At 38.4% G+C, this 144,179-nt stretch overlaps 6 protein-coding genes across 9 annotated transcripts; 3 read left to right on the top strand and 3 right to left on the bottom strand.

Moving 5' to 3' along the window:
* Positions 1-34,898: 34,898 nt before the first annotated feature.
* Positions 34,899-126,824, bottom strand: hdac1 (histone deacetylase 1). Of its 4 annotated transcripts, none has more exons than XR_008809731.1 (15): positions 126,670-126,824; positions 125,846-125,958; positions 125,636-125,753; positions 125,414-125,488; positions 125,193-125,331; positions 124,031-124,172; positions 123,865-123,957; positions 123,649-123,757; positions 123,337-123,477; positions 123,141-123,249; positions 122,700-122,827; positions 122,346-122,504; positions 122,140-122,188; positions 121,663-121,741; positions 34,899-34,908 (listed from the first exon to the last, which is right to left on the bottom strand). XR_008809731.1 is itself a non-coding variant. In XM_056272691.1 (14 exons), the coding sequence occupies exons 1-14, from the start codon at positions 126,719-126,721 to the stop codon at positions 121,714-121,716; spliced, it is 1,455 nt and encodes a 484-aa protein (XP_056128666.1). In that variant the 5' UTR covers positions 126,722-126,824; the 3' UTR covers positions 121,008-121,713. The 4 variants fall into 4 exon arrangements, 2 of the variants coding, with proteins under 2 accessions (XP_056128666.1, XP_056128667.1); XR_008809732.1 differs by having other exon boundaries at positions 122,358-122,504; XM_056272691.1 differs by lacking the exon at positions 34,899-34,908 and having other exon boundaries at positions 121,008-121,741.
* kpna6 (karyopherin alpha 6 (importin alpha 7)) lies at positions 63,802-93,369 on the top strand. Its single transcript, XM_056272689.1, has 14 exons — positions 63,802-63,932; positions 71,713-71,846; positions 72,071-72,166; positions 72,370-72,469; positions 72,548-72,642; positions 72,735-72,866; positions 72,967-73,055; positions 73,198-73,297; positions 78,040-78,203; positions 83,210-83,288; positions 83,398-83,523; positions 83,718-83,845; positions 91,507-91,685; positions 92,791-93,369. The coding sequence occupies exons 1-14, from the start codon at positions 63,929-63,931 to the stop codon at positions 92,976-92,978; spliced, it is 1,614 nt and encodes a 537-aa protein (XP_056128664.1). The 5' UTR covers positions 63,802-63,928; the 3' UTR covers positions 92,979-93,369.
* si:ch73-130a3.4 (uncharacterized protein LOC664763 homolog) lies at positions 97,418-99,830 on the bottom strand. Its single transcript, XM_056272694.1, has 4 exons — positions 99,689-99,830; positions 97,948-98,140; positions 97,757-97,858; positions 97,418-97,662 (listed from the first exon to the last, which is right to left on the bottom strand). Exons 1-4 carry the CDS (start codon positions 99,766-99,768, stop codon positions 97,432-97,434), a joined length of 606 nt encoding a protein of 201 aa, XP_056128669.1. The 5' UTR covers positions 99,769-99,830; the 3' UTR covers positions 97,418-97,431.
* Positions 101,557-110,732, top strand: txlna (taxilin alpha). Its single transcript, XM_056272690.1, has 11 exons — positions 101,557-101,701; positions 102,223-102,383; positions 102,518-102,787; positions 104,575-104,666; positions 105,818-105,988; positions 106,269-106,463; positions 106,669-106,788; positions 106,981-107,055; positions 107,598-107,690; positions 108,056-108,151; positions 110,007-110,732. The coding sequence occupies exons 2-11, from the start codon at positions 102,230-102,232 to the stop codon at positions 110,310-110,312; spliced, it is 1,572 nt and encodes a 523-aa protein (XP_056128665.1). The 5' UTR covers positions 101,557-101,701; positions 102,223-102,229; the 3' UTR covers positions 110,313-110,732.
* eif3i (eukaryotic translation initiation factor 3, subunit I) lies at positions 112,152-118,183 on the top strand. The gene is made up of 11 exons (XM_056272693.1): positions 112,152-112,301; positions 112,610-112,702; positions 112,780-112,867; positions 113,038-113,103; positions 113,904-114,053; positions 114,129-114,256; positions 114,895-115,005; positions 115,091-115,180; positions 115,286-115,359; positions 115,485-115,577; positions 117,905-118,183. Exons 1-11 carry the CDS (start codon positions 112,299-112,301, stop codon positions 117,984-117,986), a joined length of 978 nt encoding a protein of 325 aa, XP_056128668.1. The 5' UTR covers positions 112,152-112,298; the 3' UTR covers positions 117,987-118,183.
* Positions 126,825-129,144: 2,320 nt separating the features above from the next.
* Positions 129,145-131,852, bottom strand: marcksl1b (MARCKS-like 1b). Its single transcript, XM_056272687.1, has 2 exons — positions 131,560-131,852; positions 129,145-130,444 (listed from the first exon to the last, which is right to left on the bottom strand). Exons 1-2 carry the CDS (start codon positions 131,644-131,646, stop codon positions 129,911-129,913), a joined length of 621 nt encoding a protein of 206 aa, XP_056128662.1. The 5' UTR covers positions 131,647-131,852; the 3' UTR covers positions 129,145-129,910.
* Between the last annotated feature and the right edge of the window lie 12,327 nt (positions 131,853-144,179).

Genomic DNA, 144,179 nt, shown 5'->3' with positions numbered 1-144,179 from the left:
TCTGGAGGGAAAAGTTTCCTTCAAACTTGGACAAAAAAGTGGAATGAAATAAATTACCTAAAGGTGCCTTTGGTGCAACGGGGAGAGATTTATGTAGTACATTACATCCCACATATGCCACTTCTCATTAGGAGAAAACAGCAGCTGGAACTTGGCGGTAAACAGTCTCATCATCATCCTAGGTTTAATCTTACATCTGCATATAAACACCTCTATGAAAACTCACTGCATCTAAGAATCATCATGACTGCATGACAGCTAGATTATACTGTGAATAATAAACATATCATACTCTTCTCAAAACAATGGAATAAAAAAAATGGAGTTTCCTTCCACAACTACCTCTGGCTCTGAGAATTCGCTTTTTTTAACCTGTAAAGTTTAGACACACACCTATGCTATACGTTTTGGCGAATTGGTTACTAATAGCGTTACTCCCCCCTATAAAATCAAGTTTTCGTAAAAATCACATTGCACAAATTCATACAAAATCGCCACTTTATAAAATAGTTACATTTTCTCATGAGATCGGGTTGGATGGATTTATGCATATACAATATAAGAATATCCGGTAACACTTTACAATACGGGTGCACTAATATGCATTAATTCATGTTTAACTAATGCACAGATAATCATGAGTTAATGTATGACTCATGAAGAACTAAACCATTAATTAATTATTACTGCATCAGCAACTAATAAATAGTCTATTACTAGATTAAGTAATACATGAATTGCTATTAATTAAACGTGTCATTATGTATTAATTCCTTAATAACATATTTTTCATTAACTAATAGTGTAAATTAATGTGTTAATTACCACAGCTAGTCAAAGCTATGCACATAAACTTCCAGTTGTCTGCTTTAATTAATCATTAGCTAATGATTTGCAAAGCTATCATTATGTTATGATTTTACTTGTTGAGGCACATGACTATTAACTAATTGTTAAGTAATATGTAATTTTGGTTTTGACATCCACACTATGGATCCCAATTTCCCGCCTTCTACAACCGGGATTCCACTGTGCCAGATGAACCGCCGGATCCAACAGTTCATGGCACAGGAGTGTGTCAGGTTAAACTTGAGCTCGAGGATTTAAAGGAAGAACACTGAGAATATGCGGCCGGGCTCTGCTATTTCATAACACTGTGTCTAGACCGGACAAAGAAACTAGAACCCATTATTATTAGTGATACAACACTGGATGCGACACATACGACACAACAAAACCCCGACAGTAAACTGATGCCTCACTCTGTTCTGACGTAGTCCGAGCTCTTGCGCTACTTCTGTTATGAAGGACAAATGGACTTGCAATGGTCTGTCATGTCCAGTGTAGACAGCTGTAATGGTCTCGTCCAGTTTAAACACGGTGTAACAGCGTCAGTATTTCAGATTCTGGTGTGCTGATATTTGTGTGCGGCCCAACTTACCCATCCTTCAAACACTCTCTGACATACCTTTAGTGGGGATGACAAAACCCATAACGACATATTACTTAACAATTAGTTAATAGTCATGTGCCTCAACAAGTAAAGTCGTAACATAATGATAGCTTTGCAAATCATTAGCTAATGATTAATTAAAGCAGACAACTGGAAGTTGAAGTGCATAGCGTTGACTAATTGTGGTAATTAACACATTAATTTACACTATTAGTTAATAAAATAAGTTGTTAAGGAATTAATACATGATGACACGTTTAATTAATAGCAATTCATTTATTACTTAATCTATTAATCATACAGACTCTTTATTAGTTGCTGATGCAGTAAAAATTAATGGTTTAGTTCTTCATGAGTTGTACATTAACTCATGATTATCTGTGCATTAGTTAAGTATGAATTAATGCTTATTAGTGCACCCGTATTGTAAAGTGTTACCGAATATCCAGTAGCTTGAGAGACTCTTAAACGGATAGTTCACCCCAAAATTAAAATTTTGTCATCATTTACTCTCCCTCAAGTTCCAAACCTGTATGAATTTATTCTACTGAACACACAAAAAAAGATATTTTGAAGAACATGGGTAACCAGACAGTCAATGGACCCCAATGACTTCCATAGAAAATTACCATGGAAGTCAATGGGGTCCCGTCAACTGTTTGGTTACTGACATTCCTCAAAATATCTTGTGTTTAGCAGAAGAAATTCATTCAGGTTTGGAACTTAAGGGTGAGTAAATGATGACAGAATTTTCATTTTTTGGGTGAACTATCCCTTTAAGAGTAATGTGTTCTTGAATCAGAATCACTTTCCATTTTAAAAGCCACTTTGACATTTCACAAAACATCTTTTTTCTTCTGTTTCACAGAAGAAAGTCATGACAGAGTTGTCATTTTTAGATGAACTGTCCCTTTAAGAGTCCTCTTCATGAATCCAGCTTTCAATTTTAATAAGTCTTTTGAACATTTCGTAAAATATCATATTTTGTGTTTCACAGAAGAAAGAACATCATACAGGTTTGGAATGGCACGAGGGTGAGTAAAGTAAATTGCCAAGCTCTTTACGCATATTTGACTGTGTTGGGTGTGCTTGGCAGAGTGCAAAGAGCAGATGCAGACGCTCCAGTTAGTTGGTACTAAACCTCGCTATCTGCCTCATTATAGAGAATAAATGACTTCTTCTCCATAGGAAGAGCTTGCAGGAGAAACTTCATTGAACCATATGGCATAAGTCTCTCTCTCAGCGAGTCCCCAATACAGCCATCTGAAAGTGTAGGAGAGCGGGTGCATTTAAAAGGAAGCCAATCAGATTTCTTACACATGAGGGCCTCGTTAACCACAGAAAGGAGCCTATCTGCACTCTTAATACGCGAATAAACACTAGCACACACATACTGTATGTAAGCCATTGTCATCTACTCAATACAATCCTGCCTGTGATTTATGTTCCTGCTTGCTCTTATATTAAATACATTATAGGCTGTGTGTTTTCACTCCATTGGGAGCTCAGAGCCAGGAGGATGGATGGTGGAGTGTCCTTTCACAGGTTTAAGGGGCATTTAGCTGTAATGAGGTTCAATTTCAGCACACCAACCAGTGAATAGTAACAAATCTGGAACAATAACAGAGAACAAAAAGCTGCGGTTTGCAAAAAAAACCCAACATTTTAATATTGCCCATACAAGACTGCAGATAGTAGTTAAAAGTGATTTACTAGACACAGATTTGCTTTGTGGTCAGACCATTAAAATCTCAGAAAAAAAAAGTGTTGACCTCTTGCATACCTCTAAGTTTCAGAACTTCTCTTTGTGATTCTGAAGTTTTGGTCATAAATATTCCTTTAATCAGAATCAGAAGTTCTGAAACCTGGAGGTTCAATTGAGTCATTTACTCACATTCAAGTCACTCTAAACCTCTTTAATCTGTGAAACACAAAAGCAGATAATTTAATGAATATCCAGGTGAATTCAATACTGTATGTCTTGACTTACTTTAAAACTTACAGTCACCATATCAAATATGACAATTCTAAAAAAAAATTATGTTTTAAAATGTAATTTATTCCTGTGAATGCAAATATGAATTTTCAGCATCATTTCTCCAGTCTTCAGTGTCACATGATCCTTCAGAAATCATTCGAATATGCTGATTTGCTGCTCAAGTGACATTTCTATTCTCAATGTTGAAAATAGTTGTGATGCTTAATATTTTTGTGGAAATCTTGAAACTTTTTTCAGAATTCTTCGATGAATTGAAAGTTCAAAAGAACAGAATTTTTCTGAAATAAAAATATTTTGTAAAATTATAAATGTCATCACTTTTTTAGATCAATTTAATGCGACCTTGCTGAATAAATGTATTAACTTCTTTAAAAAATCGTACTGACCCCAGACTTCTGAATGGAAGTGTATCTTAAATACTAATTCTCACGTGACATATTTGTGTAAAATGTCAAAATACAATCCGAAACTAATCCTTGTGTAAAGTGCTTGAGCAACGGTTGCTATGGTTACCTCCTCAGGTGAACACAACTGCTGTTTTACTGAACACCTGATAAGGTAACCATGGCAACATTAGTCCATTTACCACCAAGTGAAAATATGTTGTGAAACATTTGGAAACACTAAGTAAAAAAAAATACATTTTTATATTATTTTAACATCCCAGCATCATTATTTAGTTATCTGAAACTAGAAATGATTTCTAACTTCCTAGAGGCTTGAAAATAACGAGCAGAGCTCAGTAAAAAAAAGTATCATGGCGCTTTCGTTCTGACTCATCAATGAAATATTAATCTTTATGGCAATATCCGGCCTTTTCCAGAGTCAGTAACATCCTGCCTCCAGGGAGTCCACCTCTTGCTGATGCCTGAATATTTCTGCCTCCGTTCAGTTTTCACTTGGTCACTTAGAAAACACAATTGATTCTCCCTCTTTCAAAGTGCTGATCTTTCTCACATTTACATCAATCCATCACAGGAGGACAGCTGCTGTTTTTTCAGTGAGATATTAAGGGAGGGCTCTCTCAGCCATTTTGTAACAATTACTTGAAATGTAAACGTCACACGGGACCACTATTTCTTGGTCGGCCAAGAATAAATGAACCTAATGTATATTGCTGAGCTTTATGAGCGATAAAATGTGGCATTAGAGAGTTATGAATATGACCGCAGTCTGAGTTCCCCCTCCCTGTGCTTTAAATGACAGCGTCTGTGGCTCTTTGTGAGCATACATATCCATCTCCATCAGGCCGGCGACGGCTGCCAGTTCGCACCTCACGCGTCATGCATCTCGCTTACAGTAAACAGGCAGGCGCCATTAAGTTGACAAGATGAGGGGAAGATTACGCCATTAAAATGCTTTGGGATTCAGCCATTTATAAAGCCAGGCAGGGACAGCATTGTCATCGCAGTTTTGGATTAAACTCCTGGTGCGTTGATGTATTTTGCCCCAGGGATGAGGTCTGGCCTCCTAGTGACTTTCGCTCCTTCCCCCTGACGATACACTGTCAAGGTATTTGCACAGAGACAGAGCTCGTGTGAATACATAATGATTTCAGACTCCAGTCTCACAACAGCTTGTCATGGCTTTTCAATCATCGAAATGTATTTGGAGCAACGGTGAGCGAGTCATATCGAGAAAATATGAGGCAAAAAAAAAAAATGAGAGAATTGTACTTTTGTTCTTTATGGCATCTAATGACAGCACTAATATTCTTTTTGTGAGCACTTCTTGTCCATTTTCTGTAAACAGACGCCTCCCTTGATTGGATCTAGTGCTTTTGAATTAGCAAGAGGCTGTAAATGGCTCGTACCGATGTCATTGAAAGTGGCATTGATGTAATGTTGTCAGCTTCATTATGAATACAAGTCATTCTTCACTGCTCAAACATTCTGAGATGATTTGATAAAGAGACTCGTTCATCACAATACTTTGGGATTGAGAAATATATGAAAATGAAACCTTATTAAACATAAAAACCTCATTTGGAAATCCTTAAAATGTTATTTTTCTATTTGTTTATTTTTAATGCTGTTGCATTGAATACTGCATTCAAATGATCCCTAAAAATGACTTTCATTTGAATAACCCAGGGATTATGATTTGGCTGGTTAACATGAATAGTATTTGGAAGTCTTAAAATGATTATAGTTTTTCTATTTATTCATTTTTAATTACTGCATCACAATGGAAATCATCTGCTATTGCATTGAATGTGGCATTCATATGACTCTTAAATAGGACGTTCATTGGAGTAACCCTCTGCTTTCTATATTCTAAAGCAGTGGTTCCCAACCCTGGTCCTGAAGTACCCCCCAACACTACACATTAGCTGCGTCCCAATTCAGAGGCTGCATCCTTCGAAGGCCAGACAGTCAAAGTCCACGAAGGTCGGAACGAACATTGTTAAATGGGGCGGTCTAGCCTACGGAGGATTGTTCTTGTCGCCTAGCAAATATGACAGCTGTCGTTGATGAGTGACTAACGTTTGTACTGGACTTTTTTTTAAAGTTATATTAAACTGTCTGAAAACAAAGCAGGGTTCACAAACTGCCTAAATATGTTCACCATGGTCTATTTCTGTATATAATAAAGAGTATAAACTATATATAATCACATATTAGTAAAGCCAGGGTGCTTTACTAATCTAAAAGATTCTTATGATCCTAGGCAAAACTCTGAAGTCTTTGATCGTTAGTTTGACATGTTCACCGACAGCCGATTAATGACCGTTGCGTTCAAATTCCAAATTCAAGTTCAAATTTATTTTGTATGATTTACAATTACCTAGCCTTCTAGTTATTGTGCTTTGGTTGCATTCTGGTGGCCCTATTAATACATTAGACATGACAAAATACCTCCATAGCGGTAAAGACTAAAGAGTATCTTCAAGTGGTACCGAATGGCATGCTAAACACGCGTTATAATGTAATGTAATGATCACGATAAAACAGATCCTCGCGCACATTCGACCCGGAGACTGGTTTATAGCGGTGGATCTGAAAGATGCATACTTTCACAGGCGTTTACCGAGATTCGTGTTCGAAGGTGTCACGCTCCGTTCACGAAAAGTAGCCTATGCAGTGCTTTACCCCTTAGGACTCAGTAGGGAGCGCGTTCTGGACTACTTAGACGACTAATGCATTTATAGCACAACCTTCTGTGTTCTGCGTCTTTTCAGTATGCGTTGGTTTCAGCTGTCTGCCCTATTATTGTGCGTGCACTTCGCTCGTCCCGCGGATTTATTCCGGACGCTGTGTTTTGCATGCTTTTAACAGCTGTTCTGATGTTGTATGCACCAGCACTTCTTGCTTCATTATGTTGTATGCACCAATATACCCTTGTTGCTTCATTATTATCACTCTGTGATATATTAGTCCCGCTTCGGCTCGACCGTGTTCAGGGCAGAGCTGAAGGCGCCGGCGAAGTTTTGGCACTCTGCCAGCTAGATGCATGAGTGTTTCAACTTAGCCTAGAAATCTAGACGCACCCTAGCGGCAGCGAAAATTATTTCGCAGCCAGTGTGGTCTAGCAACTCTCCATAGGCTTTTTGTCATGTATTTGTCTCTTGTTTTGTGTGCAAACACATGGCCGGTTGTTTTGGGCTATGTGTTGGCATTGTCTTGTGTTTTACCTGGTTTCCTTGTTAATGTTGTATCAGTGTCACCTGTGATTGTGATCATGTGTCCTTACCACGCCCCTTGTTCCCTCGTTAGTATTGATGTTCATCAGTGTCACCTGTACCTTTTGTGATGTGTTCTATGTAAGCTCCCGGTGTTTGTTCCTCAGTGCTGGTTCGTCTTGTTAACAGTCGGTTCTGTGAGTATTGTGCTCTGTCTGTGAAAGTTCCAGTTCCTATTTGTGGTCAAGTCTAGTTATTGTCTGATTTACTGTTTGTTTGCCCCATCGTGGGTCTTTGTTTTCCGTTTGTAATAAACCGTGTTTTGTAAAATTACTGTCTGCGCTTGGGTTCTATTTAGCGTAACGTGACAGAACGAACCAGCCCATTTGAACCCAGCAGACAGTCGACTATGTCTTGTTCCGCCAGTAGCCAGTTGGGTGACCAGGAGCGATGGTGGCAGTCGACCATCGAGGACATGAGGAGGGGCAAGATTCCGTTTCCTCCCCAGGGAGAGAGATCCCTGGAGAGATATGCCCAGGGCCTAGAGGAGAAGAGAAATTTTACGCCGGAGGTCCTCCTAAACTCCTATTTCATCGCGGGGCTCAATGTACCACCTCCGCTGGCTGAACGGCAGGGGCTGATCCGACGCCCATTTCGAGAGGTAGTGGACCATGTGCGTCGAAAGGAGCGGCAGGACCCCACAATGACGTTGTCAGCTTCTGCATTACCAGCGATCCCGGAGAGTCGCGTCCTAGCCACGACAACGCTTGGCGCCCACGTTCTCGCTGCTTCGACGTTGGCGGGGGGTCCTTCAGCCTTGGCTGCGGGGATCACGGTACCGATCCTAGATCCGGCTATGGCTTCTGCACCGCGGTCAAAGAGGAGGAGGAAGAGATCGTCGGGTTTGCCGTCTCAATCACTTCCCGGCTCCGTGCCGATTCTTCAGGTTGCTTCTGACAGTCTGGTCCACGCTAAGGCAGATGGGAGAGTGACCAAGTCCAGCCCTGTCCCAGCTGTGGAGTCTAGTTCTGTCCAAGCTGTGGTAGATGGGAGAGTGACCAGGTCCAGCCCTGTCCCAGCTGTGGAGTCTACTACTGCCCACGCTGAGTCGTCTGTGGCACCCCCTGTCCCAGTTCCGTTGCGAGTTGCAACGCCCCCAGTTTTGGGTTCTGTATCGTCTCCTCTGCTTGCTGCCACAACATCTGTTGTTTCCCCGATTACCCCTGTTCCTGTTGTGCCCCGACCTGTCCCCCCCAAGACTGTACCTCATGTGTCTCCACCCAGAACTGCCCGGTTTTCGTGTCCTCAATCAGTGTCCATGTCCAGTGAATTTAGGACTTTTGTTCCACCCACCCACCCTGGACCTCCACCTACGAACTCTTTTGTTCCCCCACCCCCCCTCCCTCATGTGTTATTTTTATTGTGTCATCCCGATCCTACTGTTATGTTTTCGTGTTTGCCACTGTTAATGGTTGTTATGTTTTGTTGGTTTATGTCTAGTTTACAGTCGGTTATGTCCCATGTGGAGCGTCTGGTAGCCGCTCCGTAAGGAGGAGGTTGTGTCATGTATTTGTCTCTTGTTTTGTGTGCAAACACATGGCCGGTTGTTTTGGGCTATGTGTTGGCATTGTCTTGTGTTTTACCTGGTTTCCTTGTTAATGTTGTATCAGTGTCACCTGTGATTGTGATCATGTGTCCTTACCACGCCCCTTGTTCCCTCGTTAGTATTGATGTTCATCAGTGTCACCTGTACCTTTTGTGATGTGTTCTATGTAAGCTCCCGGTGTTTGTTCCTCAGTGCTGGTTCGTCTTGTTAACAGTCGGTTCTGTGAGTATTGTGCTCTGTCTGTGAAAGTTCCAGTTCCTATTTGTGGTCAAGTCTAGTTATTGTCTGATTTACTGTTTGTTTGCCCCATCGTGGGTCTTTGTTTTCCGTTTGTAATAAACCGTGTTTTGTAAAATTACTGTCTGCGCTTGGGTTCTATTTAGCGTAACGTGACACTTTTGAGCTGGAAAAAACAAAAACTGGTCAGGCCAATCACATCGTGTATAGAGTCGGCGGGCGGGCTTAACACAATGACGGCACAGTTCATGACGTTCCGTGTGATTTCCATAGGTGATTTCCCTGCTACTTGAAAACAATGAAGATGCAGCGGTCTTTCGAATCGGCTTTGGCCGCAACTCTGGAGGACTTGGAGTTAAGAGAACGTCACTTAAGTCATTCTTAAAAAAGGAAGATGTGTTCGGAGTTTTGCCGACCGGATACGGCAAAAGTTTAATATATCAATTAGCTCCGCTGGTGGAAAAACGCATGGGACTCACTCAGCCACAGCCGTTCGTTGCTCTGGTTGGTTGTAGCGTTATCCTATTGCGTGCAGAGGGATTTTGAAAGGTAACCGTTTATCCCGCCCCTCGGATTGAGGCATGTCAATGGAGAGTTCCCAGACCTAACATCTTGATGTAGGTCTGGCATGCCAGGCTAGTTTCAACTAGGTCCGGTACCCGAACTGGGTGAAATGGTAAATGGACTGCATTTATATAGCGCTTTCACAGACCCAATGGCCACCAAAGCGCTTTACATTTGCCTCACATTCACCCATTCACTCACTCATTCATACACCGACGGGCGACGGCAGCCATGCAAGGCGCCATCCATTGGGTGAGGGGGGGCTTTAGTTTTTTCTTGTATTGACCTGCTTCGGCATGTGTAACATTTTTCTGTCAACTCTGCACATATCCTTCGTGATCGATATCGCACGTTTGTCGATGGAGCGGGTTAAGAGCATAGGCTACTAAATGTTCTGACCGCATTAGTGCAGGACAAAGCTCTGAGGACATCAGAAGTTACTGGGACGGATGGTAGCTGTACAAAGTACACAGGCTACATCGTAATTTCAATTTTAATGGAGAGTAAAAAAAAGGCAGAACACCGTAGGCTATAATCTGATAGGTAGCATTATTTGATAGAATTCCAGCACAGTAACTTCATATTGACGCGCGGCTAAACAAAGGCAGAGTGCCGTAACTCAATATGAGCGTTCCAAAACAAAGCCAAAGAGCCGTAACTGGTGTTACGGTGTTCTGCCTTGGTTTCTCATGGGCTTTTGGAAGTTACGGTTAAAACAAACCATTATTTTCTCGAAAAAACAACAGAATTGACTCAAGATACTTATCCACATGATAAAGGAGTTCTTGAATGTGCCAAAAATATCAATAACTCATTTTCGACCAAAAACGAAGTTACGGTCTTTTGCCTTTGCACGGCAGAACAGCAGAAGACCCCACCGGGTACCACTCATCTCCACTACAAATAGGAAAAAGAGGCTACAATTTGCAAGAGGTCAACAAAATTGGATAGTTGAAGACTGGAAAAATGTTGCCTGGTCTGATGAGTCTCAATTTCTCTTGAGACATTCAGATTGTAGAGTCAGAATTTGGCGTAAACAGAATGAGAACATGGATCTATCATGCCTTGTTACCACTGTGCAGGCTGGTGGTGGTGGTTTAATGGTGTGGGGGATGTTTTCTTGGCACACTTTAGGCCCCTTAGTGCCAATTGGGCATCGTTTAAATGCCACGGTCTACCTGAGCATTGTTTCTGACCATGTCCATCCCTTTATGGCCACCATGTACCCATCCTCTGATGGCTACTTCCAGCAGGATAATGCACCATGTCACAGAGCTCGAATCATTTCAAATTGGTTTCTTGAACATGACAATGAGTTCACTGTACTAAAATGGCCCCCACAGTCACCAGATCTCAACCCAATAGAGCATCTTTGGGATGTGGTGGAACGGGGTCAAACACAGTATTAGTATGGTGTTCCTAATAATCCTTTAGGTGACTGTATATTACGTAAACAAAAACTTTTATATTAGGTTCCATTAATTGCAATTAATAAATTTGACAGCACTAATTTTAACATTAATTTAATAAACACCATATGCACTCTAAAGGCTGATTTATACTTCTGCGTCGGACCTATGCCGGAGCCTCTACGCTATAGACTACGCATTGGTTTTCATTTATACTTCTGCGTCGTTGTCCGCGTTGACGCGCAATTACACATGCAGAGGGAGCATGCGAAACCCGAGGGAGCGGTTCTGACAGGCCAATCACAGTGCTTGCGTCCGCGTAGAATTGACGCGTTGTTACATTTTTGGAGAGGGGTACGCCGAAGGGTACGCGTGCTACACACAGCCATACGACGTAGTAGGGATGGGACGATTACCGGTTTCACGATAAACCACGATAAAATGTCCTGGCGGTTAGTATTATCGTTTAAAATTTAATTATCATAAAAACCGTGTTTGATTATCGTGATTTTGAAAACTCGCGGTAAATCCTGTCCAGCCAGAATCAGTCTGACGCAGGCGCGAGCACTCAGCAGGCGCGCAGATGCAATGTTGTTTTTTTGCGCGAGAAGACATGGCGGAAGTCAGTGACAGCGCACGGGAGATTTTTCAGCCATCCAAGAGGACAAAATCGGAGGTATGGTCGTATTTTGGCTATTACAAGAGTCCCGAGGGCAATTTAATCGAGGATGGGCAGCCTGTCTGCAAATCATGCAAGAGGAAAGTCGCTGCAAAAGGGGGAAACACGTCAAATCTGCTTAGTCATCTAACGTTACGTGACAACCACCCACTGAGTTAATTTTTACCTTAATACCACAACTAACTTGGGCAAATAATTAGACAAAAAATGTATTGGAGATGAATTATTTCATTATCTCACTTGTAATTATTGCAAAGCTTCCGCGAAGAGAAAAGTTTTACAGCAAGTGGATTTGAGCCAAGACGAACGAACATATTCAAACTATTAAGGGTGACATTTAAGGGATAATGTATTGTATTCATTCATAGTAAACTTATTACAGTTTTATTTTTTTATTTTTTACCACAGAAATAATTTAAGGGACATAATATATAGAATTGTGATTAACTTAATGTTTTTAAATCTTGCCGGTTTATAAATCCATTATACAAGTTACAGTGTCCAAATCAATCGTAAAGTAAATGTGATCACTACAACAATATTGTAGTAGTATTAATACTAAATTACTCTGATTTAATTTTCAAAACAGTCAAAACTGAGACGCAAGACATACACATTTGAATGAAACCAGAGATTGCGTCCACGGTGATCCGAGACATGGATGTGCGCTGTGTAGTGTGTTGCTATTTACAACAGTCATTATAAGTATTCCAGTAGTTTAGTCACCCTGACCCAACCAACATATTTTTGTTCATTTAAAGTGTGTGTGCGTGCGTGCGCGCGTGTGTGTGTGAGTGTGTGAGAGAGAGAGAGAAAGTGATTTATTAATAATAATAATATTCAGTCAGTCATAATAACTTACACACATCCATAAGTGTTATTATCATTATTAATGATAGGGTTTAATGACGGGTTCATTAAAATCTGCACTAGGAAAACTTATACCTCTCACTCTCAGGGCTCCATGTTAATGTTAATATAATGTTTATGCTTAAAAAAGTGCATAGCTGCTAGCTTGCTAATTGTATTTTTTTGTTTGTTGATTTTCAAATGTTTTCAGGGTGAGCATCAGTTCTTTTTGAACATTTCCATCTCATTTTAACAAAACCGTGATAATATTGATAATCGTGATAACTTTGGTCACTATAATCGTGATATGAAATTTTCATACCGTCCCATCCCTACGACGTAGCTACGGCGGGAGGTCGACACAGTATAAATTGGCTTAACGCCGCTTTCACACTGGCAGTTGAAATCAGCTCTGAAACGACCGGAAGTCATTCATTTCCTATGGAGATTCGCAGACCGCATACGAATGGGTCCGAAACGGGTCCGACCGAGTGCGGTGCGAAGAAAATCGTGTCCGTTGGTCATCCGGATGCGTTAAAAAAAAATTAACTCTTGCGAAAAGCTAAGGACGGTTCCTATCCGACAATTCCAGCGGAAGTTAGCGTTGCTGGACCTGATAAACAAACCTGAATTCTTAACTTTTAATAAAATAAATAATGATTTTATAACGATAAGTTGTCATGTCATTTTTTTATTTTCATGATTTTCTAACGTTATTAGGGCAGTTAATACAATTAAATTGTAGACAGACATCAAACTATTGACATTATACCACTATATCACATTTTTTAGCCGACCTGACATGTCAATGTCCTGAGCAACTTTCCTCACGCAGCAGCCTTCCTATTACAGTAATATCTCTATAACCCTCATCAGAGAGATCATACAGAACTGGCAGAATCAACCTTTCTAATCTCTCCGCCATTTTTGTTCTACCCGCTTCCGATGCTTTTCATTGTGTAGTACGACGTCCGTTGGAGATGTATTGCATATTACGGAGCTGATTTCAACTACCAGTGTGAAGGCGGTGTAAGTCAACATCATGTAGTGGCTAGAATATAGCATGGAGAGAGAAAGATATAGAAGAGTGGTAGAAAATGAAGAAAATATTGCTTTGAAAGCAGCTAGAGACAGAGAGATGACAGCAGGGACATAGCGGAGGGAGGGCACTGCAGCGCTATGCTAGCAAGAAAAAAAAAACAGCAAAGGGAGAGAAAGAGCCAAGTGTGGAGGGAGATTAGGCTGTGGGTATTGTTTCAGCCTGGGAGCTGCAGAGCTCCTATAAATCATTCACATCTCCTCCCACCGGCCACCATCCTGAAATATTGATGGCCCCATTCAGATCACAGTAGCACTGACCCTCACAGAGGCGCCCAGGAAGACCTGATGTATATGCAACGTACATTCTCAAGCCACAAACATGGCCTTGCACGTCTCCCCGAGCAAATCTTTTCTCTTTTATCTCATGCCTCACCTCCCCTCTCCTGCTCTCCCCTACCCTGTAGTTTTCCCCCTCTAAGAGCCACTGGAGAGACTGGCATTCTTTAAGTGCTCCATGATGGTTTGTGTGGTTTAGTCTTTCAGCCTTTTTTCATCTCCTTCTCTGTTGCTTTCTGTCTACAGCGCTTTTGTGTCCTCCCTGCCCTTCTTCTGGCTTTGTTTACACTGCACACTCAGAGATGCTGCATCTTGTCTATAAATGGAGGAAGATTTGTTTGCTTTTGGAGTTGTGACAAGCCAGTAAACAGACCGCAGGAATTTTACCTACAATGCCCACAATGATGGACAAGACCATGATGGACAGTCCTCCAAAATGTGGTTTTCACACTTGTCTTGTAACGTCTATATCTGTTTTTGTTCAATTCTCCATGGGTATGTTTGAAATAGAATACTACAGAGTATCTACTATTATACTGAATACTATTTTTTTTTTTATCAGACTACACTGGTTGTGCTATATGTGTTTGATTTACTAACAAGAGCCAACTCGTTTACAAACCAGTCAAATTTCCACTGTTCAAACTATATATTGAATACTATAGGCTACTGTACTATATACTGCAGCAATAGTGTGCAATGCTGAACATAGCTGTTCTCTCTGAATGTTTCGTACAGTGCCATACTGTTGGCTCTCTAAAAAACAGTTTGTATGTTCAAGATGCAGTTCGGCTACTCTCAGAAGCTGCTCTTTCCCTGCATTCCAAGTGTGTTCCATGGATCAATAATTCCCCATCAATATTTCATATCAGACAAGGAAGGGGCCTTTTCTATCTACACTTTGTGTGGTATCGTTTCAAACAGGCTCAACTTATCCACACAAGTCATTCTTTAGACAGGAGATGAATTATTCACGGATGGGACAGTGATACACGTTTGCCCCCCTGACTTTCATGTTCTCCTTCCTCAGAAGAGACTAGTACATTATCATTACCGTCACCTCGTGATTTCTATTAATAGTGCATACTTGTTAGGCCGACCAAACACAGACACTGTTTAGAAAGCAAGCTTAGCTAAAAGATCTCGCTGGAATCTGTCAATGCATCCATTATAGGATAAAAAATGTGGCCAAAGAAGAATTGACGAATAAGCATTAATCAGAAAATAAATGCTTTTCGAGCATTGCACAATCACATTACTCGTGCTTGCCTGGCTGTTTTCTTGTTATTTAGATTTGGTTTTCATTAGCAAAAGGGAAAACGCTCTGATTTTAAGATCATAATTATTACAGTCTTTTCAATAAAGTTCAGGGTCATTAAGGTAATTATAGAAACATCATCTCTCTTGCCTCATTCTCAAGAGATACAGGTTGAATTTTTAGTTAGTTACTACTGCCACATTCACTTTAATTTGTTGCTCACATCATTGTCAGATCATTCCTCTTAATTACATGAAACGAATGAAAGGACAATAAGACTTTGTTGCACCAATGCTGCCTCCATGCTGTGTATGTTTGCATAAGATTGCACACAGCTTTTGTTCCATTCTGAAAATCAGTGGAAATGTGGATGGACTCCAGTTGAAATTCTGTTTAGTTATTCAAGAAATCTTTTTTTCCCTCACACATTTTTGAGTCTGGTTTCTGCAAATTTTTTTTTTCTTTTGTCATGTATGTGTGCAACTCAGAAGAAACATTGGTGCCAAATGATTCTATCTATAGTTTTATTGGTGCTAAAAATCTCTTAGATTGAGAGCATGTAAGAATAAAAAAAAGTGGTTGAAACTCTGCATGGTGAATCAGGAGTGACGACAGTGCAAGACGAGAGATGACCAGACCTGGGGCCTCATTTATAACCGTTGCGTACGCACAAAACAGGCCCTGAAAGAGGCGTACGCCACTTCCGACGCATAAATTGTGATTTATAAAAACAAACTTGACGGAAAAATGTGCGCACCTGCACGCAAACTCACCCACTGACCCATGCGTACGAACGTTTTGGAGATGGAGCAGTTTGGCGACACCGATGGTGAGATGGAGTTAAATGTCTTTTTGGTCACTTTTAGTCAGAAAATCTAAAGAAGATTACATAGGCTATACAGAAAGATAATACAAATATAATTTCACTCACCAAGCATATCACTTGAGGCAAATATCCATCCATTCTTAAATGTCAGCGCCAGCGAGCGCGTTGGGCCGTTTAGTGAAACTAACGCCTATAATGAGTCCTAATCATAAAAACAGTGCATGTTCACAATAACTAGAATACATTTTTAAATAAATAAAAGAATGATTTAAACTATGTTTTACTTCCGATATAAACATTTAGATTAAATATGCCATTGTCATTGATGGAGTTAAACACTTAAACATGAAATCATTACTGAGAAGTTACAACAATTTTTATATTCAATAAATAGAAATATTTGTTGTGGATGCAATGCTTTTGAACACTTTTCCACTGACATGCTGTGTTTTAATGTTTTTACTAAAGAGATAATTGCTTATCATGATAATAGCAGATTTTCTGAGAAAATAGTTTCGTGCAAATAATGCACAACAGTCTATCTGTTTCCATTAGAAATATAAATCAATTAAAAATACTATTTGGCCAGTGGAAAAGATTGTGAAAAACTTTCTCTGAAATGTATTTTACACTATTTGATTTATTTATTCAAAAACAAGGCAAGGATAGGTTTTTATTAATGTAATGTGACGGCACATCCGTATTAGGCTATTTCATATTTTCCTAATGTCTTGTACCGTGAAACATGTTATCACGTGAATGAATAATCATATGCAAATGATATGTAGATGAGGATATGCATAGTAAAACTAGGCGTTGTAAGCTCCATATATGGTTATTTCGGGGAGGAGACGCGTGTGCGCACAATCTTCCGCTGACTGGGATTTATAAAGTGAATTCTGCGCCGGTTCTGGCGTACGCACGCTTTTATAAATCTGAATATTTTTTTGCGTACGCCATTTTTGGCTTTCAGGCGCACGTACACTTTTAGTAAGGATCCTACGCACAGTTTTATAAATGAGGCCCCTGGACTTCATGTTGTCATTGTTCCTCTGCTTTACGTTCGTTTTGTCGTATACGAATATTATTATGAAAGTAACGTTGATCCCATGGTTCCCGCTTCCTTCCCTTCTTCTTACCTTTGTTTTGTCTGATGACCAACCAGTGTCCTGTTGTTGTCCTGTTATGTGGAGACGGCAGAAAAATATGCACCTCCACGACACCACAGTTCACACTTAAAAGATTCTGCCATTGCTTACTAGATTCTCTCATTTTACGCTTCTACTTGTCAAAGGTAAGATGACAGCACATAAATAAAACATATGTTGAGCACAGATACTTAAGCTTATGTGCCAATGTGCTTTGAGTTTGTTTGTCTCACAGGGCACTGGTAACTGAGCAATTCCAAAAAACGCTGTCTGAGAGGAAGGGATTGTCTTTTTTTTATCATTCTTTTCCCTCATTATGTTGGCTGATGTTATTGTTTTCTGTGCAAGTGCTGTTGGCCAAAAAGATACGGTTAGCTTTTAGCCTCTGCATGAATGCTGTCTGCTGCTCATCTGTAACTGGAATAATAGGAGACATCTTGTGTGGGTGAAAGACAAGGGCAGAGGCTTTTCTTCTGCTCACTGACACCCTGTAATCACATTTAGAGAGAGAAATGAAATTTGCCTCTGCAGCAGGAGACACCATAACTGTTCAATTACACACGGCAGCTTTTCACTCTCCTCTCTTGAACACATACGTCATTGTTCTTGTTATTTTTCACATATGTTGCTTGAAAAATATAAAGGTGTGATCTGATTCAACACTGTAAAGCTCATATATATGAGAATATACATATGCATCTAAAATATAAATGCGGCAGTCGTCAGCATTCGACGCACACAGTTCCATTGATTATAATGTGAATCAAAGTGTTGTTTTACACCCCAGGACATAAACACCTGTTTTCTCACGTTTCTATTGTGAAACTTACACAAGGAATCAATTTAACAATAATATAATATAATATAATAGCTCATGGCCTTTTCACTCTTATAGAGTGAAATCATTAAATAACTCATGGGGTCTTATTAAACCATTAAGAGTGACCATGAATTGGTTCACTGAAATGAGTAGCATTATAAAGGTCCCAAGTCTGTGATATTGTTCAGTAACTCATCTAAATTCTCCCTGGTGTGACATCAGCACTCTCAACTACAATCAATGACATCATTCTCAACAAATGAAAATTACAGTATACCAGGAGCAATTAAAGACGAAGACCGGCTCTTGAGTGAGTTTATTTATGTAGCAGTTGCATTAAAATGCCATTTGAGACAACCTTGTCATCTATATTTCATTTTGATCTGGAGTTATCTAAGGTTGTCTGGTTATTTAAGGTTGTGTTTTGATAATTGCGAGTTTACATCTCTGGATTCATATCTCGCATTTCTGGCTTTTTTTCTCCGAATTCTGAGTTTACATCTTGCAACTTTTTTTTTATCATGAAATAAAAATGGTGATCACAAACTTCTCACAATTCTGAAATTTTTCCTTGAAATCGCAAGTTTTTACCACACAATTCAGACTTTTTTTTTATCAGGATTGCACGTTTATTTTGCAATTTTTACTTTTTTCTCGAATTGTGAGATCATTCTGATCATGTCTGGATAAAAAAAAAAAACCTTCCACTAATTTCTTCTGTTTTTATATAAATCCTCATGGTTTTGATCATGTCACGGTACAGAGAGAGGCAGACAGGTAAATAGTAGAAACTGATGTTTATTGAACAGAGGCACGGAGTGGAACCGCAGATGAGACTGGTGAGTATGCAATGGAGAATCAGAACAGAACGATGAACTTAGCTGGATGATAATATAGATCTCTGTTGATGGCGGCACAGGATACGGTAAGCCGATGATTGGAGACAGAAGACGGAATCAGAGATTCGAAGTTCAGGTAAGGACTCTCCAGGTGAGTAGAGGAGTCTGTACGTTCAGGTAAGGACGAGACCAGACAATGAAGTGAAGGGAAAGTGTCTATTTATAGTGTGAGTTGATGATGATGTGCAGGTGCGGTGAATCAGAATTCGGGGAGAGTGAACGAGTGGGAGGAGTGTGCTGATCTGGTGACTCCGTGACAGATCATTTATAGTGGTTTTTTTATATTTTATATTTTATTTCTATCCTAAATGGCACATAAACACAAAATATGTGGCTGGTCACTTTACATGTTAAAGTCTCTTGTCTAAGTGCGTGGTGCTTGGTTAATATGCTGTGAACTTTATGCTACAGGTCAAAATTCTAGCTATATGCAAAGCTTTTCTATTTTCTTCCCATTTGATCGTTTCTTTAATTTTTCCTCGTATGGTCATTCTTATTGCACTTTTTATAGTATGAGTCACCTTGCCCTGACTTTTCAAAGCTTTCCTTTTCAAAGCTCCCTTCTCTTTTTGTTATGAAATGTGCCCTAGAATGAGGTGAACACTACAGAAGAGTAAAAAACTTTTCAAAAAGCGCTTTGTTTGAGACTTTTTGTGTCGCCTTGCTGTGCGCTTTAGAGGAGTATCAGGGTTCAAGGAAGGCTTGGATAGGCAGCGGCATTGCGCTCCCTGCTTTCATTTAGCAGGCAATTTGCCAGTGAGGCGGCAAGAAAATGAAACTCTAGCTGTCTTTTCATCACCAGTTGAAAAGGCACTCGGTTTCCTCCACGTGTAGATGGTGCTAATTAGCTCACCCTTGAGTTTACTCAGAAGGCCACTAAACTCCTGGCCCTCCATCCTTCCACCCCCAACTGCTGGCCAAAGCTAAAAATAAAGGGGCTTGTTCTCCTTGATGAAAGTTAGAGAGGACTGCAATTACAGAAAGGGTGAAGAATCAAGCCTCCCCGCTGTGCCCTCTCTCAGCGAGAACCACTGGAAATGACTTACACTTTCCATTCAAAAACACAGCAATAACATTCAGATTACTGTATTTATCAGACATATAATAATGGCCAAATGATTAAACTCAACCTTTGTTTGTAATCAATGTTCCTACCAGCATTGCACCAAATAAAATACAGCACATGTAAAGGGCTAAAAAAATATTATAAATAAAATAGTTATATCTAGATATAGATGGTCATTCCTTCAAGACCCTTTTAAATATATTTATTTATCTTTTTAGATATAAATGATATAAATAGATATATTAGATATAAATGTTCTGTGGAACCATACTGTATGTTTCTTCTGAACCCAAAAATAGCATCTATTGAAACAAACCTGCAAAGAACAACATGTAGGAATTTGACAGGAAAGCAGATGGAGAGAAGGAGAACAGGTTCATGAAAAACCTGCCTGTGGTGACAGTTTATTTATTTATTATTATTTCAAAATATTACATTGCTTCTTGCAAAACTTTAAAAGTGAAATTTCAGTTCAGTTTCATTCAAAACAGATGAAAGTGAATCTGGCATTGTTTTATTATGTTGGTTTTTGTACATATCACAGCAGTTTGGAAAAGAAATGTCTGGTGAGTGGCGCCAAATGGTTAATTCACGTTTGAATATGCAACGCATTCTCATCCTTTGGCGTCATATAGGTGACGCCATATGACATTTCGTCGAAATCTTACGCACATGGCATCCTTTAGCGTCAATATAGCACGCACTGTTATGGGTAGGTTTAGGTCTGGGGTAGGGTACGGTTATGACGCCTTGGGATCTGCGTCTCAAATTCACGCTAAACGATGCCATGTGCGTTAGATTTAGACAAGCGTCACCTGTATGACGCCTTGGGTTCTGCGTCTCATATTGATGCTAAAGGATGCCATTTGCGTAAGATTTCAACGAAATGTACAAAGCGTCACATGTATGACGCCAAAGGATGACCTAGCCGATCATGTTAACAAGAGCAATCGCAAGTTAAAAAACACATTTGCTGAAGCAATCATGCCATTTTAGCTTGTTTCTACAAGTCTTTGAACACTTTTATTGACCGAGCAAGTTACTACATCAGAAAAGCCATATATATGGAGCTGGTTATGTGATGCAAACATCAAAATATATTAGTTTACAAATCATGTACTAGTCAACATAATATTGTGCAGGGAACATTGTGAAAACAAGTCTTTTTTAATCAATAATCTGCCCCTAATCATAATTTGTGTGAAAGGAATAAAAGTGGTTGGTGCATTAGTTGTTGGTGGTTTAATACTCTGTTGTCCATTTCAGTTATGGTACGTTTTTGGAGTTTTGCTAAATGCTTTTCCAATGAGCCTATGTTTTGGTTCATGACATGACCCAAGCCAGGTTCAACCCCGGCTCTCGTGAGCAGGAGCAACACACTATACCTTCTGTGCCACTGCTCCAATACAAACCAGTTTTTCCAAGTTTTCCTCCAAATGAAGATAATGACATCATTATGGCAGACAAAACCATTGAATAGATGGTTTTTGTATCCAATATATTGTTTTTTTATATATCCATCTAATTGAACATGAGCCTATCATTGGCTTACAGCCCATCATTGGCTTACAGCCCACTGCAATCCAATTAGCAATCGAGTAATGAAGTAGACGCAGTTCACGCAGGAAGAATTTTAATATTCAATCTGCAATATTTTTTAACTGTTAGGCTATGCAAACATATATCTTTGTCCGCTGTGTCATTGTTTTGTAATGTGTCAATTTAATTGCATTGAATTTTCTATTGTATCATTGTTTGTAAATAATTAATCTCACTAAATTGACAGGCTGATACCCTGATTCATATTAGGAAATGCTGATGCTGAGAATGATTGAGCAATCTGATAGCTTGTAGTTCAGTCCTAGTGCACATCCAAAAGCATTGCAAAAAAAAGTATACAGTGTAAAATCCGAGCCAGCGCACACATGCCCTGAATAATAAAGGATTCGTCCACATGAAGCACCTCAAAATCCAGTGCTGTCTCGTTTAAGTGTTCTGGCACCTCCGCCACGGCCCTCGTCTCGGATCTAGTCTTCATTCTGCTGAAGGGGTGTTGTCAGCTTTGATTGCCCACATCTCTTCACCTATTGAATCCTTAAACTCTTCTTCCCTCATTAGTTTCCAGAGCTTCCTCTGCCTTCCAAAAGAGAAGCCCATATTAATACCCTGTGAACTGCCAAAACCAATCACAGTCAGCGGAGCGGGTGAGATAATACTTTCACTATCATTTTATCTCGGAGGGTGAGGGGAGATTTGGGTGAGAGTAATGCGGGAGAGGGGGGGAAGTGCAGATGGAGACCTGGGCTTCTCTATGGGTTGTCATTAAGAAAGATCCTCTGAAAGAATAATTGGGATTTGGGCTCCATAACAAAAGACAGAATTGGAGAGTTTCACAGAGTGCAAATAGTAGAAGTTGTTTGGGAAAATGCAGCCCAATTATAACAAAAAAAGTTCCTTTGTGAATAACATCACATGCTGTAGTGCAAGGATGAGCTGTGACTGTGAGCTGAGAACAACCACAACGGCTTTTGAAGGAATGACAGGGCTTTTGGTTCCAGCCTTAGCCTATATGATCCGCTCTTCAATAATCACTGGCTCTATTTTCGTCTCTGCTGAGGCCTCGGGGTGATTGTGAGATGTGCGTGCTTTAAATAGCCTCTCCTCTTTTATTATTCATCAAAATTATTGCCTGATTTGGGAAATGGATCGTTTATGCCCTGCCCGATCGGGCAGGAGACAAGTGTCGCTGTCTGCTAAACGGCTTCACTCTGCATTAAATTTTAAATCTCGCCGCATACGATTGCTCTTTTTGTCGTCGCTGTAATTAGGATTATGGTAATGAACATTGTTTTAAAGTTGGCTTCCAGCTGATGCCTTTCACGCCATAAAACAGGCAAGATTTCAGATAGATTGGCCGTGTCAGACAGGATGAGACAAGGAGGTTTTTTTTAATTCAGCATTTGAGTTTGTTTAAGGTTATCTTTTTTAAGCTGATGAAATAACAAGCTAGTAATTAGTTTGAGAATCGAGAACCGGCTCATTAGGAAATACTGGAAGTGAATTATTTTCATAATGTTTGATTTAGTTCTTGAACATCTGCAGTCACAATTGGCCAGTGTGGACCGATTCAAATGACACAAATGATTTATATATATATATATATTGCACTGAAGAAGTAACAAAGAATATGCTAGAAAAGCTCTTTTCTGTCAGCCAGGCATCTGTCCACTAACTCCAGCTTCGCCAGATGCGAGGATGACGACTGTAAGAGCTTTCTTGATGGAGGTTGCATGAGGAACCTGAGAAAAATGCAGCAATATAATTCTCACCACCTTGGATTGGAAGGAAACATCCAGGTGGAAAATAAATAAATAATTATGTGCCAAAAACCAATTTAATGGATGGAGGTTATAACCAATAAAGCATTGTAACACTGGAGAGAGACTCAGGCAGAAATAATAAAAGGGAATGTTGATGGGTTGGGGGTGTAGAACGAGCTACAGGAGTCATTTCTTTTCATCATGGAGGTATCTGCTGCAAAGAAAAGGTGGTAGATTTCATTTAGGTCTTTTGTTTTGTGCTTGTCATTGAACTCTGGTGGGAATTGCTGCACACTCCAACTTTGATGCACTTCGAGCACAGAGAAATGAACTATCTGATTTATTACTTGTGAGGTAAGGAGGAGGGTTGGAGAGCGGAGGAGGAGAGGCAAACATGATGAAATTTAATTAATGCTCTTATCACGTTTGTTTCACCTGCTGTGTTGGTACTGGTGTGGCTATGAGATGTGAAATTACCTCCCATGAATCACAGGAACTGCTGAAAAAAAGAACACTCCCAATTCTGACTGTCACCACAGTGAGCTGAGAAGTACCTCAATTACTGTCATTCAGCCGGTATAGTTGCATTCGCCGAATTGTGGCCTTTGACTTTCAGCCTGCTTGATCAAGGTGAACATTAACAAGAGGAGAAAATAAACATCTTCAGCAGCCAATACGCTCCATGTCAATACGTTTTCTGTACAGATCGTCTGCAGGGGTTCACACATCTGCTGTAGCTTGTTCCTGACGCTGAAATGACTCTTGACAACTCTAAATGAAAATAACATTTCTGCTCCCGTCAATGTCATACTGTGTGTTTGACAGGAGAAAAACATGATTCAAGCTTGTGGGATACAGTTTCTACAATGTTTTGCCACAATTTTACCAGATATTTTTCCAAATAAATAAGTAATGCACCAATGTTTGTTATTTTTAAAGTGACGTGTGCGGTTTTTATATGTTTACATGTTTTGTATGCTTAGGGAAACTGTGCCACAATGGAAAATGGTCAAAAAAGTAGTTTTTCTATAAGATTTGGATTTTCTTTTCTATTTAATTGCAAATTTCATTTTATAAATTGATACATTTATATACTTGGACCTCAAGAAAACCAAAAATAAGTAGATCCCTATTATTAAATCCCTATCATTCCCAATAATTTGACTAACTCATCCTCACTCTCATCACATGGAAGAGCTAACTGGAAATATATTACTGAAATCCCACTGTGGTACAGCGTTGCCATATACGGCAACATTTGTCCATAGTGGTACAGCGTTGCCTTATGGAAACATTGATATTTTCTCAATTTACAGTAAAACTATGGTAGACAAAGTTGTTTGTGAATAAAAATATCTAATTTACTTATCAAAGATGCTGCAAAAAATCCCCCTTGAGAAGAGGTTTTTAGAAATTAGTTTAATAGAGCAATTTCTGGAGCACTTCCGTGTGAGGGTGATAGTGGGAAAGAGAGTTTTGGAGGCACATTCAAATGTCATGTGACTTAAAAACAGCACATCAGTGGCTGAAGCTTAGGCGTCATTGGAACTTCCAACAGGACAATGATCCCAAGCATTCCTCAAATTCCACCAATGCTTGGTTGCAGAAATAGTCATGGAATATACTACAGCGGTCATCACAGTCAACTGACTTGAACCCCATAGAAAATGGTGGAATTTGAAAAAGGTGGTTGCAGCACGCAAAATTTATCTATTTTTAGTTTACACCGGAAAAAAAAGTCACGGACAATTGCGCAACAGTTCACGACACTTCTAATTCATTTCTATGGTATCCACAAACAGTGATTGACTGTCGAACAACTCTTAACAAAATTTAATGACGTCAAGGCTGTAATGTGATTCTCCAATGGTAGAGCCACGGACCCTCGTATCTCCCAATAATAAGACCATCTCTGTTTCAAGACCTCAGATGGGTGTGTCAGATAAGAGAGACATCAACAATGTGCAGTGTTGGAAGTACGCTATAGAACAAGGGTTGGGAAACACCCTTATGGTAAAATGGACCCTTATGGTGCTATGAAACTTTTAGGGGTAGGCTAGATAAGGCACAGAGATGTCCTTTTGAGGCTACTGTCCCAGTCACAAGCTGTTTTGCCAATTTTTTTTCCCCTAATGTTCCTAAAAATGAATCAACATAAATGTAATAATATAACTAATGCCATAAAACATTCCTAATGAAACAATGCATTAGTGTAATTGCTTTGTAGTACACAGTTGCCATATGGCAACACAGCAATTTTTTCATTGTCATAAGGCATATTTCATGTTCATATTTTCTCAATTGATTTCAACAACATCTAATTAACTTTTTAAAAAAAAAATATTTTGTGTCCTTTTACGCTTGCTTCAGTCCCCATTCATTGTAACTATATGGAAAAACAGTGACCAGAACATTCCTCCTTTTGTGTTCAACATAAGAAAGTCAGTCTGAAATGACACGAGGATGTAGCCTGGGTAAACCCAGACAACTTCCGGCAAATTTAGATTTGCTTTGAAAGTTAGTCTGGCAAAGAGCTCATTCAAGCCTATTTCCAATCCGTCGAAATCGAGGCACCAATCAGAAAAGTTGGGGCGGGCTTTACACGATGACGACAGCGCTGGGATTTTGAAGCAGATTTTGTAGCCTACATTACAAAGATGGATGCCGCCGCCGAACATCACTCGTTCGAATCAGCTATCGCGTCTGTTTTAAGCGATCTGAACGTTTCCTTTTTGTTAAAAAACCGAGCAAAGAACAACACTCGGAGTGTTTCACAATGTTTTTCCGCCGCTCTGCATACGTCATCTCCTTTATCGCTCTGACTGGTTTTAGGTCTATCCGCGACGTCCGTTGGTGAAGCCCCTCTGGAAATGATTTGTCTATGACGCTTTGCCAGACCATAACTCAGTTACAACTGAGAATGGTCTGGTTTTAACCAAGCTAACGAGGATGAGCATTTGATGACAAATTTTTAATTTTTAGGCAAACTCTCTCTTTAAACGTCATCTGTTATCGCTTTCTTTGAGCAGAGTACTGCAAATATGTGCTCCAAACAACACATGGCTCAGAATTTCAAAACTTTAACTTTCAAGGAGGCATATCTGCAGCTGCAAGCCGCTGACAAACTCCATCTTGTACATCTGAGCCTGCAGAGAAGGGTGAGAGCGGTGATAGAATATTGATGCTCCTCTGGCATGGGCCGCATACAAACCAAATAGGTTTATGTAATTGTGACCGATACCATTGCACCGCGTGTATCTGGATTAAATTGACATTTCCAACTTTTCTCCACTCTATGTGCATTTTTAATGCTCAAGATATGACAGCATAAAAGCAGACGTGCTGGTCTAAACCTTTTGCATATCTGCATATCTAATTGGAAGGTTGTATATTGTATTATCTGTCCTCAGGTGCCTCCAAGTCATTAGTCTAAGGTTAGACCTGACCGGGTCAAGTAGTTTGTCGCAGTTAATGATGCTCTTACGACCACTTGGCATACAGACACTGTTAACCTTTTATGTTTTTCTCACTCTTTTAATTGTCACTTTCCCCCTTCGGTTACCATGGTGACCTTGGCAGTGGAAATCTGAACTCCAGCAAGTGCACTGTGTTGCCTGTTCCAAGACTGATCTACAAAAATCAGCTTACCCAGAGGGGAATGCGCTGACCTTTGAAAGGGGAGGGTTTTAACAGGGTAGCATTTACATAACTCTCAGACCAAGAGTCATAGCAGGGCTCTTTGAAAAATTGTAGCCCAGTTTCCATGCTTTATCTGACCTTGAGACTACTCCTCATTATTTCCAGTGGCTGTAATTCAAGCCATTTATAGCGTTTAGTACCCATTTGAATATCTTCGCCAGTTTATGAGCTCTTTACACTCGTGTGACCTCCTCCCACTTAATCCCACTTAGTTTTAACCTGGAATTCTATCGAGAGCCGCGGTAAGCAGATGCTTATGGACGCTCTTGGGTATTTATCGTCTTGTTTGAGAGAAAATTTAAACATCAAGGTGAAACTGCACCACGTGTTTTCATATTTCTATAACCGTGTTATTCTGTGGCCTGTAATGTAATAATCATTACAACTTCGTGCATTTGCTGTTGTCTGCATTCTGTCTGTGCAAGCAGCTTGTCAAGTTAGCTAGATACCTAAAATGCCATTTCAACCACAAGCTAAACAAGATAATTCCTTCTTTTTTTTTTGCACAATATGTGAAAATGTGCTGTCACTGTAAATGCATTTTTCATAAGCCTAAATCGGACATTGCATATCACGTTCAGCAAACTCAGCTGATAGCTATACTGATAAAGAGATATAAAGTGAAGTCAGAGGTGTAATGCTGCTTCAATGGTTTTCTGAGAGGTTTAGTGAAGCACACTTTGAAGGGCACAGTTTTTACTTTTTCCCATTTTTTAAGAAACATGGTCACAGACCACAAGTCAAAGGTCAAAGGCCACAAGGAGGTCGTCAAATATGGCACAAATTAGGCTGTAAAAAACACACAATGAACATGGTTTATATGTTTAAATAATGGCTTTTTTTGAAGTTGTATATATTCTTGAATGTGTCACAAATTCAATACTAATTGTAATCATTGTAAATGTAATAAATTCAATTTTATATATTTATTTATATATACAAAAAGTTTTTTTTAACGTTTTTGAAAAAAGTCTCTGATTCTCTCCAAGGCATTTATTTGCTAATAAATGAAGTAAAACCATAATATTGTAAAATATTATTACAATTTAAAATAACTGTTATGTATGCTAATATATTTAATATTGTAAGTTATTCCTGTAATGGTTTTCAGCATCATTACGCCAGTCTTCAGTAACATCCTTCAGGAATCATTCTAATATGCTGATTTAGTGCTTAAGCTACATTTCTTATTTTCCTATTATTAATGTTGAAAAGAGTATGCACCAAATATACTGTAAAGCACCAAATATACATTTTCTATTGTTTTGATGAAATATGACAAACTTTTGGAACCGGTATTTATATAATTATTTTAGTAAAGGGTGGGTGGCACCTCCATTGAAATTTCACAGGGATACACTTCACCCCCTGCATGTCCTGGTTTGAAACGTTAAACAAGTGAAAGTGAATTTCTTGTCTCTCCTTCATAAGGTTTAACTACACCTGGAGGGTTCAGTGCCCATTTATTCTCATTAGAGGAGTCCAATTCAGACAACAATAACGGTCGGGTAACAACTACCATTACAAGACAAGCACAACCATCTTTCTTCATTAGCCATGCCTAACAAGAGAAAGCAAACAATAACATTGAACCACATGCCCCCTTAGGTATATTTGAGCCCTCAAACATAATAAGACGAACAAGAGTCAAGCGCTGTTGAATTCTGTCTTTGTCAGTTCTGCAGTATCAGCAGTGCTCGAAGTTCGGGACTTCTCACATGTTGTCGGTACTCTGACTGCCCACAAAAAAAGGTAGGAATGGCAGGAATACAAAGGCACACTTCAATCATACATTTAAAGAGAGTGAAAGAGAGAATGGAAGAATGGATAGTTTCATGAATAAATTGGTTTAGCCTTGTAAAGTTTGTCTTACGCATACATTCATATGTTGCAAAATCAGATTTCGGTAGCCTATTTTGGGGTTATATAGTTTCACACACCAGACTCAAGCTTAGTCCCAGAATAAACATGCATGTTTGAGCTGTTTTAACTGAAAGTAACTTGCAATGACATATCTTAAAATGCAGGCCTTAAAAATGCCCAAATCCTGGCTTAATCTAAGCCCTGTCTGTTAAACCGGACCATAAAATCTTAAGAGACAAAGCCCCATTTATTTATGTTTTCACCTGGAAATGAAGAGGGAACTGTGACCTTTGAGGTGAGTTATAGTATGTGGTTAGGGATATATTCAATTAAATATTCATAAGTACATTTTCGACATGTTTGAGCAGACACTTTTTTGGATAGTCTGAAAGTACAAAATGCAGTTAAGATGTTACTCATTGGAAGACATACTCACTGCAAATACTCACTGCCTCCAGAGTTTTTAAACTTGAAATGGTTAACATGAGTAAGCGGGCTCTAGCTAATAAAGATACAGCTGCATGACATTATACAATCCTGGCTTTTTCCTCTCTACATTTTCCCCTTCGGCTAAGACCCTCTTGGCAGTGACCGAACTGTCACACTGTATATGGTAGTATTAATTTAATTAGATCCACCAGTGGGCACAATTAAATCTTTCTCTGAGCACACATGGGAGAAGGAATCTTTTTCTTCAACGCTACGGGCACAATATGCAGATTTACCACTTATTTGATTTATGTCTCAAATTCGGCATTGCTAGACAGCTTGCAACCCACTGTTGATATACAATGGGTTCAAAAAGTCTGTATTTTACATTTTTCTAATAAATCTAATCAAAAACATTTTATTTACAAAATATAGGCGAGTATGCAATGGATAATGACCAGCTCACTGTACATGTTCTCGCTTTTTACACTGCTAATCACCAACTAAAAATATGTGGATATAAAATATTAATTTGAGTTGTAATCTAACTGGGTCCCTATTCACTGACACTGAGTACAGGATATAAATCAGTTGAAGTTCGTTTGACTTGACTTCTTTTAGACAAAATATGAATGCAACAAAAAAGCATAAATAACTTGACAAAATGTGTTCATTTGGATCACCCTGTGCATTAAACACAGATGACACTTGAATTGTGCATATTAGAGGACTTTGAGGTTTAATGATATACTTAATTAAATATAATAAAAAAACATTTCCTGATTATTTACACACCCATTTAGGCAGCTTCATAGGGCTCAACAAGACCCTAGTCAAAAAGGGGCTTGTAGGTAAACAGTATTTTGTTTTTTTCCAATATTTTTGTGTGTAATATTTTTCCAATACAAGACCCATATTCAACGCTTGGGGTCATGCGATGCCCTTTGAAGCTGCCCTAATATGGATTTTGGATCGTCAAAAATGGCACAATGTACTTGCATTAGATGGAGAAAAATCCTGGCATGTTTTCCTCCAAAACAGAGTAACACATTCAATTAAACATTACATTTTAAGTAGAAAAACTGAAACATATTTTCCTGTAAAACGTACCCCAATAATCTTTATTTCGTGATTTGTCAATATAATTAGTTATAAGTGTCTGTTGCGATGTTTATAATAAAAATAATTTGGTTATATTAGATGTGGCTTTTTATCTTATTTAACCCATAATTATGATAGTTGCACTGTCGCATCTCTCGCACTTTATACCACAAATATAACCAAGTTTAAACCATACCTGATACTAATTAAACACACTAATAACTCTGAAGCCTTGACTACTTTTCACATTTATTTAATTAAAACGTCTCAAGTAATGGAGTGATGAGTGACTGGAGGGTAAATTTCTTAATAAAACTAAATCTTAATACTTTTATTAAGAAATAAGAAATTTACCCTCAAGTCACTCACCACTCCATTACTTAAGACGTTTTAATTAAATCCTAATAGTTAATTTAATGATTCTGTTTATTTCCAGATTTAAGTAAAAAATAATCCCAGATTTTCAGTGTGATCTCAGACTTCACAAGTAAGGAACATTTTCATTGAAAAATGGCAAGAGATAATGATAAAACCTGTCAGTGAATCGTTAGCATTTAAGCCATCTCACTGTACGGCAGTCTGAGGATACAGAAAACCAATATAGTCCATAATTTTGTGCTGATTGTGTTCTGAGACTCCAGTAATGAAGGCCTCAGCCACTGCAGCGGCAGCAGGCTGTCTGAGAAGACAGAAAAATCAGAAAGAGATTAAATTCTACGGAGAGTTTTTTGTCCGGGAGATTGGTTCTTATCACCCAGCTCTGCTCCAACGTTACGAGGAGAGAATATAAGAAAGAGAGGGAGTGGAGGTGAAAAAAGAAGAAAGGAGGCATTAAGAGGGGATAGTTAAGGATATTATTAATCCATTTATCCATGTTTGACATTTGTCGATGTATCTCCTCAGATTGCTTTATTCCGGCTGTGAAATGCTATTAATAAAAGCAAGACCGCCTCTTCAGAAACGCTCTGCTGCTGTCATCATGTTTAATGTTCCCTGTAAGCCTAAGCATGAAGGTCTCGTGTTTTCTCACCACATGTACTTTCATCTGTGTAATCTGCTATAGTGCAGATCACGAGGAATGGATATTTTTATAAATGCTTAATTAATGGGCTTTCTGTCACCAGTCTCTGCCCAGCTTATCGAGCACATTTTGGACATAATAATATGAGCATATGGTACAACGGTCGCGTAAGCAAACTTTTTGCATATTATTCAGAGGGTTCTTCATGTGTGAACTATACATCTCTAGCTGAAAACAGATACTGCTTTCTATATGTATTGTGAAATCATCATGACATCAAACTGCCCACTTTAACATGAGAAGGAAAGGGACCTAATAAAACAGCATTCCCCCATGTGCTTGTGGCTATAGCACAAACAGATTTAAGAAGGAAGCTGTCCAGCACATCTCACAGGCTTTCAGATTGATCGCTCCCACCTTTCCAATCGGATGGCGCATGTCGGGCAGTGGAGGGAACGTTTGAAACAGATGAACTCAGAAAGCAATCAGCGCACTGTCACCACTTTGTCGGGCAGACCAGTGAGCCGATCGCCTATAGAACTAATCCACCTTTCTGTACAAAACAAAGGAAAAGTGGACTGGCTCTAATTGTAAGCCAGGCCATCAGGAAAATACATTGCAGATGCAAGCTGGATAAATTATGGCTGTTGTATTTAAAAAAAGGTAGCCTATTTTAAAATATATTTGCGTGATGATTTTTTTTTTTTTCTTGTGGTGTCTGCACAAGGACTTCGGCAGGGGAATGCTTATCAGCTTCATGACAATGTCGTGTTCGAAATGAACCACTGCAATAAAGCAGAGTGCAATTTGAAATGGGATTAAATGTTGATGTGTTTCTGGTTTGCATTTTTCATGATAATTACATGGGAATTGAATTTATTTTTGCACGCTGTCTTAATAAAGCAAATCAATATCTTAAATTGCAGAATGCGATTGCAATACTTGACTATTGAGCTTTTGTTGCCTTTTGTTTTGCACTGGGGAAATCTCTTCTGTCCTTTGTTTCTGGATGTTCTTGTGAATCCCTTCAGTGTTTAAAAAAGCTAATAACACTGGTCTGTTTTGTCTTTCATTATTAATGTAGCCTGGTTACTCTGGGATGCATAGAGGGTGGAAACTCTAATCTTTATGATGCCAAGCATCAGGCCTGCTCTCCTCACACTAATAAATGTGATAGCAAGGTGGTAATATAAGCATGCTGTTCTCAAGGGGTGCTATATATATTTTGTGTATACAGTTTCCCTGAGGGCTAAAAAGTTGCTCTGAACTGTGGCTTAGATTGCAATTTTTTAAGGGTTTATTTTCTGCTGTCTGCTTTGTTAAGAATGCACAGAGAGAGAGAAAAAAAACAGCTGAAGTGCATGGGTCATATCTCCACCCGCTTCAATCATCAAAAAGAATTGCAAACATAATAATTGTCTTCAAACAGTTTTTATTGGTGGCACTAAGTACAATTAGATGCTATTTAAGTGAAATACTGATTATAAAAACAGAATGCAATAATATCAATATATTCAGTGTATATGAATATGATTATAAAATCATAATAGGATGCTGCTTTATTGGTACATAACTTGTCCCTGTCCCTATGCCCAAAGCCCTTCCCTATCGTTAAACACTAAATACCGGGCTGTTAGGCACTTTATTTCCACTTATAACACAAACAGTTTCTGCCAATCTCATGTTAATATGGAGTAACTAACCATAGAGTAGTATTTCATCCTTCATATCTCCGAAGAGTCTTTAGTTTTATCAGATTTATAAAAGACAGATACGCTGTACCGATTCTTTCCGAAAACAGCCGAGCTCCTGGAGGCGTGCCGTGGGCGGAGCTAAAGAGTCACGCACAATACATCATTGCATTATCCCTGGATAACTTTTGATTCACTATACATTTGTGTTGTTTACATTATATGCACTTATGCGCCGATTGCCAACAAAACACAGACATTTGATGTTACTCACTGCCTGCAATTCCGACTCTTTTAGCGCTGGGACTGGTCCAGTGGCGTAACTATCGGTAAGCAGGGTACGCGGTTGCTTACGGGCCCGGACCAATCAGGGGCCCGCTTGACTGGAAGATATTGATTGACAGCCGGGGCCCCCTATCGCATATTACTACTTTTAGTTTGATCTCATTTTACTTTATCACGATTTTGTTTTAAATAAATAATGACAACAACATATTTTACAGATCATTAAATACATGTGTGAAACGAACAATCATGGATTTTGGTGTAATTTGTTTTGAGCTGGGACTGGGGAATCCCCGGGTCGGCTGTTTAACGTTACACGCGCGCGCCACTTCATGCGTTTTCTCAGATCGGATAGCTACTGATTTATCAAAACGATTCCATTTACAGCTGGTCACATAAATGTGTTTTTGCAAAACAGATATAAATCCGACCTTCAATTTCCGCGCTATATGCAGATTTAATAGAGTTCACGTCACCGAAAGCAACAGATAAGCTGCATTGATCATCAGCTAAAATTTCTAAATCGAAGACCTTAATTAGAGAGAGCGGCAACAGTACTGGTAAGATCATTTCGTTTCTTTACTTTTAATGAAGATGATTGTGTGTTAAGCGAGCGTCTGCGACTTACTTTCACTTTGATTTGCGATAGTTTGTGCGTTGGCTTGATAGATGCTCATCTGCGGTGATGCGTGTTGTTGCAGAAGCGTCGTCATATCTGACTATGACATATAGCCTATAACACGCTCTCACACGTTTATTTTTTTAGCATTTTTAGAGGAGTAAAATTGACATATGTGGTTTCAACAACCAGATGCATTTACACTTGTCCAGTGTCGTCTGGAATGCGGCCCAGACCACCTCCTGAAGTGGTTTGAGCGACCGGATTCAAATCCGTCTCGAATGTGTTTCGAAGGGAATTTACACCTGGTCTTTTCACGATCGGATAGCTATACGATCACAGAAAAAGCATGAAGTGGCCAGGTGTAAACAGTTTCCTTGCGTATTGCATGCAAAAGCCTACTCGTGGACATTGCGTCATCACGTTACTGTTGTAACGTTAGTAGGGGGCCCGCCTTGATAATCCTGCATAAGGGCCCGGTGTTGGCTCGTTACGCCACTGGTCCATCTTATAGTTTCAAACGATCTGCAAATCCAGCGTCGAACTGGGCCTTGTCACCAAAATGCTGGGAACAAACAAACACAATTCCGCTGCTGCCCCGGAAATTTACTGCATCCACTGTTCCCCTAAAGCTGGGTTCTGGTTTATGTGCGCACGCGCTTTGCAGGAGAATTGCCCATACAAGGAGTTCCGCTCTTTATGACATCATACATGGCCATACTCGAAAAAAAACTTTCAGAAACTTATACGAATCCTGAAAGAGTGTATTTGGCACAGAAATACTCTGTCATTCGTCCAACTCATTTTTTGAAACTGTGGCCATGTTTAGCATGAGAATCCATCTCTTTAACAGTGTAAATAAGTCAGAATGCATGAAATAGGCAAACATTAGACATCCCCTTTAAAATGAATGCTATTTCACTCTCTGTATAAATGTAAATATTATTGTTATTTTCCTCACTGTCTGTATGATGTGCCTTTTAGAGCATGTACCTAGAACGTACCCATGTTAAAATCATAACTCTTGGCCTCAAGTTTATTGCTTTATTTTTCTCTGATGGAGAAGATCGGATTGATTTAGTCAGCTGAATGAAAGTGTTTGCAAATGTAAATATGCCTGACCCCTGATAGAGTGTTTGTGTGCTCATTATTTTATTTTGAAATTTTGACAAAGGCCTCTTGAGGATTGTTTGTTGGGTCATTGTGCGCTCTAGCTCAGTGTTCCAGCACTAACAAATCACGATGACCACAATAACCATCATCCCTTTTTTCAAGGGCCGTGAAAAGTATTTTCTGTATAGTCTGTATAATTTGAGCAGCCAGGCCAGAGTATAAGGTCAACAAACTCTCACTTTGAATCATCACAATAGATTGCGAATTTGCATATTTTATGCTGATTGTAATTAGTTAATGACAATGCTGAAATCAAATTATATTTCTAAACAACTGAAGATGTCCCCACTTGACCAGACTTTGTGCTGTTTTTAATTAATCTGTTGAACAAGTATGCAGCAGTGATTTCCGTGCAGCCTGGCCTGAATGATTAACCATGATGAATTGCGCTCTGAACCCGTCTGCTCATTTCAGCTCTTGTGAATGATGAGAGACAGTAAAAGTGGCAGCGACATTTAATTACACAAGGAAACATCACTGATGTCCATACTTCATCAAAACATCTCCAAAAACACGTCACCTCCCCCTTTATTATAACTGCAAGCCACAAAACTAACAAATATTGAAGGTCATTGTCAGATAAAACATTTGGCTGACAGAAAACTCTGATTAGCTGTTTCTCATTTTGAATCCATGATTTAACACGTATTTCGCTGCAGTCGTTCCTCTTTATTACAACGCACAACTCCATTTGACTGAATGATGAAGGTCTCTTTTTTGCTATTTTTGTGAAACCACATTCGTCCGTGCAGTCTTATACATGAGAATGAACAATGCAGTCAATCATTTTTTGGCACTATTTTTGTGTGTTCTAACGGAAAATGCTAATATAAGTACTGTCTCCCCCCAAGGCTGCTACTGTTAGACATTATTGTCTTTCATTTTACTGCTGAAAATGGAATAAAACTGGTAGTAAACAAACATTTTTCACCAACCTTCAACTTACCAGCCTTCTGATATTGTCATAAACTGTCAATTTAAATGAATATTTTCCCCCAAAAATGAAAATTCTTTCTGCATTTGGGATTTCTGTATACCCATGAAACCTAAAGGAAGAATGTTTGGATAAGTACTCCAGAGCCCATACAACTTTTAAATGCATATTTCAAGTCTTCTGTAGTCATATGATCCATATGTCACAATCCCTGTATAATGATTCTGTTATTTTGAAATGTATTTTCTGTTCTCCTTATATCTTTACTTCCCCTTTCCGGTTTAGTTCCTGTTTGCCTTTGTCTTATTTGTTACCATAGTGATTAGTCAGTTTCAGGTGTGCCTTAACCTCTTGTTATCCTGTGTTCCCCAGTGTTTCAGTCTTGGTTTGTTGCTTGTTGTCTTTGCATGTTGTCTGAAGCTGTCACATTCCTGCCCTTTGGATTATGCTCTTGTTTTGCTCATGTTCCTGTTTTTTTCCTGGTTTTAAGCCCCTGTTTGGATTATCATTGTCTTGCTTTCAATAAATATTGCTGCAACTGGATTCTCACCTCACCTCACCTCACTCATCCATGCATTTCTGTATTTGTTTATTTATTTGATAGGGTCAATGCATGTTAATGAACATTAGTATAAAAAAACAAGCTAGATTATAGCAAATTGCTAATTTACATCTGCGGCCCAGGCAGATAAACATACATATCAAATATACATGAAAGACAAAATACCCCAACACATTATTTCAAATTTCGAAGTAAAATGTTTACACTACTGATTCGTCATAAGCCACTTTTTAAGATGATCTTTAAAAGTGTGATAAGTAGAGCATTGTCTTCCTATTCCAATTATTATTCCCTATTACAGACAATACTTTCTGTCCAAAATAAAAATATTTTTTTATATAAATAATACATTTAATATTAGAGAACTAAAAAAACTAAAAAAAGTGTAATATGACATAAATATTTTCCAAATCATATTTTTTATAAATTGGGTCATTGATCATTATTGGTCATCTTAAAGATTGCATTAGAGGCCCTGCACTTCCAGTCGTTCTTTATATGCAGAGACCAGCAGTTTTGCAATAATTGCCTTCCTGTCGGGCAGGAAATATAAATGCACCCATCACTCTGCTTCTTGTGAGCGAATGAATAATTTGCTTTTAGTTTACGAAAATATCCTGAATAATACATCTTTCAGGGCATTCGTTGTCTTTAGTTTTAATGGCTTTCAGCCTCTCTATTGTCAATGGAACAAGCGTAAATAAGCTTTAAAAGGATTGTAGTGCAATTCAGCATAACAATTTTCAACAAAATAATTATGAATGGGGTCCAGTTTCCTCTTTGGAAGATGAATTGGTGCATAAAATGGCAGAATAAGTACAGACATGATGAAAAGGCGTGGTGTGATTTGATCAAAGTTAGATGAGAAAGATAAATGAGGCAGTGCAAAGCCCAGGCCTCTGAAAACTCCCCCAAGAAAATCTTGTCTTTCTTGGCCCCTTTCCACAATGCTGAATGTGCAGCCATTCTACAGAAATCTATTGAACACATGTGAAAGTGAAGCTTGGCTGTCAAAGGTTTGCATCTCCAAATATATCTCTGCAGATTAATCTGGCACCGAGTTTCTTCTCTTCCCCTGCTCTCTGGAACCCTTGGCTGTGTGAAAGGTGTTTGAGTGAGTGGCTTATCAAGAAACAGGCAACTGTGGCCGGTATAACTCTGTCTCTATAGTCATAGGTCTGACTGAAGGAGAGAAAGAGCAGGGATTGGTGACTCTCACCTTTACCCTGTGCTGAATTAAATTGCTGGCCGCGTTATTGCTTCGTAAGCATAACGCAAAAGGACCCAATGCTCTCAGGCATGCATCATGAGGCAAATGTTAGAAGTTCACACGTATCATTTTTTTTTCTTTCTTTTTTTGTGGTCTAATGTTATTTAGTGCTGCAAGGGAAACTATTTCAAAAAGTGTTTTTTTGTTGTTGTTTTTCTGGTGTTTCCTGGCATTCGCTTAGTAAATTGGGGTTTATGTTATGCACAAACAAAAAAATGTTTAAAGGTTTATCACAGCTCTGCCTTGCTCTAATGATATGGTTTTAAAAGGATACAATCTGCTAGGGTTGGTGTTGGTACCATCTGTCCATCTAACTTTAGAAGGATCATCCCCCACTTTGTGGGAGATAATCATAAAATTTGTGAATCAAAAATGTTAGCTGGCCACATAAAACAACAACTACAAGACACTTCCAGCATCCAGTTGACTAAACTTCTTGGAACGAACGTGCAAGCCGTACTCCTATGAATAGTGCCTATTATCTTAATATTCTAGATATTCCCTAACTGAAATGACATTCAAAACAGGACTTGATTTTATCTGGAATTTAGGCTAGAGTTCATTTTCTGGCATTTTAAATTTTCAGAACAACCCATTCAAAGGTTTGAGGTTGGTAAGATTCTTTGACAAAATTACCTTATGCTCACCAAGGCTGTATTTTCAAAAAAAGATACTGTAAAAACAGTAATATTGTAAAATATTATTACAATTGAAAATAGCTTTTTTCTATTTTAATATATTTAAAATATAATGTATTCATGTAATGGCAAAGCTTGATGCTCAAGAAACATTTCTTATCAATGTGCTACTTGATTTTTTTTCAGGAAACCATGACATTTTTCTTTAGGATTCTTTGATGAATAGAAACTTCAACAGAGCAACATTTATTTGAAATAGAAATATTTTGACAGTATCTAATGCATCATTGCTGAATAAAAGTAAAGTTTTCATTTCTTTCAAAGAAATCTTACTGATCCCAAACTTGTCCTTTTTTCAAACGCTTTGAGCGTTCTTCTGATCACATACTTTGGCTGACTTGGTTCATCTTCAGACCATGCTGGCCTAAAGTTTAAAGCTTTTTGATATGCTGAACTGTTCTTTATGACACTTGATTGGTTTGTTTGAAATTACATGCTCTGATAAATTGTGCACAATAAGACCAAGTTTATTATAAATCAAAATTTTATTTATGCTAACTTTAAAAGATTGCCATTCACTGTAAAAACTGCTTATCTTCTCTTAACTTTTCAGCAAGAATATTGCACCTCCCCTGTCTTGCGATCTCATCTATAAGCGATTGTTTTATTCTGCCTGTATTGCAGAAATGAATTATGGGCCAGACACACCTTCACACGGATACAGAATCACACCAGCATGCACAAATGCTCTGTGAGGAAAAGTCTAACACTAATTCAGTCGGATGTGTCCTTTGTGGGAGCTGTGGTGAAAGTGTGACTTATTTATTCCCTCTGAAGATGATTTCTCCTTTTCCCTCTCCCTCCCTTTTTTTGTGATGTGAGTGAGGGATGAAGGTGCAGAGGGAAGGAGATTAAAACAGTTTTTTTTTTTTTACCGTCCCTGTGGAGGTACGGGAGGTGTGCTGAGAGGGCAGAGTTTTCACTGAATGCTGTCGCTGTTGCATTATTTATGGCCTTGTGTGCTCCCATTATCTGTGTGTGCACCCTTCACTGTAGCCAACTGCCACCCAGAACACACCTCCATTTGTGTGTGTGTGTGTGTGTGTGTGTGCGTGCGTGCGTGCATGCGTGCGTGTGTGTGTGTGTGTTTGAAGTAGGCGAACCAAGATAAATGCATGTGTCTGTTATGTGAACAAATGTGTTGTTGCACATGTGTTTGTATTCTTTAACAATAATTTTGTTTGTGAAGTGATCTACGGACCATAATTTCCTCGTTGGAATATGTTTACGTGTTTACTTCATACACTCTTGTATTAATCAACATTTAAGATAATGCTTTATTTTTTTTACTTAAATAACAAACTCCTAAAACTTAATGCAGAAAATTTTGTTTGCTGAGTCTCAGTACCAGTGAGGCCTTTTCCAAAAGTGAGTTCTCCAAAAAATGAACATTCTGTTATCAACCAAACTGAATGGGTGGAAAATGCGACATTTCTCAAAGTATGTTTCTTTTTATCTTTTAAAGAATAAAGAAAGTCAGGTTTGGAACAACATGAGTGTTAATAACAGATTTTTCGGTGGACTATCCCTTTAAGACTGAAGCAGAGCACTGATGCAACACATACATTTTGTGTTACATGATATGTTTAGAAGTATGCTATCTTTGTTTTTGTTTTATATCTCAGTAGTTTAATTTTCAAGGATGAATAATGGTCATAAAATAATTAACTTTTTTACGATTATTCTTTTTTCTCGGTTTATTTCTCTTTTATTTTTCTGAACTTTCAACTTGAAATAAATGAAATAATCTTATTTGAACAAAACAATTAACATCTCACATTTCAAATCAACCTCAAAAGACATCAAAACACTACAAAGGATTGAAATAAATTAAATAACTCATAGTTTGGTTGAAGACATCAGTGAGCTCAAATTTCATGAGATAAGCAGATGGTTGTTTGCATTCAGTTGCTCAGAGACCCATTTCCTTTGATATTGAATCTTTTTTAAATGTATTTATATAAAAAACTCAGTAAAACGCTGTTTAAATGATAATTCATTTTAGTAGGCCCATATTTCACTTTTAAAAATAAATCTTCAGTTGTCCTTTGCAGTATCTTGGGCTCCAGAGGCGGACAGAGTACAGAGCTTTGTTGAGTAAAAGTACAGATACCCCTTGCTAAATTTTACTCAAGTACAAGTAAAAGTACTAAATTCAGATGTCTACTTAAGTAAAAGTACTAAAGCACTTGTTTTTAAAAGTACTTGAGTATCAAGAGTACAAGAGTAGATTTTCTAAATATTGCATTACTAATCTACTGCCACAGTGCTTACATTTATGCACAGAAACGTCCTACATGGAGTTATGAAAAATGTTAATGTTAATACCTTGGAGAATGTAAAAGGAATTGAAAGTAAAATCAAGTCATTTTCATCTTTTTACCATGTTGCTTTATTTAATTTAATTAAATTTTTGGGGGGTCCCATCTTTAAATGCGGGGACAACACACACACACACACACACATGTAAGGGTGGCGCTGCCAATAAAGCACCTAAAAGCTGTCAGAAAGAACCGGCAAAAGGAATGATTATGAATATGTAAAATATAGCAAGGAGATATTTTAATTGTTTATTAATAAACACTTGTTAATAAACAAGTGTTTTCTTTGTCAGTGTCGGCTAGATGAAGTTGACGATGCTGACTCGCGATCTTCAGTAGTGAACGCACATTTCATACGGATTACATAAGCAGAGAACAGTCTGTAGTCTGTTTTCTTTCGTTTTGAATTTTTCTGTTTAAAAGTAGACATGTCTGTGAGAGGCAAGTAGGCTACCTTATACACTGAGTTTCGGTTCATTTATGAGACGAGATCCAGTTCACGTGCCAGCGCCTCCGTTTCTTATCTATCGTCTGCTATTTACTTCTTATTTATTAAACCCAGGCAATTGGTTGATGAAACATTGATTAAAATTAAGATACAATTAATGCAAAACGAAATTCAGGTTAAAGAAAGGTTTTGTGTTTTCTGTTTGATGTCTCTGTGAAAGTTTTAAAGCATTTTTTATGCCGCTTTCAGAGCGCTCACGTCCGTAACGGAGAACACGTCCATAACATTGTTTTTTCCTCATAAATGCAAACCCGAAAAATAAAATAAAACAAAATTAATATTTTATGTACTGTGGAGACTGAGCGCCAACCCTTCTTCATTCGCTGGGTAGTAGCCTACTTTGGTTTGCGCAGTGTAATTCACATAATCAGTAAAAATATATTTTGCCTCCTAAAGTTTTTTTTTTAAGAAATCAGAAATCCCTGGTGGCTACGCCACTGCCACATTTGAACCTGACTGTGTTAAACACACCACATACTCAAGAACTTCAAACCAAATGCTTGGCTTACATTAATGTGTAATATAAAATCTGACCATGGAGTTGACTTTGGCGGAAAGCTGAAAGTGATTGCTGATAGGCTGTCCGAATCAGTGGCGCCTGCACAATCCAATCACGTTTGAGAGGGAAACAACAAATTGGGGGTTTCCGAGATTTTTCCTTTTCTTTTTCTTTTTTTTTTTTTACTCGGGTACTCACGGTTATGGATAGAAATGTATTGGAGTAAAGAGTACAATATTTGCCTCTCAAATGTACTTGAGTAAAGTCATGAGTAATCCCCAAAAATGATACTCGAGTAAAGTACAGATCCCTCAAAATTGTACTTAAGTACTGTACTCAAGTAAATGTACTCCGTTACTGTCCGGCTCTGTTGGGCTCTGACCAAGACATATTTTCACTGTATAAGGTTCTTCCTGATATAAGTCTTTGAAGATTAAAAAGTTTTTGATGTGGGTTCTTCAGATCAGTTTGGTTTCTGATTTCTATAGAAAACCAGCACATTTAGGCTGCAAAATCTATAAACCTTTATTTACATGAGTGTATACTGGCAGTAAAACTAAAGATTATATTTACAATGACAGCTAAAACCAGTAAAATATTCTGTACTCAAGGGAGATGAGCTGCTGAGTTAATGTTTGGGTCACTTGCATTTTTATGCATCATGCAAGAGTAAGAGTGTGTCTGAAAATAATCATCAGAGGATCATGGGTTTTCCCGGGTAACCCAGCTCACCGTCTGGTAGTGCTGTTCAGTCATAGTCAAAACTAAACATGCAGTCATCTAGCTAAAATAATTTAGCTTTAGCATTAACTTTTCAAAGGCTTCTTCTTGGAAGATGGATCTTTACAAGCTCTGGTGCATTAGAGTCTCCAGAACTATTCTATGAAAATACAAGTTTTCATTTGACAAAAAGCTCAAACTCTCCCTTTCTCCTTTTTCCCACATGCACCAAACTGCAACATTTCCTGGAAAGATCCATTATTACCCTTACAAACAAGTACTGAGGCAGCACAATGCCTCAGCAGAATGTTTTTTTGGCTCTGAAATTCACTTAAAAAAAAGGTTGGCTACTTCCAAAAATACCATGTTACTACCATGATGCATGTCCAAACAACCAGGCTATAAAAACATATGGTACCGAATGATTACAATACATTACGTCCAAAATTTCATCCAAAATATTGTGTCACTTTTTGGCAGCTTTCATTAGCGTAAGATGCTTGATCTGTTATTTTACCAAGCAAGCTATGAGCAAGTTTTGCCATGTTTACACTGCTCTGCGTAAATAGTGTACTGCTATATAGGGGCAATAAACTAAATTTATTGTCCATGGGGTTGTAAAAGGTGTCATTGTGAGGACTCATGCGGGGACCCACAGGCTATGCTCAGAAATGAAGCCCTCTTGTCTCCCTGATGGGTTTTCAGCACATTCACATATAATCCAGCTGCACCATTTATCAGCTCTGTCAGTGATGCGTGAGGAAGGACAGGAGAACAACTGCAGAATCAAGCCACAGAAGGACACACACCTTGACATGTGAAGTCAAGGAGACACATTCTCATACACACCAGTCTACCAAATTTTGTCCAGTGTCACTAAAATGTATAACTCTTGTGCAATATTCAACTAATTTTGGATGAATATTTTACCTAAACCCTTTTTGGGAACAATGAAAAATCAGTCGTATCATTCCAAAACCAACATCTAAGACGTGCACTTTTTTTCTCGTTTTTTTATTTCTTTCAGAATGACTATTTGTTGGTATATGTACACAGATTTTATTCTGTCAGATGCCAGAAATAGTAAAAGTGTCATAAAAGTGGTTTGTATGACATCATATATGACATATGACATCAAAAATACTATGGCACTGTCATGGTTTTTGGACAAGACTTAGGAGTACCATAAATACCATATGGTACATGAATTTCAGTAACATGATATCAAAGTGACTTGACATTATCATGGGATTCCATCAGTGTACCGTGGTAATACCTCAGTCATTTTTTGTAATAAAGGTTAGGCGTATCAGAGGTTCAGAATTGTTTATACAATAGTTCAAAAGTTTGGGGTCACTATGAATTTTTTTTAAAGAAATTGATACCTTTATTTAACAAAGACACATTATTTTGATCCCAAAAAAAATCTGTTCTATTGTTCTATGTTCTATTCATTAAAAAATCCTGGGGAAAAGTATCACATAAAAATGTTAAGCGGTAACAGCAACTGTTTTCAACATTGATAATAATAAGAAATGTTTCTGCAACAAATCAGCATATTAAAATGATTTATGAAGGATCATTTAATATTGAAGACTGTAATGTATGCTGAAAATGTTGCTTTGCCTTAACAGGAATAAACTACGTTTAAAAATATATTCAAATAGAAAACAGTTACTTTAAATTGTTATAAAATTGTTATAAAAAAATCACAATTTGTCTTTATTTTTGATCAAATAAATCCAACCTGGTGAGCATCAGAGACTTCATTGAAAAAAAAGAAAAAAAAACCTCTTACAGACATACTTTTGAACGGTAGAGTATATAATATGATGCTGTACTTATATATTATATTTAATATAAATATTATTGCAATAATATTCTGAATCCTCAGAACTGAGGCGAGAATGTAACAAGAGGAACATTATTGTAATACAGTATGAAAGTTGCCATAGCAACGTTGTCCATTATCCTAATATTTGCACACTCACAACCTGTGCTTTCCACACCTCAAATTTCTATTTGACAATTAGCTTATATACTACATGAGGTGGCAAAAATAAACAAGATATTGCTATAGCAAAATGTATCCCCCAAAGACTCAATTACTATCCCTCCAAGAAGTATATTTTAGGCAGAGTTTTTTGCCCTCTACATTTCTCTCCAAGTGCATTCATCCATCAGTAAAAGTCAAAGCATGTAATTGTGTGCTATATATATATATTCCGTAACTCCACAAATTTAGAGGGTTAAAGGCTCTTCCAGAATCAGGCTCTAGATTATGTCAAACGAGAACTCAAAAATGCCTTTGGCCCCCTGGACTTTTGGGTATAAATATAGGTCAAATTATTTTATACAGTTTGTGAATAGCTTCGGGCTTCGGGCTTTTCGGGCAAATTATACATGTGTGAGTGTGAGCCTATAAAAAATATATCTCTGGTTACTAACTCTGTAGCTGAGTAGATTCTAAAATGTCAGTCTTTTTATTTTTATTACTGTGAAGGGACTGCCAACCCATTGTGTCTACAACCCTTTGATTAAGATTGACTTCTCACATCTCCATTGAGTACTTTTGCCAAAACAGATAGACAAGAGCAATGGTCATGTTTATTCATAACCACGCAAACACGAACATTCTTGATGTTCCAGAATTCTAAATATGCTAATTCGTTTTCCCACAAGCACTTTAGACACACAAACTCAAGGCCACTTCAAGTGAATGTTTGCCGACAGTCTCAAAAGCCAAGCCTTTATCGCAAGCACACTGTTTCTGACGATAGTCAAACCAAGCTCTTTCAGGAGACGACACTTCAGGGCCAATGAACTTGAGTGGATCCCTAATCGATGGCAATAATGGAACCATTTTTTTCCGTTCAAAAATCTGTTGAGTGCCCTAGCAAGGTCTGTACACTTACAAAGTTCTCAATGCTTCGGTTTGCATGTAGGGACCCTCATTATGCTACCGTGTTAGAGTGGGGCTATTTTGAGCCTTGTTAGTGGTATTACCTAGCGATTTTTATTTTTACTTACTCTATATACTAGCATTATAAGCTAATCTGTGGTTCGAGCTAAAACTGGGTACATTCAATAATCATGAAAACAAATCCCAGAGAACGGTCGACTCGGTACCCATGTGTTATTAATCCCTAGGTTCATTTTGCGCCGGAATTGTCCTTTAAAAAATAGTAAACTTAAGTACAATTTATTAAGTATAACTAAGTATATGCCACACTATAAATTGGTATACTTAATACTTGGAACAACTAATTTTATACTAAATGCATTTTAGTTGTCCAAAAGTAGTGCTTAAACTTGCAGCTGATAAAGTGGAACTATTCCAAGTATACTGAAGTACACTTTAAATATACTCTTGTATTTAAGGTTTGAAATGCAGAATTCACTCAGCAAAAACTTCAAATGTATTTTGGTAACATTACAATTGCAATTCAATTGCACGTTACGAGTGTTGAACATACATTAATATTATACTGATAACACACTTTTAGTTATTTTAAAACACATTGCAATGGCATTCCAAGCAAACTTGAAGTGTGCTAATGACATCATTATTGTGTGCTTCAAATAGGCTACAATAAAGTAATCTTTAAAAATAATGGTGCTGCTTGAGAATGTGCCTTATACCAGTAACCAGTAGCGGAGTGGCAATCGGGAGAGTCGGGAGTTTTCCCGGTGGGCCGGTGGTGTTTCGAGGCCGCGAGGGCCGGTCTGATAAAATGTATTCATTGCAAGTTTGCCATGTGCACTTGGGGCCCAAGCGAGGGGAAGAAAACATATATTTTTTTAACATTTTCTATAACGGAGCGTATATTTGCACTAAGTGCCTGTCTTTTCAGCAAAAAGACGCCCGTTTCGAAATAGCTACAGTGGCGTAGGTCGTAAAGTGCTTGAAAGCAGCTTTTGATGCGCTCGACCCGAGTTCGAATCCGCCTTTTGCCGAACTCTCTCTTCTCCCTTTTCCCAACACATATGTAAAGATGTAAAATGTATAACCTAACATTAAGGTCTCTAGCGTTATATTTTGCCAACGAACTAAAATTAAAACCATGATATGGCTGTGTGTCTTTATAAAACAGCACAAGACTTTAAGAATAGGCATCCTGTCTGCGCTGCGTGATTACTTTGCTCACGCGATCAGGATGGTTATCTGGTGTTTTCTCCTAAATAAAAGCTCAAGGGTTTATTTCTTGCAAGTGAAGAAATTAGGACAAAAATATTTTAATTGTCCTATATTATAGTGTAATGTAGGCTAAAATATACTTTTGAAATATTAATTTTCATTTATATAGTACATTTATAGGCTAAATGGATTTAACGTCATAGGAATAATTATATAAATCATTATTACATTATTATAATAATTGTTTGGCATCCTAAAACATCATTGATAATGTAATGCAGACGGAGACTCTCATAACTAAAAAGATGCCCTCTTTATTGTCCTGGTACAAATCAATGCTTTTTCTTTGTTCAACGAGCAGTTCATGGGTTGAAGCTCTTAATTTTGATCTCTTCAATGAGCACAAGATTGATGCATTTAACCTTAAAATGTAAAACATTTTCTTGCGGGGGAGCATGCCCCCGAACCCCCCTAGAGGCACAGAGGTCCACCCAACATAGTTTTACAAATTCCTATGGGAAAGAACGACCATTTATGAACTTTACTCCAGCATAGTACAACAAAGTTACTTTTAAATCAGTAAAACTGTAAATGCCATATTAAAATGTCCCTGAACAAAATATACATTTGGCCTGCCTAAGAGGGGACCTACAAGACATTGTGCCCAGGGGCCTCTTAATCTGGCCCTGCCGGCGACGAGGGCCGGTGGTCTACGAAATTTCCCGGTAGATTTTTTGGTCCCACTCCGCCCCTGCCAGTAACTTACTTATCCAGAGAACATCAGTGAGATAATGGGAACAGATATTTGCACATTGAATGTAGGAACCACTTCGGACTGGAATCAAACCCGGGTTGCCCGAGTCGCTTGCACACAAATGCGCTCGTTTTACCAGTTGCGGCATTACGCAGATATGAATCATGCAAAACTTGTGCACGCACTAATACACAGACAGTTCATTCACTGGTGGAAGAATGTGAAGAATTAAATATCTTTTACTTGGTTACTTTTCTTTTTTCAAAAAATATGAATGCAAATAATCACACTTTGAGTCAAATTTAGTCAGCTCTGGGCTTCTTGTCTTCAGCTCTGGGCTTCTTGTCTTCAGCTCTGGGCTTCTTGTCTTCAGCTCTGGGCTTCTTGTCTTCAGCTCTGGGCTTCTTGTCTTCAGCTCTGGGCTTATTGTCTTCAGCTCTGGGCTTCTTGTCTTCAGCTCTGGGCTTCTTGTCTTCAGCTCTGGGCTTCTTGTCTTCAGCTCTGGGTTTCTTGTCTTCAGCTCTGGGCTTCTTGTCTTCAGCTCTGGGCTTCTTGTCTTCAGCCCTGGGCTTCTTGTCTTCAGCTCTGGGCTTCTTGTCTTCAGCTCTGGGCTTCTTGTCTTCAGCTCTGGGCTTCTTGTCTTCAGCTCTGGGCTTCTTGTCTTCAGCTCTGGGTTTCTTGTCTTCAGCTCTGGGCTTCTTGTCTTCAGCTCTGGGCTTCTTGTCTTCAGCTCTGGGCTTCTTGTCTTCAGCTCTGGGCTTCTTGTCTTCAGCTCTGGGCTTCTTGTCTTCAGCTCTGGGTTTCTTGTCTTCAGCTCTGGGGTTCTTGTCTTCAGCTCTGGGTTTCTTGTCTTCAGCTCTGGGCTTCTTGTCTTCAGCTCTGGGTTCCTTGTCTTCAGCCCTGGGCTTCTTGTCTTCAGCTCTGGGCTTCTTGTCTTCAGCTCTGGGTTTCTTGTCTTCAGCTCTGGGCTTCTTGTCTTCAGCTCTGGGTTCCTTGTCTTCAGCCCTGGGCTTCTTGTCTTCAGCTCTGGGCTTCTTGTCTTCAACTCTGGGTTTCTTGTCTTCAGCTCCGGACTTCTTGTCTTCAGCTCTGGGCTTCTTGTCTTCAGCTCTGGGCTTCTTGTCTTCAGCTCTGGGTTCCTTGTCTTCAGCCCTGGGCTTCTTGTCTTCAACCCTGGGCTTCTTGTCTTCAGCTCTGGGTTCCTTGTCTTCAGCTCTGGGCTTCTTGTCTTCAACTCTGGGTTTCTTGTCTTCAGCTCCGGACTTCTTGTCTTCAGCTCTGGGCTTCTTGTCTTCAGCTCTGGGCTTCTTGTCTTCAGCTCTGGGCTTCTTGTCTTCAGCCCTGGGCTTCTTGTCTTCAGCTCTGGGTTCCTTGTCTTCAGCCCTGGGCTTCTTGTCTTCAGCTCTGGGTTTCTTGTCTTCAGCGGCTTCTTGTCTTCAGCTCTGGGTTTCTTGTCTTCAGCTCTGGGCTTCTTGTCTTCAGCTCTAGGTTCCTTGTCTTCAGCCCTGGGCTTCTTGTCTTTAGCCCTGGGTTCCTTGTCTTCAGCCCTGGGCTTCTTGTCTTCAGCTCTGGGCTTCTTGTCTTCAGCTCTGGGTTTCTTGTCTTCAGCTCTGGGCTTCTTGTCTTCAGCTCTGGGTTTCTTGTCTTCAGCTCTGGGCTTCTTGTCTTCAGCTCTGGGTTTCTTGTCTTCAGCTCTGGGCTTCTTGTCTTCAGCTCTGGGCTTCTTGTCTTCAGCTCTGGGCTTCTTGTCTTCAGCTCTGGGTTTCTTGTCTTCAGCTCTGGGCTTCTTGTCTTCAGCTCTGGGTTTCTTGTCTTCAGCTCTGGGCTTCTTGTCTTCAGCTCTGGGCTTCTTGTCTTCAGCTCTGGGCTTCTTGTCTTCAGCTCTGGGTTTCTTGTCTCCAGCTCTGGGCTTCTTGTCTTCAGCTCTGGGTTTCTTGTCTTCAGCTCTGGGCTTCTTGTCTTCAGCTCTGGGCTTCTTGTCTTCAGCTCTGGACTTCTTGTCTTCAGCTCTGGGTTTCTTGTCTTCAGCTCTGGGCTTCTTGTCTTCAGCTCTGGGTTTCTTGTCTTCAGCTCTGGGCTTCTTGTCTTCAGCTCTGGGCTTCCTGTCTTCAGCTCTGGGTTTCTTGTCTTCAGCTCTGGGCTTCTTGTCTTCAGCTCTGGGTTTCTTGTCTTCAGCTCTGGGCTTCTTGTCTTCAGCTCTGGACTTCTTGTCTTCAGCTCTGGGCTTCTTGTCTTCAGCTCTGGGCTTCTTGTCTTCAGCTCTGGGTTTATTGTCTTCAGCTCTGGGTTTATTGTCTTCTTAGCATAAAATAAATGTATTTAAATTATATTTTAGTATAATTATTTTTCACTAGGGACCTGAAGTGTAAGGCAGTAAGAATGACTCTTTTTTTCCCTCATATATGTTGCTTTTATTTTACTGGGTCAGCAAATCTCGTCTTAGGATACAGTTTCGTGGCCTGTATGGAAAATGATACAGTAATTCCTGAACACACAGCACGGACATGTGCAGATCAAGCAGAGTACTGCTGAGACACAAATTATTGGACCACAAACCACTACTGAGCCAATATTTACCTTGTTTTTCATTCTGCTATTGGTATAGAACCTGATATAGATGTACTGTAGACTTCTGACACTCTTGAGCATGGATATAAATTGTAGCATAAATTATACTCTGTCCTCTAACATAACTAAATTGACTGTCTTTTTATTCCAAGGAAACAGAACAGAATAGGCCTATTGATGACTCATGTTGCACGCATTCGCATATTGTTATCCAGTCGAATGATCTCTAGAAGGACAATGCCCTTCCGCATACCACCTGAAACTAGCAAATCATGGTTTTTGACTATAATTAAAGCCAATTGGCTGTTTATAAAAAGGAGCCGCTCTCCTGCCCCTATCTTCTGTTTCAAAAGGAAATATAGGGGGGAAAGAATAGAGAATAAGATTAAGAAAATGGAATAACATTGATAATAAGAAATGTTTCTTGAGCACCAAATCAGCATATTAGAATGATTTCTGAAGGATCATGTGACTGAAGACTGGAGTAATGATGCTGAAAATTCAGCTTGGCGATCACAGGAATAAATTACATGTAAAAACATATTCAAATAGAAAACAGTTATATTAAGTAAAAATAATATATCATGATATTACTGGGTTTGCTCTATTTTTTCTGAAATAAATCCAGCCTTTGTGAGCATAAGAAAATTATTTTAAAAAACATTAAAAATTAATGGTTGTGTACAGAATGTATTTAATTATTTGTTAATTAATTAATTAATTATTTGTATGATTCATTCATTTGACAAAATATACCAAATCAGTATTTTTTAGGTTTCATCAGCAATCCATTTCTTTTTATTCTTATATTTTAATTATACAAGTTAATTGGCTGCAAGATTGGTGTAACAAGGCTTATCCAGTCTTATGTCAGTACCATTACACATCATTACTATCACACTCAATGTCAAAATCCACCGTATCAAACAAGGCTTGATCAGAGCTGTATTTCAGGACATAACATTCAGGACGGTTTTTTTTACAAGAATTGTCAGTTTATTTCGGATTTCTTAACTAACTGTTGAAATCTTAAATTATCTCATTTGGCAACAAAGGAAATAAGTAAATGCAGATTTTTCTCTCTTAAAAATTAGGAGTGATTTGTTATAGAATCATAAAGGACAATGATTCATTACGTTGAGACATAATCATTACATTCCTTATGGTTCCCATCCCTACGTTAGTATCTTCTGTGTTTTCTCTGATCTCAGGCTGAATATCTGCTATAAAAAGCTCTCCTCCTGGGGCTGCCTTTTTTACTGCAGCAGCAGCAACAGCCGCTGGGTTTCTCTGGTGGCCACTGTTGCAGAGCGGAGTGCACCTGCCCTCCATACAGTCCTGCATCTGCTCCCACCCCACCAGAACAGGGCTCCGACTGCCAGACACACACACACACACACACACACACACACACAAGAGAGGAACCAGTGTGCCGAAAGCACTATAACCTCCCATTTTTCCACCCTTCAGCCGAAGATTGATATTCAAGGAGAACAGACACATGTCACAAGGTCTGGGTGTGCATGTCCTGGCTGTTTCTTTTTGCCAGAAGCTTTGTTGAAGAAAAAGCACAGTGTTCCTCTTAAGGACAAGAATCGAAAAGCCCTGCAGGATGATGTTCACTTTCTCCCTCCATTTCTCAGTGTCACTCAGTCTTTCTCTTTCAGCCTTGGTACTCCTTTTTTAACTCCCACTTTCACTGTCTCTCAGAGCGACAGTCCAAATGAATGGACTCACTACTTTGTGAAAGTCAAATAGGAAACAATTTATCTTTGCATGCCCAAAAAAAGGTTCAAAGATGACCCAGAATCATCTTTGCCAGGAGGTCATTACTTCTCAACACAACATTTTTCTTTTTAAACATTTTCTCATGTCCTATATTAACCTTCTCATTTGAAAAATATGCCAACAACAAAACGAAAGTAAAGCGGCAGCCCCTCTAAAACCACAACATAAACTCCAGGCCTGGTCCTCTCTCACTGTCGTCACTCCTCCTTTTATCCTTCTGGATCTCCTTCTGTGAGACTCGAGACCAGTGTGGCGCTCATTAGCAATCGTGCCATCGGCCTCGCTCCGTTCCCACGGCTCTCGGCCCTGCCCTGCTTGCCATACGTATGGCTTTTCTGATGTACTAAACTTGCTCAGTAGCTCACCTGGTACAGCATTGCGAAGAACTCAGATGAAATACGAATCAAGACAAAAGTTCAATATCGTTTAAGGTTAGGGTAGGGTTTAGTGAAGGTGGGACATTTTTTTTCAAATGCCACTGGACATTTAATTTCCAAACTACAGCAATAGATACAACAACAAACGAAATAAAATGTTGCCAGATTCATGTTCACCTGTTTCTGATAAACCTGAACATGCTTAGCTCCAATCACAGAACCTTTCACTTTGAAAGTGTTGCAAAACGTGCAAAAAGCAACATAATATCGTTTTCCCCAAAATGTCATTACAGTCATGTTTTTTCGATGAGCATGGGTTGCTTAACATGCAGAGACAACTTGTGTTCTCTCTATCAGTAAGACATTCAAAGCTCTTTTTGGAAATATATAAAGAAAGTAAGCACTTTCTTATTCAGTAAAGTAGCTTGAAGTGCATGTCCACACTCCCTGACCCATGCTTCAGTGCCTTTTCTGTGGTGCTTCAGAGCGAAGCCTGCCAAAGCAAAGAAAGCTGAAAGAAAAACTACAGACAGATGCTGCAGATAATCCCCACTCAGACACACATAAACACAGTTCAAAAATTTAAGCCATCAAAGAGTGAAACACTCTTTCACTCGGGCGGAGCTTGCTGCGAGAGGCATTTTTTTCTCCATAGAACCCACTCATGTGGCTTCTGAAGAGCAAAATATTTAATTTGCCTTTGCCTTCAGAGAGCGTGTATAGAAAGACAGAAAGAGAGAGAGCAGGACAGGAAGACATCAGGGGGGTTACTCAGCATGTGCAGTCACACACACACACATGACCATAATAGGATCTCTTTGTTCATCTTCGGAAAACAAGATATTTTTGTTGAAATCTGAGAGCTTTCAAGGTCCAGAAAGGTGGTGAAGACATCATTAAAATGGTTGACAGTGGTTCAACCTAGAGGTCTGCACAGGTTTTAAACTGAAGCCCGAGCCCGGCCCGTACCCGAAATCATTTAACCCGACCCGACCAGACCCGACCATAACGGTTATATTTTATGCCCGAACCGAGCCCGATGTCCGTTTCTCACAGTAAATACCTTTTTTACTTCTTTTTTTGCTATATGCTGTATTTTATGTTTGCTTGCATTGCTCGCTAATTAAACAAATACATGTACAAACACCGTTTCACCAAGGCACAGTGGCCCCCTCAGCAGTCAGAACAAAAGAAAAAAAAAAGAGAAAAACACGACTTACTAATTATGAAACTTTGATGTGGTTGAACAGGTGAAACAGTCACAAATTCCTCTGCAACTCAAACATTAAACTTCAAAACAAAGTTTGCGCAGTTGCACAACTATTTACATAAATCCTTTTCCGTATGAGTTATGAAGGAAGAGAACAGCATCGACAGTTGATGGTTTCAGCACCGCCGTCCTCCATATTGCAGTGTTGTGACCGAAATAGTGCATTATGCGCAAAACAGTTTTGTAAAATGATATATGATCAAATAAAAATGTTTCATATATCATTTTACAAAACTGTTTTGCGCATGTGCTCCCACGCGTGCTATTTCGGTCACAACACAGGAATCAGCAGAGGACGGCAGTGCTTGAACTGCGCACGTAGCCTACTTTCTCTCTCGCGTGCTCATATTTACGAACACAACACAGCAAGCAGGCAAGCACACGGCACGCAAACTATATATATGTATATAGCCTATATAGGTTTTCTTAGTTACAAACCCGAACCCCTCTTCCATGTCAGTTTCTTGAAGCTGTTCACATTGTAAACACAGTGCAGCGCCTTTGGGTTCTACGTCAGAACGGCGGCTCAGTATTGGCCAGCTCCTGCGCCAGCATCCCACGCATGCGTCGCCGTGCTCACTTGAAAAGCGTCAGAGACTGACACAGAAGAGAAGAAATTGTTGAATAAAGTTGTTATTTTTAATTTTTTGCGCACAAAAACTATTTTCGTATATTCACAAAAAACTGAAAGGTTTTTTCTTTGTTCAGATGGCATTGTTATCAAAACGATCCCCGTTGACACAGATCTGCGAAAACAACTAAAAACGCTGTATTATGCATGTCAGGTCAGTAGGTCAGTGCACCTGCGCACATACACATTGTATTACAGAGCACTCGCGGGAAACACGCATGCATAGACTAAACACATAATACGCATATGCCGTCACCGTCTTCACAGATTCGTGTTTTAGTAGTTTACACAGAGATGATAACAGTATCATTTTCAAAAACTTGCACTTTGAAACCCGTTTTCAAAAGTTTGCGTTTTCAGGCCCCGAAAAACGCTGTTGTCGTGTGTCTCATCCCAAGACGTCATATGACTGACGCTTTTGACCATACGTCAACATCCGACGTTTTAGGGCCCCCTTTAACGTCAGTTAGATGAGACTGTGTTAAAATGAACGGCCAAAATGCATAACAAGTGTACCAATTTTTAATTGAAAATAGCCCCAGACAAATGAGAGCCAGATAAGAATGTGACAGTATAAAAAGACCACCAGTGAATGCTTCAGTTTAACATATTTTTGTCTTTACAAACTGTTTTATCAATGTGTATTTGAATGATTTGAATGTGAATTTGGCAGAATCTTTTGAGAAAAAATCTTCTTTATTTTAGGTCATAACTTTGTTTTTTAAATTCTTGTATTTTAGATGAATTCATAAAATAACATGCTCTCTGTGTTGATTCACAGCTATTAGTGTGTGTAATATCTAAATGTACATTTCATCCCTATCCTTTTGTTTGTGTGTTAAGTATATAGTCACAGATAGGAAATATTGAAGGGTGTTATTTTTCAGCTCAGTGTGATATTCTTGCTTTCTCCGTGTGTCTTGCTGGGCCAAACCTGAGGTGTGACTGTTTTTGGAAGTGTCTGGCAGACACTGGGCTGAGACAGTGTCTGGGACTCATGCAGGGCCGGGTGCTGGTAGGGAAGCTGCATTCAGTCACCCCACGGCGGAGAGAGACAAACAGCCCAGCACAACATACTCATCATTCACACATCCTATAATCCATCACTGAGCTTTGTTTAAGAGGACAAGAGGACTGTGTTTTAGTCCTCTAATACCTGGGTATGCACACACACCAAAGAAACACACACATAAACACACACCCACTCATTCACAATGCAGAGTCAGCAGCAATAGAAAGCAGTAAGCCGAAAAGATATTCAAACTCCACAGTAATTACAGTGAATATACCTGACTGTGGGCTTTTCAAGTAATCTGGGGTTTATTTCTTCTCTTTAACTTTTACAATATTTCCAAGAAGTGATTATCTTTACTTTTTAGCAGTTTTCTTTTCTCGTAAGTACAGACTTGTGCGCAAACTGAATATAAACTTGGGTGAAATAATCTGGAGTAATATTTTCCAGCTGTAATGACATCCAAACAGATCAGGTTTGCATATAATAAATATTCTGATACACTGGGACATTTAAAATGCTAATCAAAAACTAATCTATTTTGTATGTTCTACAATAATTAATGTAAATTAGTTGATGTTCATTGACTTCAGAACTCAAGTCATTTGAATTGATTTAAATGTCAACAGTCTGTTTTCTTTGTCAAAACAAACCAGTTGTGCTTGTCACAACAAAACAGTGTCTCTCAAGAACATTATGACTCTTTCAAAACTGTTACGACAGGAACATGTAAAAAAGAGACCTTTTAATGATTAAAAACCTCAGCACAGATTGCACATGGAGAGAGAATCTGCAGGGAGTCGAGAAGATGAAAAACAATTAAAAGCCAGATGAAGATAAATACTGAACAGAACAGTCTAGAAAACCTCACAGGTATTGAAATATTTGTTTAGCAAGATTCATTATAAGAGGAATTTACAGTTTTTTTCCCCAAAGCAATTTGATCTAGTTTGTCAATAAACATAATAAATTGGTTGAGTGAAGCACAATGAAGGTCAGACGGTTGAAGGAAACTGGAGGGAAATGAAGAAAAGGCATTGTATTATAACATAGAGGAACCTGAGAGATCACAGACTATCAATTACATTTAATGGGACAGTTAACCCAAAAATGAACTTCTTCAAATGTCTTGAATGACTCACTTTCATTTTGTTTCAAACCTGTCTGACTTCTTTTTTTCCATTGAAGATTTTTGAAGAACATCCTAGAAACAACCAAGTTCAATGAATGGGTACTGAAGCTTTCAGGCTTCAAAAAGACACAATGGCATCATAAAACTATTTTAAATATGGTCCTTACGACTTTTTCACTATTACAAATCTTCTGAAATCATATTGGTTCGAGTGAGAAACAGACTAAAATTTTAGTCATTATTCAGTGAAACGGATCAGTTGGATCAGTTTGATTCTTATTCAAATCATTCTGTTTAAAGATTAGTTTTATGAACTGAATCAACTTTAAATTACTTAAACCATGATCCCAAAAATTTAACCCTCATCCTTTTGACCCGAAACTCATTTTTAAAAAATGTTAAAAACTGAGTGTTCATCAGAGGGGTCCAAGACCCTAGGACTTTGGTCGCACTTGAACAATGGATACAAAAAAAATTATAAAATTGAATGGATTCAATGACTTTTGTGGTTGAAATTTTAAAAAGTAACAAATCCTTCCCCCGCGGGCAAATTTGACCCCCTTAGGAATGAATGGAATGCGAGGAATGCTTCAATACACATGCTCAAGATTCAAACTAAAAATGCTAAAACTTTAACAAAAAATTATTTTATAATGTCTACATGTGTACTTTTTTTTTATAATTTTATGGCTTCGGGTCATTTTGACCCGCGAGGCAAAGGTGTGTTACAAAGTGCGAGGGAAGGATGAGGGTCTGGTCATCACACATACCAATTATATAATTTTTCAAAGCTCATGACTCATGGCTACTTTTATGATCCTTTAGGCCCTTTTATAGCTTGAAAGTTCCTATTCACTGTGCACATTAAAAAAATATTCTCTTAGTATTTTTGTCTTGATTTCCAGTAGAAATACCCAGTAGAAGCATTCTATCATTCTATTCTATCAAGATAGCCACGCAAAATGGCATAAGTCTTGTTTTCTGGAACATTTATCAACATTGAGTGAGTATGCTTGAAACAAATCTGCCAATTCAAAGGGAAAACAATTATTTTTCTTTAAAAAAAAAGACTTAAAGGGTTAGAAACGTATCCAACACTGGATAACACTGGCTCAAACAGATGGCCTGTCAACCCTTCCAGAACAACAAATAAGTCCCATGAAGGTACACACACAGCCATCTTGTCCCTAGCATGAAGCGGGAAACCAAAGGATGTCGCTCAACAGTGACACCTTCCACCAGCGCATGCTCAGCATCAATTGTCGCCACATAGACTTTAAGAGTGGCTGGGGCTGCTCCCTCTGAAAAACAGCTCTGCAGAAACTCCAGCACTAAAACCACACGGCAGTGAACTGGATCCAACCCATGCTTCTTAAACCAAGAGACAAATAGTTGCCACTTAAAAGCATACAACCGCCTCAAAGAGGGGACTCTAGAGCTTAAAATGGTGTCAGTTATCAAAGCAGAAACCAGAACTCATTCTCCGGGCCTCAGCCCTTGGCTCGAAAGTAGATTCACCCCTAGGTTCAGACATTCCAGGACGTGAATCGCCCTGACAGATGGAAACTCGGTCTAGGCCCAAAGAAGAATACGCCTCGTCAACCTGCACAGGGGCGCGAGCGCAATCCTCCCTGGTAGCTCATGTTGTCCATCCTAACCAGCACAAGGTAACTCTTTCGATAAGGTAAAAAAAAAAACGTTTTAAACCCCTTCCCAGACTCCGAAAGCCAGACGACCCTGGTAGACCGCACCCCAGCCCATCAGGGAGGCATATGTCGTGATCATCTTGCGGCGACAGACCCCGCCTAACTGGACCCCTCTGGAAAGGAACTGGGACCTTGTCCAAGGAAGCAAGGTACAAAAGCCTCTGCACGTAACCTTAATCCTATGGCAAGGATACCAGGGTGGAGACACCCCTTGGCCATTGATCCACCACTGGAATGGCCTTGTGTGAATCAGGCTCAACTGAACCACTGGGGACGCTGCTGCCTTAAGACCTAGCAGTCTGCAGTACAGACCTATGTGGACCAGTCACCCTGGTCTGAACTGACTCAGACTAGCCTGAAACGACGTGTGGGAGACAGGTGTGCCCGCATTGCACAAGAATTCTGGGTCCACTCCCAGAAAAGTTATCTGCTGTCTCGGCAGCAACATGCTTAGCCCTGGACTCCTCAAGTGATCGAGTACCACATCCCAATGACCTATCACTAACTCCCATGATTGAGCCACGATTTTCCAATTGTCCAGGTAGTTTAAGATACGCACGCCCTGGAGCTGCAACGGGGCCAGAGCCATGTTCATACACTTTGTATGGAGCCAGCGCTCGTCTGAACAGAATAACCCGAAATTGCTAAGCCTTGCCCCTGGAAGCAAACCTCAGGAACTTATGCATTTGCAAAATATGCTTACGCAAAATAGGCATTCTTCATATTGACAGTCACAAACCAGTCTCTTGCTTGGACTTGAAACAAGATGGACTTCCACATCAGCTTCTTGAACCTGCACGTCTTAACATGAGATTCAGACGACATAAGTCCAGAATCAGACGTAAACCTCCTTCCTTTTTAGGCACCCCTGTATAACCCCTGTAAAAAAAAAACTGTAAAACCCAGACCTGGGAGGGGGGTACTTCTTCTTTAGCCCCTTTCTTCAGAAGTGAAAGAATTTATAGTCTTAACACCAGGACCTCCCCAAAGAACACTGTCGTGGGATTGGGAAGAACCCCACCAAAACGAGGCGGCCCTCATCAAAACTGGATGGTGTACCCAGCGAGAGACTTCTGACAGACTTTCCCACGCTGCCAAATAATCCAGCAGGGTGTCGCCCACTCTTTGCTTGGACCACAATCTGCGAGACTGTCCCTCAGGCACTTTTCGCCTGGCTCTGCAGGTGCCAAGACAACCTACGACCGCAGAAAGCCAACAGTGTCTGCAGAAGCAGGAAGCACACATGTGCCCATAGTCATTACCCCAAGCATCCAGACTCAAGCGAGTGGAGTAAAGTGAACGGGCATCTGTATACTGGATCCAGTGTATGCAGTGTCAGTTATTATAATGGGTTAAATTTGCTTTTGATCCTAATCCGTTGTAGGCAAGTGTCAGCCTTTAAGCGACTGAACACCAGTGGGCGGGTTCATGTATTTGCCTGTGTTATGTCACACCCTTTGACATCGTATTTTTAATATCATATGCTTCTTAAGAAAAATGTATCTTGATTTAATAATGTTTATTTTAGATATTTGTAGGAAAACAAGACGTTTTTGTGGTGCAGCGTGTAATAGAGCAACCAGTATATTCTTCAAAATGTTTCTATTTCTTTTCAGAAGAAAGAAAGTCATGCCAGTTAGAATGACACGTATGAGATTAAAGGATGACACAATCTTCATTTTTTTGTCCGAATGATCCCTTTAACTGTAAATAACATCCACACTAGGGCTCCCAGGGGATTTGTTTATGGTATCAGAAGACCTTTTACTTTGACAGTATTAGTATTTATAGTCCCATTGATCCTCGGGCTCACAGAGTCTCATGTTTGAAGATTCATAATGTTTAAAAAGCCCTGCAACTTGTGACAAAGGACTCTCAGCAAGGATTTATGAGGACTGGCCTGTCTCTAAGGGTCTAGTGATCAGGCAGGACCAGGGTTTGGTCCAGGGCAAGACTGATTTAGTGAGGGAGAAGGAGATGTTGGCCCCAGGCCTCCTGGTCTCTCATGTCCACTGATCCAGGATAACTATGAGGATTTATGTGCACAGCCTCCTGACTAGTGCAACTCAGTGTAATAATGAGATCACCTTCAGGGGCTGCAGCTAGCACTCTTCTACACACATCTCGCTTTCTATGTGTTTGGCTTGAGTAGTCCTCAAAATAGATGCTCTCACAAACTCTTGACAAATTAGCATGTTTATTGCCTAAAACCAATCCTCTGATATGCACTACTTCATTCTGTCAGCCAATGCCCTCCAAGTTTATGCATTTCGGTGTTTATTTCTCATTTTATCAATAGGAAATGTCATATTGGCTGAGATTCTTACAATTTAATAAGTATGCACAGCTTTGAGGAAATATAAACTGCAATTTGATAAATTGTGATTTTTATTGAATTTATTTGGTCCTTGTATAATGATGTTGCAGACGCCTGCAAAGTGGTGGCACTTCCTTAAGTATCTTTATCAATTTTCATTTGTGTACAATAATTGGGGCGCATTGATCCGAGACAGTTAACATAGCTAAGTGTTTTCCAATGTAAACCCTCACTTTGTCACATCTTGCTGCATGAAGTAGTGAGGTTAAACATTAGGAAAAATTAGGAATGGCCTGAGGAAAAAGTTTTCTTTCCTTGAGCATTTTAATCATGGCAATAAAATATGTGAAAGAAAAAAATCAATGCTTTTTTTCTTGGTAAAAGAAAAAAATATATAGCTGGTATTTTTTTTTTGTATTATATATATATTTTTTTTTTAGCACTACACTAACACCCTTAAATGCACTATTCTGGACTCTCTGGAAAAAGCCATAAATTATTATAAAAAAGGCACAAAAAAATCCATATGTACATTACTTGATTAAAATGTGTACAATTACTATTCAAATGCATGGCGTGCAAGTTTCAATAGAAATGATAGGTATATTTTAGTTTACCATAAATGCTTATCAGTACATTCAGCAGTAGACTTTATTTCAAAGACAACATAGTGATTATGAAATTATAGAAGATGTACTGAACTTAAGTCCTGCTTTAGACTATAATACATTTTAATTTAATTGCAACATTCAATTAAGTGTCCAAAAAACATTTGGTTCACAGAATATTCTTTTAAATTATATTATTTCCACAAGTATTCTTAAAAGTATATGCTAATGTGTACTTATTTGCTTGGGAGTGCTTGACAGACATGGTCACTATTGAACTGTCCTAAGCCTGCTAGGATTATTCCAAATGTATCCTTTTGAGTTTCATGGAAACAAAATAACAACATACAGGTTTACCGAACTTTCATTTTTGGGTGAACTATCCCTTTAAATCGATGTCATGGAGTTCATCTATTCTAAAACACCCGATTATAGTACCAAAGTCTGCCACTCAAAATGACGGCTCACGTTATCTTGGTGACTGGTGGCTGTGACACCCATAACCAGCAATACTAGCACCATGCTTTTGTGATATCTAGCACAGCTGGACCATCTCTCGCTCTGTCAAACTTCTCAACTATACGCTTACAGTGTGCTATCTCTTGTGCCACCTTGGCTCCACATGAAGGGAGACAGATAAAGAGGAAGGTGGGGAGTGAGGAACGATGTGAATTTAATTTTATGATTTATTAATAAAGACATATCACTTTCTCTGTGCCCACACACCTCTGTTCAGTAGCTGCACCTCCCTCTTCTGCTATCTGGATCTCTCTTTATTAGGGAGACACAAAGCCCTGCTTGCATGGGATCCAAAGATAGACGTCTGTGTGACAAGCAGTCAACTCTCATTCTAGAGTAGGCCTACCTTAGAGGCTGGTCATTAGCATATGTTGTATAATTGAATCAGCAAATTAGAAACCGCTACTGACGTTCCTTCCAAAGTGCTTTCGATGGTTATCTTGTTATTTTGCAAATGATACATTGAAGGCTTGATTAGCCAAAATTAACAAGCAAACTGCGTGGTATACAAGGTTGCTTTTCATCAGCAAACATGCATATACAATAGAAAATGAGAACAGCCGGCATGGTTATTAAATGAAGTCTAAAGGGAACTTAATCTTTATTTAATCTTAATTATTAGTTGGCTCTATAATGCTCAAAGCCACAGTAGTACTACCAAGTGTAAATACGTGCATACAGCACTGGTTATTGATTAGATGTACGAGAGCGCTGACAGGCTTAAATAAATATGCAGGAGAACAATTTAAATTTCTATAAATATTCTTAAAGCCTTCCTTCCTTACTTTGTCTGCCTTTATGACTGTGAGAATAGGGCAAAAATGCAAATTCGCTCAGAATACAAGATTTAAAAAATTCAAAATGTAAATGTCTTTCTGGCAAATGCGGGGTCCAAGAAATACAGTAATAGGCCTACTCATTTTGTGTGTGTGTAAACAATAAGGACTGTGTGGCCATTATCACACAGCTTTACTGAAACATATTGCTTATGCCAGATATAGGAATTTCTTTCTACATGGGGTCACGACTCACCTTTTGAAACCTGGCACTGATAAACGACCCTGTTTTATTTCCCCATTCGTTTAAACTGCCTAGCTACACAAGATCAGGTTTGATGGACCTTAAATTAGGAATTGGTGGAAAACTGTAAACCACTGCAGGAAAACTGACATCAGCAGCATACGGTTCCAGATGTGAAGACCTTATACCTTTCATTATTTCACATCACACATGTAAATGTAAATACACAGTGTCTCGGGAACATGATACAAATCTCTCTGTATGGCGAGTCCCCTTTTGGGCCCTCACTGAGTTAATCCAATGTTGCCCCCAAGTGTTCATTGAACGCAATGTCATCAGGGGCCTAACCACAGGAGTTGGACTATAATTTATCGCTACCTGCTCGCAGAGAATTGAGTGCAGGTGCGACACACTCTGTTATTGCGTCACATTCAATTTGTGCCGAGCTGAGTGCATTAATGGAGTCACAAAGCCGCAAAGACAATCCACTGTGAGTTACATTCTAGACAAGATCAATTTATTGGTCTTGAAAGAAAAAAGGAATGAGAAATAAATAAAGACGAATATAATTTCTAAAATACTGCATTATCCACTAATTATGTTTGTTTACATTTATTAAATTAATTTATCGACAAAATATAATAAATAATCATTTTATTAGATACTTCCTTGTTTGGAAAATGGTGTGAAACTTGAATGAATTCTTCATTATTAATCAAATAAAATATGTTTCAAGTTAAATCAAAACATGTGAAATGCTTCAATATAGTTTTTAATATAAATTACATTGGCCTATTGATTTTGTTTACATAAGTGCAGTTTTGTAGTTGGTTGGAAGTGATATAATAATGTTTCAATGGTCATGATAATTATTCACAGGCCTAATTAGCTATTATTAATGGGGAAGTTCCATATACATAAAATGAGATGATTTTGTTCACGAAACAGTACTGAAAAAAATTGTTGTATAAATGTAAAAATGTAAAATAATATTATTGAATATCATACTGACAAGTAGTCTATGTTATTCTTTATTATTATTATGATTATTATTATGAAGCCTTCCTCATGCACCCGTGTTATGTTAACATTTTCTAGTAGAACTGAACATAGTGTAGGCCCTATGTCTTGGCATTGTTTGTGTCAATATGCACAACATAATACAACAATATTTGATTCACCATATTTTTTTACAGTGTTTGTGCAAGCTCATAGCCTCAATAGATTAGACTTTTTATCATAGATTATATCTTCATAACCTGTAATTGTGTTGTAAATCAACAAGAAATAAATTCTACAATAAAAATATTATATATTCAATAAATACAATATTTATTGAATATATGTCTAAGTATATTTTTTGACAGAATATATTCTCGCATTTTCCTCGGCGTTTCGTAGGACACAAATTGAAAACGCTGTCATTAAGTTTGTCTCCTTCGGCTCTCCGTAGATCACCGACATATTGTTTGTGAGAAGCAAATTCTGGAAGACAAGGAGAGTGTTAAGATTACAGCGTTGATATTACCAATCATCAAGGCGTATATCAGTAAAGAAAGTACGATGGGTAAGTATTCAAACTAATCTGTTTTTTAATGAGTTAGTTCTGTTTGCGGTTTTTAGGGAGCAAATCTGTAGCCGAAAATCCGAGAGAAGCTACACCATGTCAGTTAAAGCATGAGTGTAAACGGCCAGTTAGCTTAGCACATTGCTGTACTCGACCTATAGGTTTATCAGTGAATCTCAAAGCAAATATATGAAGCTTAAACGCTTTTCAAACTGGCATTTGTGAGATTTATTCAGGGTTGATTGAAGTGGAAGGCAATTTTGAATCTTTGCCGGTGTAAACGCTTGGTCATGTTCAGCATGTTCAGTCAGATGTTGTGAAATCGTCTTATGTTTGTCAAATCATCTCCAACATTATACGTTGAAGAATAACCCAGTGAACTGTCATGGTTCACATAAAAATTATGTCTATAAATGCTGTCTAGGTAGGTAGACGGCTGACGGGGTTAAACAGACTAAACAACTGATCTACAATGTCAGCGAGTTCACCAGTCAACTGTAACATGTGACCAGCCCTGATAGCTGATAGTTTCTGTTTTAAATCTGTTTATCAGGTGTTTATTCATAGTTTACTTCACCGAATGGAAGTAAATCGGCTGTTTCTTGTTGTAAACCCCTTGGCTAGGTTGTCAGGACGATATCACTCATGATGCATGTCTGTTAAATATTATTTGGACCCCAGCTTTAGAGAGTACTGTTGAATGGGAGGAAGAAGTTGGGACAGGAATGACACAGACAGGACACTCAGATAGGATGTCAGAACCTGACTGCTGCTGACTTGCTGTGTCGGGTCTTGTAGGCTACTATTTCAAAGAATCATCACATTGGAAATTAATGTGATATTTGGCAGCTTTTCCATGGCAATTTAGAGATTTTCACACACTGTGGCATTTCAGTTTGCAATTTGATATGCTGAAACCAGCAGGTCAGTTTAGGCTGCACTTTTGCAGATATTTCTTCAAACTCTTACTGGGTTTCTCGTTGCTTTCCATGGTCCAAATTTGATACTGAAAACATCCTAAACTATCATTAAAACAAATCGGCTCAACCTTTTTTTCAAAAGTTTGGCCAGTGGTTCAGATTTTTGACCCATGTAACCTTGAATTCTTATAAATAAGGTTTTTATGGCATCCACATGTGAATAAAAGCTTAAATTCAGTCTGTTCATCATATAAAGCGATCCTGTCTCTTCAGAAAATTTGGACTAAACCACTCAATTCATATTGATTAGTTTACGATCTCTTTTTGAACTTTTTGAAGCGTGAGAGTTTAATTTGCGTAGCTGCTAATGGAGAGTACAGAAAGCTCTTAGATTGAATCAAAAATATTTTCTTTTGTGTTCCGAAGATGAACGAAAGTCTTATGGGTTTTGAACGATGTGAGGGTGAGTAATTAATGACAGAATTTATTTTTGGGTGAATTATCCCTTTAACCTTTGGATAGTCTATGTTCTGAGCCCGTCTGCTGTCTGTCTCTAGTGCTGCGTCTTTAAGCCATAGCAAACACAGTCCTTTAAAATAGTTTTGCGACAGGGGCCCAGCCCACACTGCTATTTGTGAGGCCCATGTGATGGGCAACTATGTCATGGAGCGCTTGAGTCGGGTTGAGCCACAGCCTGCTTGTCATCCCCTCTAAATTTGTTAGTCGTTATGATGTTCTTTCTCTTCTTAAAGGGACAGTTAATCAAAAAAAGAACAGCCAACTCATCCTCATGTTGTTCCAGACCCATATGATCTCGTTCCTTACATGGGGCAGAAGAACATCCTGGCAACTTTACCCAATATAATGAAAGTGAATCGGGACTGGGGCTGTCAAAAAAATTTAAAGTGGTCCATATGATTCGGACGCTATATTCCAAGTGTTTTGAAGTTGCATGTTAGCCTTCTTTTGAGGAACTGACAAACAATGAGTTATTCAAATCTTGACATTTGCCATTGCTCTCCTTATGTTAATGAGAGAATTTGTGATTTATTGATTCTGATTTATGAACAAAACATTCTTTTGTTCTTTTCAGTGATCTGTCCTGAATGATTCATTTGACTGATCAGGTTCTTAAGTTTGTGATGACTCAATGGTCTGGTTATGATTTTGTTTTGTGTTTGTGAAGCTGAAGTACTTACAGCCCATTTATTTTAGTTAGTTGGGGGGGGAAGCAACCAGTTACACCACTGTTCAAAAATGTGGGATTAGTATGATTTTTTTTTTTTTTTTGTAATGAATGAATGAAATTAATACTTTTATTCTGCAAGCACACATTAAATTAATTGATCAAAAGTGACAGAATTTTTTTATAAGTACAAATGTCTTTACTATTTAAAATAATTGCTGTTCTTTTGAACTTTCTATTCAAAGAATCAAATTTGGGTTTCCACAAAAATATTAAGCGGCACATTGAGCACAACTGTTTTCAACATCGATAATAATAAGAAATGTTTCTTGAACACCAAATCAACATATTAGAATGATTTGTGAAAGATGTGATGTTGAAGACTAATATTGCTGAAAATTCAGCTTTGCCATCACAGAAATATATTTTTAAATACATTAAAAAATATTAAAATAGAAATATAAAGATTTATATATTAATAACATTTTTTTATTGTATATTAATATTTCACAATATTTTTTTTACTGTTTTTATTTATTTATTATTAAATTCAACCTTGATGCGAATAAGAGACTTTTAATTTTTTAAAAAAAAAATCTTACCAGCCCTAAACTTTTTAACGGTCATGTAGATTATTCAAAAGTTCTTACTCTCATGGAGAGTTTGGAACAACAGTGAATGATGACGAATGTAGTTTTTGGGTGAACTATTCTCTTTAAACCATGGCCTATATTGCTCCTGAGGAGCTCAATTGAAATGCATCCTTCCATATGTTGTGAAGAAGGCGGCCTCACCCAAAACCTCACCCATCAGGGAGACTCATTTCTAACAACAGCAGTCAAGCTGATACTTGTGGTAGTTCTCTGTTCCAGAACTGCAGATTTACTGACTGAAGGTTATGGAGGTCTTCATGTGGTGCCAATGCTGATTTTGTGTTATTTTCCTCCTTTGAGACACTGTACAATAAGATCTTACAGAAAGGATGGGAGCGAATCCAAGATCAGCAACTGTACCCTTGGGCACTTTGTTTGTTAGCGCCCTGATGTGCATTCGGTTGTATTAGCCAGTCATCATTCGTAGCCTCCTCTGCTCTTAGTGCCACACAAATGCTGAGACAGGCTGCTTTAGCTGCTTGCTCATGCAAACAGTGTTTAGACACCCTCAATAAAAGTGGGTTTGCTCACTGACTCCGGGTGGCTCTGTTCAAGTGTGTTGTGCTCAGCACAAACAGACCAAAGTGAGTAATGAAGCTGGAGATAGCTGCTGAGACTGCTGAACAATTTCTCCAGCAGTCATTGTTATATTTTGAAAGGAAGGGGTTTAATAAGCTACGCACTTCCACATCCATTTTAGTCTCGTTATTGACGACATTTGCGCTCTTGCAGATGGCACACTAATTGAAATTGTCATAGCTGTTTTGTTTTTCCCGTCAAAATGCCCAAATACATGCATCTTCTTTGTCCACAGCAGACAGTTTGTGCAGGTCTTGCGCTCATACTTTCCTCACTAGCAACTCATTGACCGATAAGTACTTGGCCATCTGCAAATTGGGATGAAGAGTTCGAATCAAGCTCTTTATTCTCATTTGACTGGTACAAGAAGTTTGTTGTATGTCATTCAAAAGTTTGAGGACTATACTTTTTTTTTTTCTTCTTCAATCGGCTGCAATTATTTGATCGTAAAAGCTGTGAAGTATTGTCAAATATTACTACAGTTTAAAATAACTGTTTTCTACTTTAATGTATTTAAAAATGTAATTAATTTATTATAATATGCTGGTTTGGTGCTCAAGAAATATTTATTACTTTGACGACAGGACGCAAGTATGTCACGTAAAGTTCTTTAGTGCGCTTGCATAATTGCAGTGTGAAACCAAACCAAAACTTTCTGAAAGTATAAAATGTATCAAAACGTGAACTTTGGTTCGGACCTTGGTGCGGACTTTCAGGTGTGAAAACGACCTTAGTCTCGCGTAAGGACTTGGACTTTATTGCAGTTTTTCTTGGCCAAGAGGACGTTTGACTGACATGTAACGCAACCAATCACGGTTCGTTTTGTTTCCGCGTCATGTTTAGGGGCATGACAATATAATGTCGATGCCCCTACAATAACAGACCGGCGTGCATCTAATAAATTATTCATTCAAGAACGTTGTGCAAGTTTACTGCAACAATGGAGCTGCGAACTAGGGGTCGACGGCGCCGATATTGAGCATTTTTATGGTTATCGGTATCGGCCATTTTCAAAACCGATTTGCCGATAAAATAATTTAATTTTGAAATGTGCTATATTTGGCTCTGATGCAGCCACCTCTGTCAGAACTCACCACTCTGTAGACTAGCACTAGACCAATGTCCCCGACAATCTGATTTGTTGGGAGTGACGAGTCCGGCCAATCAGCGCGGAAAGCTGAAGGCACTGAAAGTTTTGCACTCTCACACCGAAAGCACTTGCTGACTGGAGCTGATTCACTGATCATCAGTTGTCTCTCAAAGTTAAGGCAGCAGCAGATTTTGCTGAAGTAGCAATAAATTACTACACTGAAGTTGCAAAACACCTCAATATAATAGGGCCCTGTGATTTCCGCAATGCAGAAAACACAGACGGAATCGCGGAATCCAGTCATAAAAACAGAATTTACTGTATAAAACGGAATGTCACGGAATTTGTCAACTTGGTGAAATAATAAAAAGCAGGTCAGTACAAATCAAATCGAATGTCAAACCGCAAAAAGATTAACGTTATTTAAATATGAATCCTGCGTGTCTCTAAATGAATGGCGCAGACGCCTGATTTCATTTACCACACACACTGGAGCACGCGTAGGCCTAATGCTTGCGCTGTTTTCAGCCTCAGCCGCATCATTATATGAAGACATGATTGCATAAACATCATCTCCAGAGCCGATTAGTCACTTCATGAGCTTTTTAATGCTTCAACTGAGAAAAGTTATCGTCATATCATAAACACACAGAAACTCAAAGATCTCCACGGCAACCCGTCAAAATAAAAGTTCGGTTTTTCATAGGGCCCTAAAAATGTCATTTTTGTTAAACTGTAAATAAATTGAATGGGTTTGATGATTTCAATTAATTAGAAATGCTTTTTGATGACTAAAGTTTAATTTAACCATTAAAATAAAGTCTTTAAGTTTTACAAAATGTTTACAGAATGCTGCTGGGTGCTCCCTGTACATTTTTTTTTTGTTATTATTATTATTATTAATAATGTTATTATTAACAGTTCTCAGATTTAAAGATATGTTTAAAATCATTTAATGAAAGTATTTGTCAAAACCCTTTGTTATTCTTAATTTTGACATTAACTTACATTTTTACACCAGACAGGCTATATATCGGTTCAAAATATCGGTTATCGGTCTACTTGATCTGTAATAATCAGTATCGGCATCGGCCCTGAAAATCACATATCGGTCGACCCCTACTGCGAACTTCACATACCTTTGAAAATCCAGTTTAGTTGATCCTGGTAAGTGCTTATTGTCACGGTTGTAAACACAACTCTTTCTTCCACGATAGGTTTTGGCGTCACAGCATTTGTTTCCAGGCAGACCGTTAAAGAACACGACACACACGTCCCACGGACATCCGCGACTTCAAAACTCCTGAAGTGTTTCCAGAAAAGTGTGCCATATGCAGACGTTCAGGCAGAGGTTCTTTTCAACCCTCATTCTGACCCTTTGTCTGAAATAATCCATTTTTAAGGGGCGGCTCCTATAAGGATTGACTAACATCATTGCATAGAAAACAGCATCCACGCCCACTTGCTATTGCACATAAGTGTTTTGAAAACATTATCCTTATAAAACCGTCGTTTACACCCAAGGCATTATGATGTAATTTGCTTAAGATTTGTGATGTAGCTGCTGTCACATCCAATAATACTGTTGGCTGCTTCATTTTTCAACAAAAGTTTCTTTGTCAACTTTTCTGTGTCCCGTTTACAAAACAATCTGCAGTCAAATTCTCTGAACAACATATAACCCTCTGAAGCGATCCAGGATACCATTACAAATAAACAATCCAATTGTTCCTGGCGCTAGTATCCTGTGGTCTGTACAGAGACTCAAATGAGCTGTTTTAAAACAGGACTTTTTTCAGCACACGTAAAGTGAGCGGGCATCTGTGTACTCTATCTAGTGTAGACCGCCTCAGTGAGTATAATGGATTCTATTTGATTTTGGTGCAACACTCCCATCCAGTGTAGGCAATTGTCAGCCGTTAAGCAAATGAATGCCAGTGGGCGGGGCCAATGGTGCGATGATGTATAAATAAATCTATTTGTCAATGTCTTGCTCTGGGGGCAGGCATATGCAAATGCATTTGCTTGTGTGACGTCACAGATCCCACAATATCCAAACGAGCAGTTTTTGGAGCTTGCAGGATGTTTTTATGGTGCGAAGACCTCTTGTTAGGAATGGGACGATTACCGGTTTCACTATAAACCACGATAAAATGTACTGACGGTTAGTAATATTGTTTAAAATTTAATTATCATTAAAACCGTGTTTGATTATCGCAATTTTAATAACTCCCATGCTGTCCAGCCAGCAAGCAACAGTCTCACGCAGCCACGCAATGTTTTTTTTTTTTATAAAATTCGAGCAGGAATAGCTGAAGGCAGTGACCATGATCGAGAGATATCAGCCTTTTAAGAGGACCAAATCTGAGGTGTGTTTATATTTAGGCTTTTACAAACTCCTGAGGGAAACTAATGGAGGATGGTCCCCGTCACACGCTGAAACATAAAGTCTCTGCAATAGTGGGAAACACTTCAAATCTGCTGAGTCTTGCGTGACCACTACGTCTGGGAAATTATTGCGCACAAAATGTTGTTTTGAGTTGAAAATATTTGATCTCACTCACTTGAAATAAACGTGAAGCTTTCGCGAAGAAAAGTTCGCAGCAAGTGGTTTTGAGCCAGTTCAACTGTAAGCGATGTCGGGTGACGTCACTTGTTGTTGACGTTTAAAGTATTGTCAAACTAAACGGAGGCTAGCTAGCCCCTCCCTCTTCCTCATCCGCGCACTAACCCCCAAACCCCGCCCCCAAACCGCATAAAAAACTTTTTTTTTTACTGCATAATTACGGGACGGGACATATTGAATTGAGATTAACTAGCCCAGACAAGATGATCACAACAATATTATCAAACTCTGTATTGAAAAGGAAATCAGAGTTGATTTATTATTTACAATCAAAAATGGAGACGCAAGACGGCAAGTTTTATTTGAATGAAATGACGCGTCCGTTGTGATGCATGGATGTGTGCTGTGGTATTATGCATTGCTATTGGCGACGGTCATTATAAGGAAGGAAATTCCACAGAATAGAATCTTGCTTTAAAAAGTGCATAGAGCTGCTGTTTTATTTGTTGTTTGTTGATTTTCAAATATAAAACTTTTTGAAATGTTTTCAGTGTGAGCATCAGTTCTTTTTTAACACTTTCATCTTGTTTTAACAAAACCGTGAAAATATTGATAATCACGATAATTTTGGTCACTATAATCGTGGTATGAAATTTTCATACCATACCGTCCCATCCCTACCTCTTGTATATCAAAAGATCAAGGCAAATTTGATTTCTTGTCATGTAATTGTCTGTTGTGTCTGGAGTTGTCTGTAACCTGTTTCTGACTCGTCTTGCCCTGCAGAGCCTTCAGGAAGTCCTGCGAAGGATAACTTCAGGATGAACCGCTATAAGAACAAAGCACTCAACCTGGATGAGATGCGTCGAAGAAGAGAGGAGGAAGGCATTCAGCTGAGGAAACAGAAACGAGAGCAACAGGTGACATTTCTTTCTTATTTTCATTATCGATTTTTCCGATTAGTTGTTGCAGCCCTAGTCCCATCCTACATGTTTTTTTCCCCCTCATTGACTATCCTGTTGCTTCCTGAAATGCTTCACGTTACAGAATTTAAATGGCTTATGAATGCTGTCTCACGTTAACTTTAACTGTCACATCAATTGATGCAATTTGCACCATTGATTCTCTCTATTTCTCTTGGCAGCTGTTTAAGAGGAGAAATGTGGAGCTGCTAGGTGAAGAAGGGGGAATGTTTGACAGTCCACTCATGGATAGCTATGTCTCCTCCACCACAGCCCCAGTGAGTTCAAACCCAAATGCACAATTTGCTTTCTCCCATTATATCACTTATGGGTGAGGTAACTCTGGGATTGTTGTTAGTAGTGCATTATGACCCCTTAATTCAATAAGCACTATTGATTTTGGACTTCAGAGGTGCAAACCTGGACTGAAAACAAATTACGGTCATTGATCTAGACCGAGTTTGTCCTATGTGTTTTTTAGGATGGAGTAATTACAAGAGACATGGTTGAAATGCTCTTCTCAGAAGATCCTGAACTACAGCTGGTCACAACACAGAGGTTCAGAAAACTACTTTCCAAAGGTATCTTACCCAATCACATGTCTGGAGTTGCTTAAAAGCATGCTGGAGTTTTAATAAATCCATCTTTGTGTTTTTCAGAACCAAACCCACCTATCGACGAGGTGATAAGCACACAGGGAGTTGTGAATAGATTTGTTGAGTTCCTTCAGAAAAGTACAAATTGCACATTACAGGTGGGATTGAATGAAATATGAATACATTTTTCTTGTAATTTTAAATTCTAAAGTCAGGTCCTTGAATATGTGTGTGTTTTTCCCCCTCTCAGTTTGAGGCTGCTTGGGCACTGACCAACATCGCATCTGGAACATCTCAGCAAACAAAGTTTGTGATAGAGGCCGGTGCCGTTCCTGTCTTTATCGAGCTTCTCAACTCAGAGTTTGAAGACGTACAGGAGCAGGTTCGAGTTATAAAGTTGCAAAGGATAAGTCACCTTGTTTTGTTTGTGCTAAATGAGTAAGAATCCCATGTGGGTAAATTGATGAATCTTTGTGTCACAGGCTGTTTGGGCTTTGGGGAACATTGCGGGAGACAGCGCTGTGTGCAGAGATTATGTGCTAAACTGTAATATCCTTCCACCTCTACTAATGTGAGTGCTAACATGAGATCACAATACTAGTGTTTATCTGACCAAACAGTGAATTTAATTAACATCCTCTGCAGAAGAAACAAACATTTTTGTGCTGAATATGAGGATTGATTGTTTTCTCGATGATACTTATTTCCCCCAGGCTGCTGACCAAATCAACTCGTCTTACAATGACCAGGAATGCTGTGTGGGCCTTGTCCAACCTCTGCAGAGGCAAAAGTCCACCCCCAGACTTTGAGAAGGTCTGTACTGCTTCTCTGACACTTGACAACACTCTTATTTTCCTTATGTTTAAGAAGATACTGGACACTTTACAGGCTGATAAAGGTGTCAGAAATACCAGCAAATGAGTACCAAGGTGATACTAAAAGAAAATGACAATACCATGTAGGGGTGTAACGGTACACAAAAATCACGGTTCGGTACGTACCTCGGTTTTAAAGTCACGGTTCGGTACGTTTTCGATACAGCAAAAAGTAAGAAATACCAGAGAACTTTCCTATTTGTTAAAAGAAAAAATATTTTTTAAATAAGTGAGTTTTCCTACATCTTGAAACTTTCAGGTTTATAAATGGGGGTCATATTTGAAGGATGAACAAATAATGTTTTGGTCATCACATTAAAAATAACATTTAAATATATGAAGAGTTTAGATGCAAAAGCCATTTGAAATTTTCTTAGAATGATCATTTTTATCAAGCTTGTATATTTAAGTTCAGTAATTTCACTTAAATGGCAATGAAGATTGCCTATTAATTGTCATTTGAGTGAAATTACTGAACTTAAATATACAAGCTTGATAAAAATGATCATTCTAAGAAAATTTCAAATGGCTTTTGCATCTAAACTCTTCATATATTTAAATGTTATTTTTAAATATACAAGCTAAAAATGATCATTCTAATTTCTAGAAGAAAATTTCAAATGGCACTTATAGAGGCTTTTGCATCTGAACTCTTCATATATTTATTTATATAATATTTATAAGTGAAGTACTTGAAAGCATTTCACTATTCCAGCCAAACTGGTTACAGTTAGTGTTACTATATTAAATCCATGGTGAATGTTGCTGGTCTGTGGACGTAAAGTATAACTAGTTCATTCACGGCACAATATTTCTCCTGGTGTCCACGTCAGTGCTGTTTGATCTAGAGATCTACGGTTAATAACGGAGAAATTTGAATGCTTCTCACTAGATCTCGCAGCGATGTTATTACTTCAGTGGCGAACTCAAATGTTTTCTTTACTGGATCTCTTAGCGCTGTGTTGTAACGGTTGTAACAGTGTCGCTTGATCGAGATCGGCTCGCGCTGCACTGATGTTGCTGCTCTGCTCCGAACTGATAAACGATCCGTAAAGCACAGTAGCGCAGTTTCGTTCCGGTTTCATTACGCTTGCCATTTGATGTTGCGCAACGTTGTGATGATCGCGCCAGCGCGAATTTTGTCGGCAGGAAAAATGGTCCAAGGAATCGTTCGGTTTGTATGTGTACCGAACCGGAAGCCTCGAACCGAAACGGTTCAATACGAATACATGTACCGTTACACCCCTAATACCATGGTTTCTATAGTTTCTTTAATATGTCCTAGAGCCAGGAAGTAACCCAGAACAGTGTCCTGGCAACTACCCAAAACACCTTACTAAACTGACTCGAATGCAACATTGCATTTTGATATAATGTATACATTTATTAGATATTTGTTTATACACTACGGTTCAAATGTTTGGGGGTCAGTCTTTTTTTATTTTTTTTTATCTAACATTTATTGAGTGAGGATTGATCAAAAGTAACAGTAAAGATTCGTTTCCACAATTTTTTTTCAACATTGATAATAATCAGAAATATTTCTTGAGCAGCAAATCATTATATTAGAATGATTTCTGAAGGATCGTGTGACACTGAAGACTGGAGTAATGATGCTGAAAAGTCAGCGTTGCCACCACAGGAGTAAATTACATTTATATTAATTGTATATTAAAATAGAAAACCGTTATTTTACTGTAATCTCAAATACTTTTTTACTATTTATTTTAGGGATGCACCGATATTAACATTTTGGCCGATACCGATAACCGATAATTCTTTACATTTGAAAGCCGATAACCGATATATTGGCCGATAAATCTAAATTAAATTTTTTATATACTTTGATAGCCTGAATACATAAACAAAAGGCTCACCATTAAAAGCCTTGTCTCAAACACTTTTAACATAAATCAAACATATACAATACAGGATAGCCTAGTTTGAATTCCTTAACTTTAGGGGTGGGCGATATGAGCAAAAATTCATATCACGATATTTTTCACTGTCCGGACGATATCGATATTATATCGCGATATAAGAAAAAAAATTGGAATCACATTTTAGTACACCTTAGTTAAATTACAGGCAGAATATGTATTTTAACACTAGATAACTAGAAAAAAGGTGAGGCATTTCATCGGACATAGACCTGAAATGTTTTTTTTTTTCTCTCAAAAAGTGCAAACGTGCAACATGAGGTAGGCTTGAATGCACTTGTTATGTCTTTCCACTTTTTGCTCGTCTTGTCATAATGAGAACCGGCAGCGAATGAAGACTTTATTGATTTCTGAGTGTTATAGTTTTGCTTTTTTAAATTAGTTTTTATTTTAATATCGTTTTCAATTTTCGCTTTAAATTTCAGTTTAGTTTTTGTTAGTTTTTATTTAGTTTTTATTTTGCAAACACATTTCTATATAGTTTTTATTTTATTTAGTTTCAGTTTTAGTAATTATAGTTTAGCTTTAGCAGAGCGAGCAGAACACTTCCAGTGTAGACCAAAGCGAGACGTTTAATTTAAGTTTAATGTTTGCACAGATTACAGTTAACTCTTGTGAAGACATCTTAATAATAAAAATAAAATAATGGTTTGAGATTGAACAAAGCACCAAATAAATAGAACTTAAAAGTATACAAGAAAAAAACAATGAAAATTTTCATACAAACTAATTCATTAGGGTAAGGAGACAGAATATAGGCCTACAGTTTGTACAGTATAAAACCCATTACGTCTATGGAGAGTCCCCACAAAGATAGTGGACCAGTATGTGTGTATGCACGCGCTCATGTGTGTGTCGTGTGTATGCGCGCTTATGTGTGTGTCGTGTCCTGTTATTCATAGCCTAACGTACATTGCGGGGAAATGTCTCCACGTGGATAATATTATTAGCAGTAAATGTTTTGTAAAAACAAAGATAATAATAGCAGCTTTCAGCCTTTCAACCTGCATGAAAACATGATATCTCAAACATACAGTAGCCTAGAACTTTAACGTTTTTTTGTGCTTGACGAACTTGTTTTGGTGTTGCACCCGCATCTCGCAAATGAAACGGCATTCTAAAAATGCTGCGCTCAAGTTAAAAGTCAAACTTGCGTCTCATTACCTTGTTATTTCCCATTCCACCGCAAAAGTTGCTTCCTTTATGAACAGCCGCTTAGCACTAGCGATGTGTTCTACGTTACGGTCCTTCATTGAACGCGTCACAGGACAGCGGTTAATCGCCTCAGCAACTTCACGCGTATGAAGCGCCAAATCAGCCGTTTCCTTAAACAGCGTATTCGATTCTGTATCGTCATTAGTGTTAACAGTTGTAAAGAGTACCAAATTGAACAAAACAATATAACTGCAAAATTTGAATTTATGAATACGGTATCCTCGGTATCGCAAAATCCATATCATGGCACAACATAATACCGGTCATACCGGTATAGCGCCCACCCCTACTTAACTTTTAAAATTAATTTTACACTGGGCAACTTTCTTTATTAAAAAATGGTAACACTATAATAAGGTTTAATTTTGTTAGCATTAGTTAGCATGAACCAAACATTTTATAAGACATTTTTAAGAAAGTTGTATCTGTTAACATTAGTCAATGCACTGTGAACTAACATGAACACACATATTTTATTATAACAATAACAAAGGCTATTGCTCTCTGTTAGTTAATGCATTAACAAATGAGACCTCATTGTAAAGTGTTATCAAAAAATCTATTGCCTAACAAAAAATAAAATACCTAAATAAGTCATTGGATAACATTGGCCTGCATATAAAGAAACTAAATGCATGTGCCATGGATCAATAAAATGGATTTTTTTTTATCTAACTTTTATTGAGTGAGGATTGATCAAAAGTGACAGTAAAGTAACAGTAAAGATTCGTTTCCACAATTTTTTTTCAACATTGATAATAATCAGAAATATTTCTTGAGCAGCAAATCATTATATTAGAATGATTTCTGAAGGATCGTGTGACACTGAAGACTGGAGTAATGATGCTGAAAGTCAGCGTTGCCACCACAGGAGTAAATTACATTTACATAAAATTAATGCGGCCGTGGTGAGCATAAGAGACTACTTTGAAAAAATAAAAAATTTAAAAAAATGACCGACCCCAAACTTTTGAATGGTAGTGTACATCAAAGGGTTAGTTCACCCAAAAATGAAAATTCTGTCAGTAATTACTCACCCTCATGTTGTTCCAACCCCTTAAGACTTTCGTTCATCTTCGGAACACAAATTAAGATATTTTTGATTAAATCTGAGAGCTGGATCAATCCTCCATAGACTTCTTTGTTATTGAAACTTGCCGGCCCAGAAAAGTTGGTAAAAACATAGTTAAAATAGTCCAAGTGACTACAGTGGCTCAACCTTAAGTTTATCAAGCGAAGAAAATACTTTTTGTGCGCAAACCCCCCAAAAATAACGACTTTATTCAACTATTCATTTTCTTCTCTGTGGGCCTCTGAGTGAGTCCACGTAGTGTAACAGCGCAGCACTTCTGTGTTGTACGTCAGAATGTAGGCTCACTATTGTCTGACGCTGGTCGTGTGTGATGCGTGTGACATACAACACAGAAGCGCTACACACACACACACGTCTTTAATGTCAGTGCGCATTTTTTCATCATTTCAGAGGCTAAGTGGCATATTTTCTCTTAATCTTTTGCTCTTGTAGGTGTCTCCATGCCTGCCTGTGCTGTCCCGTCTTTTGTTCAGCAGTGATTCAGACCTGCTGGCTGATGCCTGTTGGGCCCTCTCCTATCTCTCTGATGGGCCCAATGAGAAGATCCAGGCAGTTATTGATTCAGGGGTCTGCAGGAGGCTGGTGGAGCTGCTCATGTGAGTCAGCTGTTATGACTACATTGTCATTTCTAGGTCATATTTAAAGTCAACATGAAACTAATACACTTGTAAGTTTTATAAGGACATATTTCATAGTGAAACTGAATATTCAGCAGGACATAATGAAGGATGTCGAGTGAGGACTTAAATAAATCCACTTTATTTGATTGTATAATAAAAAAAACAGGATAGTATAACAAAACATCTAGAAAAATAGTAGAAAATTATTTATGCTAATATTTTTACATACAACAATAGCATTTTTTTTCACAACCAGTGCCAGTCAAGCTTGAGGGGGAAATAAACAAGAGAAAAAAAGCATCATAATTGCTATATTGCAAGTCCAAAAGATTATGAAAACAAAAAAAATCGGGGCAGCGCCACCTTGTGGTATAACATTTATAATGAAATTTCCAAAAATGCTAATAGCTTTTGAATAAATTTGCCTATTGTAATGACACTGGTCTTAATAGATTCCTTGGGTTATGCCAAAAACATAGATATCAACTTTGCCATAGTCAGCCAAACTTCCTGTCTGCCATCTTTATTTTCTTTAAAACCTACTTTTTCGAACTTCTAGACCGTTTGTCCAATTTTCACCAAAATCGAATCGTATCATCTCCAGACCGTGCCTGCTAAAAGATATGGATTTCATGACGATAGACAAAACCGTTTTTGTATACTGCAGCATCAAAGTTGAGGCATGCTGTCAAATTGACTATTCAGGCTTTATCTCTGCAATGCCTTGCAGACATGGGGACTTGTGACTTGGTGACTTGGACTCGAGTCGACTCGAGTCGCTATTTTTATGACTTGACTTGACATAAAATGAAATACTTGAGACTTGACTCGGACTTGGAAGTTAAAGACTCGGGACTTGACTTGACTTGAGACACGATGACTTGAATGACTTGAGTGTTAATCACATCATGTTTTCAGTTTGAATATAAAATATATAAATTATTTAAAAAACAAACAAGTTGATCCAGCTGGAGCGCAGGCTGAGAATAGCGTTGTCATGACTGGATCACGACACTATCATCAGTCATGCCCTCTCGTACCTTACGCACACCACGCCCACTTAGACATCACATCAAAATGTCAGCCGGAGGGGTACCGAGGGTCATCGCTTTCGGCTTCAAGAATTATTCACAAGATGGCAAAAGACGAACAGCGCTTTGCAAGACATGCAACATTAACATTGCGGGCAGGCAGACGACAACCTCAAATTTCGTCCATCATTTGAAGAGCCATTCTGCCCAGTAAGTGCTTGTCAATTTGTTAATGTTATCTGGTTAGTTGGTAGTTAGCTAATGTAATAATAGCTAAAGTAGCCATAACCCTTTCACAAGTAATTTTAAACTATTCTAACTGATCCCCCAGCGTGAGGTTTTCTAGGCGACCGTTATTTAGAACCTGTCACTCACTTTAATGTTTCCATGGTGACGCGTCATTGCTTGTCACGTGACACAGCGCAACCATAACACAGCGCTGAATGAATGATGATCTGCTTTTATGTAATTTTTCCTGTTTTATTCAAAAATGTTCACAAATGTATTAGCTATAACATGAAACACTGATATTCCGATTGTCAAATATGTGGAAGTGGATGTGTTTTGTTGTTTAAATCAGGGTATCCGCGGGGTCTTGAAAAGTATTAAAAGGTGATAAATCAATTTTGGGAAAATTAAGACCCTTAAAAAGTATTAAAAAGTCTTATCACGGCTTTATAAAGTCTTAAATTTTGAAAGTATTTTTTCTAGGGATGCACCGAATATTCGGCCGCCGAAAATAGCCCAAAAGTGCATTTTCGGTTTTCGGCCGAAAGACTTTTATCACCGAAACGAAATGTTGTGATGACGCAAACCGAAACCGCGACCTGCACGTGCTTGTCTGAAGCAACATGTCTGCGGTGTGGACGTATTTCAGTATATCTGAACCCGCGAGGAGACGGAAGCCTTGTTTATACTTTCGCCTGCCTCCGCAGCGCGCGTCTCCACAGACAGCGCGCGCACCGCTCCAAACGGTCGAGCGAGGCGTTTATACTTGACGCGCTCGCCGTTGTACTATTCTTTGAAACGACAGGGGACGACTCAAGTAACTGTCCTCTAACCATCAGGAATCGGTGAGAAGAAGAAAGATAAACACGTGACAATGTTTATGTTTTAGTACCACCACCAATACAAAAATAATCATGTAAAACCCAGTAAACCCTGAGATTATTACTTGTGACATTACAACAAAATATGTACTGGAATATGTTCTAAATTAAAGCTCTCTTAAATATTTTCTAATTTCACTAAACATATTTCATTAAGTTTCGTGTACATTTGTATTAAACATGGACCTTTGTTCATTAAAATGGCTTTTTATGCTAGTGTATGCTCATTTTTAAAATGTTATCAACTAATTTAGACGTGCAAACTGGGTGCTGGTGTGATGAGAAGTTCGTGCTCGGCTTTGTTTTTATGAGAGAACATTCCATTTTAAAACCTTTCTGCAGGCCAGCAGATTATTATTTAATGTACACATGAGTGGGGTCAAGTTAAACATTTTAGTTTGAATTTTATTTTATACTGTGCATTGTGCTAAATAAATATTTGCATAATTTGTAATTGATTTATTCTTTGAAAATGTTAATTTATGCAATTGCAATGCCTTGATTTTAGTAAAGTTTGTACACAGTCATAACCATAAATGCAATGGTACTTATAATTGGCATAATTTCTTTCGGTGTTTCGGTTTTCGTTTTTTCGGCCTTGGGTTCCTCTTTTTTCGGTTTCGGCCAAGAATTTTCATTTCGGTGCATCCCTAATTTTTTCTGAATTAGCTGTCCAACAGTTTGAGTCCCAAAAACATCGTAAAAGTGTGTGAATTTAGAATTTTTTTTTTTTTTTTCAAAACGAAGAACTGAGGCACATGTCAGCATGATTGTTGTTGAGGGTGGAGCAAAGTTTTGTTTCGTTTTTTAATAAACTTTGCTTTGATTTACTATCCCAGCCTATTTTATTTTATTTTTTTATCAGAGTGGTCTATAGTCTTTATCACAAACTAAAACTGTTAAGTTAAAAGTATCACTGATGTAAATGGTTACAGCTTGAAGTGGCAGCGAGGTATTAAAAAATATTGAGAAGGTCTTGAAAAAGTCTTGAAAAGGTATTAAAATTAACTTCAAGATTCCTGCATATACCCTGTAAATGCCTGTATAACATCGCATAGTTGAGCTGTATGTGCGAATGGGCGGCGCCATGTTAGTTTACAACACGTCAATTTCTCAACTTCTCACAAAATACATGAAAGTAAGTGACCGGTGAACTGGGAGAAGAATAGTGTAAAATGTAAAGCCATTTACACAATGTGTATCGGATATGAATAAAACGTGTCGTCTTATTATAATGGAAAGGATTATTACTGACGCTTCCATAGACATCAGTGTGTAATTTTTTTTGCTAGTAGGCCTACTTATGTGTATTTAAATGTCTGAAACCTAAAATAAAAATTATGTGGTTGAAAACACTGATCAGTTGTTATGTATGACAGCACTGAGAGCGTATGTCTCTGGCTCAGTGCCAGCCAACGCACGTTTGAATTCATTGATATATACACGAAGCAGAATAGTGGGTCATATGTCTAATGCTTTTTGAAAACTTAAGGCTTTCTTCTTCATAAAAGTAGTCGGACATCACATTTTTGTATACATTTTTATTTCTTTAAATTAGTAAGCTACAGGACACTGACTTTCAAAACATGACCTGCGCGAAAGAGAAAAGTGAATGAATGTGTCATTATACCCAAATGCGCCTCTGTTCATTTCAAACCAAACTGGTTAGAAAAGATCAAATTCTGCAGGTAAATTTACAATAATAAGGTGACTTGACTTGGACTTGACTTGACCTAATACAGGACTTGACTTGACTTGCCCAGGAAAAAAATACTTGGGACTTAATTGAGACTTGAAGGTTAAGACTTGAGACTTACTTGAGACTTGCACATGTGTGACTTGGTCCCATCTCTGATGCCTTGACATTTTGACACCAAACTTTGTATGTGTCATTGTCACCTCACTCTGACCACACCACATACATTTTATAACTGCGCCACCTATTGGTCGAAAGTGATAATCCATTAAATCATATTTTTAGTTAATGTATATGATTTTTCAGCCATTTTGCCTAAAGTCATCTTTAAATGTCTTTAATTGCTCCTTGCTGCAGTTGGTCTGACACCCCAGCCATGTTGGCATGCCCCGATAATGGCTGCTTGCAGCTATATTCATCCTTGTTTTTCCATGTAAATGGGCCTGGTTCCAGTCTCTTTTTTTTCTGTAGCCACTCCGAAGTCCGAAGTCTTTTGCATTTTACAACTGGTGAAACGTTAAAACAAACACAGTTGTCACTGGTGATTGTCGTTTGAACTTTTCTGGATCCGCCATCAAATTGATAAGTTTAATTATATCAAGTGCTGTGAGAAAAGGCTATAAATCTCCACCTCCAACATCCTCATATGCAATATAGCCTACTAGCCGGGACATCATCTTTATGTGTACAGATGTGACGTAATAACGCAAAGACATGCTCTAATCTCCTGCAGAAATCCACCAGTACCACTGGAATGAAAACATTATTACAACCTTACCGTTTTGAATCGAGCTAAAGCAAGCTGATAGTTTTGAACACTGGCTGGTTATGTACTTGCTCAAATTTATTTTGGTTAATTTTTAACCCCCAAAAAGTTACTGACTGCAGCTTTAAATTAATAGTTTGTTTATAATAAAAAAAATATCAAATCAAGATGTGAACTGAAACCATATTTCTTATTAAAGTTTTAATTGAAAAAACAAAGTTCTTGAAACTGCTAAATCATAAATGTGGTTCATTCATTTATCAATACTTTTGTTAATACAAAAATATGTTGTAGGGCAACAGGGAGCCTACGAGTCAAGAAAGTTGAGAATCACTGGTTTAAGCTGTTTGCTAAATGACCTATTTCCTCTTTTCTTGCAGGCACACCGATTACAAGGTGGCCTCTCCTTCTCTGAGGGCTGTTGGAAACATCGTTACAGGAGATGACATTCAGACGCAGGTGTGTTTGTGTGTGAACAGATGTGTTTATTCATCATCATGTATGATTATCTCTCGTTTCGGACTGGAGATGGATGAGTCTCCTTATCCTCTCTTTTTCTCTGCCCTAGGTGGTGTTGAACTGCTCTGCTCTCCCCTGCCTCCTGCACCTGCTCAGTAGCGCCAAGGAATCCATCAGGAAGGAGGCGTGCTGGACCATCTCCAACATCACAGCAGGAAACAGAGCACAGATTCAGGTACACCCTGACCCACACTCCACATCTGCTACCCAGAGGGCTCAGCTTGTTTATCAAGTGCGACAGGGTTACGGCTGCACCCTCAAACCTTCAAAGGAGTGAACTTGTTTGTAGTGTCGACTTGGGATTTATTTTTGGAAATAAGGATGACTTTAATTGTCTGTTCTTTTTCTCACCGTCATCTTCGTCTACAGGCTGTTATAGATGCAAACATCTTCCCGGTCTTGATAGAAATCCTCCAGAAAGCAGAATTCCGCACCAGGAAGGAGGCAGCATGGGCGATCACTAATGCCACGTCAGGTGGCACACCCGAGCAGATCAGGTGAGCTCTGAGTGTCCGCTTTCAAACGGCACGTCTTAAAGCGTTAGTTCACCCAAAAATGAAAATGATGTCATTAATGACTCACCCTCATGTCGTCCCAAGCCCGTAAGACCTCCGTTCATCTTCAGAACACAGTTTAAGATATTTTAGATTTAGTGAGAGAGCTTTCTGTCCCTCCATTGAAAATGTATGTACGGTATACTGTCCTTGTCCAGAAAGGTAATAAAAACATCATCAAAGTAGTCCATGTGACATCAGTGGGTTGATGTCAGTGACACAGTCATAAGGGTTTGCAGTGGTGATGTTAAAGTCAATAAGTCTCTTTAAATATCAGATAATTTGACCTTTTTATGACAAGGTAAAGTTAGTTCAGGTTGTAAAATGTCATGTGGTGCAACTTCCTAAAAATAAATGCCATGGAAATGTTTTTTTTTATATAATTGAGGTGTACATTCGCATATATTCACTAAGTAAAATGTTAACTTTTTTTTCTTGATAGTTACACCACATGACATTTTAGGGTCATTCAGTTTAAATATTTGTTACACTCTTCGAAGAAAAGGTTCTATATAGTAGGGGTGGGCGCTATACCGGTATGAACGTGACTACCGGTATTATGTTGTACCATGATATGGATTTTGCGATACTGAGAATACCGTTAGATATTCATAAATTCAAATTTTGCAGTTATATTGTTTTGTTCAATTTGGTCTCTACAACTTTTAACACTACTAATGACGAAACAAAATCGAGGCTGAACTGAAAGTTTAAAGGGATAGTTCACTTTGAAATTAATTTTTGGTATGTTTTAGCTTACCTCAAGGGCATCCAAGATGTAGGTGTCTTTGTTTCCGCAGTAGTTTCAATTTTGATATTTTTAGGTCAACCCGTTCTTGTCTGTCAGTCATTAGGGGTGGGAATCTCTAGGCACCTCACGATTCGATTCGATTACGATTCAGAGGGCTGCGATTCGATGCTAAATCGATTATCAGAATCTTTTTTTTGTGTGTGTGTGACTATAAATACTTTGCTTTAAAAGTACAAAGTAATGACCCATAAAGAATTAACGTACAATATATTTTATTAACATTGCAAAGAACCAACAGGAAAATACATGTGTGTCTGAACTAGCAGCAGCATATTTGTAGTAAATTAATAATATAACAACGACCGGTAACGTTACAGCCGAGTGTTTTTCCTCCTCTGGCTGGAAACGTGTCATATGGCTTCTCATATGTGTCTTGTTTCCGAAATATTTTAGTTTTACTCTACAAAGCTTACAACTAGTGTGGCTCTTGTCCAGCTCCTTTCCCCCTTCAACTTCAGAAGCCAAAATATTTCCACACGTCAGCTTTTAACGAGGAGGGTGTTTGGATTTGGCGCTCAGCCATCGCGTCCGCGTCTGTTATGTGCACGCCACAGACGGTCCGGCCACTGCACTTCCGCGCTTCAGAGTTCCGTCTTTCGCGTTCCATCAATATTACGTTATTATAAATATATATCTAAATTTTTTTTTTTTTTTTTGAAAATCGATTTTTGACAATTGTGAATCGATTCAGAATCGTCCACATCCGCATCGCGATGCATCTAAGAATCGATTTTTTCCCCCACCCCTATCAGTCATATAATGCAGGTCTACGGTCACTTCCTCAAAGAGCATGCACAGAGAAGTCCAAATTAAACTTGATTTAATGACTCGTAAATGTAAGTACACATTGATGGCCTAAGACACGAAACGAGCGGTTTGTGTGAGAAAACGAACAGTATTTATATCGTTTTTACCTCTTGTAACCACAGCCACGTCCAAGTGATCTGACGGCGCCGGTGGTTCGGTCTTTTCCGGAAAGCGCCGGAAGTGATCTCTCGCGCGTGTACCATAGACCATAGACCTGCATTATATGACTGGCAGACAAGAACGGTTTGACATAAAAATATCAAAATTGAAACTACTGCGGAAACAAAGACACCTACATCTTGGATGCCCTTCAGGTAAGCTAAAACATACCAAAAATTAATTTCAAAGTGAACTATCCCTTTAACCTTTTACTCTATTGTGTCCAACTCGCGTGATGCACAGGCAATAATAATCAAACACAGAGAGCATGGTAAAAGTCCAGTGTTTCCCACACAGACTAATTCGTGGCGGTGCACCGCAGTATCAACACCGGCCGCGCCACATAATGCGTTTCGGTATTCATTTTTTTTTTTTACGCTATTTAAAACACGCAGTGTATTCGTTCTCTGTCACTCTTTCACTGTGACAGAGTGTCACTCCGTCTCTATCACTCATGCGTCTCTCTCTCACACTCACACACACACACAGCGTCTGTCTATGAGGCGCCGGACTGGACAAAAGCGAAGCGAACTCCGCGAGCGACAGCGAGAGACCGCGTGTGTCCAAGCATTAGTAAATTGATACATAGTAATATATAATTACTATATAATAGGTATGGAAGTTCGATAAATGGACAACAATATAAATAAAAACAACAATTAAATTCTCACCACTGAATTAGCAGTATGTAGCCTACTTCTCTCTTTTGGTCAGTATACAAAAACTTCTCTGTTAACATAATGTTGTCTTCAATTAGACCTTAGTGTCAAACCTCTCTGAATCACACTACTTCATATTTATTGATTATAATGTATTCAATAAACCAAACTCCAGTGTTACTCATCTTATGAATTATTAGCGAAGGAATTATTTTGACCCCCGCAAAATAAAAAGTGGAAAGAGATAACAAGTGAATTCAGGCCTACCTCATTTTGCACGTTTCCACATTTTGAGAAAAACAATGGGACAATAAAAAAATATTTTTCAGGTCTATGTCCAATTAAATCCCTCAGCTTTTTCTAGTTATAGGGTTAAAATACATATTTTGCCTGTAATTTAACTAAGGTGTACTAAAATGTGATTCCAATTTTTTTTTCTTCTCATATCGCAATATAATATCGATATTGTCCGGACAGTGAAAAATATCGGGATATGATTTTTTGCTCATATCGCTCACCTCTACTATATAGAAGCTTAGGTTCTGTCAGCCACTTCATATTTAGTTTGAATTCATTTATTTTTTATTTAGATTACATTTTGTAAATGGCTCATAAACGTACTTTATCACTAGAATAATTGAAATAACCTGTTAAACATGAAAGTAACGTGCAGTCATTGAAGACAGGGCATAAAGGATTCTTGAGAATTGAGTCTTGAGCCCTAGGGTTCTATATTGAACCTTTTTTCTAAGGTTGTATAAATGTTTTTCAAAACTGTATGAAACCAACATGAACACAGAGTACACAAAACGTGATGTGTTTTATAGTAAAACATTTTGTATTACTTTTCTTTATTGTTGACTCTAATTTGTCATTTATCCAATTGCCAGCCTATTATTGGTGACTTTTATATCATATTTACCCTCTTTACTTGTCTGTCAGATATTCTCTTTTTGTGTAAGTGGGTAATTGATGAGGATCATGCTCCAGGCTCATCAAGATATAATGGAGTTAGAGCTGTCAAGTCACATGACAGGTTGATGAGGATCATGCTCCAGGCTCATCAAGATATAATGGAGTTAGAGCTGACCTCAGAAATAAATTCTCAGGATTCTTTAAGTTTAGAATGGGAGCCCATTTAAAGTGCTCCCACAATCTTCATCTGGCCAAGTTGGTCTTTCTCAGATGGCCATTAACATGGCACAGCGTAAGCGCTAATCTTAGTGATTCACTAGGGAGTATTTGTGATGTGTTTATCCAGATTGAATTGCAGTGTGGTTTTCATGATGTCTGGTGAGATCACATAGTCTGGAAGTAGCCGTGTGCTTAAAGTATGTATTACTATGCACACTTACAACAAATGTTTCAGTTTTTATCAGACATACACTTACGGCATTTTTTCCGCAGCCAGTACAGTGCTTCATTGAGTAAACCATGGGCTAATTTTCATTTTTGGATGAACTATCCCTTTAAATATGACTTACTGAGTGCTTCCTCTAGTATAAGTGTAGCACAAACAACTTACCCCTTCTAAGATATCATCTAATCGTATTTATAATGTATGAGTCTTGTTTTAAACTTCAGTGTTAATTAAATGTGGTGGTGTTATAACTTATGATTTGCGTCTCCTAAGGTGAGCGTGAGGGTGTCAGATGATTCCTTCTCAGATTACAGGGCACCAGACTCAGAACCTGTTGATCTGTTTCTGTCTCACCTTTGCATGCTGGAGACTCAGAACTTGTGTCTGTTGCTGCATTCCCTGTAACGGTCTGGAGAATCAGAATTTGTTGATCTGTTTGTCTCATCTTTGCAGACTGGAATCTGTATATGTTAATGTCTCTGCTTTAGGAGTTTCTGTTGAAAGGGTACATTTATCTTTTTACGATGAGGAGGAGATTGCAATTTGCCGCTTCTCCATTCTAGTGCTGTGATTGACTGCTGGCATCAGAGGGGGAAACACAGTGTGGCCCATCCTTATTTCCCCTGTGGAACTCATTTGCATAAAACACAGAAGTATACGGATATAGAAGTCCAAACAAGATTGGGAAAAGATTGAACTGTCATGCATGCATTCATTTGAACATTTACGGCTTAATTTGTTTTAACGTTTCCAAACATGGTAATGAATGGATTTGTATGGATTCTTTGTTTTAGCCACTGTTCATCCAAATGGTCCTTCAGGAATTGTTATGGTTAAACTTATTAGTTGATTAGTCTCAACTCTCAAGATGGGTGCAGGGCAGAAACTGCCTGTGGACCAATGAGAAGTCCTGTCCTTTCAATCAGTCAGTGTTTCCTCTAGGATTTTTTCCAGCCGTGGTGACAGGCCCATTTCCCCAGGGGGAGGGGGCGTGGCCCATGAGTGATATTCCCATTGGCCACGCCCCCTTACCCCAGGTGTTTAACCTCCCCTAAGCATTATAACATGAAAGGTTCCAATAAGAGCGGCAAAGCGATTATGCGCATTCCGTGCGCAGAATGATGCACTTGAAGCAACGTGAAGTCACAGCGTGCAGCCCTTCGCATTGAAAAGTTCAAAGCACAAAGCGAAGAGATGAGTTTCCATTAACTTTAACTTAATGACTTAAATATACATTTTTACCTCACATTATGCTATTGAATGACTTTAGAAGTCTTGGAATATAGTGCGAAAACTTTATGGTGCTTTACAAAGTTTTTTATGCCTTTAGCTTAACAATAACACATAGTATGCACAATATCGGACCTCACTGAGAAGCTGCAGCCGTGGCGGGATGATTTTAGGTGTGGTGGCCCACTACGGCAGAATGAATGTAGCGGAAACAATGTATACATATATAATTTATTTAGAAAAATGATTATTTAATTTCAACCCTCATTCTGACCCTCTGTCTGAAATAATCAGTTTTTAAGGGCAGCTCCTTTAAACGGGTCATATAATGGCATTTTCATACAAGTTAATTTGATTCTTTAGGGTCTAAATGAAAAGTTTGTAATATACTTTAATTAAAAATTCTCATTAGTATTGTAAGAAAACACTCATTTTACCTGGTCAAAAACAGCTCTGTTTTCAGCACGCTGTTTAAGTGCATGCGTCTTAAAATGATAATGAGCTACGTCACCCCGCCTCTGTTCTGTGGGGCGTTTTGACAACACACGTGGAGTGTTGCCTTGACAACAGTTGAGGGTATATTTTGGAGAAAGAATGGCAGCAGGAGTCTCTGAGGACACATCTGTGCAACCGTATCAGTTTGAACCGGAATCAGACCCAGAACAAGATGACAGCCCCGTAGAAGTCAAGTCACCTTTATTTATATAGCGCTTTTTACAATACAGATTGTATCAAAGCAGCTTCACAGTGATAACATGAAAATAATACAATAAAGTTTGTTTCTAAAAGAAAATTGCATCAACGTCCACCTTAAGTAAGGCAGATCAATAATATTATTGAATATTAAATTTCCCCAGCTAAGCAAGCCAAAAGCCAAGGCAACAGTGGCAAGGAACCAAAACTCCATCAGGTGACAGAATGGAGAAAAAAAACCTTGGGAGAAACCAGACTCAGTCGGAGGGCCAGTTCTCCTCTGCCCAACGAAGGAACAGTGTATGATTCGGGCAGCATTACAAGTCAGAAGTTCGACAATTAGCAGTTCCGCATCACAATCCGTACAGCGGCGCTTCCGTAACATGAATCCGTACAGTGACCCTTTGAATCAAATGTACAATGAATCACTTCCAGGTCAAATGAAGTTATATATACCTTTGGAAACTGTGTTTTGTCATCTTTGATCTTCACGCATTGTCGAAGTCCACGCCCTTTGAAGACGACATTTCAGCGGAAAGTACAATGACACCCGAGTGATATTTAAAAATGGCGGTGGGCAGGGATCTCGCGTAGACTCCGGTGAAGGAGGGAAAAGAGTCAGCAAATGAAATGAATGAAGTTTCGGTCATGTGGTCTATAGTATTGAAGTTAAACGTAATGGTTATTGGTGTTGAACATTTTTAACCTAAAATGTGTGTTATAAGGTTAATAAAACCCCGTTTTAAACGGCGGTTTAAAAACTATGTTCACGAGGTCTTGGAAACGACCTGCGGTGACTGAACGCGCCATTTTTCGTTATTAACAATATTTTGCAGATCAGCGATGTAAGGACTTTAAAGTCAACCAAAGAGTCAAATGTGAAGTAAATTGTGCCATAATGAAATCTAACTACTATAAGACACCCTGCACGATGAGGCAATCATGATGCCCCGTTACGGTTTCATGTTACGCTCCCAACAATGACTGTACGGAATCTTGTGACGCGTAACATAGTTCCCCACCCAGCACAGCCTCAAGCAAATCACCATTTATGAGCATTTCATAGGCCAAAAATAAACCAATCAAAGCTAAGAAACGAAGATAAGACCCTCCCCCAGTAAATGACACATCAAAAGTTCATTGGTCTAATCCGGTAAGGATCGCACTGATGTTTTACGTGCCCGGAAGCGAGTTTTCGTGTACGGATTGTGATGCGGAACTGCTAAGGCTCCAACAGGACGCAATGCAAACTGTTTCACGCAGTGATTTGATGGGAATGGCTTGCCAAACATCAATTCCCTTTTTCTAATGTCATCTTCAGTTATTTGTACTAAGCAGGGTTCCCACGGGTCCTTGAAATCCTTGAAAGTTTGTGAATCTGATTTTTTTTTTTTTTCAAGGCCCTGGAAAGTTTTTGAAAATAAACAATACATAAATTCAAGCACTTTCAAGGACCTGTATCTATTTTGTGCAAGAAATTTTTTGGAAAAGATTCCATATTATTCCCTCCGGTCCGCTAATGTGTTATTTCGCCAACACTTCGTGGCCTATGCATACTAGCTTGCTTGATTTACGTTTGTTACGCGCATTTATGCGTTACGTTAAGTGTTTTCCGCGTGAGGTACTTTGTTTTGTACGGTGCCATGACGTTCACGCGCGCAAAACTAACAATGTATCCTACAAGGTAACACGATGTAACCTTGCTCTCACTTGAAATGTGTCCCCACATTAAGTCCTTGAATTTGAGGGTATTGGACCTTGAAAGGTCCTTGAATTTGAAGTTAACCAAGGTGTGGGAACCCTGACTAAGGAAAATTAAATTATGATGTTTATTTTTTTATGAGAAAATAAGTATCTTATCTTTTCAACATCTTCTTTTCTATAGGTATCTGGTGAATTTGGGCTGCATTAAACCTCTCTGTGATCTGTTGACTGTGATGGACTCCAAGATAGTGCTGGTGGCTCTGAATGGTCTGGAGAACATTCTCAGACTGGGCGAGCAGGAGGCCAAACAGAACGGCAGCGGCATCAACCCTTACGGCAGTCTCATAGAGGAAGCCTACGGTAACATTACTTCACCAAACCACCATCTACATCAACATTAATGCATAATTGCATGTATTTTCTGAGAAATATAAGAAATTTGAAAAATAGCAAAGCAGAGTTTGCATAGATAGATGTCGATAGGCAGAGATAGATAGACAGATCGATATAGACGTATAGGGCCTGTTTACACCTGGTCACTTCATGTGTTTTGTCTAATCAGATAGCTATTCGAGTCCAAGTGTATAAAAGACCAGGTGTATAAATGCCCTCTGAAACTACTTTAGGAGGTGGTTTGAGACGCAGTCCAAACGAAACTGGACAAGTTTAAATGCAACTGGTTTAAGCCATATATGTAAATTTTACATCTCCCAAAATGATAAAAAAAAAAAAAAAAATTGTGAAAATGTCTTATTGGCTATATGGCATGTCATAGCCAGAAATGACACTGCTACTGCAACACGCATCACAGATGAGTAGCTGAGTATCTCTTCAGAAACTCAACGCACAAAATGCCGCAAATGAAACTGAAATTTCGCCATCACAGACACTCGACACATAATCATCTTCATTAAAAGTAGTGAGACTAAATTATCTCACCAGGGTTGATGTGGTTCTTACTCCTATTGTGGTCTTTGATTATAAATACATAAATAAAATGCAGCTCATATCTGTTCCTTTCTTTGATGTGAACTTGTTAAATTTGCATATACTGTAGCTTGGGAATGGAAGATCAGATTTATATTGGTTTTGCGTAGACACATTTATGTGGCCAAGTGTAAATTGAACTCTTAGATATCCGATTTGTAAAAATGCATGAAGTGACCAGATATAGATAGATAGATAGATAGATAGATAGATAGATAGATAGATAGATAGATAGATAGATAGATAGATAGATAGATAGATAGATAGATAGATAGATAGATAGATAGATAGATGGATAGATAATGTAGATATAGACCTATAGATAGATGGACAGAGATGGATATCGATAGATAGATGGACGGACAGACAGACATTTTGAAAGAAATCTCTTATGCTCTCACCAAGGCTGCATGTATTTGATAAATAATATAGTAAAACTGTAATATTGTGAAATATAAACTGTATATCTCTCTACCAGGGTTGGACAAAATCGAGTTCCTACAGAGTCATGAAAATCAGGAGATCTACCAGAAAGCCTTTGACCTCATCGAGCACTACTTTGGAGTAGAGGAAGAGGATGCCAGTCTGGCACCACAGGTGGATGAGAACCAGCAGCAGTTCCTTTTCCCCCAGCAGGAGGCTCCCATGGAGGGCTTCCAGCTATAACCAGCCTCCAGACCCTTCCCGGCCGCCCCCTGACCTTTACACCCCTCCCCGCACCCCATACCCTTACCGAAACATACATCGGAAACACTCAGAGCGCAACGATTGACATCTGAGTGAACCAAATTTCGACCTACGACCCATGACCCAGACTGATTTATTTAGACACTGAGGTGTGTTATAAGCAGGGGAACCAATCCACTGCCCTGTCACACCCAAGAGAGAGCTGGATTTTAGTTTATTTCATTTTGTCCCCCTCAATGATGCAGCTAAATAATCATCCCCCTCAGGTAGAAATCGTGGCGCTGTGTCCTCCTTTCTTTTTTTAAGGCAAGGTATGCTTCAGTTTTCCCTTTTCACTGAAAGATGAGAGAATCGTTTGCTCGTCTAATGAAAATCAAATCCTTTTTCTTTTTGATCCTGGTTTGAATTATCAAGTGTTGCGTTGTAGGATTTCTTTCTTCTGTTCATTACTCATATTCTGGTAATTAAAAAAGCCTGGTTATATTTGATATGACCATGCTTTTAGACAAAACACCATAATATCCGCAGATGCGTTTCATGACAACTTAAGCACTCTTCAATGGCTTTCCGGAGCTGTATTAGTATTCATTGACTTTATCATTTCAGACCATGCTGGGTGTGGAAACGACAGGAGTTAATGTAGAGTCTGTTTGACGTGGTGGTGGTGGTGGGTGGTGTTAAAATAATCCAGGCATTTTAGTAAAGGAGTATCCTAATATAAAAAGTCATTACTGTTAAAAAACGATGACTGGTGAAGTGCGGCCCAAAGAGCCCATTTAGTAAAGATAATGCCCATTTTTCTTTTCTTTTCTGTTCTTTTTTTTTTTTACCCGTCAGAGGTGAAATATCTAGTTGTAGGGTATTCGTGGTGTGCAGTGTTATGAATAACTCTTCTTTTTGATCAAAAGGCTTTAACTATGAAATGTGATCTGGGGTAAATCGGCACACATCTGAGGGCCGGGGTAATGCACATGATGGAGTCTTAATTCTGCTCTTTTCTCGTTATTAATTGGAGCATAGTAATACTGGGTGGTTCTGATAACTTCAAGGTGTTTGTTTCGTGCAGCCCTCGGTTTGTGCATGTTGGGGTTTTGCATGGTGTTCTGTTGGTACCAACAACCATTTTGTATCCCTTGCCAGATCTTCATTCAATTAGCTCACACTCATTAGCTGGAGTTGTTCTGGGTTCTGTTTCTATTTTTACAGGTGATGTGGATATGGCAAGGGATACTTCTTTATATAATAATGAAATTTATGGGCAAAAATATATATATATATAGATATTGTTCTATTTGCACACACTTTGCACACATGCATACAAGACCAGCATACACTTCTTAAACATGTACACGTACAGATTAGTATAAAACCGAGGGGAAAATGACTTCCGTAATCTCCAAACATCATCTCTCATTTTACCATTTGGCACTTTTTAGGTTGATGCACTAAAACACCAGAGTTTGATGTTAGACTGCTGTGGATTTCAGACAGAATACATGAAAAGTTTGAATATTAACCTCCCGCCCTGTACAAAACTAGCCGTGGTTTACTTTAAAACTGTGAGTAAACATTTATGGAAGCATTTTCCTCTACCTCCATAATACACTGACAGAAGGGCGCTTCTCTGAGTGAATGCTAGGGGTTATTTGATTTAGTACGGGCTTGTATCTATGAAAACATATACGTTGACTGACGGATAATGTAGGGAGGGAAGGGAAGTGATGCACAGTTCATATCAGCATCTGTTCTTATTGGAGCAGCATCCTGTGTTTGGTACGGATATGTTTTTGGTTGACTAATATCTAGAAGTTATTTCCTTCTGTAAATGTCAATGTCTGATGCGATTCCTGATCAGAACTGATAACCGAAAGAAGGTTTCCATACTAATTCTCCTTTTTGAATTTGAGACACTTGCATTTACCTAGTTGAAAATACCTCTTCACAATTTGATGTACTTTAACAGCAGTATCAAGGTGAATTTCAAACAGGGTTTTGCTTTATATGGGTTCAAATGTGTGACTTTTGCTGCATTTACAGGTCCATCTCCGAGCGAAGATGCTGCAGTCCAGATTTGTTTTTGTTTTTTTTACACAAAATAAGACTGTGATCAAATGGGGGAAAGGAAGAAAAAAACTATGCTTATAAAATATATCTAATGGTCTGCAAGACCACTGGGTGGATTCATACATTGATCACATAAAAAAAAGCAAAGAAATTATCTCTTAATGGAAATGCACTCCTATTCACAAAAGTGCCAATCAGACCAACAAAGACAAGAGGCTGTATGCTTATCAATCTGTCTTTGATTTTTTTTTTTCTTTCTTTTTTTGTTTACTTGAATGTGCACACATTTTGTGCAAATATTGCTGCTCTATTTTCTTATCTTACAAATTAGGTTACATTGTCTGCCACAGTTTCATTAGAGATGTGATGGTCTGCTACTTGTACACCAAATTGGTAAACTCAAAGGTATAAAGAGAAAAATGCATAATTTATTGTGCTCGATAACTAATACTTTTAACCAAGGCCAATGCAATGTTCTCAGTGTGTACTGTTTGCTTAGCTTTGTGTTCGTTTTGGGCGTAGTTCTATTGGCATAAAGGAAGTGAAGATACTAATTATCGAAGGAGAAACTGTAATATCTGTAAATTTTTTTTTTTTTTTTTTTTGCCCTCATCGAGTATTTTTGTGTATATGTGTTGCTCTTTTCTTGTTTGTAAGCGCACTAGCTGACCATGTAGACCCAACTATGTTGTTCTGAGTCTGACTTCCCTCTGTAACTTACTGTAGCACAATTACAGCAAATCCAAATCAGTTCAGGTCTCTTTCGCAGACATTCTGTTCTCATTTAAGGACATTGCTTTCAGAAGCCAAAAGATTTCAAAAACAAATCTGGGTGTCTCATGATCTGTCTCTGTGAATCACACTTAAACCAGAGCTTTAACAATTATATTGTTATATTGGCACAATTTAAAGTTGAGCGCTGCTCTTTACTCCTTAAAATAACTTCTGAGAAGTGCAGAAAACAATAAAATATTTACAAAAGGCCACAAATAAGTGAAATTGGGTCTTTATGGTCTTCCGTCCTAGATCTTGTAGATGTTGACATTTTGAGACTTTTTGTCTCTTCCAAACCTGGAGCTGATGCATATGGTTGTGTAGTAAGGCTGACTCACCTGTGTTTACAATGCTACATGCTACAAAGTACTTTTCATACACGATATTAAGACTCGCCCAGGTGGAGATTGTATCCTGGTTTGGTAATTTCTTTCCTTTTAAATGTATTTATATTTAAATCTTCTTTTTTTTTTCTCCTCTGCCTACAATTGCCCGTACTGTGACTGACTTTACCGACGATATGAATGAGTGACGGACACACAAACTGAACATGTCACACGAACATATACATGAACAATTCTGAACAAATGTTTGAGTTTTTTTTCTTCTTTTTGTCCAGATACAAATAAAACGATAAAACATCTGGTTTGTAAATTTGCTTCTGTAAAGTCAGTAAAAGAATGATGAATACAGTTAACCAGCTTTTTAAGAAGGAACATTTTTAATTACATGTTTTTCAAGGTACCATTACTGTCATATTTATGTTGATAGTGTAAGTTGTCCATTGTTTTATTATTGTGGCATGCAAGTTACTGCCTTTTTCCCCCCAATTGCAAAGATGCATTTGCTGAAATATTTCTCTCAAATTCTAACAATTATATGCAAACACAGTTAGTTAGTAGAAAGGGCTCTTTAATGACCTAACTTAAACGTAACCTGTTAGTGGTTCATCAAGCAAGTATGAAAAACATTGTTTATACTCTCTCTCTTTCTCTCTCTCTATATATATATATATATATTAAAATGTTATATATATATAACATTAATTAGACCAGAATATTGTAATATTACAATAGATATTTATTCATCTATTCACAAATGATAATTAGAAAAACAAAAGTGAAGTACATGCAATGCACAAGGCAGCTTACAAATTGTCACAAATAAACTGCATTTGAGAAATGAATACACACATTAAAAAAACGTCTTGACTTGGCAGGTGTTTTCCTACCGAACCACTGCACTGGAACCAGACATCAATATCACGTATACTTTACATATAAACATATATAACATCGTGTTGAGGCCAAGCCTAGCATCCACCTTAGTAAAACCATCCAGAATTTTGTCAAATTACATAAAAAAAAAAAAAAAAAAAAAACTTTGCAATGTATGCATGTGGATGTGTATGTATCAAAAAGGAAAGATTCCCTTAGTTGAATGCTTTTGGACCAGTGGACAGTTTGTTTTGCACTCATGGCCCTTTTTGGCAGGAGGTCAAATGAGAAGATTTGAAATTCCCTTTGAAATAATAACCAGGAATTTGTAGAGACATGGAAAGTGCGGACATGAGATATACATAAAGTTCAACATTTTATTGAATTTTCATTTTCCCAGAGTAAAAATTGAGCTTGTGTTCCAGCTCTTCATTTATGACGTTCTTTCCACTCAGATCCTCTAGAAGAGAAAGTACTATACTCTTTGCCCTTTGTTCTCGTTTCCTCACGTTCCTCATGTCCCTCTCCAGACTCTCCACTCTAGCCAAGGCTTCACTGAGTCTGGCCTTTAGACCAGTGGGATCTGCTGGCAATGCATAGGAGTGGTCCTAGAAGAAAGGATGGAAATTTACACATTAATGTTTGTGCCACATCGCTCAGTCATAGCAGTTTGGTGCAAAATTAGTATGGTACAAAACTCACAACATTAGGCGGAGGTCTAGTCTCTTTGAACTGCAGAGAACAGTCCACTGACAGGCTCTCTTCAGCCCTCCTTGAGGTTTTTGTTGTCCTCACTGACACTGGCTAAAATGGAAGGAAAACATTTTATATATACAAATATATAAAAGCCTAATGACTAGCTATCATATCCTTTAATCTAGAGGTAGACCTACTCTTTGTAGATGAGCTGGGAAATTGAAGACAGATGGTTTAGCTCCTTCTCTGATCCTTACGGTCTGACCCGTCCTGTCCAAGTCCTGCTCCCTGAAGTGCTCACTGCAAAGCACAGAAGAATCGCTGGCGGAAAAACCTTCCCATCTTAGGGCAATTTCCCACTGCTTCCTCAACGCTTTAGGTTTGGGAAACCTTCAAAGTGTGAGATAAGTTAGATAGCCAGATAACAACAGTCAGATTCACAATAACATTATGTCAGTCACTCAGATGAAACGAGGAGCTTGTAATAAAAGTTAGTTTAGAACAAAAACCATAAACCAACCAATATAGATGATTGTGAATGATTGAATGATTATGGCATTATGATTATGACAATAAATATTGATTATGGGTAATTGCTTGATTTTTATAATTTAAACTAAGAACAGTCCATTAATGTTCCAAGAGGTCCAGTTAATTTCTGATTTCTTTCTACCAAAGGTCCGGAAAGTAATGATTACGGTATTCAGTATGTTTGGAATATTTATTAAACATCTCGACGTTGGCAGCAAGTCATAGTTTGCCCTAGGCCAAAACAAATCGATAAACCATAAGCACAGGTCTGTCAAATTTCCATCCTTTTTCAAGCCACAAATATTTATTAATAATCATCATAAATTAGGTATCATTAAAAAGTGGAAATACTCTAAATTCATCCTGTGAAAATTGTTCTGAAAACATATTGTTGGAAAGGTTGTAGACTCAAGGTTCCATATTAAGCCACTGTTTTGTGATGGCCGTTATATTGTCACAGAAATGTATTCATTTATGACAGGAGAACACATCAAACAATTAATTTAAGTTAACATTGAAGGTCCCAATGGCTACTTTTGGTATAGCGACTAAACAAAATCTCTCAGGAACCTCAACTTTTTGAGACATCAACTTCAACTTAATTTTCTATCACAGTAGTACATCTGGTAAAAATAACTGAAGGGCAGCGGACGAAAGCCTTGTTTTGCCGTCCTAAGGTCACATGAAGCCTTAAGGCTGGTTGAAAGGTGTCTTCTGAAATAAAATTTAATAAATCACGGTCACGGTAGACCATATATTTTTAAGTTGGAATCATAGACTGTAAAAGGTTGGAATCTACAGACATCAAACAAATAATTTAAATAAAATCAGTGTACCTGAATGGCCTGGCTTTTCAATAATATAAACATTTGTTCTCATAAGCAGAGAACTCTGGTAACTGATAATTGAAATGAAAAGAAAAAAAAGTTTCTTTTGTTATTGTTTTTTAATTTAAATGATAAAGAGAAAGTGTCGGAGAATAAAATAAACCACATTTATTTGCCCTTTCATGTTTTTATTTTATTTTATTCACTATTATTATTTTTTTTAAACTGAAACGTCGAAGTCATATCAGTTAAGGGCACGGAGTTTTACGTTGCTTCGTTCTCGTTTTCTATAATTTATTTTAGCAAAATATTCTAGCACACAGCTTGGTTGTTTGGTGGCGCTGCTCGAAACAGTGAGATGGAGTTGTTGTAAAGGTCGTGATGAGTCGAGCTGATTATGTTTTAATCCACAAATCAACCCGAGCCTTTTTAAGAAAGCATATAAACTTTGATAAAACCTTTAACATTTGTTATATAGTATAAGCATTCGTAGCTAGCTTGTTTTTGCTAGCTTAGTCTGGCTCTATCAACATAACGTTATAATAACCAAATACAACCAGAAACAATTGTTCAATCTTACTTGTGAAAGGTAATTCCCCGGGATTTTGTCTGTATTGTGCGACGGTTTTTACAGCCCCAAGCAACACATGAATCAGGCATTTTTTTCCAAGAGAGAGTGAGTTGCCCGGTCCAATATGGCGACGAAGCTGACGTTTGCGAATGCGAAACATCTTCTTCTTCTTTCTTCTTCTTTTTTGGTTTTAACGGCGGTTGGCAATCAGCTTTTGGTGCATTACCGCCACCTTCTGCTCCGGAGTGTGAATCAGACAATAGGCTTACAATCTAGTTTCAACATAAAAAGAAACTAAAGAAATAAAAGAAAATAATAATCTTATAACACACACACACAATTTCATTCATTTCCCAACACACTTTCCATATCCCTGTTTAGCCTCATAACCTATTAAACAAGTTTCTTAAGTTTTCCTTAAGAAAGTTAACAATATTCTAACCGCTCTGTCACCTATGTTCAACAATCCTTTTAATGTTAATTCCTGCACCCCTAATTACCTCAAATTATTCCTCATGTTCACTCACTCTCGTACCTCATACCTCCTACATCTTATAATTATGTGCTCCACTGACTCCTCTTCCTGACACCATTCACACAAGCCTGTCTCGTGTTTTCCTATATCATTTTCAGTATTTTGTTTAGAGCACCGTGCCCCAGCCTTAACCTTGTCATTACAGTTTCCTCTCTCCTGTGCCCACCTAACCTAGTTATTTTTACACTCTTTTGAATTTGATATAAATGCCTTCCTTTCTCCTCTCTGTCCCACCTTTCTTGCCACATTTGGTTCGTTTTTTTTTCCCAGATGATACTTGACCTCTGCTTTACTTATTTTAATTTGCATTTCTATATTTCCCTTCTTTAAAGCCCTCTGTGCCAATTCATCATCCACCTGCTTTTTCCCTTTCACCCCTACATGTGCTGGAACCCACATAAATTGTAACCGTCCTCCTTGATTTGTTATCCTTGTAACTGACTTCATACAATACATCCTAACGGCTTTTTGAGTGAAAAGACCTTAAACTCACAAGGACTGAGGATGAATCGGAGCATATCAGCACCTTTTCTTGTCTTGTTTTTTCCACCCACCTTAACGGAACTAACACTGCCACCATTTCCACTGTGTAGGCCTATACTCCTAAAAAATCTGATGTTCTTCTATTAATTCCTATTCCTTTAGCAGACCTTGCCACTCCATATCCTGTCACTCCTGTCTCAGGTTTCTTAGAACCATCTGTACATGTATGAATTCTTTATAATCTTTATTTATGTGGTACTTGAATGTGAAACATGAAGCTTCGAAACATTTATGAATCTCCTGTGTCGATTCTGTGGTTCGGAGCTTGTATTGAACTCGCCACGTCACGTGATTTCAGCAAACGGAGCGTTGTTAGCTTGATTTCGAAACATTTCAAAATACTGCTGTTCAAGAAATATTTATATATTTAAATAAAAAAAGGTGTAAAACTTACATTTAACCATTTAGCAGACGCTTTCATCCAAAGCGACTTACAAGTGAAGATAGCTTATTTTAATGTATTCTAAGTAACCTCTATAGAATATTTTGTTTATTGTGGTTTCGCCGGTAAATGTTTTGTCCTTTGTTGAGTTTTCGTTGCACTTGACTTTTGACCAGCCGGTTCCACAAGCTTGTGGTGTTTCGAGCATATGGTTTCGAGCGCTTCGAATTCGAAACAGTGAATCATTTTGCGAATCATTTGGTTCAATTGATCGGTGACGCTGCTCCCATCACTAACGGGAATATTACATGAAATAAGAAATATTAATTCGAAGCTAATAAAACAAAAATAAAGAAATAATAAACCACTGCCAGAGTCTACTACAATAATAATAAAACCAATAATAATACACCTAATAATACACCGGAAGTTTGCCACAGGTCGACGAATCATCTTCGAGTGTTTCCCTGGCATTTCCTGTGTCAGTTAGAAGCAGCAGTGGGAAGGGTAAAGAGTGGTGACAAACATCTGAAGGGGTTTCTTGGACCAAACTGAGACACTGGTATTATTTTAAACACAATTATCTGACAGCACAGATACGTTCGGTGTGTCTGTTTTGTACAATTGTAGAGCGCCTCAAGTCAGTTGGCAGATATTTAACTCTGCGTTTTGTTAGCCATGACTGCTAAACTAGTCGAGCGAGATGTTACACAGCTACATCTCTCAATTATACTTGATTGTTTATTTACAGTTATAACCCGTCAGATAAACGTAACACTTGTTCTTTTTAGACACGTCTGTTGGTTGATGTTTACTGAAGTTTACAAGAAACATTTAATGATTGGCTGTCCTAAATGTGATCTCAAATCGGATTGTAGTGATTAGCGCGTTTTAATGTTATGTAGTTAGTTACGTAGTCAACAAGTGTCATCCTCGTTTGTTTTGTCAGTCTCTTACACATCAGATTCGTTTTAATTGTGCAACTGAATTGTAACTGTAACTGTTCAAGCTGTTAGATAGTGAAGTGTGTCGTATTGTAGTCGTTTACCTGTGCACTGTGGCGTTTTTAATATTTGTACATAGATCAGCAATGCAGAGAAGGGAGATGGAGGACCCAGTTGCTGATAGCAGTGCAGATGATACGGAGGAGAGCACCGTGGCATCTGAGATGACCAATAGCCCTAAAGAAATCGAAACGCAGTCGGACGGCACACCGACCAACAATGCTCAGACTGATGAAGGCTGTAAGGGAGCTGACACGTTGATTTTTTTTCTTCTGTTCTAAACTCACCCAAAACCTTAGTATATATTCACATCTTCACTGTGGAAAAGTCATTTCCATTGCCGTATGTCTTCTCTCATGTTTCTTTGTGTTTAGTGGCAGAGGCCGGTGCGATTTCTGCTTCCTGTGACATGGCTGAGGAACTGTGCAGACAGCTAGAGGACATCCTCAGCACCTATTGTCATGAGCATGGTGGTGTTGGCAGCGATGATGTGGCAGTGACCAATGGCCAGCCTGACGGCGTGGAAGTGAACGGGCTGTCTGAGAGAGAGGATGGCAAACAGGTGGAAGCCAAACTGAATGGCAATGGATGTGTGGAGAAGGACCCGAAGAAGCTGCAAGACAAGAAGAAAGTGAAGGGACTGGGTGAGTCAGTGCGTTTGCTTAAGTGTGTAACGAGTCCGACACCAACTGTTGTCTTGCTATTAATGCTCTTTACATTATCTAACGTGTTTTGATCAAAAGTGATAGAAAAGACAGACACAAAGGTAGCATTTATATATATATATAAATATATATATATATAACGCATATAATATTACTAAAGTTTTCTACTTCAAATAAATGCTGTTCATTTAAACTTACTATTTATCAAAGAATCCTGAAAAAAGTATCTCAGTTTTCATCATTGAAAATGGTAAGAAATGTTTCATGAGCAGCAAAGCAGCATATTAGAATGATTTCTGAAGGATCATGTGACACTGAAGACTTCATGTAATCCCAGATGGACTCAATGATGGTGAGATCAGATTTCCGTGTGGAGCATACCGGCTGTTACGTGGCTAAGATTTCTGCACAGTACTGCGTCTCTGTAGAATCCCAATATACGCCTCAACATCACTGGTACCTTTGCTTTTGCCCCTGTCAGTCACTGATGTCTTTGGGACTGAGAACTCAAAGTCAGTTTTTCCCCAAAACAAGCTGAAACATGGATTTGTCTGGCCACAGCACATATTTCCACTGTCTTTTAGAACATCTGTGATGAGCTCGGGCCCAGAGAACTCAGTGCCATCTCTGCATTGAACAGATGTGTAGCTTTCTCCTTGCATAAAAGTCTGCCCCTGCATCAAGAAATGCAACTTGATTCTGTGTTAAGTGACAATGGTTTCCCAAAGTACTCCCGAGCCCATGTGGCTGTATTTAACACAGTAATATCATGGTTTCTCAGCCAATGCCGTCTGAGGGCTCAAAAGTCACGCACATTCAACAGAGGTCTCCTGCCTTGCCCTACATGAACTGAGATTTCTCTGGATTCCCTGAATCTTTTTACAATATTATGGATGGTATTTGGTGAAAGACCTGAATACTTCGCAATCTTGCATTGAGAAATGTGATATTTGCATTGTTTGACAATTCTCTCAGGAAATTTGGCACAAAGTGTTGAGCCAAGACCCATCTTTGCTTGCAAAGACTGAGTCTTTGGTGGATGCTCCTTTTATACCCAAACACGATACCCTCACCTATTACCAGTTCACCTGCTAATTATGGACTGTTTCAAAACAGGTTAACTTGGATATTCTATAGTCTTTTCACTTTTATTTTGCCTCTGTCCCTACTCTTTTGGAATGTTGCAGCCTTCAAAATCTAAATTTGTTTATATTTACAAAATACAATTAATTTGGCCAGAGAAAACATTTGACATTTTTTTCTTTGTATTTTTGTCAGTTAAATAAAGGTTAAGGAGAATTAACAAATCCTAGATTCTTGATTGTATTACATTTGGCAAAATGTAGATTTCGGGTTGTATAATAAATATGGTGAGACGTGCATTCTTTTGTATTTGTCCTTTCTAACATCCATGTGTTACTGTAGTGTCTTTTACTTTACTGCAGTAATATGGCCTCACTAACAAAAGCCCAATTCAAGCTCATTCTTTGTGATTCTGTACAATTCAAAGTGAACCCACACACTTGATCTGAATGCAGTTGGGCATTCAGAATGTGTTCTTCAATGGCGTCTTTCACCATTAGTTCTTGCATACCTCCATTCATAATGGAGTTTATGCTTTAGTGTTGAAAATAGTTTTTTCTTGACATATACCTGAAATATTTTTGAGATCAGATTTGAATCAAAATTGAATCAAGATGTAAAATATGTGTCAATACCCAGAACTATTCTTAACCTAAATTCTATTCTCGGCTTTTGCGTTGTAGGCAAAGAGATAACCCTTCTAATGCAGACTCTCAACACACTGAGTACTCCAGAGGAGAAGCTGGGTGGTCTCTGTAAGAAGTATGCTGAGCTGGTAAGACTTGATGATGATGATGATGATGATCAAGAGATGTCAACATCTCAGAGCATTTGTTGTATACAGAGAGAGGGTAGAAAATAGTCAAGAAAAAACCTTTACTAACATTATAAATGGAGATAAATAAAGTTATTTGAAAGTAGTTTCATGTAGTGATTGCTGTTGGTCTGAATACCATTTTTTGAGCTTCGGTAGTAATCAACTTTGAATATTCGTAGCTTCGGAGGGAAATAAAAAAAAATATAATGAACGAGGCTCAAACATCTATTTCGTAACAGATATGCATGTTATTTGAGCACTTCAATCGTAATTAGAGTGAAATGGCTTCTCGAACAATCAAAAATGTAGGGCAGGGCTTGATTTTGTCCATCGTTAGGTCGTTTTGGTTTGCTATTGCTGTGATCTCATGTGAGTGACAGGTTGTCCTGTCCTCACACCAGTGAAGACATTATCAGAGAAGAGAAGAGATGTCGCTGCAAGAGGGAGAGGAAGTTATTTTGATTAAAGGTCACGAGTGAATTTATGATAAATAATTTATTTGCCAGACCGTGTGTTGCCATTTCAGCTGACTAGCCTTCAGCTTGTCGACATTAATACAATACTAGGAAATGCTGGGCATTTTCAGCCCACATTACTACATTAAAGGTGCTCTAAGCGATGTCATGTGTTTTTTAGGCCAAAACATTTTTTGTCACATACAGCAAACATCTCCTCACTATCCGCTGGCTGCCTGTCCCCTGAACACACTGTAAAGAAACGCGATCTCTGTAGACAGCCCATGCTTCACAAACAGCACCAAAAACAAACTGCAGCGACCCGCTCCCCAAAACATAACAAACTGTTCCAGCCAATGACCGACAAGAAGGGTTTGGGGGGTTAGTGTGCGGATGAGGAGGAGGGAGGGTCTAGCTAGCCTCCGTTTTGTTTGACAATAGTTCGAACGTCAACAAGAAGTGACGTCACCCAGGATCGCTTAGAGAACCTTTAAGAGCTTTCTTTAATGATACATTTGTAAAGATGTTTCAAATCTCAGTGCTATTACCACTGTAATTACCCAATGCATATGCTACCGACTACTGATATTCTTTCTGACAACCCTAATTTAGACAACTTATAATAATGCTCCTGTCCTGCTGTGTTTCTTTTAGCTAGAGGAGCACCGTAACGCTCAGAAACAGATGCGAGCCCTGCAGAAGAAGCAGACGCAGCTAATCCAGGAGAAGGACCACTTAAGAAATGAGCACAGCAAGGCCATCCTGGCGCGCAGCAAGCTGGAGAGTCTCTGTCGAGAACTGCAGAGACACAACCGCACACTTAAGGTACGCTAACTTGATATGAATGCAAATAACAAGATATCTGTTATTTATGCGGAGAGGGTACTGTATATTTTAATCATCATGTCTGTGGTGCCTGCCATATGCAAAATCTAAATTCAAAGGTGTTGAGAAGTGTCCTGCCTCAGCAGTTTCCCCTCCCTGCTCAAAGTATTGTTTAATCAGTGCTCCAACTCTACTTTTCACTTAACCAGAAGCTTGTTGCATTGTACTTTCTTTAATGAGATTAATGGATTAATGGATTAATGTTTGCTTTACTTGGCAGGAGGATGGTGTGCAACGTGCCCGTTTGGAGGAGGAGAAAAGGAAGGAAGTGACCTCACATTTCCAGGTGACACTGAATGACATCCAAGCACAGATGGAGCAGCACAACGAGCGTAATGCAAACCTAAGACAGGAGAACATGGAGCTGGCTGACAAACTAAAGAAACTTATTGAGCAGTACGAGCTCAGAGAGGAGGTGAGAGATATGGAAATAAAGGATGAAAAGTGAAGTAAATTTGCAATGCCTTTTAACTGAAGATAAATGGAAAAACATCTGTGCTAGTGTTTGGTAAACAATACAAAGTTTATTTATTTATTACAGTGACATTCATACATTTTTATGTATTACTTGAGTTGTGGTTTGTAGCCGCTGTCCTTAAGCACATAGTTTTCTCTCTCAGCATATTGACAAGGTGTTCAAGCACAAAGATCTGCAACAGCAGCTGGTAGATGCAAAGCTTAATCAGGCACAGGCACTGCTCAAGGACTCAGAGGGCCGCCATCAGAAGGAGAAAGACTTTGTGAGTTTCTACATCCTTTGCCCAGTACTTCAAACATGTGGTCAGCTGAAGTTCAAAAACATACTTATTCCCTATTTTTGTTGGGATGAATGTACCATACATTTGCTGCCTTTATATGTGCGGTTATGCCCTCTGGACAGGGTTGCCAGTCACTAATTAAGATTCTTATGGTCTCATTTCTTTCTTTTCCAGCTCCTGAAAGAGGCAGCTGAGTCTCAGAGGATGTATGAGCTCATGAAACAGCAGGAGGTTCATCTGAAACAGCAGGTGAGGGACATAAGACAGATCTGACCTAACTCACACACTTATAGGACAAACAGGGTTATTAGTGTTTTTTTGGAAAGAAATTGAGCTATCTGTTCAAGAATCCTGGAAAAAAGTATCTGTTTCCATAAAATTATGTTTTCAACATTGATAATAATCAGAAATGTTTCTTGAGCTCCAAAATCAGCATATTAGAATGATTTCTGAGTGACACTGAAGACTGGAGTAATGATGCTGAAAATTCACAGGAATAAATTACATTTTAAAATGCATTAAAACAGTTATGTGAGTTATATGCCTTGGTGAGCATAAGAGACTTCTTTCTAAAACATTAAAACCTTACAGACCCTAAACATTTGAATGGTAGTATATACACCATTTAGCAGAAAATCGTATAGATTAGTGGGAAAGATCTAGCAACTACCCAGAACTCCGTAGCATTGTGGTTATTTACATGGTTATGCGCCACTCAAAACATTTTGTGCTACTGTTTCATGTGTGTTTTGACTTCCCATGCTAAAATGTTTTTATTTGATCTTTTTCAGCTCTCATTGTACACCGAGAAATTTGAAGAGTTTCAAAACACACTTTCCAAAAGCAACGAGGTGTTCACAACTTTCAAACAAGAGATGGAAAAGGTAAATTACTGTTTAGTAGCGATTAGTGGATGTTGTGGACTTCAACTCCTACAAAGACACTGTTAGAGCTTGTTCACACAGAGCGCGTTTTTGCTTTGAAGAATGGGGGAAAATACTTCAAGGTCTCGACACGTTTTTAAAAAGGTTTAACTGATTTTATGCACGTTATATACGTCTGTGTAGCGTGTGTTTACACAGAAAAACAAAGGAAAAGTAGCACATTGGAATAGTCTGCAAGGCCTGTATTAATGCACAGAATGTAGGTCGTCTTGGGCGTTGTCACACATTTCACAAATCAAAATATAAATCTCTAAAGGCTGTGTTTATGTGAAAGTTGCTTTAATCTGTTTTGTATCATGCTGCAGATGACCAAGAAGATTAAGAAGCTGGAGAAGGAAACAACCATGTACAGATCACGATGGGAGAGCAGTAACAAAGCTCTGCTGGAGATGGCAGAGGAGGTGATTGTTGTACTCAGATCTTTGCCAGTTCTGTTCTCTGTCTTGACAGTTAAGGCCCCGATATACTCACGGTTAAGTTCTTTTTCGTTCTCCACTTGAGGGTAAAAAGAAATTCGAAATGGTTTTTCAGCAGTGTATTCTCAGCGAACATCTCGATGCCACCCGCACTGAGAGCGACTTTTAGATGAATATGTAAACGTTAGGGATGGGAATCGAGAACCGGTTCTTCTTCAGAACCGGTTCCCAGTGAACCAATTCCTTGGAACCGTTAGTATGCCTGGTTAACTATTCCGCTTATCGGTTCCGCTCGTTGCAAATGTGTCATCATGACGCCACACACGCGCTGCGTTATTTTGGTTCAGAACGCAGCAAACATGGCATCGAGGCAGAAGCGCTCGTTTGGTTATATTTCACGCGAAAAGACGACAATATATGAGGTGCCGTCTAGGGCTTAAATCAAACTTCATTCACGCACACATATATGAAACACTTCCATACACGTATACTAAGTAGTCAAACATACATGTATACTGCTGAATGCTCAAACAAGTATATGAAATGCACAACGACACATGAAGTCGCTCACGCATACACGCAAACTCTACACACACGAGATGCGCAAAACTCTCCACGCACATACTCATATGAGACGCGAGCACACACACATTCAAACTCGTGCACATACTTAATGAGAGTATGACGGCGCCTCATAACAATATGGCCACTTGCAACACCTGTAAAATTTCCATTTCGTCAAAGGGGGGGACCTCCAATATGCAGAAACATTTGGCCACACAACATGAACAGACTTTAGTCCCATGAAACTTAAACTGGAATGTCACTGTTTCTGTCACTGCGACTTCACGAACAGGTGAACACGCGCACGCACGCACACATCACTTTTGAAGTAAAATTGAGGATGCAGTGCATGTAATGCATCGAGATATTGAATTGAACTGAATCGATGACATGATAATCGTAATCGAACGGAACCGTGAGACCAGTGTAGGTTCACACCCCTGATACTCTGTGCTGTGTCAGCGAGTTAATAATAATTAACAAACAAATAAGTTATAAGTTAATACAAACAAACAAACAAATTTGTACTTATTCCCTCACCCAATGAGAATCGATAAGGAATCGATAAGCAATATCGATAATGGAATCGGAATTGTTAAATTCTTATCAATTCCCATCCCTAGTAAACTTGCTGCACGCTGTCCTCTCAGTGGCAACAAAGTATGATCATAGCGATGTTTATGTTTTTACCAGATCTGCAATTAAGCACTCTAGTCAAGTCACATCATGTTTATTTATATAGCACTTTATACAATATATTGATTTAAAGCAAGCAGCTTTACATTATTAAACATGAAAAAGGTGTCAGTTTCACTTGCTATTAGAATTACAGCTTCAATTTCTACTATAAAGCGATTCTAGAGGGTGTTTGTTTTTAATGGCGGACATCCGATCCGACCTTGACGGACTGAACGGAAGAAATTAACCAAAGACTTCCACGTCAAAGAAAGCAGAGTCACAGTCACACCTACCTATTATATAATCGCCACGGACCAATGACAGTTCAGAGTGGTTTACCAGCCAGAGCAAAGTTTCCTGGAAATTTCACTTTGGCAAACTGAATTTTCCTCTCCAAACAAATTTAGTTTTTTGCCCTTATTCCCCCCCACCCCCGAAAATGACGTTACCCGAAATTACACTAGTTCATTCTAAAATTTCTCTTGAAGTATATCAGGACCTTTAATGCAAAAAAGTTAAAACTTTGTTACACGAGTAATTGTTTAAAAGCTGTATATTTTAGTTGTTTTTTATGTTTTCTCTCTGTTGTCCACTGTAGAAAACACTACGAGACAAGGAGTTTGAAAGCCTGCAGGTGAAGGTGCAGCGACTGGAAAAGCTCTGTCGTGCGCTACAGATAGAGCGTAATGAGCTAAGTAAGAAGGTTCAGGGTGTTTCCATAGGCAGTGAGAATAGGCCAGAAACAGAGACGGGGTCACCACCAGAAGCGATAGACTCAGAAGAGGGGAGCCCTGTCCATCAGAACAGCCCAGAGACTCCACAAATGGCTTGTAGCCCGGCGTGCCACTGCGGGCCAGATCTGGAGGCCGAGAGTCACAGAGAGGTGTGCTCAACCCAGGATTGAGTCTAGCTGTCTCTGGAGGGCCAGGACACACACACAATCCTTCCCAGCTCTACCAGACCCCCGACCCTCCATCAGCAGTCGGCGTCTGTAGTTTTCTGCGTCTGTGATAGAACTGCTGACTCGTCTGCTTTTGGGGGTTTTCATTGTGTCAGGGAAGATTGTGCCTTCAACATGATTCCTATGCTGCGTTTATACTCTTTGGTTTTTATGTGGCTTGCTCTATCCCACTTTATTCCCGAGAAAATTCCATATTTGCATTTAGAGGGGCATGGATGTTGCTGCTGTCTTGGAATGCCTAGTGTTTGTCCATTAAATGCTTGTCTCTTTTCAGTTTGGCTGGAAAAAAAAAACCCGTAAAGAATCTTAACAGATGGATTGCTGTAATTGAGGGAAAGTTATTTGCCATGAAACAGCAGTTGTTATGTGACACGTTTTTTTCTTTGGGTGTTTTTATTTATTTTCTCGCCTTAAGGTGTTGTATTCGGTAAAATCTGCTTGTCCACTTCCCAACCACTCTTTTTTTTTTATGTCCTGCACCAAACAAAGAATGTATGATTTATTATTCATCACTTTTCAGAGTTCAGAAATATAGACGACGTACAGTTAAGACTAACATTGTTTTGAGTTTAAAGTTCATCTAATCTGAACCCAGATTTCTTTATGCTTTTGCACACTTGAATTTATCACATTTATTTTTAACTGAAGTTTACACCATCTTTAAACACCGCTTGTTTCTTTCAGATAATATATCCAGCATTGTAGATGCATTCCTTTAACCCATTCCGTTAACTTCTAGTTAGGTATGTGCACTTAAATGATGTCATGACCACTGAGGGATTTAATTCAGTGTGTGATTTCAGTTTGGACGGTTTTCATATTAAGTTTTTCGGATACTGATCACATGGCTGTTTGCATTAGTGGCTTAATGTGTTTAACATATTATGAACAAAAACATTTGAATCCCCTGCCCAATTTCATCAGGTTAAACAAGTAGATTCAATAACACTATGCAATTCTAGCTCTGTTCATGTCATCTGTGTTTAGCATGTGAGCAATGCACTGACATGCTGAGTAATGAATGTATGTTTGACACAAAGTGACTTAGTTCTGAGATGTCAGTAAGTTTCAGCACTCTTGTTTTTTTTTTTTTTTTTTTTTATGTGTTCAGTGCATTTACATCATATAGTTTTTGTGCCCTTTCAGTACCATTCTGAGTGGAGTACAAAAGTGCTGGTATAGTGTTGAGCCTGAAGTGCATAAAGTTATCAGTCGGCCATGTAAACTCATCCATATTTCATTCCAGTCAAGGTTACTGAACAGGTTTAGATTTTCTGTTTGTCAACTGGTATGTGTGTGAAAATCTTATTTGCCAGCCATTCATTCAATTTGACATTCCCATTATAGAAGGTACCAAAGATCTGTTGTTGTTTTCTCACACCCTGTACACATTTATTTGCAAATTAAAATACTAAGAAAATTAAAATGTGATTTTTGTATTCATTGTTGCTAAACTGATGTCACACGGGATGATAACATCAATAACATCAGCCTTGATTGAAATTAGATATTTTAATTTAAATAGTTGTAATTTCAAATATTTAACAAAGTAAAAATTGGTATTTAGTGTGTGTTATTTTAATAGTATTACTAGTCACTGTTTTTGACCAGTTTCAGTTAATGTTCCGAATAATAATAATAATAGAAAAAAAACGAAACATCTTTCAAATTGACCGTTTATTATCATATTTGTATTATTATGAAACCAGCGCAAACAAATTAATAATTTTCTATTCGTATATGATGTTACCAGACCGTTAGAATGGTTTATTGTTCAATAGGGACTTATTTTTGTCTGTACAGGAAGTGAAGTCCGTCTCTTCCGTTTTTAACCGGGCGCAGTTGAGCACGCGTACCGCGTACTGTGTTTTTCTACGGCAGATTGAAATATTATTTCGATCATATTCTGCCCATACGAACCCGGCGATAATGGTAAGCATAGGTCTACTTATTACTCGAGCTATTAAATGTAATGTAGACGCACTGGAAGTCTGTTGGCCGTTGGTTCTTCATTAGCTAACAGATGCTAAGCTTTAACGTTACATTTGGCCAAAAATTCTTCACATGATTGTAAAGTGAAGCTGATGGCTGTATTATTACTGTAGCTTTAGCTGTATAAGACATTATGGGGAAGAGCAAGAACACTTACAGCAAGGCATACAATGTGTGTAACTACAGTTACTCGACTGTCATCTATTAAATCGTGAACACTAAACACTCATGCTTTATATTTCCTATAGAAACCCATTCTTCTGCAGGGCCATGAGAGGTCCATCACTCAGATCAAATACAACAGAGAGGGGGATCTCTTGTTCTCAGTAGCCAAGGATCCGGTAAGTGATCAACTACAGCATCACAATTTTTCTAATGCATTTTTGTGATTGTTTTTACACATACATTGTCGTTTTAGATTGCGAATGTTTGGTACTCTGTCAATGGAGAAAGGCTCGGCACTTATAATGGACACACTGGTGCCGTCTGGTGTGTGGATGTTGACTGTATCCTTCCTTAAAGATCGTCTGTGTTGAAGAAATGCTCAACGAATTTCATTGTAATGTTTATATATTGTTTTCTTGAGACTTTTGGGTGTATTTGAATATTTCACCTGCAACATTCTTTACTACTTGTCATTTGTTTTTGGAAAAATGTTTCTTAACGCGTTTCAAAGGGGACACAAAGAACGTCTTGACTGGATCTGCTGATAACAGCTGCAGGCTCTGGGACTGCGAAACAGGTCCGCAGTTTATTACAATATAAAATACTCAAATACTTATCTCTGTTTTGTGCTTTTCTTGACACGTAACAACAACAAAACAACACAAGGATACATGTTTTTTATGTTTTAAAACAAAATGCTACTTTTTAGTATTTAAAAAAAATGCTAAACTTTGGCAAGAATTTTAGCCTTTTGATGTTTTTCCTTTTAATTGTTTTTTTTTTTTAAATCGTAATATTTAATATTAAAATTATATATTTTTAAACATTTAATGTTGTAAAAAGAATTTGCAGTAGCTTACTTCTATTACTATTATTATTTGCAAACAAACAATTCTGAATTATCAATGCTTTTTTTCAATCTTCAGACAGTCAAACCACCTATACTTTTTTTTTTTTTTTTTTTACCGGTAATATTAATATTTTAAAATAAAATGGCAGTTTATTATTATTTAACAAATTCAAATTTTGTCAATTTCAGGCTTTTGATGTTTTTTTTGGATCGCTGGCCACAGTCCATTAAATATCCACACAATATTAATACTTTAAAATCAAATTGCATTGGCTTGTAATTATTATTATTACTAAACTATTAATAATTCTCAATAAAAAATATTTTAATTCAGAAATTGAAATGTTCATCAAAGCTGTTTTTTTTCCCCGTATGAAATTTAACATCATGTCTTTACTGTATTTGTCCAGTATTGTAAGTTGAGCTTCTTTTCACAAACCATGCCAAGAAAACTAATATGAAATGTCAATGTAAATGCTATGTTAACAAGCAGTGTCTTGAATGATGTTTGTGTGTTGACTCATCAGGAAAGCAGCTGGCTCTGCTGGAGACCAGCTCGGCGGTGAGGACGTGTGGCTTTGACTTCAGTGGGAACATCATAATGTTTTCCACAGACAAGCAGATGGGCTACCAATGCTTTCTCAACTATTTCGACCTCCGAGACCCTCAGCAAATCGGTTGGTATTTTGACCACTGGTGATTAAAGCAGCACTGGTGATATTGATATTTGATATTTTGTTTCTCTCCCACAGAGGACAACCAGCCATATATGTCTGTGCCCTGCAGTGAATCAAAGATCACCAGTGCTGTATGGGGTCCTCTGGGAGAGTTTGTGATTGCTGGCCATGAAAATGGAGAAATTAACCAGTTCAGTGCTAAGGTTTGTGTCTATTGTTTCTTTAACACTACCGTTTAAAGGTTTGGGGTCAGTAAGATATTTATGTTTTTTTTTTTTTAAATAAATAATTACTTTTATTCAGCAAAGATACATTAAATTGATTTAAAAGTAACAGTAAAGACATTTATAAATAATGTTACAAAATATTTCAAATAAATGCTTTTTTTTTTTTTTACTTTGTTCATCCAAAAAAAATTATCACGGTTTCCACAAATATATTAAGTAGCACAACTGTTTTCAACATTGATAATAATACAAGAAATGTCTCTTGAGCAACAAATCAGAATTTTAGAATGATTTCTGAAGGATCATGTGACACTGAAGACTGGAGTAATGATGCTGAAAATTCAGCTTTGCCATCACAAGAATAAATTACACTTTTAAAATAGATTCAAATAGAAAACCGTTATTTAAATTTTTAATAATATTTCACAATATTACTGTGTTTTTGATCATATAAATGCAGCCTTGGTGAGCATAAAAGACTTCAAAAACTCACAAAACAATTACCAACCTCAGACTTTTGAACACATGTATACTCTGTCAACGTGTATATTCCGTCACATTCATCATAATGCCCATGAAGAGATGATAGTTGTCTAATGTATGTGATTCTTTAGTCAGGAGAGGTTCTGAAGAAGGCAAAGGAACACACCAAACAAATCAATGACATCCAGTCATCTGTGGATCTCACGATGGTCATCACTGCCTCCAAAGACTGTACTGCCAAGGTTTGTGTTGGAAACTGAATCATAAACTCTGGCAGAAATGAATCCTGGTTAGTTTGACTCACATACCGCTTCCTTCATTGTTCAGTTGTTTGACTCCGCAACCCTCGATCACATCAAAACCTTCAAAACAGAGCGACCTGTTAACTCCTCAGCCATCTCGCCCATCATGGATCACGTAAGTCTCTGAAATGCACTGTATTTTCCCTCGCACTGAACTTGCGTGTTATTCGTGTAAATGTTTTTTACGTTGTTAATAGCAGAGATGTTATGTGTTGCTCAGGTGGTGATGGGAGGTGGTCAGGAGGCCATGGAGGTCACAACCACCTCCACTAGGATCGGCAAATTCGAGGCCAGGTTAGTGTTTAATTTGAATGTGATTTTCCAGGGTTGGTAAATAAAACAAACTTACAATCATGAAAGTGTAATGGTTTAAAAAAAAAAAAAAAAAATCCTTATCCAGTACTGCCACTCTCTTCTAGGTTTTTCCATGCGGCTTATGAAGAGGAGTTTGGGCGTGTGAAGGGACACTTCGGCCCCATCAACTGTGTGGCATTCCACCCAGATGGGAAAAGGTTCATACTCAACTTTTCCATGTGTGCATTTAAAGTGCCCCTATCATGTGTTTTGAGATATTACCCTTTCATGTAGTGATTTATACAGCTGTTTGTGAATGTAAAGGGTCTGCAAAGTTTCAACATCAAACAAATGGAGTTATTGGGTCTCATTCATGAAACATTCGTAAATATACGAGTAAATATGCGAGTGATTTGCGCGTAAAGAGACCTTCCCGAAAACTCTTCTCCTGATTCACAAATACTTCGTAAACGTCAGATGTGATAGTGTGTGTGTGTTAATGAATTCCAATCAGTCGTAAATGGGATGCGCGTGCACGTCCATTCTCAATGACCATAAATCCCGCCCATTAAATCCGACTGACAACTATATATGGGCATCATATTATGACATGAATGCGAATGAAAAAAAAAAATTCTCAGATGCAGAAATTGAAGTTTTATTATCAGAAGTTCATTCAAAATGCCTCATTTTATTTTCAAGCGTACATAGTGGCGTATCGGGTCCTAAAAAAAAAGGAAGCTTGGCAGCATATTACAGATGCAGTTAATGGAGTTTCATCTGTTAATCGAACATTCCCAGAAGTGAGAAGAAAATGGTTCGACATTAAGCTTGAGAGCAAAAAACGAATTAGTTCACTTCGGAAAAGTAGTATTCAAACTGGAGAAGGACCACCATCGCAGATGCTATTACTCACTCTCATAATAAGAAAAACCGTATGTAATTACTATATATAATATTTTTTCAAAATGCTGTGCAAATATGTACCCGATTAAGGTGAATTAAAATGCAGCCTCATTAATGAGCAAAACGTTCGGGTGTTAAGCGCACTATTTACGCGTGGCTGGGAGCAGGTGTAGATTTCTTGTGTACCAACTAACATTTGGAAAATACGAACATTTTAATGAATCCGAAAATTTACGCCAAAACCACTTTACACACGATTTACACAAAAATTCGTTCTGCTCGTGTTTCATGAATGAGACCCAATGTCTCCTAAAAGAAAGAACCGATTCTGAACTTCCTGAAACAAGTCGTCAATAATTCCAGAGTCACTTTCTGCACGAACCTACGTAGGTTTGTAACAGATTTGCATAATGTATGTGGTCTTTATTGGCTGTCCGTGAACGTTTACTTTGACCCGCCCTCAGACACTGTAGTTGTAGTTGTAGCTGAGGCCTGGCAGAGATTGATTCGTGTTGTAGACATGTCGTGAAGACGCTGTTTTCTGCGCTGCGAGAACAAATCCACTTTACATGCACTTCCAAAGGATGAGGACTCGGGTTGGAATTGACACTGTAAAGCTGATGCCATCGTCACCGTTTGTATCAGTTCATATACAAGTGTTGAGGAAGCCTCTGGAGCTGAAGTTCAGATGCTGTTCAAATGCTAATGGTCGTTTTGTTTCAACACACGCTGTTATCGGTAGACCAATCACTACAGGCTGGGCCGTCTGACCAATCAGAGCAGAGTTGGCTCTCAGAAAGGAGGGGTTTAAAGATACCGAATCCTTTATCAAACCGTTTCAGACACTGAGAAAAAAAAAAGTGATGCTGCAAAGTATATTATGAGAAAATTGTGGTGTTTTCTTTTAATCTTGGGTGCAAGTAAACAAAATTAGAAATCTGTAAAATAGTATAATAGGGGCACTTTAAAGTTTTGATAACACTTTACAATACAGTTCCATTTGTTAACGTTAGTTGAGGATGAGGTTAACATTAACTAGGAGCAATATATTTTTACAGCATTTATTAATCTTTGTTAATGTTAGTTAATAAAAATAAAATTTGTTCATGTTGATTGTTCATGTTCACAATGCATTAATATGAACAAACAACTTTTGATTAAAAAATGTAATAGTAAGGGCAACGATTAATCGCATCCAAAATAAAAGTTTGAATAATAAAAATCTTAGTATATACTGTATATATATATTTATACATAATTTATATTATATATAAATATAAATATTTTATATATAAATAAAAAAAATCTTAAATATATACATGCATATGTGTGTATTTATATATACAAAATAATTATGCACAGTACACACATATACTATGTAAACACAAACTTTTGATTAATTGCTGCCCAGCACTAAAATTAACATTAACTAAGAATTAATAAATGTTGTAAAAATATATTGCTCCTAGGTAATGATACCTCATGTCAACTAAATGTTAACAAATGAAACTTTATTGTAAAGTTGACCAAAGTTTCTTAGAACTGTTTTTCTGAGCTGCTGTCATAATGTTTTGCCATTGTTATCCTTAATTATTTTATTCTACAAGTTAAAGATTTCACTTCCTTCTTCCACCCACAGTTATAGCAGTGGAGGAGAGGATGGTTACACCAGAATTCATTACTTTGATCCCCATTATTTTGATTTTGAGCTTGAGGCGTAATAACCAGTGATCGCCAGCATTCCCAACATCCAAGACAGACCACCATTTGGACACACCGGTAACACCTGATCGACCACGCAAGGCCAGACATGGAGTTTTATACGGCCACACTCATACAAATATTGCATTTAAAGCATTTGATGCAACATGTATTTAAAAAATTTAGCATTCTGAATAAACTGGGTTTGAGATATAAAGTGGCCTGTTTTGTTATTGCATCACTGTTTTGGTTTAACTAATACAAGGTTAGCAGTAAAATATGTTGGGTATCATGAACCAACAACAAAATGGTTTTTCGCTTGCATTAATTTGGGTTGATTGTACTACTTTACACGTTAACAGGGTTAGGGGTGTATGTTAAACTGGCCAAATCATTTGATTTAGGAAATTGAGACTTAACTGTTTTGAAACCTTTCACAACTAAGGGGTGTTGATCTCAAGAGAAAACCATCACCGGTATCTAATAGTTTTACAGTTTTTCTGAATTGCTAAAACACATTTCTTGAAACGCACTCACTTTCTCAAAACCTTAAACACAAAACCAAATTTTCAAACCACATTCAGAGAACCTCTGACTCTTACAGCAACATCAAACAATTGCCTCAAAACCATTTTATCTGTGCTCAAAATCAAACAATGCTTTCAGATCATGCACACAGCGAGTCAATATTATAAACACTTCAGATCATTCGTTAGACACTACATCAAAAACTGGAGAACACGGAATCCAAAGCATGTAATTACAGAAAAAAAGTATATTGTAACAAAGTAAACAAATTTTGCAATTAAGTAAAAAAGTATAGTAATGACACCTTGCAGTAGTAAGGTGAATAAATTGTATACTTGATGCACTGCAAGTAGTATTGTACTGAATATTGTATAGTATTGAATGTCTGTATATTCAGCACTTGCATACTGTGAAAATACAGTGACCCAACTGCAAAACCCAAAAAGGTTACAGTAAAAAACAATGAAAAGCATGTGACAGTCACTCAGAAGAGTTGTGCAACTGTAAAATCAAGGTCAGTGAGAGAGATTTTACATGTATTCTGCTTCAACTTCGTGTCGGGTCCGGCCGCAGGACTTTGTCCACATCACAGGCAAAGGGGAAAAACCCTAAAGCCAGATCCAGCCTTAACAAAATTCTCCACACCTTGCTCTTTCTCCTTGTTCACCACCTCATGCACTCTTCCTCCTCTCCCTCTTATATCGTTTTCATCCATTGTAGGTATCAACACAGTCAATTTTGGCACTCTAAACTGACTTGTATTATGTACAGTTGGTTTGGTCTCATCATTAGAAATAAGTATGAACAATTTTGAGTCATTGTGTGTGTAAACGATGACAAGAGTGTGTCTGTCTGTGTTTAGAGTTTTGAAACACAAGTGCATCACAGTGTGAAATGTGTTTAGAGGTTTGCAAAGAGTCAACTACCTGAACTTGTTTAATGTTTTACAGAAAGAGTGCTTTATTCGAGGCTATTGAGAATTTGGTGTTTTAGCAATTCAGAAAAACTGTAACTGATCTTGGTTCAGTTTGTTTGCAGATAGCAGTAGATGTGTGGACTGAGTTCATGACAGGACGTTTAGGCCATAGCGGTTTCAGAAGTGACAGAATGATTTGCAGGAGCCTATGGGATGGCTATGTCAGGGGAATGTTCAATGAAACACCACAGGGAAACAAAATGCAATATGAATACCGGTATACATTTAATATAAATATGACTTTATTAAAAAATTTCTTGTTTCTAATAAATTAATACATTTTCTTTGATTATAAATCTCCTCTACCACCACCAGTGTGCAGTGACAGCAGCTATATTTCACCAGTACTCCCACCACACACCAGCTTATTGGTGGAGAGGAGACAAGAGTGTACACCCCTACTCCTTTTCTTTTTTCATCCTGGGATTTTTAATGACCATAGTCAGGACCTCGGTTCAACGTCTCAATATGTATTGTACTCAGACAGGATTATTCAATTGTGTTAATAGAAAAAAAACGAGATACATTTCTAGTTTCAAAATTTTTTGTTCTTCAGAAAATGTACAACCATTGAAAAAGTTCTAATTTACTCATAGAGCCACACTGAGATCCATATATCTTTAGAAATGAACCATATTGGGTCTTAAAAATTAAGAAACCCACATTTTTTTTTTTTGAGAATTAGAATCTAGAGAGATATTATGATATCTTTAACATGAGTTACAGGCATGTAAACTTTGGGCAAAAAAAAACATTTTATAAACTCTTTCACATTTTTAAAAGGTCAGCATTGGCATAATGCAACAAAAATTACTAAAGTCAACAGATTTTACTCATAGACCTACCAATCTCTGTGTAAAAATAAAATGATATTATTTTCATAATTTTATTTACAAATCAGTTGATATATATTCATTAAATTTTAAATTTTGGCTTTCTTCATTTATGTTTGTCTTCTGGATTTTTTTTTTTTTTTACAAAATAAAAAAATTGAGCTGGGTAAGTTTCTGAAATTTGGTTGATTTCAAACGGAATCACCCAACTGCGTTCACGTCTGAAAACCTTTTATACACATACTTAACTGCAGACACTGAAATGACACTGTGGTACAATACAAATATTGTGAGTGCCCCTTATTTTTCTATTAAGAACCACAATTGTCCCTTATTTTCCTTTCCATAAGTTGGCAACCCTAGTAATGATGATAGACAGGACTGAATTACTCTCCTCTCCAATCTATGCTTAATTTCATAAAATATTGATTAAATGTAAGACATTTTCAACCTATAGAGAAATTGTGAGAAAAAAGCTTTCTAATTTTATATCCATCCTTATACATTTACATAAAATAAAGAAATTAGATGAAACGTTAAAACATTGATTAGTGCAGTGGCTCATGAACCATGTTGATGAACAACCAGTGTAAAGTATTAAAGTTAGATGCATTTTTGCAAAGACAGTATAAAACTCCACCAGATTTTTAACAAGCTGTGAACACAATATTGTGTTTGTGCAAGATTAATGAAATCCACAAATGTCAGAGAATTTCTCTTTATTTATCAAAGTCATTGTTATAATAAGGACATTTCACAACCACTGAACTCTGGAACTCCAAACGGCTATTTCTAGTCAGCCGTGTGACTGACCTGCTAGCGTAACCACAACAGAAAAGAATCTGGAATCTAACAGCAATACAGCAAGTCTTTGCCAAGCCCCACCAGACAGGGGGAAAAAGTTCAATACAGAGCCATCCAAGACAGACACCTTAATAAAAACAAACATTTAGCGCTTAAAAACGAGGTAAAGGACACTGCACCCAACAGCATCTGCAGGGAAAACTAAATAAGAGCGGCCAATAAGTGTGTCAATCCATGATTTAAAAGAAATTCAAAGGGAGAGCTTCCCATGATGGGAGATAAAGATGTGCTATCTCTGGTCCTGTTTGAGGTGCTATTGTTGGTAAACAGTAACGTAAGGATTAAAGGTGGGAGGCAAACAAACATGGTTCCAAAGCACAAAAAAAAAGAAGAAACATCTGTCATTTCACACTTGTAAATGTAAAAACTTTTATACCGCTTCATTAGATTACAAATAGTAAAATGAGTCTTACAAAATAATTTACAGTCCTTAGCTCAGGACTAGAGCTAACATCTAATGTGTGTGTATGTGGGTTTGTCGTTTGAGAAGATGAGGGTGTATGACAATTTATGTTCATGCATCCATGAGAACAAAATGTCCATTTCTCAGACGGTTTTTAATTCTTCTTTTGGCCTGTAAAAAAAAGAAAGAAAAAGAAATTCAATTTAAGCAATTATCTTTGCAAATATTAGTAATATACACTTATAGTATACCACCGATAAATTTGTTTGACCAACAATACTCAAAACCGTAATATTGTGAAATATTACTACAATTTAAAAAAGCTTTTCTATGTTAATATATTTTTGTAGGATTCTTTCAATAGAACAGCATTTATTTGAAATAGAAATCTTCTGTAACATTATAAATGTCTGTCACTTTATCAATTTAATGTGTCCTTGCACAATAAATTTCTTTAATGATTTTATAAGCTAGCTTTTTTTTTTTAAGCCTACCGAGTGCAGGCTTTATACGTTAAAACTAGAAAACCTGGGCACATATTTCAAACCCCCCACTGTGAGAGAACTTACCCCTTTGTGTCCATTTTTTCTTCTGAAGCTTTCTCCTCTTCTTTAACATCTGGTATCAAATGGGAAGGATTGTGTCAAACTATAATGGAATGCTTTTTTTATATAAAGTACACAAATGCATTAAAGTAAGTATGGGCTGATTATTGCAATAATCACAGAAGTTTAACTTGTTCATGCTAATATGAAATAAAAGAAACCAGCTGTACCTGTTGGCTCACCTTTCTTCTCTTCTCCATCCTTCTCTTCTTCGGTCTTCACTCGTTTAGGCTTCTTGTAATTGGCTGCATTTCTCCGGCCGCCCTGTCCTTCGTCCTCAGAGTCTGAGAACTCCTCATCGCAGGCTATCCGCTTGTCATGGGCACGGACTGGAGACGAGAAAAACAACATGCATTCATACCATGAGTTTAGATCTGAGTGTTTCCATTAAGGCACTCAGATCAAAGCATCAGTGCGCATGAAACCAATCCACAACGACAAGTCAAGATGTTCAATTCCGCATCTTTCCATGTTTGACAGTTAGTGATATAAGAGAACAACAAGGGAATAAAGCTGGCACTCACTGGAGATGCGTTTGTCAGGGTCGTCCTCCTCATCTCCACTGTCTTCCTGAACAGCATCCTCCGGGATCGCCTGCATCTGAACCCCTGGGGCGTGAGGCAACATCCGCAGATTCTCAAACAACCGCTGTCTGTAAAGACAAAATATCAAACCATCTCAATGTATGACCTGCAGATATGTAACGGAGATTTAATTATACAAGTTTAAATGAGCATATCAGATTCAAATCAGTTTCTTTTTTGCAACATGAGCAAAACCAAAGCACAAACCCAATTGAGCTTGCAATTGCATGATCTGTATCATCTTAGAACTGTACCTCTGATCAAATAAAATGTAGATAAGCATTTTTGGTAAAGCTGCTTTGAAACAATATGCATTGAGAAAAGTGCAATACACATAAGTGAGAATTGAATGGAGTATGTGTAGCTAATCATTCCACTCACTTGATCTTTTCCAGATAGTCATTTGTATTCTGATTGGTCATGTTGGAGGGGCTGATGTGAAGCTTGAAATCGGGTCCAAAATACTCAAAGTAGTCATTGTACGGGAGCTCTGATGTAACAAAAGAAGTTAAAGGGTGTTCACCATCGAAAGAACAAAACATGACAATCTAGCAAAACAACAATCAGAGAGTGTCACCGTTGGGAATAGTGCTGTCCAGCGCTACAGCCGTCTCATAGGTCCAGCAGCGGGCCACGTTCCTGATGGTGTAGCCTCCACCTCCCAGCATGAGCAGGGGCAGGTTAAAGCTCTTCATGTACTCCACACACTTAGCATGACCTTTGGTTAGACACAAATATCAGTAGCTTTAAGGCAAGCTCACAAGGATCACAAGCCAAAGCAGTACTTGCAGCGGTCGCAGATTAAGTCGTTAAGTATAGTTAATTCAGCTAGTCTTACAGTCCTGTAGTGTGAGCTTGCCCTTAGAGGGGGTTTGATTGAGTTTGATACCTTTGATGGTGAGGTTAAAGCAGCCCAACCTATCTCCAGACAGAGAGTCAGCGCCGCACTGGAGCACCACAGCACTGGGCTGGTACATCTCCATCACTTTGGCCATGATCTGCAGGACATTCAGAAATACTCATTCATCATTTCACTGCAATTTAAGATGACAAGCACATTTTGGCAATGAGACTTTTTATGGAATGTAAAAGTTTACAAACGTACAGGTTTGAATATGGCTTCGTAGGATTCATCATCGATACCATCCCTGAGCGGGTAATTTACAGCGTAGTATTTTCCCTTCCCTGCACCAATATCCTACAAAAAGAAAGTAAGGATATTTAGCTACATGCCCACTTTATCAAAAGTCATTAAACTTGCAGGGACTTACTCTGAGGTCTCCGGTACCAGGGAAATACTCTCCGTATTTGTGGAAGGACACAGTCATGACACGGTCAGTTGTGTAGAAGGCTTCCTCAACTCCATCACCATGATGAATGTCAATGTCGATGTAAAGCACTCTTTGATGGTACCTGGAAAGATTACAGAAGGCTTTGCTTAATTTCAAAATGTGTTTTAAGGAATTAAAAAAAGATTCTTTGTACAAGAGCTCAAACTTAAATTCTATGAAATTTGTACACACTACCTGTCATTTTTAAAAACAATGTTTTTGAAAGGAGTCATATCTCACCAAGGCTGCATTTAATTTGATCAAAAAACAGAAAAAGGTTCTAAAAAAAAAATGGATAATTTTAAAATATCCATTTTCTATTTTAATGTGCTGACAAAGCTGAATTTTCAGCAGCCATTAGTTCATCAGAGATTATTCTAATATGCCACTGTTGCTCGTTTTCCTTTATCGGAATATGGTCATAAACAGCTTAGAATAAACCGATCGTCACAGCTAGATTTTTGCCCTTACACTGATTTCGCCCGGCACATAAACGCATTAACCTGCTTTCTGTCGGCTTATTGAAGTGTGCATGTGTGATATGTGACAGGAACGTGCCCTTACTGTGGATTTAAGTGCATCCAGACAGAGCGAGCGTTTTGCAGTAATGGAGGAAATATGTCGCAAACTTAAATTCTTTCTTGACCCAAAAAATTAGAAGTGCTCTCATCACGAGCAGCAGCAGCGGTACGGTCAAAGTGCTGCATCTGTAACTGCATGGGAGGATAATATATGACCCGCTGACATGGTGCAATACTCTTCTTCAGTTTTAAAATCACAGCCGAATAAATGAAATACTCTGAGTCAGATACGCAGATTTTTACGTTATGACTTCACTGCCGGGTAATGACCTGATTTATTAATAAAGTCCTGTAAACGTGGTTTACTTGCGTTGCCGGCTTACTGGTTTACATGTAAACCCGGACAACAGGTTATTTAAATAAGCTGATTTTTGTGAGTTATACTGGCTAGTACTAATGGAACTTTGCCATCACAGGAATTAGATTTTAACAATATTACTGATTTTACTGAACTTTTGATCATAAAGACAGCCGTGGTGAGCATAAGAGACTTCTTTCAGAATTTTAAGTAAAGAGCATACTTGAGCAGTTCCAGAATGGCCAGTACGATGTCGTTGACATAGCAGAATCCAGACGCCTCAGATTTCTTGGCATGATGAAGGCCTCCTGCCCAATTAATGGCAATGTCTGTCTGCTGTTTGTTGAGTTTCACAGCCCCAGCTGAGAATTATTAGAAAAAAAAACATTTAATGGGCCAAACATAAGCAAACCTTAAGCAGACTCCGTGAGAGAGAACACTTACCAACAGATCCACCTGTTGAGAGCTGACAGAACTCAAATAAGCCGTCAAAGACAGGACAATCCTCCCCTACGTTAACTGCAAAGAGAATAAAACACCTTTACTGTACATCCAAGACATGAAAAGTCCAAAGTAAAGAAACTGCAATTGAATTTACTGCAGTCTTTTCATTTAAGACTTTACAACTGATCATCTTGACTGAGCAAAGAAAAAACATCAACTCACATCTCTGCATCTGCTTGCTGTACTCAGACATGTTGTCTGGGCGGATGGAACGAAGGAACTTGATGTAGTCGTCACTGTGGTACTTGGTCATTTCTTCAGCATTGGCCTTATGAGGACGCTAAATGTGCAAACAAATTAAGAAAATAGCTCAGCAAAAAAACCTGGGGGAAAAATCCTAAACTATAAAAAGTAGTGATGGATTTTCCTTACATAAATTTCCATTTTCCTATACAGCCCATAGTTGAGCAGGAGGTTGTGGGTCATCCGGATTCTGTGGGGTTTCATCGGATGACCCTGGCCATAGTAGTAATTCCCAACATCTCCTGTAGAAAAAAATAATAATCATCATAAACAGAATATTGCTTGATACACTTGGTTTCATAGAAGACTAAAATGTCCTTTGAAAAAAAAATCTGATTGTTTTATAAAGTCAGCAATAATTTAATGTTTCAAACAGGCCGTGAACTAGACACAAAGCCAACTGCAAGATTCAACCTGATTATTAATATTATTACAATCCACAACACATTACGTGACAACAAGGGAAGAAAAGGGCAAACAGCATGGAAAAACAAAGACAAAACAGCTCCCGTTACAAACGAGAGCATCATTTACACACGCTTGGAGTGATGCTACTACTAGCAGTGAAGACATCAATGAAAGCAACGAGCTCATTTCATATGAACTCTTACGGCCCGTAGTGTGAAGCTAATTTTATCGACGCTATTTGCGGGAGATAAAGAATACACGTGGAAAAGTGTGTGCAATATATCGCACTTGCAAAGAAAGTGTGAATTTTGCTGCTGTTAGCTCCATGCTGTAGACTTGCTGCTAACAGTGAATAAGAACAACAGGATGAAGAGCAGATAGCACGCTAAGCTAACACTAGCATGAGCACCGTGCGGCTAAACCCGGCTAACAATTAAGCAGCACTCAAAAGAACTTAAGCATTGTGCAGAATTTATCCAGAGCAGGCACCGGGTTTCATTTCCAAATAAAAGCTCGATATTTCACCCGTAAAAATGCAATCTTACCGTCATAATAATAGCAAACTTTCTTCTTTGTTCCTTGAGAACTCAGCGCCATTTTACCCTCCAATTACAGCCTGCGCCTGCCGGGCTTTCTGCGCACTGAGGAACTTCAATAGCAACTTGTCTCGGGTAGCTTTCAGCCAATCACAGTTCAAATTCCATCACGGAGGGCGTGAGTCTTGAATTTCTCCGCCAATCATTTCACTTGCTGTCTTAATCAACTATTTAGGTCTAGTTCCATTTACTCTACAGCTGTTTAAACGTCTGCAAGTTACAGACTGAAAATATAACAATCACGGAATAATTTTAATAGTTTATTTATGACTATCAGTTCTAATTGGTTTATTCACGACTCTTTCTTATATAGTTATTAACTCATAAACGATAGCAATTAAGGATGCAAGTAGCTGCTAGCCTACTCAAAACTTTTTTCCTCAGCAATGATAGCGGAAATATGATCTACCAGCAGTTCTCAATAGATTACTCAGGCCTACAAATTATAGTCCATTACCAATTACACATTACGTAATGAAAATTGTGCTGACAACTAGTCTGACAACTTTTTGATTACTTTTGACCTACCGGTAACTTGTTTGCCACAGATTTGGATACAATTATTTTGTACCATATTGATATAAAGAGAAAATATATTCCATATATATATATATACGAAGCACAATAAACATTACTTAAGTCAGGGTTTCCCACTGGGGTTTGTGAAGGACTGAATGGGGGATCATGAAAAAAAGTTATACTTAATTAAAACACAAAAATGAAAAATGTGATTTTTGTGATCAATATCAGAGAGCTGTGAACATCCAAAATGTGTTGATAATTTATTGAAATTTTAACTTCAGGCACACTTAATCTCAGATACACTTCAAGTAAATATTTTAGGCCAAATATTTGGCTTACAAAAAGTTTGGGAATTTTGCATCACATGAATAAATAATTATAAACACAAGGGGAAAAAACTTTGACATTACACAGCCAAAGTCTTCCAGGTTTGAAATATTTTCCCAAATACTTCCAGAATTAATAATTAGTGGATATGATAAAGACATAATGTTTAACAGCTATTCATCGGCAATGTTTATAACTTGCATTACATGGTACAATTAATTGAATTGTGCTTTTGTCCCCAAATTCAAAAGCATGGATGGAAAATGTATTTACATGGTATATAAAAAAATATGAAGGGCATTTTCTATAGTGATGCAGATGAAGATCTAGGGCAGCCACAGACACCATGTTTGCATTTATGGGGTAGTTTCTAGAATTATCAACAGGCCATTTTGACATTACAAATGCCATCCATCTGTGGTAACATATCAGACCAGTTATATTTCTGTAAACAGTTATAAAAGATATCCCAAAAATGAATTTGTGTACATTTTTAAAGAAATTAAAAAAACTCAATCTACCTTTGCAACACTAATGCAGTTGGGTTGGCATGCATGATTACACAGTAGGCCTAAATTATGTTTTTGTGTCATTTTTTTTGTGTGCATTTGTGTTTGAAAGACAAAAGCCTTCCAAAGTCATAGTAAAAGATGATTAAATGATAATTAATAAAATAAAATCAATACATTTGTGTGAATAATATGCAATCGTGTAATCAATAAAAAAGTAACTGTAATCTGATGAGCATTTTAATGAAAATTCTTAGAATTTTGGTAACCAAATTTGTTGATGGGCCCCATTGACTTCCATAGTATACTATTGATTGTTGCAAATGTGACTGCAATACTACAATCCGACACAAGATGGCGCCAAAAGATTAAATTTGATTCCCTAATCCCCAGCGATAAATCTGTTGCCATTACCCAGAGACAGACGGGGGAAATAAATAAATAATACGGATATGTGTGTGTCTGTATATACATATATATATTAATTACAATGTGATGGTTACTCATCCAAAGACGGCAAAGAAGAAAAATATAACAGCAAGCAATGTTTTTCAGTTTTAGTATCCCATGAATTTATGTCTATTTTATAAATGAATCTGCCTATCATCATCCTAACAGAAATCTTCCACATAATTAGAAAAAAGTTTAACCATTAATCATTGAAAACTGTGATTTTTTTTTTTGTCAAGCGAAATCGTCTAAGGTTGAATGAACCATGAATGAAATGTGAAGCATAAGCATGTAATGAAATACAAATGACTATTGATTATTTAATTAACTGTGAGATTTGCTAATTTTTTTAGGGGAATTAGGCTTTTATAATGGTACCTCAGTCTTATATCAAGATACTTCATTGATTTGACATATACTGTATTTAAACATGGCCACATTACTTATTAGGTTTTTGGCTAGTCGTAGAGGATCTATATGGAACGGTTAGTATGAGGTTTTCTATTTTCTCAAGTGGATTAATTGTACATGTCTGAATGTATAAAGTGGCTCATGAGTGAGTGACTTCTGTAAAAACATAGCCACTGTGAAGAAGGACAAACACAAAGTGAACATCTGTAGGTAACCAACATTTATTTACCATTATCAACTTTACAATAAAACCAGTAACATCTTTAAACATTAGCAAAATAAAGAACAAAATTGGTCAAATGTATTTACAGAGACCAAAAAGCAGATCAAGGCTCACATTTAACACATAACAACTCTGCTTCTTTTAAAACTTCAAATGTGAACATAGCAAGCTCAAATGTGTTTTTATTTTGTTTTTTTGTTGTTTTTTTTAAAGCCAAGATGAAAATTAAAATGCGATTTCAAACAAACAAGACATAGCCTTCTGGATATTTAAAATGGTTCTCTATACACCACAAAATACTTAAATTTGGGTTAAAATATAGGAATGTAGAAAGTTGGCAAGTCTTTTTCGATTTCCTTTTTTTTTTAACAGTCATTATATGTGGTGATGTTTATCTTGCACAATTCATCAGTTTAGTCGCATCTATTCGGTGGTGGGCTTGAAAGATGCTCCTCCTTGATTCCATCCTCAACTCACTCTTGCACAGACATCCTGCTTCCAAAAGGTTTCGGCTTTCGCTCGGAATTCCAGATCTTTGAGCCATAATCAGGGAAGTGAACTAGTGAATCTAGTCTGTCATTTGTTATTAATCTTGAAGAAAGTGGCACGAGGAGTCTTTTTCACATACATGTGTATATATACATATACATATATCCATGTATATATACATATGTATACATATACACATATATATAAATATATATTTTTTCTTGGAAAAACAGTTCACAAAGTCCTTTGTGAAGTACAATCACTCCTTCTGTTCGGATGGTGCAGGTGTTGAGCTGGTCTCCTCTGTTGGTTTTGTGGGCTCTGCAGCAGGTGCAGCAGCCTCTTCCTTGGGGGCAGCAGGCTCCTCAGCCTTGGCTGCGGTTTCCTCGGCCTTGGGGGTCTCTGCGGGGGCGGGTGTCTCCTCGGCCTTGGCCTCCTCCTCTTTCTTCTCCTCAGCGGCCGCCCCGTTCTCCTCTGGCTTCTCTTCGGCTGCCGGAGCAGCAGCAGCAGCCTCTTCCTTCACCTCAGCGCTCTTCTTGGTCTTCTTCAGCGAGATGCCCTTGAATTTGAAGGAGTTCTTCAGGGAGAACTTCTTCTTCTTCTTCTTGGGGGTCTCCTTGGTGGCCTCACCCTCTGGTTTGGCGGGCTCTCCCTCGGCGGCGGGCGCAGGCTCGATGGCATCGCCGGCTCCAGCCTCAGATTCCTTGGCTGCCTCCGCAGAACCGTTAGTGGTGGCGGCGTCTCCCTCTGCCTTGGCAGAGACATCGCCATTGGTCTTAACGTGGCCGTTCTCCTGAGAAAAGGAAAAACAAAATTGACATTAAAAATTAATGTAACAGAAACCAATATGTTTGAATATTCACTATGGGTCTACAATGTACACATATGTAGCAGGGCATTCCCTCAATCGTCGACCGACACATCAGTGACCGTCACGTAAATAATGCATGTCTTCGAGGTGACGCCTTGCAGTACAGCACACCACCGAGCGAGGGCGATAGAGCCATACCGAACACACACAATGCGAAACGAGACGGCAGCTTTGGAACAAAAGACTGAGACCGAGCGAAGCACGATGGAGAATTTTATTGAGTTTCATTCACCATGTATCCATCGACGATAGAATAACTACAAACGTCGATTTAAAAAAAAAATCGTAAAATAGAAGTACACTCATTGATAAGAAAGACGTTTTGTCACATAAAACCTCAAAAGCTTGACCAAGTGTGGACTCTCGTCTCAATGTCTAGACTTTAAAGCTCGTGCGTCTGCAAATTAAGACTCCACGCGCTTCATAGAAAAAATAAATAAATAAAGCAGAACCCGACATAACCTCACGAGATTATTATTTTTTTATAATGAAATTAAAAAAAATGACAAATGATAAACTAACACAAAAATGTATTGAATAGAATGTATAAAAATACTGAAATAAAAAGAATTGAAAAACAAAACTATATTCTCAAATACCAATTACAACCACATTTTCCAGATTGGTCGCAACCCCCTGCTGTTAACCCATACATAGTGAATACGTGCAGCATCCTCCTACACTGGCATTAATGGAGATCGCATGGCAACAACACCGACCGTCTCCAAGCGCTAGAAACGGACTTTAACGGCAGAAATCAATCGTGAACACGTAAAAAAAAAAAAACGCTTTCAATAGCCTAATGTGATTCTCTCGAAAGAAACCGTTCGGTTTTCCCGCCTGCCACTGCCACGAGACAACAAATGATAAATAAGACAATGAATAAATGGTATACTTCTTCTATTTCGTTGTTTTCCCATTAAAATCACCGTCTTTTTCGTCACACTCAGAGTGATGCTTAAACGGCTGACTTTCAACTCTCGCCGAAGCACTTGTTGGTCAGATGTGGGTGTGTCGCAGATGGGGAGATGAATTACCTGTCCGTTAGTCTTGACGGCAGCCGGGTCAGCAACGGCGGCTTTCCCCTCCACAGCCACTCCTCCCTTTGATGCCTGGGATCCCATTATACTTAATGTGGGTTTAAAAGTAAATTAAAAAGAACTCAAATGCAGGTAGGTGGAAGAATAATCCAGACCAAATGGCGTAACGTGCATCCAAAGGCGCGAGGAAAGTTGGTGTTTTTTTTCCTTTATAAGGAAACCTTGAGATGATCCACTGTCTTCCACCCGTGAGCGTCGAAGGCGACCTACTACTACCAGTTCTAGTTCCACAGCGCTTCAAGATAACCAAAAGCCCCGCCCATGGGCGTGCCTCGCGAACTCGAACCAATCTGAGGCACGGCCCCGCCCACTTATTGAACTCCATGTCCCACCCCTCTTTGATTCCACTTTACGTCCATGGAAATAGAAAATGGCATCAAACTAGAAAGAAGAGGGAACCAACAGGGTGACTTGTTGAATTCTCTGCTTACTGAAAGCAACGGGGTTTAAGTTTAATTGAACCGATTCACCCTCACACTAGAACTAAAGCATTTATGACATGTCCGTGGTGAATGTATTCTACTCTGTAGTCCAATATACTCGACTCACTGTCCTCAAAACAACAGTACCATTCAATGATTAATATAAGTGCATACTTTTACCCACTTCTCTGATAAACAACCTGTACGCTTCATTAAAATGTTCATGGTAATTAGCTAATGCGTGTGTACTTTAGAAATGAATTAACAGTTAGATCACTATATTGCATATTTTACATTCTGGCTAAAATGTGTATAATGGCAATATGATTGAGCTCATTACAGTGTTGAATCAGAAATCAATGCATGACAAAAATGATTTTTGGTTGAAACATTGACATTTATTTATAGATGTATTTATTTGCATAATAAACAAATATATTAGTACGACATAGGCATAAGTGTGCATAAACAACAGCAAAAGTGTGATTTACCAGCCTTGTAAACATGGAACAAAGGCCAAACTATGTTTTAGTATTAGCCACATTAATAAGTTACAGATGTATCTGCACCAAACTACCATAAAGTTTGATTGGACTCATAACCTTTGGCATTACGAAGAGATATGGCGAGAAATGTCTCCCTTTGAAAAGTTAATAAGCCGGTTTATTTTACGATCTATATACAATTTTATGGTTAGTTGCATTTTATTATGTGCATTTAGCATGAGAACAGACCTGTGACCCATTTGGGCTGCAATCCGTCAGTTGAGAAACACTGTTATATTAGTTCTCACAGATTTATATTGATAATCAGATCTTCTCAAAGTGCCACCAAGGATTCCCTGAGATATAATACACAACATATACATCTTTATCCTTTTTTTTTTTCATTCTCCTTTTCCTTCTTCGCGCAGCCCTCATTTTTTTTCTCTTCGGCCTTGTCAAATGACATAAAGTGTAAACTGTTTGTGGAGGAATGCAAGGCATGCAATCGCTCATGAAGAATGTTTCACCGCATATACATCTCGCCACTTTCTCGGAACCTCAGGGAGGGGGAACGGGGCAGAATACGTTTTTTTGTGTGTCAGATGAGAGAATGTAATGAATAAGCTCATATATTGAAACAGTCTCCTCTTTTTTCTCCAGGGAGAGAGTTGGGGGATGGGTGTGATGGAGAGGAGGGGGAGTTTTCTTGTGCCCGGAGCTTTTGTGATGTGGTTCATTTTCTTGATGACGGGTCAGGACACATCACCTCATCATCCATGCGTCAGACTCTCGCTTTCCCCTTTCCCAATGGCTGAAAGGCCTTTATTGTCACCAGATCATTCGAAAGTTAGAGGGAAGAGTAAATGGCCAGCGTCCTCCACAGTGAGGCCTACAGTTCACACCTTCCATCCAGAGAGTCTTCTTAGGCTTGGTGTTTTAATCCCTGCGGAGCTGCATGGCCAGACAACAAATAGCTCCTGCAGGAGCAACATCTCGCACATGAATGTCAATGGGTGTGCTGATATGCCAATGATAGGGACATCAGACCGGGCAGGGCAGGGCAGGTGAGAACTAGTCTCAGTCACTGTTCAGTTCTGTGACTGTTTTGGCCACAGCAGGGAGCGAGAGAGGAGGATGGTGATGGTGTGAATGTGGGGGTTGATCGCCCTACAGCATTATGGACTCAACTGAAACAAGATGCTGACTTTACAGAGTCCAGTGCAGTGAAAGCTGGGGGAAACTTACCAAGGAAAGAATAAATGACACATTCAAGTCTCATAGAATTGTTCCCAACTAAAGCAGAGTTTTCTGGTAGGCTCAGTGGTTACCACTGTGACCTAAAGGTCAAGTGAGCAGAGTTCACATTCCTCTGAGTTTTCCAGATCCCCCTTGGTGCCTTTAAAAGGCTTCTGAGCTGATTTGCTGCCCATCTCAGTGGCAATATCTCAATCTTTCGTTTCATGTTTCATGTAAGAACTAAAACACAATTAAGGCATGTTTATTGTCTTTCAGTAAAGGAAACCCACAGGGAAACACTTTATTTAATTAATTTAATTTATATGCACCAACAGAGCAATACGTAGTAATGAACAGCAATTGATCTCTATTACCGTTCAAAAGTTTGGGGTGTAATATTTATGCTCAGCAAGGCTGCATTTATTGGGTCAAAAAATCCAGTAAAAACAGTAATATTGTGAAATATTATTACAAATTAAAATAACTGTTTTCTGTTTACATTTATTTTAGCATGTAATTTATTCCTGTTGGCAAAGCTGTATTTTCAGCCTCATTACTCCAGTCAGCATTACACGATCTTTCAGAAATCATGCTGATTTGGTGCTCAAGAAACATTTCGTATTATTATTAATCTCAAAAGTGCCGCTTAATATTTTTATGGGAACCGTGATGGGTTTTTTTTTTTCTTTACAGAAAGTACAGTTCAAAAGAACAGCATTTATTTGAAAGAGAAACCTTTTGTAACATTATCAATGCCTTAACTTTCACCTTTAATCAATTTGATTGAAATAAAAAACTCACTGACCATACACTTTTGAATGTACATAACATTTTGTTTATTAAAAAAGAAAAGAAAATGAACAGTGGCACAGGATGATGTTAAATTCTTGAGTGATGACAATTTGTCGTTCTATCAAAGTTTTGAATCAATTAGTTCATAGAAATGAATCAGACTTTAACAGTTTGCAGAAACATCTGAACGCCCTCTCACTCTTGGGAGTCACAAGGAAGGATGGACCTTGAAACTGTTTAGGAAACTTAATAGCTAAATAAAAACATTCCAATATTTACAATTTTATTAGATTAGAAGCTGAAACACCACAAATAAATAATGAATGTTATGCCCTTTAGTCCACATAGCTGACCCTATAATTGAGCTTAACATTTTTCTCTGCATCAGTGTGATTTGTAAAAGAGATGCCACTAGATGGTCAGATAAACATGTCTGTGTGTGCCATGCATTTGCTCTCAGGAGCATGTGAGCTCTAGCATGTGATTGATTCGAGCCATGATACTTATATAGGTTATGTTATTTTGTGTAGGACCACCGGCAGGACTCCATGACTCAGCAGAAGACACCGGTCTCCTCAGGGTGTGAGAGGCGAGAACTTTGAGACGGAGTGCACTTTTAAACTTTAAATTCAGCTGTCTGGAAGAGAAGTCAGCACATGTTATTGCTCCGGTGTCCTCTGAGCAAACTTCGCCCCTGATGGAAGTGAGAGCACGGGGGAGGACATCAAGGGGAGGTGCGTGACCCACTCCAAACTCTGTCTATTTCTGATTCCTAATAGCATATCTCTCTCTCTCTCTCTCTAAGATACGACCTAGGGGCAGTTGACTGGTTTCTGCTATACTCAACGTGGGGCATCTTATCTCTTTCTTGTTTTTTTCTTCGCAACACTCAATGGCCCTTTTTGTTTGGTTGCCCAGATTTCATGCCTGAACACAGAGTGAGATTTATATCCTCAAAAGGCCCTATTGTTCTCCATTCAGAAGGCAACTGATGAGCATCACAAGCTGGGATGAGGGGAGGGTAGGCAGAGAGAGAGTGAGAGAGCCAGAAGAAGAGAAATGTTATATTGTATTGCTTAATAAATCGATGTATCACAAATTACTCACTCAATACAGTTTCACACATCGGCAACTTTACACAAACATTCCTTTTCCCTCTTCCTATTAACTGAAAGCTTTGAATAAACAGTATTGCCAGCTGTGAAAATTTCTGTTGCAAAAGACCTAGTGCCATTTTTAGTTTTTCGTGAGTTTCCACACTAGAGGTGACTTTTAGCTCATTAAACACACACTGCTATTATCCAAAACATGTCTGCTGCTTTAATCTGGCCGCCTTCATCGATCAGTAAGACGAGATAAGAATCTCCCGAGACAATGGCAGCATATGGCATTGCTTTTTAAGAGACAGATGTTCAACTCGGGCAAAGATGAAGGCAAGAAAATAATCTTGACTTTAGCTTTGAGCCTTAGTGTGCTGGAGGGTCAATAGGCCAAAAGGTCACTCAGCTCGGGGACGTTTTCTTAGATGTTTCGCATAAGGCCTGACTGGCATGTCACAATAATAAACTATTTGGTCTGCAAACAAAGTTTAGAGAACCACAATGCATACTGCCCTATGTAACTTCTCACTCTGCACGTCTTGATGCAGTTAAAACATCCTTTTAGATAAATAGTCTTATTGACTATTGATTTTCATAGTCAATCAGTTTAAATAAAGGACGAAAGGAAAAGTTTACCCAAAAATGAACAATATTTCATTCCAATTTTTTTTTCATACAATGAAAGGCAGTTAGGTCCAATGTTGTTTTGATCTAACGAAGAAACTCATACAGGTTTGAAACGACATGAGAGGGAATAAATGATGATGGCTTTTTCTTTTACATTTTGTTGTGGTTCTTACTCAAACCTATGACTACAGAATTTGTTATTTATGCTTTCTAAACTATCTTTATTTAACTTTTTTTGGGAGTTTAACAGCCTGTTATCACAATATGCTTTTGTGAGTGGTAAAGATCAGCATGATCATTCTTTCTTTCATATCTCCTTTTGCATTCAACATAAGAAATAATTTTTTTTTGGTGAACTATCCCTTTAAGCCAGGATTTTTCACCATCACCAATAGTAAAGTCCCTAAACATGGGACTTTAATCCATCAAACATTCCCTTTACTTCCCTTCAGAGGAACATAGTTGTGTTTCAGTGTACCAGCATTTGGCCACTGTTAGTTCTGCATTGACACTGACCCTGGAAAGCACCTGCTGTCCCCACACATAGTCATGATGCTACGGTAGATACGTGCCCCACCTGTGTTTGCAAACTAACTAGCACGTGGTAAAAACCTAAAGGTTATTTTTGTGCCACGACATTCACTGGGAATCCCTCGAATGAGTTCATTATTTCAACATTACTCTCAGATCGTGGCTTTCACTTTCGCTTTGTCACATCACCCCTTCTGCTTTTACTTTCCCTTTTTGTGTAACCTCCCCACAACGGACTGGATCAGCAGTATCTGGGAAATTCCAGAGGGCAAATTCCAGCAAATATGCCAATTAGCCATTAAACAGAGTGAGATCAAATTTACACGGGCATTTCTGCCTCAGTAAGTACCTAGCTATTCATTGAGCGGAAGGTCCTATATTACATTAGAGGCGACTGTTTACCATCTAATAGTGTTTAATTGGTATTTGCGCGCTCATTCCGCCAGGGCCGACCCCTTTTCAGCTGTTTAAATGGCAAAAAAAGGTGGATTTGTTATTTAAATGTTATTATCTACCACCTATCACACATTCTCCTGACCACTAACAAGTCAAAGAATGGTCCTCATGTCCTTTTGCATGGAAACACTGGAGCATCTGTCTTACTGCAATCTCTAAATAAGAAAAATGGTTTGTTTACTGCATGGAGGAGAGATACTGTGAATTGAATTACGACACTGCTCAAGCTGTCTGTGTATTGTGAACAGATGCATGTCTTTCGCATGCTGCTGCTCTTTGGCCCCCTTCACACCTGGTTTTTGGTGATTGGATCATAATCGGATTTAACTACATTAAAAGCTAAATCACACCGCATCGTGATCGAATCACTGAAAGTATAGTCAGGGATGGATTCTGACCTTATTACACAAAATAAGCTAAAGCAAATACATTTTGTTGTGCATGTCACTAGACCAGTAAGATGAGGTTGTGCTACTAATAATCATTATCTGTCAGACTGTGTTGTCATGTTTTTTTTTAGACCTATACTAAGTTGGTTCTTGCAGGTTTTTTCCATTTTCTTCTTATTATCCATTGTGAAAAAGACAACATAAACGTAGGTCTTGCAGTCTGATCACGTGATTTAATAAACATATCCAATTAATTATCCCACTGGAATTTGCAATTTTTGCTGGGGCCTTTTTCCACTAATACATAGTATCTTTATGGGAATGAATAGGGAAACACAATAGACCAGATATGTGTATATATATATATATATTTAATTACCCATCTTTAAAAAAAGCTAAATTATTATTTTGAATTATTTGTCAGTGTTTTTAAAATTCATTAAATTATTATTTCGAATGATATGTCAATGTATTTAAAATTCCATAATATATATTTTTTAAATGATCTGTCATTGGTTTTAATATTCAATAAAAAGTTTTTTTTTGTAATATTATTTAGAATATTATTTCAATGTTTTAATGTTCTTATTACTTATTAGTGATACAACACAGCCCCTAAATATTGTTTTACATTTTGTTGAGCAAGTCAAGTCACCTTTATTTATACAGTTTATTTCTGTAGTAAAGTATATATTCATATTGTCCAGCTTAAGTAAATTCAGTGATGGTTTATTTATTTTTGTTGTAAAAAAGTTATTAATTTAGTTCATTTATATATATAGCAGCTCCGGAGAAAACAGTGATGTCATCATCCAGCTCAGTTCAGTTCTAATATAATGGTGCCAATGCAGGCAGATCAGTAATATTGGTGAATATTAAGTGTCCCTATGCAACTAAGCAAGCCAAAAGCCAAAGGCGACAAAGGCGAAAATGGCAAGGAACCAAAACTCCATCAGGTGACAGAATCGAGAAGAAAAAAAAAAACCTTGGGAGAAACCAAGCAAGTAAGATTGTATCTTGGGATGCAACTGTGGATCAACTTCTATGTTGATCCTGGAACAACATTCCAATCAACCAATCAGATTTGTTATTCACCAATCATTTCCCTCTGATTTTAGGGGTAACTTAGGGTTAGGTTTAGGGGTAGGGATACATTTGCGAACAGGAATGTTGTTCAAGGATCAACAAAATATGTTGACTCAGGAACATGTCTAACTCTGTAAAATCAGGATGTGCTGCATGTTAATGTCAGGTGTTTTACAGATCATTTTAGGGACTTTCCCCCCACCCCCTTCTCTCTCTTTCTCTCTCTCTCTCTCTCTCTCTCTCTCTCTCTCTCTCTCTCTCTCTCTCTCTCTCTCTCTCTCTCTCTCTCTCTCTCTCTCTCTCTCTCTCTCTCTCTCTCTCTCTCTCTCTCTCTCTCTCTCACACACACACAGAAACCTCATACACCTCTGGTTTCACCCATCACATGAAGCCACTGTATTAACAGTGCAATTCTGAGAACTGTGATTCTCCCTGTGTACAGACGCTGCCATGAATAGCCCGAGGCTAGAGATTGATTCAAGGAGCACAATGCAGACACAGGTGAGTCGGGAGATAACATGCAGGCCAGCCACTGTGTTACAGCCACTGCCATTTTGATGGACAGTGGGCTGAATGGATTTATGTGCACGGGCCAACCACCTTCCAAATCCCCTTTCCTTTATAAAAAACAAAACAAAACAGAACCTCTGTCCATATTTTGCCCATCTCCTTTTTTCTTTTCACAAGTTATCATATAATAATCATATAGAGTAAAAGAGTATGCGTATACTCGGAATGTGGCCCGAACCCAGAGTACTCCCCCCGTATGTGGCTGGGACAGGAACCAGCCGAGAGTGAGAAGTCGGGGTGGTGGAGTGATGCACAAAAAACTGTGGAGGAACATATGAGTTAGTTATATATATAGGACTCCTCTCGTACAGATTGGGAAGATTATTTGAATGTGTTCCTCCAGAACTTTGTTAATAAAACATCACATTTTAATGGCTTTGCTCCTCTCCCCCATTTTCGTTCTGTTTCTCCTCTCCACACTATTTGGTAGAGGAATAGAAAAACGTGAGGATGTGGGCTAAATCTACTCACATGTATCTAAAGGTTATTTTTATTTTTCTGCGTAGGGTAGAGCTCCCCCCCCCCCCCCCCCCCCCACACACACACACACACACACTCACCCACACACACAAGCACATGAGGAAGTGAATGAGCCATCATAGGAAACACATCAGCAATCAGTAGTCATATCTGAGAAAAGACAGTTTGCATAACAAATGTTTCTTTTTTTAACTTTACAAATATAAGCAAAATGTCCAGTTAAATCAATTCAGATGGATATGATTGATTATTATTATTGTTTATTAATATTTTTTTTTACATGGTTACACTTTATTTTGACGGTCCCCTTTAGACATTCTGTTGACTGTAAGAAACGTTACACCTAAATGTCTACTAACTCTCATTAGAGTATTAGTTAAGTATTAGTAGACTGTTAGGGTTAATAGAATAAGGGGTAAGGGTTAGTATAAGTTGACATGCACTTGTAAAGTCACTTATAGCAAAGTCCTTTTAGGCAAGTCATGCCACTCGGCCGCCATCTTGGCAACGCCTCCGGGCAGCTATTTCGGACTAACAAGACCAGGCTCCTATCTAAATGAATGGGCAGAGAGTCAGAACTGTACTTTCACTGGTCACTAGGACATAAAAACTGCTTGTATAGAAACAGCAGTAAAATATGATAAAAATCGCTGAAAAAGTTTGATGACTTTGCCCCAAAATAAGGTTTAAAAGGCCCTTTTCCCCACAGGGTATACGTTACGCATGCGCAAGGGTTCTCGTCTCCGCTGTCGCAAACCTCAACTGTGCGCATGCGTCGGTGGAACCAGACGATAGGCTTACATGTTTCCCAGCTTGACTGTTAAAAGCAGACGATTGGTTTTCCAGCGGGAGGGGCGGGGCATGTGCATACAACCGCCATCTTTGGCGTTACGGGTTTTCCCTATATAGTTGTATTGAGGATTGAGGAAGTGGCATGTCTCTATATAAATTGTCTCTGCTTATAGTCAGTAAAACTAGAATGTCTGATGGAAGACCATCAAAATAAAGTAACAAATAGGAAGATAGTCTACTAATACTCTAATGAGAGTTAGGCTAGGTGACATGTCTAAACATAGTGTTAGCCGGATCTGGGTCGACACTATGTTGCTGTCTGGGTTAATTAATAATCAGGGTTAAGCGGATTGTTTAAATCACTAACCTTAAAGCTCCAGTCCGTAACTTTTTGGGGTTAAAAATGATCCAAAATAAATTTTTGAGCAAGTACATAACCAGCCAGTGTTCAAAACTATCTGCTTGCCTTAGCTCGATTCAAAACGGAAAGCTTGTAATAATGTTTTTAATTCCAGTGGTACTGGTGGATTTCCGCGGGAAATTCGAGCATGTCTTTGCGTCATTACGTCACATCTGTACACATAAAGAAGGAGTCTCGGCTAGTAGGCTATATTGCGAGTGAGGATGTTGGAGTGGAGATTTATAGCCTTTTCTCACAGCACTTGATATAATTAAACTTATTAATTTGATGGCGGATCCAGAAAGGTTCAAACGACAATCACCAGTGACAACTGGGGCCCTATCTTGCACTCGGCGCAAATGACTTTGTACACTGACGCATGTATCATTCCTATTTTGCACCCGCGCAAAGCGGACTTTTCCCTCCACAGACGCACGTCGGTTAACTAAGAAATACACTTGCGCTCCCCGGGGCGGTTCAGCGCAAAGAGGAGGCGTGTTCCGGCGCAAACTTTCCCTCATGCTATTTTGCTGTTCTATAAAACAATTGCGCCACTGACCAGAAAAAAACTAGTCTAAAGTCAGTAGCGCGTTGCGCGTTGTTCATTATGCTATTTTAAGGGCGCATGCTTGACCATAATCAATGTAGCGTGTGCACAACGCGCTTTGATTCTCTCATCTAAGCAGCAGTTTTCATTTTTGCAAATCATACATTATTACGATAGATAGAGAGATATATAGATAGATAGACAAATTATTATAAAAGCATACATGTAGCTTACACATTTACCCAAATTATCATACGCCTGTTTAACAGAAGTTAATTTGGGTGGGTTTCTCCATCCCCATACAATGTCACTTCTCTGTGTTTTACGGGCCTGACGAGAACGTTGCTCTCCTCGGCTGTGAACCGCTCCTGGCGCGCGCCTGGCAAATCCTCCGTTATAATAGGAATCCGCTTTAGAACAAGCGCGCCTGCTCTTAAAGGGAATGTGAGATGACGCTCTGATTGGTTTATTTCACGTTACGCCCAAACCACACCTATGAATAATGAAGCTACTTCAGACCAACCCCTTTTAGATTTGCGCCAGGCGCAAGAGGCATTTATCCCGCCGGGAAAATAGCAACAGCGCCGGGATCCGCCCACAAAGTTACTTGAGCTTTGCGCTTTGACACTTGCGTTTCAGATCGTTAAAATAGGGGCCCTGGAGTTTCACCCGTTGTAAAATGCAAAAGACTTTGGACTGAGAGTTTGGAAAAAGAGACTGCAACCGGGCCCATGCGAAAACAAGGATAAATATCTGAAGGGCATTAAATGTAGTCACGCAATGCTGATGTTGTTAACATTAACTATTTGAGAACAAAGTATAATTTGCACGGTTTGACGTGATATGATAAACGATCGTTAGATTTAATCAGCGTGATTTACTGCAATGCTTTTTTTCAGTTAGTTGGTCAGAAGAACAAAAGTGGATGTTACTTGTTCAGATGACATTTTAGGGTGAAAATTCTTATGTTGGTCATACTTCCAAAAAGTCGAATCTGTGATTCCGAATGACAGTATCCACACCGGCACGGAGACTGACAGCTGCACATTCTCCTCAAACATTGGATTCATCCGCGCTGTGCCGTGCCGAGGTACAACTCACGTAAAGTTGATAATTCTGCGAATGACTGCAATTGCAGATTTCGAACAGAGATGGCGACAAAGAGGAAAAACTGCGGACTGCAGCTTTAAAGTAACACTTTATTTCGATGGTTCCCTTTAGACATTCTATAGAAGTGACTATAGTCATGCCCTAGCAATCACTCAAAACAAACTACTAACGCTGTACCAAGTACCAACTATACCCAACAACCTATAGAATCCCCCTGGTCATGCCTGCTCTAGCAACCACCCAGAACACCAGACTTAATGCCTTAGTAACTACTAAGAACATCCAAGAAACATCCTAGTAATGCCCAGCAACCACCCAAAACACAGTCATTAAAGCCTTAGCAGCTACCCAGGACCAGTTAATGCCCTAGCAACCACCCAGAATACCCTAATAATTCCTTAGAAACCAGCCAGACATCCATAGCAACAATCCTAGCAACCACTTAGCAACACCCAGACCACCTTAGCAACCGCATCATAATGCCCCAAGCAACAACCCACAATCAATCATGCTGGATAGTTTTACATTGTCAAGCACTAGCCTACTCATATTTTCTCACTGGTGATCATGTATAAAATGATGCATTATTTTGTTTGTAAGAGTATCTCGGTTGCAAAACTGATTAATTTTAAACATGTCAACCTGTTGTTTAAGTTTGGATTACCCGGTGTGTTTTGGGTACCTGCATTTGAGCAGCTCACACAAACAAGCCTGTTTACAGCTGTTGTTGTAGTATTAGTAATAAGGTCAGTGGCGCTCTCACGTGTCAAACAGGATTTGCACTATCACTTCATCGGGGCTGTGAACAGAATTGTGTTACCCAATTTGTGAGTGTGTGATCTTATGTGTGGGCGTGTGTGGAGCACTAACACTTACACTATAGAGGCTACTCGTTCTGTTATCACTGGATCTCAAAAAACGACTGACTGAATGACATTTATAAGTATTTTCTTTAAAGTAAACATGAAACAGACGTTTTAAAAGTCTTTTCTTCCCTATTGTGACGTATGTCCGAGTGAAACGGCTTCTCGAATGAGGACGGGACTTGATTTTGTCCATCCATTGATTGGATCGTTGTGATTTGCAATGGAGTGTATTAGCACCCTCTCAGCGGCGCTGGTTCCGGAAGTATTTTTTCATTAATTTTTCCCATAGGGATTTGCATAATCGAATTAAAAACATTCACGAACGTTATGTATAAAAACCAATATATTTTAAGTTTATTGCAAAATATGGATATACAAACATTTCAGTATTTTGAGAGTGTAGGGAGATCAACTCATATATTTTGCAGTGCTTCATGGGAGTGGGCGGAGCTAAAGAGCTAGGGGTGTTTTGCTTTTTTCGGCTCTCTGATTGGTGTAATTTCCTGTACAGCATCATGGGTAATGTCATTTTCACAAGGAATTCCACTGTTCCACTGACTGCGGCTTCAGCAGAAGCAAATACCATGGATTAACAACCTCGTAGCTTACCCCGTGTCTACACTGGACTCGTATCGCGTCGTGCCGCATCAGCTAAAGGCTGTCTACAC

Source organism: Rhinichthys klamathensis, unplaced genomic scaffold (assembly GCF_029890125.1).
Source record: "Rhinichthys klamathensis goyatoka isolate OS25496 unplaced genomic scaffold, OSU_Roscu_1.1 h1tg000343l_1, whole genome shotgun sequence".
In the NCBI taxonomy this organism is placed as follows: Eukaryota; Metazoa; Chordata; class Actinopteri; order Cypriniformes; family Leuciscidae; genus Rhinichthys; species Rhinichthys klamathensis.
This window is presented reverse-complemented; position numbering and strand designations above follow the sequence as displayed.

Coding starts and splice junctions, on each gene's coding strand:
- kpna6 (XM_056272689.1), top strand. Junction 72,470..72,547: donor CAGAAAACTACTTTCCAAAG/GTATCTTACCCA, acceptor TGTGTTTTTCAG/AACCAAACCCACCTATCGAC. Junction 73,298..78,039: donor CACCCCCAGACTTTGAGAAG/GTCTGTACTGCT, acceptor TTGCTCTTGTAG/GTGTCTCCATGCCTGCCTGT.
- si:ch73-130a3.4 (XM_056272694.1), bottom strand. CDS start 99,768: ATGCCTGATTCATGTGTTGCTTGGGGCTGTAAAAACCGTCGCACAATA. Junction 97,859..97,947: donor TCCCAGCTCATCTACAAAGA/GTAGGTCTACCT, acceptor CTTCCATTTTAG/CCAGTGTCAGTGAGGACAAC. Junction 97,663..97,756: donor CTAGACCTCCGCCTAATGTT/GTGAGTTTTGTA, acceptor CCTTTCTTCTAG/GACCACTCCTATGCATTGCC.
- txlna (XM_056272690.1), top strand. CDS start 102,230: ATGCAGAGAAGGGAGATGGAGGACCCAGTTGCTGATAGCAGTGCAGAT. Junction 102,384..102,517: donor TGCTCAGACTGATGAAGGCT/GTAAGGGAGCTG, acceptor CTTTGTGTTTAG/TGGCAGAGGCCGGTGCGATT. Junction 107,691..108,055: donor TCAAACAAGAGATGGAAAAG/GTAAATTACTGT, acceptor ATCATGCTGCAG/ATGACCAAGAAGATTAAGAA.
- eif3i (XM_056272693.1), top strand. Junction 112,703..112,779: donor TCTCAGTAGCCAAGGATCCG/GTAAGTGATCAA, acceptor TTGTCGTTTTAG/ATTGCGAATGTTTGGTACTC. Junction 115,006..115,090: donor CCAAAGACTGTACTGCCAAG/GTTTGTGTTGGA, acceptor TTCATTGTTCAG/TTGTTTGACTCCGCAACCCT.
- hdac1 (XM_056272691.1), bottom strand. CDS start 126,721: ATGGCGCTGAGTTCTCAAGGAACAAAGAAGAAAGTTTGCTATTATTAT. Junction 125,959..126,669: donor AGTTTGCTATTATTATGACG/GTAAGATTGCAT, acceptor TTTTTTCTACAG/GAGATGTTGGGAATTACTAC. Junction 121,742..122,139: donor GAAAAAATGGACACAAAGGG/GTAAGTTCTCTC, acceptor TTTTTTTTACAG/GCCAAAAGAAGAATTAAAAA.
- marcksl1b (XM_056272687.1), bottom strand. CDS start 131,646: ATGGGATCCCAGGCATCAAAGGGAGGAGTGGCTGTGGAGGGGAAAGCC. Junction 130,445..131,559: donor CCGTCAAGACTAACGGACAG/GTAATTCATCTC, acceptor TCCTTTTCTCAG/GAGAACGGCCACGTTAAGAC.